General features: G+C 39.2%; 2 protein-coding genes across 8 annotated transcripts; both read right to left on the reverse strand.

The window, feature by feature from the left end:
- Nucleotides 1-14,954: 14,954 nt before the first annotated feature.
- Nucleotides 14,955-86,687, reverse strand: LOC107308970 (cadherin-like and PC-esterase domain-containing protein 1). 5 transcript variants are annotated; one of them, XM_015853307.2, is made up of 17 exons: nucleotides 86,531-86,686; nucleotides 85,589-86,056; nucleotides 75,506-75,692; nucleotides 57,020-57,126; nucleotides 55,137-55,212; nucleotides 43,859-44,015; nucleotides 42,163-42,331; nucleotides 29,527-29,669; nucleotides 27,841-27,913; nucleotides 25,702-25,869; nucleotides 25,500-25,604; nucleotides 24,419-24,588; nucleotides 22,297-22,356; nucleotides 19,412-19,479; nucleotides 19,054-19,098; nucleotides 17,076-17,262; nucleotides 14,955-15,523 (listed from the first exon to the last, which is right to left on the reverse strand). In XM_015853307.2, the coding sequence occupies exons 2-17, from the start codon at nucleotides 85,838-85,840 to the stop codon at nucleotides 15,256-15,258; spliced, it is 2,235 nt and encodes a 744-aa protein (XP_015708793.1). In that variant the 5' UTR covers nucleotides 85,841-86,056; nucleotides 86,531-86,686; the 3' UTR covers nucleotides 14,955-15,255. The 5 variants fall into 5 exon arrangements, with proteins under 5 accessions (XP_015708793.1, XP_015708801.1, XP_015708818.1 ...); XM_015853315.2 differs by having other exon boundaries at nucleotides 86,527-86,686; XM_015853335.2 differs by lacking the exon at nucleotides 14,955-15,523 and adding an exon at nucleotides 16,736-16,869 and having other exon boundaries at nucleotides 86,531-86,687.
- Nucleotides 86,688-100,264: 13,577 nt separating this feature from the next.
- ING3 (inhibitor of growth family member 3) lies at nucleotides 100,265-118,056 on the reverse strand. 3 transcript variants are annotated; one of them, XM_015853349.2, is made up of 11 exons: nucleotides 117,964-118,056; nucleotides 113,513-113,613; nucleotides 112,044-112,109; nucleotides 109,621-109,717; nucleotides 106,650-106,721; nucleotides 106,263-106,382; nucleotides 104,979-105,136; nucleotides 104,462-104,652; nucleotides 103,167-103,359; nucleotides 102,117-102,155; nucleotides 100,265-101,166 (listed from the first exon to the last, which is right to left on the reverse strand). In XM_015853349.2, exons 1-11 carry the CDS (start codon nucleotides 118,016-118,018, stop codon nucleotides 101,050-101,052), a joined length of 1,209 nt encoding a protein of 402 aa, XP_015708835.1. In that variant the 5' UTR covers nucleotides 118,019-118,056; the 3' UTR covers nucleotides 100,265-101,049. The 3 variants fall into 3 exon arrangements, with proteins under 3 accessions (XP_015708835.1, XP_015708863.1, XP_015708844.1); XM_015853377.2 differs by lacking the exon at nucleotides 117,964-118,056 and adding an exon at nucleotides 113,798-115,873 and having other exon boundaries at nucleotides 104,979-105,037; XM_015853358.2 differs by lacking the exon at nucleotides 117,964-118,056 and adding an exon at nucleotides 113,798-115,872.
- Between the last annotated feature and the right edge of the window lie 14 nt (nucleotides 118,057-118,070).

The following is a 118,070-nucleotide window of genomic DNA, read 5'->3' on the forward strand; positions in this document are numbered from 1 at the left end:
AAAAAAAAAAACAAAAAAAAACCACCACCCACATACAAATTCAATTCTTCCTCTGTTACAAAAACATAGAATCACAAGGGCGTTGTGGACACTTATGGAGATCCCTTCCAACCCTGCAGTCCAACCCCCTACTAAAGTAGGTTCCTTACAGTAGCTTACAGGAGAAAGTGCACACATGGGTTTTTAACATCTCCAGAGGAGGCTCTATTGGCAGACTGTTCCAGTGCTCTGTAAACCTCACAGTGAAGAACTTTCTCCTCATGTTTATATGGAACTTGCTGTGTTCTGGTATGACATTTTCCCTTGCCCTGTTGCTGGGCACCACTGAAAAGAGCCTGGACTCTTCCACTTGACTTCCACCCATTAGGTATTTATAAGCATTGATAAGATCCCCTCTCAGTCTTCTCTTCTCCAGGCTTTCTTTATCAGGAGATGCTCCAGGCCCCTCACCATCTTTTTGTCCCTCTGCTGGACTCTCTCTATAAGTTCTCTGTCTTTCTTGAACTGGGGAACCCAGAGCTGCACACACCACTCCAGATCGCCATCAGGGCACACTGTTGGCTCATTGTCAATCTATTGTCCACCAGGACAGACTATTGACTGCGGACCTAATAAGATAGTGGACATAATAGACATTTTTCAGGAATATTTGCTCCAAAAAGGCAAGCAACAAATAACCTCAGTGCACAGGCAGAAAGAAAGAAAGAAAGAAAGAAAGAAAGAAAGAAAGAAAGAAAGAAAGAAAGAAAGAAAGAAAGAAAGAAAGAAAGAAAGAAAGAAAAGAGGAAAAAAAAAAGAGGATATTTTCCCTTTGTTCATTTTGATCATCCTGGTAGATTACTGTGTCCAGAAACTTTTAAAGCCTTTGGGAAATGCCTGTTTAAAACTAGTTCAGAAGAGATGATTAAAGCTCCATGGATGTATAAGCAACTCACTGATATTCATTAATGTCTCTGTGTCATCAATAAATGTCCTTTGCTGAATTACTAATGTAATAATTCACATAAAATTTACATGAATGAGTATTTTTTCCTAACTAAAGAATAAACTAATTTTCCACAAATATCAAAGCATATCATCGTGAAATAGAACAAAATAATAAGAAGACAAAAGCCAGCGCCGCTGATAATCACTACAAATATGTTTCTGTTTTAGGAAGAAATAAGTACTGATTGTCCTATTATAGTGCTGGACAAATGTGAACATGGATGCAATTATACGTTCCCCAGACTTAATAAATTCTACTTTGAGCCTGCAAAGATGAAGACATATGGTATTATTCAGAACAAGTTGTCCCACTGACTTCACTGGAAATGTCCACAGTATGTGAAGTTAAGTGTGCATACCTCCTTGAAGAAAAACACACAAAATAATTCATGTTTTCCATCTGAAACCTCATCAAGTCATGGGGATTAGAGCTCTCCCTAAATATTTTCTGGGTCTTTTTGCTGTCACCATATTGTTGCTCAGTCCCTGCACTCTGTCAGCATTCCATTTTGCCTAGAATTTATTTGGCAGCATCAGAAACCATTTCTATCAATCCACCCTCTTTCACAATAGAATTCTGGAGGTTTGTCTCAAAAATAAAGTAGCAACAAACACTAAATGAAAATCCCCATAATCTTTCTATCAAGCTTTTGACAGCATTATTGCAGCAAACTAAAGAATTATTTTACTTAAGAATGCTTTTAATTAAAAGCAAATTATACCTAGAGCATCTTTTTTTCTCCAATCTCTTTTTTAATTTTTAATCTGGAGCAGTGAAAAACACTGGGCTTATGGACTAGAAAAGCAATAGCACAGTGGAAACAGTAGTCACAGTCCCATTCTCTTTGGGATCAGCAGTTTGGGGTGAGATGCGATACAGACTGAGGTAAGATATCTATTGAGTTCTGCTCCCTGTCTCTCTGGATCCTTTTCACTTGAACATTTTTTTTTCTAAACTGATTTAATTGCTAAAAAAAAGTTTGATCTTTATTACAGGTGAATTCACTCCTGATGCCTGTTATTCTCTATCCACCCATTCCTGAAAATAAGGGACAAAGTGGGCAGTCAGATCACTAGATGGAAATTTTCAACTATTTTGCATGTTTCTCTGGTGAAGCATTATAAAAACTGTTTTGCTTTTACAAAATACAATCAAGAGATATCATTTATTTCCATGTGAGATCTTAGTCTGGTCTTGAAACACAAGAGAATGTTATTCATTGTTTTTTCAGGAGTTTAAAAATATCCATTTCTTAAGGGATGGGGTGTGCTTAGTTTGACAAAGACTGAACTGCCCTCCTGAAGCTCTTTGTTTCCCACAGGGAATCAGATTAAGAGGTCTAAGTGAATGGGAGCAGTCTTAAACCCATGTCCTATTTGAATTCCAATCTATCATACATAAGATTGGAGGGATGTTACAGCTGTCTCCATGTATATTACAAATTAAGGCATTCCGCGGTACATAGTAGTTGTAGGCATAAACAAAATAGATAATTCTAGCAAGAAAGAAATCTGCTTCTAACACATTGGGAAGGAATGCATCGAAGGGTCTGATTTACTTTTAGCAAAGTGAATTTGCTTTAAAATGTCAGCCACAACACTAACTACAAATTAAGTAATTATTAAATTATATAAATTTCTAAAATATATAAATTAATAATTAAATTAATTATTAAAAGTTAAGTAATTATTGTCTTGAGAAATTTTGTTCTTTTCAAGGGTGAGACATAGGGCAGAACATTCATTTTGCAAGCAAAGGAATAAGAGAATGACAGCATGAGACATTGGCACACCTGCACCACATGCTACTCAAATTCTTTTCTGAACCCCAGAGGACTTCTGGTGCTTCACTGTCATGGCTGTTTCACTTTTCATGCCACACTCAGACACTAAGCCACCCACAACTGGTCTTTCTTAAATAAACTCCAGAAGCCTTTGATCTGTTTTCTACAAGGCTTCCTAGAGGATACTGGCATCTACTTTATTTTTCAGACAACACGGATGGAATGAGATTTATGAATAACTTCTGAACTCCAAAGCAGTCTGGTAGTAAGCAGCTGAGCACATGCCACTCAATGGAACAGTAAGGAATAGAAGTTCATTTTCCTAAAACTTTTGGGAAAATGTGTTTGTCAAGGTCAGGACCACTGCCAGAGTGCAGTGTGGTCAACATGTGATTGCAAACTGTTCCTGACTGAAAACAGCAACTATGATCAATACTAAGGCTGGACACTTTTAGCCAGATTAAGATGCAATGCAACTTCAACGTATATTTCTTTCCCTCTTATATAGTTATATGTGTGAGTGAAAGGAGCTTGGGATGTATGGAGATTACAACCGGTAAATATGCTTAATCCAACAAAATAGAATGAAATGAGAAGCAGAACTGTATCCCAGTGTATCATCAAAAATCATATTTTAAAATAGAATAGATCTGCAAAAAAGTTATTGCAGTAATTCTTAATACAGAGATCTGACACCACAGGACTTAAGGAACTGGACACTAGTGAAATGTTTTTGTCCTCTTTGGAATAAAGTGAAACGTGCCCCCTGCCACTAATTTTCTGTAAGTATGTTAACTTTATCTTCAGCAAAAGGACCAGGATTAACTGCAAGGGGAGCAGTATGTGCAGAAGTAGTACGTGAACCTCAGAATTTTGTAAAGGTCATGCTCATTTTCTCTCAGTATCAGCCAGACTCCCTCCACGTACCCTCACAGAGGTACTGGCACTTTGGACTCTGCTGCCTGAAATAAATCCCACCTTTTCATTATAAATTTAGTTTTAGTTGGTCACCAAACTTTTGCAGCATTTGTGACTCATTTATTTACTTATGGGAGGACAGTTGGACTAGATGATCTTGTAGGTCCTTTCCAACCTTGTGATTCTATGATTCTATCAGAATCCTTATACATTTTTATATTTATTTCAATTTGACTAATTCAAAAAAACAGATTAACCGAATCAACTTTTCAACAGTCATCTTTAAGTTCACAAGCAATTGTAATAGATAAAGGTCTCTATCTGACATAGAGCAAGACTGGCGTCAGTGCTGACTTGGCTTCAATTCCTCTATGGTGACTGATTTAACTTAAGTGCTTCCTGATTTATATCTATGCACTGTAACCCTGAGCAAAATTAGAAACACTTATCACACATCAGTTGTTCTATGCTCTTTTACAACATGTTGCATTCTGTACTGGAAACACCTAACTTGATAATATTTATCATTCAGGTAGCACACTTGTTTTGTACAGCTAAACAAAATAGGTTTGAAACATTAAGAAAAAAAGTATTAAATGGCCTGAGTTCCAGATGGCTTTCTTGCTTAATAAAGTAACAGTATCTGCTGAGATGACTGTGGTGGTGTGGATCCCTTTCTTTTACTAAATACACACAGTAGGAAGCTTTTCTCAGCCTTTTTTGTCATCTTTACTGCTCTCTTATTTCATGACCTCTGAGTTAATCCTTCTATTCTTCCTATTAGCAAGTTTAAGCAGGCAAACTTCAGACAGACTACCACTGGGTCACAAGGTTTAATGGGCATGTAGATAATCATCTAAATTACATTTCTGGAGCTGATGGGCCAGACAGTCTTAGAGAGTAACTTTACCAGCTTTCACTGCTAATCAGCAAGGATTGTGTGTCTCAGTAGGTATCTGCCTTCGCCTGCCTCCCAGAGGGGCTGGGTCCTACTGACTGATTAGCAAAGGCAGCTGCATTAGCTTTCTTCTCCCACGAAGTGTGTTATGGGGGCAGAAATGACTTGAAAGGCGAATGTGACCACAGCTCAAACACCAAGCGCTCTCTTCTCATCGCTGTGGAATTGCTGGCCCTCCTCTTGCAGATTATGATACTCGGCACAACAGTTGTTGCCAGTTTTTATGATCTGTTAACACTTAGGAAGCCTCACGCTGAAGGCTCTTCTTTCACATCTATTGTGGCATCATCAAGGGGAAAATTCAACAGGCTATTTCACATTTTCTGATGAATCTCACAGCAGTGTTTGAAGCAAACTGAAAAGAATATAATAATTGAACTGTCAATAGTGAATGCCCTGGAATTTAGCTTTGAAATACAAACTGTGGTCGGATGGGTGAAGAGGATAACAGTTCTCTGTAGGGTGCAGACAATCGTACAGCCTCAGAAATAATGGATATATATTGTAAAGCTGACTTAATCAGTGAAGTCACTCACAAAGGCAGCGAGTCTCCTGTCTGTCTTATACTGGGAGCTGTTTTCCGTCTACCTTGATCCTGAAAGGTTTCCTGACTAGCAGAACTGTCTCCAGATCTTTCACAGTAAATGTTTCTCAGTGATCTATTTTACTGCTTCTTAATTAGATATTAAATAAGCATAAAGCCAGACCAGTTAAACACAGGATGCTTTCACTGTCTTACGTATACGTAGCATAGACCAATACCAGCACCCTGTACAAACGCGATAAACTGTTTTATATATTTATAACTCTAAACAGAAAATAATCTGCTTGATTAACCAGTTAAGGAGCTCAAAACTATGTATTCTGGATCTCAGTTGAGAACATTCTACAAGAAACTATCTAGGAACAAAGAAAAATCATCAAGAATGCTGACTACCCTGTTTACCTCTTCAGCTCTTAGAAAGGAAGTTGGATTTTTACTGTCCATACATTTTCCACTGAATCATAGAATCATAGAATCATAGAATGACTTGGGTTGGAAGAGGCCCCAAGGACCATGGAGTATAACTATGGCTCCTGTGATGTAGGTACTTCCGCTTCAGACTGATGCTAGAGAAACATGCATTAGGATAAATACTTCTTTGATTTTCCAGTCCACAGAACATACCATCTCTCAAACCTCTAAACAAGGCTGACCAAATTTCCCATTTTGTCTGGGACAGTCCCAGATCTCAAAGACCAATTCAAATGTTTTTAAAATCTTCAAGTCTTAGTCTTGTTTCAAGTGTTAACAGAGGCAAAGTATTATCCTGTTTGCCTGCATTCAAGGGGCAGACAGAGGAAAATACCCACTTGTGGTGCTGCACCATCTTTGACTCTTTCAGTGAGGACTGGCCAGAACTGATCAAGCCATTACACTGGACCATGAAACCCATGACAGAATTTTAGTCATGTCACATCCTTTTTACCAACATAATACAAGGAAATAAGATCTGAATTTCAAATCTTTGGGAGTACGCAGCCTGAAGAGCCGATAGCCTTTGCGTAGCCCAGCAATAAATCACTTCAGTCTCCATTGTTCCATTGTACCATATGGCTGATTTGTGCACCCCCTTTTGCTTTCCCATGCCTTGCCCATAGCAGAGCTATTGTTTCTGGTGATGCATACACAGGCATACTACATTCTCTGCAGACTCATTTTTGAACCCAGATCGTATTAATGAACACCATTGAAATAAGACCAGTACGCTCAGATCCAAGGAACATTTAAAGTCAGAGGCAGACTTTTCAGTGTTGAAAGAGCTAGGAATAAGGATATTTTTCTTTTCCTTTACTATTATGCATATTGTAAAAATGGCTTTTGCTCCAGTACAAACTGCAAAGACCATCTATATATTAAAGAGTAATCAATCACATGTGCAACACACAATAACACAACTGTGATTATCTTCTAAATACTTCATACATATGCATATACTAATTTGTCTGCTGCTAACAAACTGGCATTCTGATCACAGCTATAAAACTTTGTGTAAAGTGTTATCATTTAAGAACTTTCTCTCTGTGAATCAGGTACATTGACAGAATACAAACACTGACATGGCCATTTACCCCAAATATAAGCTGGATACCTCAGCAGTGTTTCAGAAACCTTGGATGACCTTTTCTTTCTCCCCAGTTCCTTCTATTACTGTACTTTTAAACAGAGCATTGCACTTTCTGGAGCTAGGAAAGAAGAAATGCTTAACTCATACTTGTGGCTCTCATATATATATGACTCATAAAAAGACTTTAGACAATGTCAGAATATCCTATATTCTAATATTGCATAATCAGAAATGGAAACACAGAAAAAAAATATGTCCTAGATTCTGAATCATTAATTTATCACAGTTGATGTAGGCAATGAAAAGTCTAAAAAATAAGAGCCTGGCCCACCAGAGTGATTGAGATAGCCTTTCCTATGTTTCCAGTGCAACCAAGGGCAAAGAATGGCTTCTAAACAGTCCCTGAGTATATGCAGGGGAATCACTGGCTTCTCTCCAGAGATCTCAAAATATTTCATTAGGTGACTTGGAGATTTAGATGCTGAGGAGCAGAATGCCCAGCTGGTAGTCCCCAGCACCCTGTTTGAAGATGCATCATCTCACACAGAGGCTGTATGCCTCTGTCAGCTCAGGGTCTGACCCCATCAGTGTGCTATTGCAGTCAAGACGTAGTCATAAGGAATTGACCTTTCTGTAGGTGGTCAGGTTAGGTTAGGATCTCCCCAAGAACTCAGCCATTAGGATGGCCTCAGGATGGAGTGACTCAAACACAGCTCTCCTGCCCTTGCTGGGCCACAACACAGAAATGCATGTAAAGAGCAGGAAGAGGAAAGAGAAATAAGCACATGAAAGTCTGTATTGCCGTGAAAATTGCTGCTACCTGTTATTTAGCAAAATGGAATTGGTTACTGAGCCTATGTCACAACAAAATCATCTGAACTTGCAAAAAAAGGACTGTAAGCAAAAATCTGTTCCAAATATGGGGGATGATTGGCTGATAGCTTAAAAAAATAAAAACAAAAAGCCTATAACTAAGAAGAATTATACAAAACCAGCTTTTTGATCAGCTGTTTCAGAGAACTGTACTCTCCCAGGAGCTGAATTGCCTACCCAGCATTTATTGCTGTCTGTCTTTTTTTTCACATTCACCCACAATGGCTTGCTGCTATTATTTAAAAAGACATTTCAATCATGTGGTTAAAGGCCTGGAATCAAAATACCCTTGGTCAAGTCCAATCTTCCCTAGCAGTCCTTGACTGGCTTGGAAAATGCACTCTATCTTCAGCATTTGCCTCTACAGCACTGTGTCTGCCTCAGCATCTTCCCTCCTGAAGCACCCTTGGGAGCAGGCATTACAAGACATCTGTCAGACTACAATGTCCGATCACACACCCCACCAGCGCCAGTGGGATCTTGCTCACCATTTGCAATCATACTGGTCATAATTTGGCTCCCTAACATTTGTAGTCATGCAATTATGAGTATCTGTTCAGCAGGCTCCTGGCAAGATCTTCATCTTCTTTATCTTTAAAGTATTATGCATGCCCATGAGATGACATAAATAATTGTATAAAGGGAGAGAACAGCCTGAACACATGAGAATAGACTTGTTCTTTAAGGTCACTGAAGTTTATCTTTTTAAGTTCAGTTCCTCCTATAATTATACACTAACATTCTTCTATGGCAGTATAATAGCAAAATAACCCTTCAAATCAGGATTCACCTAAATGAGTTCCTAGGATGGTAGGATGTTTTTAGGAAGTCTGTGCTAAGCTGCAAACATGCAGAAGAGGGAATTATTAAATCTGCTGCAGAGGTTGGTGTCAGTAAATTCAGCGGTAATTAAGAGTGAGATCACTTCTCATTTAAGAAGTTTCTATCTACAAGACTGTTGCCCAACAAAAGGAAACATTAAAAAAAAAAAAAGAAGGCTGAAAGCTGCCAAAAAATAATATCTCTGAAGGGGTGAATTATTGTAGTAACCTCGTACTTCACCTGCAGAATTACCAAGGTTGGAAAAGACCTAGAAGATCATCCAGTCCAACCATCACCAATACTTCCCAGCTAAATCATATCCCTTAACACAACATCCAAATGTTTCTTGAACACGTGGTCAGCAACTCCACCACCTCCCTGGGCAGTGCCTTCCAGTGCCTGACCACCCTTTCCGAGAAGTAATATTTCCTAATGTCCAGAAAAGGAAAGGATCCAGGAAAGAATCAAAAATGAAATGAGTTTGTTAATATCACTCTCTGTCTCTAGAAGTGTTCAAGACCAGGATGGATGCAGCCCTGGTCAACCCAGTCTAGTACCAGACTGGGAGGTAGGTGGCCCTGCCACAGGCAGATGGCTGGAACATGATGATCATCAGGGTCCCTTCCAACCCAAGCCATTCTCTGATTCTATGATCTCAGTCATAATTGTCTCAAAACTTCTGAATCACTAAACCAACATTCATATGGCTTGCCTAAAAGCCCTGCTGGCAAGTTGTCCATTAGTGATCTGTGTAACACACCATTTCCCATGTTCAAGACATCATAATAATGACAAATGTAGCTGCTGCATGGAAACAGACACTCTCTTTGCTCTCTGCCTGATAATTCTGGAGAACCTTCCTGGAAGGCATCTGGCATTAATCTGGTGTCATATGTTAAACAGGAAACCTATCTACATAAAGAAGAATAAGCACAGCTAATAACAAATTGAGAAAACTAGCAAAATGCATTAAAAAGGAAGACTATATGCCAGGCAGTCAGACCCTTGCTGGACCTGAGCCTACAAATTTGGACTCTCTAATGTGGCATCCCCAAAATGCTGGATGCTGTGATGATAGTCCTAACTAGGCAAAGCCTGTACTGGAGGTACTGTGTGAAGCTCTGAAGCAAAATTTCATTCCATGTCTAGAGAAAGAGACACTTACATTGAAGCACTGCCATACTGATCCTTTTGCTGGCTCTTCCCACCTTATTCCAATTTGTCCAGAGCACAGCAGTTGTCTGACAGAGAACAGAAACTGCAAGAACCAGCGATTAACAGATGATGGTGCAGATTATATATGAAGTCAACTATGTTGGTGAAGGAAGTGAACACTTGATTTATAAAAAGAAAATCTAAAAGTATTACATTAATTCCTCCAAGGAGACAGATCTCTGCTCGGTTGAGCTTTCCAAATCTTCCTTTAAAGGAGCAGATACTGGCTGCTGACCAAGATACCAGCCTAACAGCCACATCTCTGGTCCTAAGATCCAAAAGAAGCTCAGCACAGTATAGCACAAATGCAAAGAAGATCCATCATAATGGTTAATTGTTCCTCTGAGTCACCCACAGAGCAATATTTTAAATCAACTCAAAAGCCTTTCTTATAATTAAGAAAATGTGGCAAGCCTTCTCTCCCTAGTGGCATAGATGTTGACAGTCAGAAAATGCTGACTTCACAAAACGTTTTTTTCCGATATACACAGAAATTAACTCTCTACTTGGAAATTAGCTTGGTGTACTTAGTATTTAAACCTCCAGCCTTTAAAGGACACTTTTTAGGTGCAGCGGTTGTGTTATTACATCAGGTGCTTGTAAATATGCTTGTAAATGATGATTATACACCTCTTACCTTTACATGCTTTAAATTTTTACAGTGGTTTTTAGGTTTTTGTGAGCTTGTTGACTGACCGTGGATTTAGGAGAATTGTTAACAATTTCAGCAGCTTTCCTGCAAGTGAAATCACTCACTAACATTGCTTACAATACCTAATTTCTGTCAAGACAGGTGCTACATTAGTGTAATTTGGAACTGCTCCCTTTAAATTAATTGAGCCATGTTGATATATAGGAGCTGAAGACGTAAGCTGAAGATATAATTTATGTCAGTCTCTGTGTATTAGTTCTCTAATCACTGTGGGGCTTCCACCTGAAATAAACACCTGCAATTTAACAATGCATTGTTTGCTATGTATTTGCTCCTCAAGTTTATATGAAAGCTACTCTGCCTTTCCTAGTGAACGGTTACAGGCATACAAAAAACAAAATAGCAAGGCAAAACATACTAATTTATGCTTTATTTAATAGATTAATAGCAACACAAATGTAGTTCTAGTGCTCTGTGTGTTTTCACCAGCTAATCACATCTACATTTTCTGGATATGAAGCTCCTGTTTATTTAAAGTCAGATCTCTGGTTTTCTCCATACAGCTGTAACTTTTCACTCATAAAAGCTTTAAACCCCATACGGATGTGAATTTATTTCCTGGACAGTGCAAATGCTGATTAAATACAGCACCCACTGCCACTCTTCTGGATCCAGTTGTTCCTCTCTCTTCCATTATGGTAACACAGTAAGACTGGGAATCTTATGCTAGAAACTAGTCCATTAAAAATATTTTTTAAAAAAGATCTTCCATCTGGATCATACATAGCTGCAGGCAAGGAAGGAATGCTTAAGTTGGCTTTACTCCTGGAAAGATGACTGCCATACTATGCTCCCACCACTGTTACTAAAGAACATTTAAGTATACGGCTCGAGTATTTCAGTTCTAAGAATGAGTGACTTTTTCTTGTCCCAGACACTCTCTCTATGAAAACAGAGTTCTACCTTTGGAATCCGGTGGTATCTAAAATCTGTAGACTAACAGTTATGCTAACATCACAGATTTCCAGTAGGAAATTTCCATTTAATCGAAGGATTTTGAAGAAAGCATATGCCGTAATAATAAGGCTTTTAAAAATGAAGCAGAAAAAGAAAGAACTCAAAGTATTTTCTTCAAAGTTTAGGGTATTTTTCTTGTTGATAAAAAATATCAAGAATACTGGAAAAAATCCTGGCTAGCTCTAGAGAAGACTAAGGAATGCAATGCGTGATTGCACATATAATGGGTTTTCTTTTTATTTCTTTTATCTTCTGAAGGGGAAATTAGCTGACTTTGCAAGTGAGATAAAATCTACTTGCTGATATGATTTGATTGTATATTCAGTTCAAGAGATGCACCTTCTGCATGTCTTATAGTGACATGAATGCAGCGCTGCCAAGAAGGTTGACTGCTACCACAGTGAGTGCTGCAAAAAACTAAAAGTCTGCACAAAGCATCCACAATGCAGTAAGGATAGAAGAGATGTGTGGTTCATCATGGAGGTCACACAGAATCTAATGTAACTGATGGGAAATGCAGAAGATATAACATTCATACCTTTCAAATGAGGTATAGTTAGTTAAATTTATTTGTGTTTTAAAGACAAGGACCCTGAAAGAATGAATAAAATAGTCTGTTCTTTCTGTCAGTGTGTGTATAAGAAGCTCCGGAATCTTTCACCTGAGTGTAATGTTGATACCCTGCTTTTTTCTACTTTCTTACCTCTGTCTTGGTATTGCAGCTTCATAGGGGATAATTAAATGACACCTCCTCTTTCAAGAACACTTATTTTGAATACTGTCTATGGTTCCACAAAATTAAGTTAAAGCACCAACCAACAACCTTTCCACCTGCAGCCTTAGCAATACTGTCAGAACACAGAATACATAATGAAAGGTAATGAAAGGCAGTGAAGGTGCTATGGCGATGCCATAATTTGTCCCCAGCTAATCTGGTTTTAATGAGGACATTACAGCTACTATCAAAAAGGAGACAGGACAATGCTTTTTTTTCCTTTTAGAGGCTGCAAGTCTTGGAACCACACACTTTTTAATTCAATAGCCTTGATATTAATCCAGGATTATTCAACTGCATGAGAATTGTTAGAAGACTGGAAACAACATCCCGCACGCTTTCTTTTTATGGTAACTTTCCTTATAGTATCAGCTTGCAGTGAAACCTGAATATCCTAATGGGATTAAACATAAAAGAAAGTCAGGCAAAAAGTCTATGGATTAGAATTTTAACTGAAGCCTTCTGTGAGAAAGACCACACCACTGTCAGTGACCTTTCTCTCCCAGTGTGCAATCCCAGTTGTGCGTAGTCAAGTGTCCAATAGGGACTCCATCAGTTCACGCTGTATTTATCCTTTTGCTCCTAAAACAGGTGTCTTGTTACTAAGAGAACAAGCACTCATGCCATTGATCAGGCTGTATTAACCCCCACTCATAAGAGCCCATGATGTTCTCTGGTATGAAATGCAGAATGTAATTATGCTGTTTAAAAAGTGAGCTTTCTATTGATAAAACCATCACTCGAAACAAAAGGCAGGGATGTAGTAAATAGGGGAAAGAACAATGAGTAGGCTTTTGAGTGTTTCAGAATGCCATGTCTATCACCAGCTTTAGCCTTTGTTTTTGAAATGTGCTCTCTGATAAGTTTACCTTTAACATATCTAAAAAAAAAATTGATTTAGAATCTCATACTGTATCTTCAGAGCTTTCATTAGATACCGCAAGAATGCTTTTCATCTCATTTTTACTCTAAACTCAAGTCCTCCCTAGCTCTGAACAATTATGTTTAATTAGAGAGCAGTTATTCACAGATGAGCAGTAAACTAAGCTCAATCAAAAGTAACTTCTAAAACGTTTCATTTTTATCATTCCAGATCTCTTTACCTTGACAGTGCTTCAAAGATTCATACTCAGTCTCATAAATGCTATCATAAAACCTTAACAACAGTGTAAATTCTAGTGTGGGAGGATGTGCAAGATGTTGAATTCCTTTTTCTACATCTAGATATTCCATTCTAAATTGGGTGACAAGAGGGGCTTTCCTCACATCATCTCAGACAGGGTGTTTTTCTCTAGTGCTCAGCTTACTGATACTCTCCTGGAAGCTAGCCAGCATTATATCTATCTATAAAAGGCACAAGAGAAGACCCAGGAAACCTCAGTCCCTGGAAAAATTATGGACAAAATTATCCTCGGTGCTGTTGAAAGGCATTTGAAGAACAAAGCTTTTACCAAGTGATTTCAAAGTGGGTCCACAAAGAGAAAGCCCTGACTGAATAATTTGATCTCCATCTACAATAAGGTCACTCAGTGTATGAAGGGAGTGATGGCATTGGATGTAATTGTCTTGGATTCTAGTAAGGTCTTTGATACTGTTCCTCACATCACTCTTCTGGACAAATTGTCCAAATGTGACATGAACAGCCACATGCTGCTTGATGAATTGGCTAAGAGCAGACCTCACAGAGTTGCAGTGAATGGAGTTGTATCTTTCACTAGCGGCTCTGTTCTAGGGCTGGTTGTGTTCAATAATTTTGTCGGTGACATGGATGCATGAGTAGAATGCATCCTCAGTTTGTTCACTGATAATGGCAAACTGGGAGGAGCTGCTGGGTCTCTCAAGGGACAGAAGCCTTTCAGGGGGACCTAGATGCAGTGAAGCATTGGGCAATCATCAATGGCATGAAATTCAACTAAGGGTAGATGCTGGGTTCTGCTCCTAGTAATTCACACAAGATATCTGGCTAATTGCAGCACTTGTGAACAGAAATCACAGGCATTACATGCTATTATTATTATTATTATTATTATTATTATTATTATTATTATTATTATTATTATTATTATTATTATTATCATTATTATTACTGTAGCAACTACTAGAATGAGTCCTTGACCTTTTAAGTTTGTAAGTTAATTTTGAGAGAAGAGTCAACAAATGGGTAGTGTGGTCATCACAATCAGGCACATCAGCAGTCACTAGGCGATGACTGCTACATATATTTTATCTGACAGTTCTGATTTGCAGGTTGAGGTAATTATTGTCCATCAACATTTATAATATCATTGCCTCTTGTTGTAAATTCCAGTGCTTGTTTCTTCACAATCGAAACAAACAAATAAAAAAACAAAAAACCAAACCAAATTTATTCATCTAATTCACCACTTAAAATGCTCAGACTTTGCCCACCCAAAAGTAACTTCTTATGCAGTATATGGAAAGGAACTGGAAAAGGAAAATAAAGCTATGATCCAGGTTTTCTTTTTTTTTTTTTTTTTTTTCTGAAGAATTTTGTTGTCACTGTAGTGTAAGTAACTGGAAGCTTCACTGTTCCTTTCTTTTATTGTATTTTCTTACTTCTAGCTTTGTGTCTATGTTAGTTCAAGCCTCCCCATCTTCTCACATTCCCCTCCTTAGCCATATGACTTTTTTTTCATTCAATGGACCCACTGTTTCTTAAAGATTGTTATTTCTTGGGAGTAATTTGTTTTTATACCCAAACTTATATTTGGATAAATGGAACCTAAGCAGAAATCGTCTCTTCCATTGAGCGGGTGTTTTGTGCTTTTGCTTGTTTGTTTTCCATTGTGTCTGTTAGGCTTTTGGAATAAGCACTTTTAAATCATAAGTTTTCTAGCATCATTTATTCCGAACAGCGTCAAATGTGCCAACATTATAGACATCTATGGTGGTAAAAGAATTTCCACAGCTCCAGTGTCACAGATAGATAGGTACAGAAAGTCCTGTCTGCCCCATCACATGGTATTGAGACAATTTTCCTGCAGACTCTCTGATGGGTAAGCTTTGGCTGACCAAAGAAAGGATTAATTAACCTAGAGTTCTCGAATGCATGCTGACAGTAACAGGTATGTACTTTTTATACCGAAAAACTTGTGTTAATGTTACATTTCATACAATTACAGAAATTAGAGCCCAGATTCTAATCTCACCAAATATGATACTCTACAGAGAAACCAGAAAAATCCACTATTACTTTGTGTAATAAAAGAAAAGAGAAACAATACCTGCACAAAGCCACATATCATAAAGTCATCAAACAAAGGCAGACTAGGGCGGTCCTCTCGATAGATTCTGATTTTATAGCTGCTCACAATCTGAGGACTGGGCTGCGAATCATCTGTTACAAGAACAACAATTTTGTTCAATCCAAGGCCAAGTGGGTAATTAGCAGTGCTGAAAGAGGGGAGGAAAAAGAAAACAAAAAAAAAGTAAGTGGAATTAACACTGAAGAAACAAGGATTTTCACAGCATTGCCTATGGCAGTTAAACTTGCTTGCTGAGACTTCTATTTCTAAAAGTTTATTACTCCAAACACATGTTTTTACATAAAAACAGCACACACAATTTTCTAAAAAGAGTTTAAAATTCCTTCAAGAAGACAAAATAATGATAGTGAAACTTCATAAGAACAACTTCAGTGGCAATGGTAGTTCTTATGGGAAATCTGTGAATGAAGGCTCTAGAGACTATAATTCCTGGTGGGCCCAAGTCCAGAGTGAAGTCAAGACAAACCAGATGAAAAATGTCACCTAGCTGTGGAAACTGTAACTAGCCAAACATGATGGAATCCCAGACTCAAGTTTGACACAAGAACAAAGCTCAACTGTGCTCTTCTTCTGATTGCAGTAAAAAGAGAAGGCTGGAAGACTGAGTCTGCTCATTCAGAGCTTTTACTTTTCAGTGAAAGGGGCATATGGCCATTCTGTTTGCCTTTTACAAGGAATAGCTCTCATACTTTTTGCAGATCTTCATTATCTCACGATGCCTCTATAGGTTGAAATGAGTATTAATATTAAAACACTACAAAGCTGGATGGCAGAATTTTACAGGAGCTTTTATTTCAATCATAAACAAAGACTGATTTCTTACTGAAATTACAGGAAATACACTAGGTATAAGACCAACAACAGTGTACAGACCAGCACCAAATGACTAATTATTAGCAAGCATTCTAAGTTGAAGTATCTACAGTCAGTCAAAAGACAGTGTGTTGTATAGATAATTTTGTGCCATAAAGAAAAGCCAGTTTAGGAATGGTTAAGGGTGCTTCCAATCAGGTGCTTTCCCTTTTAAATCTTCAGTGTTAAGCAAGGAAATTTTTTACTAATGGCTACTGACTATGTAGGCCAGCCCTTGGTTTCTCAAGCACCCGGTGCAGATAAACACACACTTTTTGACGCTCTCGATATCCAAAAGCAGGGTGGTCTGGTCCAAAATGTCTACAGGAAACACATGTTTGTGAGAGATCTNCCGGTGCAGATAAACACACACTTTTTGACGCTCTCGATATCCAAAAGCAGGGTGGTCTGGTCCAAAATGTCTACAGGAAACACATGTTTGTGAGAAAACTGGACAAAGGACCACAGTAATGATAAAACAGCATAGATGATTGTGGGTGAGTGCTCAAACCTGATGTTTACTGATGACTTTTCTCTCTCACGTGGCCTCTCGCATTATATCACTCAAAAAGATTGGACAGCCTCGTACTCTTCCTGATGTCAGTTCCTTACAGTGTGATTCTGGTAAAAAATTATTATTCTGAATGAATTCACCTGAACTTACTTTCTCTATTTCTCACCTTAACTAAGCAAACTGCTGGCAGAGAGACAAAGTCCAGCAGGCTGTGGTTCAAAATCAAGACCTGGATATGAAAGCTCATATTCACTGCTGCCCTGATATATTTCTGAAGTTTACAACACTTAAACATTTATTTTGTTGCTCATACCTTGGTCCTTTCACCTCATCAAGGTGAACTTGGCACTGACAGTTTGAAGGTTCTGCTCCAATCTTCACTGTCACCACATCAAATGGGACTTCTGCATAGTACTCCTTGATCTTTGGGTTAAACTGAGGATTCAAGTCCAGCTGTGGACTGGTGAAGATCTGCCTGATATGAGATAGGGTATCTTTATCTGTTCCAAGAAGGCATCAAAGGAAAAACAGTGAAATGTATGAACATTTATAAGTAACATGCAACTTCTGGCAGATTGATAACATGCACAGTAGAAAGATTTTAACTTCCTGCTCACTGTGAGACTGTTAATCCTGATGCAAAGTCCTGCTGGCACCTGAGAGTCATTTTCAGGCCCTAGAGGGATTTTAGTCACTCCGTACCCAATGACTCTACTCAAAGGCACTAACTTCTAAGTCTCGATAAGCATCTGAAAATGCAAGGATTAGCTCTGCAAGATCCTGCCTCCAGTTGTTTAAATGGAACTTGAGAAAAAGTTAGGCCAAAATCCATAACCTGCTTAGGTACCAGCCTGTGTACAGGGTTTATGTACATGTGTAATTGCCGATAAAAATCAGAATATGTTAGACATAAGAACAAGTCACATGGAGATATCCAGACTCATGGGGTCATTTGTAGTACAGCTTGAAGCATGATTTATTAAAATTCCTAAATCAAAAAATTTCAGCTACTTTCTTGTTTATAAAATCTCCACAATCAGATCCTATTTGCTCAAATATATCTTTTATTCTGTAGTGTTTGCCAAATGACTCCTGAGAATAGCCGTTTGCTGACAACTCATCTGTGACTAATATTTTAATCCAACCTACTGAAATCAGATTTACAGAACAATTACATATTGAAAATTTTCTTTCCACATATATTACCTAGTATGTGTTCACAACTGGGTCCTGGAGAAATACTTGCCAGGAAACTCTCTCTACAATATATGAACAAATCTTGTGGCTTAAATTGTTGGGTTTTTTAATGGTCATAAGGATGCATGCACTTCTGTATGGGCCTTTACTACCTCAGTATCAGCCTAAAGAAACAGAACAGAGCAATTTCAGTAATCTTGCAGAGACTAAAATGTAAGGGGAGATGTTCTGGAGAAAGGGCAGGACTAGGTTTGCAGGGTAATAAAGGCTCACAAATTAACAGAAATACTGACTTCATGGCAGTATAAACTGTTTGCCAGATGCTGTACACATTAGTACCTTGAGGGATTATGTCACTAATTGCTAAAAACAGGGGGGAAATTTTCAAAATAAAATGAATTGAGATAACTTCAAAATAAAATGGCAAGCAATCAGATGGTGATGACAGTCAGCCAGCCCTCAACCATTCCTGGCCTCTGACTGACACAGGAGCTCCTGGAAGTATGGACTCACTAACAGCGAGGAAAAGTGGCTGAATGAGTAGAAAAGCCTCTCTTCTGTAGAGCAATTATTTCACATTGAAAAGCAAATTACTCCTCAGATAATATATTAGTGAGGAAGGCAGAAGAAAGCACTTTTGCCAGTACAGACAGCAATACTACAAGCAGATATTTCAGAAAACTCTTCTACTCCAAAGCAGCTCTTTAAAATCATGGGATTGAGAACTGGACTGATATAAGGCTGGTTCAACTTCACACAAGTTTGAAAGCTAGTCCACAGAAACAGATGTATGCTAAAGTTCTTGAAAATGAGGGACCAAAGACTACTGAAGTACAGCAAGGAATCAATGAGTGTTGGAATAAGCACAATAAGCACACATTGAAGTGTTTAATTTTGTACTTGATGCTTATTTAATATAACAGCCTAATCACTGAGCAATTCATAAACATTCTTTCTACTTAAAAATCCTTTGTTAGGTAACAACTTACAGGCACTCAATTCATTTAATGGTTATATAGAAAATAAAAGGCAAGAAATTTGTTCAGGTAATATCTTGTCTTCCCTCCTAGTAATCTAGAAAACCCTTGACTTACCATAACTGCACTGAGTTTCTTTAGTCTTACTGGAATAAGGCAATGCTGAAAAAAAACAGAGACATTAATTTTATTTCCTAATCCTGATTCACAATCCTATGGCAAAAGGAACTCTCATTTTGGTAATTATACATAAGAAATCTTTGCAGCGTCAGATTTTGCTTTAGGCTCAAGAACATTGCTCATCAACTCAGCAGAACACTTATGAAGATAAGGAAGAAATTGCTCTTTTATAAGTAGTAAGTCGAGATCTTCCAGCTGGAATCAAAATTGTGTTATCTAAATCATATGTATTGTCAGAAGTACTAAAAATAGGAAAGATACATGCTGTATGAAATGTTTTACTCTTATCCCATACCTTGATGATTCTTCCACAAGTGAAAACGGAAATTCTGCTTTGGAATCACATTTTCTTGAGAAGAATTCCTGTCAGTTCAATATCAGAAAGATTTCTACATTAGTGGAAGAAACAGAATTCATACAACATTTTTCAAAAAATTATACGTGGCAATGCATGGCAGATGGCAATTTGATATTTTCTGTGTAAAGATGTAACTTCTGGACTCCTGTCCTCAACATTAGCAATGCTACCTGACTGAATGTGATAGAAAGCACTTACTTCATAATAAATAATTGTATACACCACGAAGAGAAAGAAAATAAAAAATAAATTTCAAAAAAATACTTGAATTGCTGGGAAAAGGCAGAGTGGATATAGCTGAGAATGAAACAACCCATGCCATATCTCTTAATAGTTTTATATTGCTTTCTTGTATATGCTTGAGGTTAAAGTAAACTTTGTTCAAAAATAGCAGAATATGGATGAAGGTCTGTGTCATGCTGAATATCTGTTACTGAGTGCTTTGATGTGTTTACTTATTAAAGCCAAGCACATAGTCAGCTTCCACAGTATACACACATATACCCTCGTTAGAAAAAAAGTCAATTGGAACTATTCATACACACGTTAGCAGCTCCCAGTTTGCTGACTCTGCAGATTTTTTTCTTTTGTGTAACATTTTGGAAGCACAGAAAGTAGGCATCTCTCCAATTCATGAACTGAACTCTGGCTGATAAGACCCTTTCAGAGAGATCTTTTTAAAAGGATCCAGTTTCAGATGTTTTTCTCCCAGTGTTTCCTGTAGAAGCCCTCATAAAGAAACTTCTTCCCAAATACTGCCATTCACTTTGAATTCTGAAAGATACAAGGTCACTCTCTGTGATAGGCAGGGCAGGTTCTGAGCAAACAGCCATCTCTGATGTTTCACCAGGAGCTGCTGAAAGCAATATTAAAGTCCATCATGGTAAAAGGCAAACTGTCAAATACTGAAAAAGAGATTCCTGCGTTATCTCACTGAGATAAGGGGAAAAAACAGCTGTCTCTTGGCAGATCTGTGTGTCTCTGTATGTGCATGAACATATAGTTTTGACATCTTGCACCGTCTAGACACCGCCCTTATTTCACGCACATTCATGACCTCCTTCAAAGGAGCCACTTAACAAACTATTAGAGAGTTTGTTTTCCACGTTATAAGTCACTTAATACCCTGCTTTCTTCTTGCCAGGGAGGTAATGTCTAACACCTGTCAAATACATTTTCTTCTCTTACCACTGTTCCTTTTTGAATTGCAATCTTTGTACTGCTTACTAAGGAACTTTGTGACCTCTGTGCATCAATTCTGTAAGAAGACTGTGTTTATGATCAAGCATTAAGACTCATAACTCCACTTAATTTAAGTATCAAAATTTAATATTTAGGAATAGTATTACGGAAAGAAAGTAGAGATTACTGTACTCATCACTGCTGAAGAATTAACTTTTTAGTCATCACATTTTTCTTTCTCCAAGCTCATTCTGTCAGCAGGACTGAGGAATGGTGAAGTTATGAAGCTTTCCCTCAGTCAGAGAGTGGCTGAGGTCCTGGATACAACAGAATCCTTTCCTCCACGCACTGTTGTGCAAGAAAAAACCTTCATTTGTATGAGCTGCCTCTTGTTTGCTTTACTCACTGTCTTGAATGAGCTATCAAGCATAGATGAGCACACTGTCTCTGTACTTTACTATTAGGTGTAATTGTAAATGACTGTACATCATGTACCTTGGTATATGACTGTACCTTTTGGGAGATCTCTGTGTACCTCACCAAATATTAACAGTAAACATGTCCTTTAGGACTCACTGTGATTCAACAAAAGAGAAAGCTAAATGACTGACAGCAGTAATAGTAATATAGCTTGGATGGTCTAGGCAATCAGAAACATAAGCAATAAAGAATAGGTAGAGATAGTTAAATTGCACCACAAGATTAAAACTGAAAAAGGGAAAAAGCTGGGCACTTTTGGAGCCTCTGACATACGTGTTAGTTGTGAGTGGTGCAGTTTTTAGTGGATCACAAAACCAATATTGATACTATGTTCTCAGTATTCAGTTAAGTTATGAGGTTTCTTTCTCTTTAGATTATGTTTTGTAGGTCTCTTGAAAATGAAGAGCCACCAGAGATCATTTTGTGAGACACAATCACTAGCAGATTTTCTATTTAAACGTGCTGCAGACTACTTCTTTGACTTCTGCCAAAGACTTTCCATGGGAGCATTTGCTTCATGGAATGAAGTTCTCTGTACTAGTTTCCTGAAAAGGAATACAAAATTGCAGACCAAAAAGTGGGGATTTTTTTCTTGGCACTTAATTTCAATTCTCTCTCCCTCCTTCCTTCCCTCCGTCTTTCACTTTTCCCACAGCAGATCTTAACCCTGACTTCCTTGTCCTGTTCTTTTGCCTCATAGTTGGAACTATGATTCCCAAACTCTTCAGTGATGAGCATGACAACATTAAACACCAATAAATTGTTTTCAGTTTGGGGGCTGCTGTTTCTGTTTTTGACTTAAGAATGAGCTTGTGTAAAAGAAGCTAGTAGCACCTTTCCAAAAGTGTAAGTTGATTTTGTAAAAGCATTTGAAACTTTATTGAGCTACTTAAGCTCTCAAGCAAAACAGAAAGGTATTGTATGCTATTTTGCTGTTTGACATAGCCAGGCATACTTGCCACAGTACTTCATATCCCATGTTCTAGAAGACAGTAATCATGTATATCTTAGTCATATCACAAATTGAATCAAAAAATCATGCACAGACAGCAAAAAGTCAATTTAAATGTACATTTCCTGTAAATGTAGGTAGCATCCCTCCATCACTTTCAAGGAATTTTATCTTATTTTACCAACACTTCTGAGATTGCCATTCTCACCTGGGCTGTAACCATTTCATTGCAGTTGGAGATGATTTTCTAGAGCTCTTCTTCCTTCTCCTGTGGAACAAGTACAGACAGTTCCTTACTGTCATTGAAGGTTTCAATATTAGCAATGTAGACAAAGAGGGTTAAGCAAACCAGACCATGATACATCTTTAAATAACAGTGCAATTCTGTGGAATCGTTATCAGTGAATTGCATAACTGCACAAGACCTGAGTCAAAAGTCATTATTTTTCCTGTAAGTATCCATGTTGTCTGGGTGGATAGTCAGCTGTGCAAATCACTGGATTTTATAAATACCAAGTCTGCATAGTCAGAGATATAAGAACAGTCAAATGAACCAACCAACCAACCCGTCTTTAACTGAAGATATTCATAAAAAGTGTTCTGATTGAGTCTCCTTTTATGGAGATATTGAAGACCCAACTGGATGCCTACCTGTGCTATCTATTATAGGGTGCCTACTTAGGCAGGGGATTGGACAAACTCATCAAAGCTAGGAATCTCAAAGATTAATCAAAGTTCAAAGAGAATAAGTTATTTGGGGTGTAAGCTTTGCTCATCTTTTTCTTCCTTGCAATTAGGAATAATTACATGCATATCTGACACATACATCATCTTCACATGCATGTAACTGTAGGAGTGGAAGATTATGATTTAGCAATGTCAAAGCATGCATTTTATTTTATTTTTTTTTTAATGGAGGGAATGAACAGAATGGTATCATTATCTTAACCACTGCAGAAAAACACAGTGCAAAGAAGCAAACTGTCTGCTCTCCTGGAGAAAGGTGATGGTATTACTAAGTATTAATATACATATAGCAAACGTTCAGTTTGAAGAAAAAGGGGCCAAGGGGCTGCTCAGAGTGAGTGAGTGAGTGGCACAGCTTAGATTAGAACAGAAAGCTGCTAAAGGTTGGTATGCTTTGATATGCAAACCAAAATATTTTGGCAAAAGGGCAGGGGCTTATACATGAATGCAAACAGCTGCATCTTTGAGTTACTTATCATGGACTGGCCACTAGTAATAACAATAATGTTTAGCACTATCATGGAACTGAGTATTTTCAAAATACTAATAAACAGTTACGTAACACAGTGGTGAAGTATAATTTTCACTTTGCAGATAAGCAAACGAAGATATAGATAATTTGCTGAAAGCTACACACAATTCACTAAGAAACAAAATTGAAACTCAAGAAGTCTTACAGATGCCTTATATAGTGAAATTAGCATTCTCCAAGAAAAGGGTTCTCAATAATGTTGCTTGCTTGTCAAACTTGGGACTCGGTGGAATGAAACACATCACATGCCTCTGTTTGCATAAACAGCATATATGCAACTATTCAGTAAAGAATATGTGTAAAGCATATGAGTATACAAAATGTCACTAGTTGAGAGCTACAGAGCACATAAACATTTTTTTTTCCCCAATTTTTATAATAAATACATTTTACACCACAACATTTCACTCTCCCTTCATTCCTTATTCTCTTTTATATTTCATGCCTACCTTCCTTCTCTCTCTGGCTCTCTCCTTATTAAAGTTTAGAATCTCTTGCCAAAAGCTTATTGGGTTCTGTCTTGTCATGATGGCATTCTCCCAGCTTTTCAAACAGAGTTAAAATGAGGTTCTTGATGTTTCCTACTCTTTGACCTGCCTCTTGTCAAATACAGGAAATTTAGAGCCACTAAAATTCATCAATCCCTTTTGGAAAAGCCTTCGCCTAAAATTTTACACTTTCTCTATGGTTTTCTTCATAATTGAATAAATTAAATTAGAGTGGTAAACATTCTTAATTTTGAATTCACCATTTTCCAGGAACAACTTACTAATTCACTTCATGTTTCTTAGAAAAAAAGAATTACCTCCAATTAATTTTTAACTCATGGATCTCTATGCTAGAAATACAAGCAAAGGGGAAAAACTGTCATACGTTGAGACCTAGCTGCAGCTCTAATGGCAGGATGTCTGACAGTGCTCCATGGAGGGATGACGGAACTTACTGTCAAGTAATGTAAATCCACCTACATCTACTGAAGAATTATGTTTCATGGTATTCACTGGAGTTACTCCAAATTACACGGTTGTAGATTGTATAATAGCTGTCTTACCATTCTGAAAGATCTGAATGTGTCTCTTTGGTCATGAACTGGAATTGTTCAAGCAAACTGGAAAGCAACCAGTGTATAGTCAGGACTGAGCCAAGTCGTCTCATTGGATCTACCATGTGATAAAGGTCATGCAGTAAAGTTTGGAACTTGGGTGCAGCGGAAGGGTAAAGCTGAGAAGAGATACAATGATTAGGTTCTACATGTTATAATATTTGTAAATTGCATAGATGTGAGAAAATATCAGAAGACAGTGTATATAGCATACAGATATATTAATATAAATTCTCTTTCACACAACTATAGAAAATGTCTGTCTTGCCCATCCCTGCAAGTCAGTCCTGCTTCCTGTACCAACATGGAAATCTACTTCCCTTTCCACTCAGAGTCTCTAACTTGACTTCCAGTTATTGATAACTAATAACTAATTCCATTTTTAAAAGTCTCACCAGTCTCCAGCCCTAATACTAAATCAGAAAGCCTAGAAAAAATCCTGATGCCCTGAACATTTTCTGAACAATACATTCATGTTTTTGGTGATTCATTTCTCTAGTCCTCCACCTCAGTACCAAACATTTTCTCTCATTAACTGTCATGCCTACTCATGGACAGTGGCTGTTATTCCTCCATCTCTGTTCTCCAAAAAACAACTCACTATAATTGTGAAGAAGACATATCACACATTTTGCCTATGTTTTTTAATCACTTTTTCATGTCTGTCTTCTCTTTGGTAACGATCTTAGCGTTGAACAGCCTCCAGTTTTTCCATTCACACATCCTTTGTTTCATTGTCATTCTATTTTCTTATCAATGTAGGAGACTTTTACTTATTATTTTCCTTTTCTTTTCTTCTATTTTCTGGTTCATTTTTCTGCTTTTTCGTCCTTAACTCAAATTCTGTGCTTCAATTCATTCTCTCTTTTACTATAAATTCAAAAAGTCTAAAATAAAATTAGTATAACCTCTATCTCTCATTTTCCTTGTCCATCCAGTCTGAGATGTGCAGTGACAGCAGTAAACCTGTAGTAATATTAGCAAGTTTACATAAAATATGAACGCAGTATAACACAATAGTTTATTTTACCAGCTCAAATTGTCCAAGATTCTTCACCTCTTTTATAAATGTAATCACAGAATTTATCTCTTCTAAAGACAAACATTGTCCACCTTCTTTGTGGAAGATTCCATCCTACGGAGGAAAGGGCAACACATTCTGGTGAAATCACATGGAAAGAAATTTCATTGGGCCCCAATCCTTTTTCCCCGGCAAAGAGGCAATTATTTACCTTGCTCACAATTGATCCATGTATGTTTTGTAAAGCTTCTATGAAACTGGAACTTGAGGATTTATTAGACAATAGAAATTTAAAAGTGTCTTCAAAAATAGCTTCTTTGAAAGTTTGGTCCTGAAGATTTGATTCCTCCTCATCTTGAAAGTCAAAATTTTTATGCACCTGTTAGAAAAAAAAAAAGGAAGAATAAGAGCGTCAGTAAGACAGACAAGTTTATAATACAAATAATGCACCACATTTTCGGCAAAAATCTCACGCCACAATGTTTGCTGACCTCTAGTGGAAAGAGTTCAATAACTCATGCTCATGTGAAACTGCTTTTTTCTATCTTGTTTGAAATCTGATTTTAAAAAATGTCAGCTGATACTTTAACACAACTCTTAAAAAACTCAGGTAGTTGAGTTGATATCGATGATATAATCCTTAAAGTATATAAGCACAAGAAGTACAGTCATATAAAATACAAATAAGTTATTATTTCAGTGCAAACACAAATACAACCAAGCTGTCTGTCATGTGCGCATATTTCAGTTTCTAGGGGATACAATTCAAAATAAAATTTCAGTTGACGCGAAGAAAGTATCAACTGTAGATTTTTAGAGTAACTGTTTATTATCTCACGTGAAACCATTCAACAGTAATGATTTACTGCACATTTATGGATTATGACTGATGGTTGAGGTTACTATACATGCTGGTAAATGTTACACTCCATGTTTATGATTTTAAGCACTCCAGGTAGAATTCATTTACAGCCTGGCTTAAAGGGTCCTATCTTTGCATTATTGTTACTAGAGAACTGCAAAGATTTTAACAGACGCATTTAAAAAATCGTCTCATTTAATTTCAAAGGATATATTTTCAACTGTTTGTATAACATATATATGGAGAAAGATTTTGTGTGTCCAGTCATATACATAATTGAATGTACGTGTAAGTGTAGTGAAAAAAGCTGGAAAGTGGTAAATTTTTTGTTCTGGCTGGGCTGTTATTAGACAGGAATGGTACAAAACTGCTAGAAGGAGTTTATGCTAATAGTTTTCTTTGTTCAGGTTTTGAGGGCCTTGAGGACTGCCCAGGAAGAGGGCAGTGCAGTGGAAGAAGGCAGCATGGTGGAGGTGAAAGCAGAAATGAACTGAAGAATTATGGCACAGTTCATGGAGAATGTTAACCTGCATTAAAAGCCATTAATGGCTTCTAACTTTCTCTAGTGTATTTCTTTCTGGTGCAGTTAACACCTAACTACACTTGCATGCATTGCTTTCTATGCATTTTATTTATCTGATATTCATTTGGGATAATAGTGCTGTAACACTAAAAAGTTTATACACTTAACCGGTGTGGTGAATTTCATCGCAGGAAATCTGCCACTCACCAATTGCTTTCTCCCATTGCTACATCTAGGCAAAAATATTATTAAAGCATTTGGACATTTCTCAGAGATTTTAGAGCAACTAACACAGAGGTTTTTTTGCTGTGTTCTGTTTGTTGTAATTTTTTGGGGTCAAGTAAAGCCTTCTTTCTTCAACAAGCTTGCAATCTCTAGGGCACCCCAGGGGAGAAAAAACACAACTGTCATGGTTTTATGATTTCTGGTTATTGGTATTCCACATCATAGCATCATGTAGTGCACTGGGAGTTAAAAAGTTAATGCTCCCATTCTGGGCACCTGTCTGGAAGAGAACTACGTTCCCCAGAAGACTGTTCACTGTGCTGTTACCATTTCTGCTCACGGGGAACAGATATAAGGTCTTGGTAGGTAACCTGATGTTCTCTTTTCACTTTTTTGGCTCTCCTCCCTGCTGCTCATCCCAACCACACACATCACCTCAGCATTAGTGTAAGGCCTTTCAGTTTTTGGATGCTCCATCTCTCATATTTGGTTTATTAGTTTCAATTTTGATTATATTGTATAATAGTGTGTTACCTTGCATTCTGATACTACATTTACTAAGCTAGTTTGTCTCTTCTCAGATCATTGCCACTGTTTTTAATTATTTGGGATCCCTTGTTTCCACTTTCCAGAGGTGCAGATCTGCAGATCCCTCCACTCTGCTAGTCATGGAACTGGGCTGAACAAGCCCATACACCACTGACAACAACAAAAGAAACATTGCAGTGTCATTTGCTTACCTGAAGAACTACAGGGTGTATGGAGGTGCTGAACCCAATGTCAAAGGTCAGCATTTGAAAACATTGGCTGCACCTGAAATAGAATACAACAGAAATCAGATTCAGAAAGGACAGATAATGTAAAACGCGCTACAATGACAGAACATCATAAACACATTTGTCCAGACAAAGCATATGATACAGACTAAAAATTTCTAAGAAGAGTCCACAACCCTAGCCAAAGATAGAGTCCTGTTCTAAAGAAAAGACTGATATACTAAAGGATATCTGTATGGACAACTTTTAAACTAATGAGGGAAGGGAACCACATTGAAAGACAAAATGCTCTTTGGTAAGAACAAGGTCCCACAAAAGCTTTGGAGACATTTGGAGGGCAAGAGATGTTTATCAGGTGGAACTCTCCAGGCTCACTGAACCTAGATGCACCTGAAGGGATGCTTTAAGGCATGGGCCAAGAACACCAAGAAAATTTTAGGCTACACACATAAGGGATATCTGTCCTGTGAGTAAACAAATATTCAGTTTGGATCATAATTAAAATAGCTTTATCAATTTTATATTCATTCCCTTCTCCCTTTCCACTTCCTTCACAATGTGTTTTTCATGAAAAATAATGAGTTTCACCATATTATTACTGAAACACCAAGGTTCTCAAATATATGAGGGCCGCTCTGAAAGCACTGCCTCCCATTTCATTATGTTGGGCCATGGCATCAGAGGATTTCTGTGGTCGAACCTTCCAACCAATATTCCTTTATGTTTTGCTGCCATGTGATAGATTGCAGTAGAGGGGCAGTCTGACAAATAGTGTCTGACGGAAATGCAGATGAAGCAAAGGTGTGTCACCGAATTCCTCCATGCAGAAAAAAAAAATACACCGACATTCACTGATTCATGCTGAATGTTTGTGAAGACCAAGCAGTGGATGAGAGTACAGGGAGGCAGTGAGTGGTGCGTTTCAGCAGTGGTGAAAGCAACAGTGAATCACCGCTGGTGCAGATTTTCTTTGAGTGCAGCATGCAGGCTCTTGTTCATCACTGGTGAAAATGCACAGCTAATGTATGTGACTATGTTGGAAAATAGTGTTTTGTAGCTGATAACTTGCTCTATTAAATAGTGTTATTGTGCTCTTTGTTGTAGTTTCCACAGAAGTAAATAGGAGGCATTACTTTTGGACCAACCCAAATAATTTTAAAGCATACAAACATAATATTTTACTGTTTAATTTTTATTGTTTATCACAAAAAGTGTACAGATGCTACACAACATGTGGAGAACAAATATCAATTACTAATTACTAAATTACTGTTGTTCACGATCTCTGCCTCGGCCAGTTCAGAACAGTCAGTGTTACTCTAACTTCAAACACCTGACTCATGTCAGAGAGCTCACTTACAGGAAATACAGCATTATACAAATGATGACTACCCCAGTTGTGAGGAATCTCTGCTCATTTGTGCTGCATGAAGCACTCCATCAGGACTCAGCATTTTGTCCTTGGTATTTACCACAACTTCTTTCTTCTAGGGTTTTCTTCCCTAGGTATAACATCTTCATTTTATTCTATCAAGAATAATGAAATATAAGGGATTTTGTTGTTTCGGGAGTCATGTGTCCTCTACAATTTTTCTATTCTAAGAAGCTATTCTAACAACAACATAGCAATGAACACTGCAAGTTACTTACTGATTGAAAGAGCCTGGTCCTGTGGCAGATGATTCACTGAGGACCTCAGTTATAAGTAGAAGTTTGCTTATAGCTTCTTTCATGTTGTTAAAAGCTTGCTGGGGAGAACTGCTTTTGAAGAACATCTCAAAAAACCTTTGCAGCTGTGAAAAAGATTATATGTATTTGTGAACATTTACCAGTGCTTAACTAAACCAGTGCTTAAGGTCATAAATTAAAAGGCTGGTAGAAGTCAAAATTGCATTACAATGTCAATTTGAGTCGTTACTCATTTGCACAGTAAAGAACGGCATGAAAAGCACCATGCAGCACAGTAGCAAAGAAGGAGCTTTTCTTTACAAATATGAGAAAGACTCTAAAGCAATGCATTTAAAAATTATTGCTCATAGAATAAGCTTACTTTGATAAAACCCTTTACTGTCAATTGGTTTCAGGCAAAAGAAATTGTAATGCTTCAGCAGTAGGCACTAGCACAATCATAGAAAAAGCATTTTCTATTGTTAACATACTATGTCAAGGGCTATCTCACTTGACCTTGACTATGAATTTTTACCCCAGGTTAACACATTCTAAACAGAACCAGTCATCACAGCCATCACAGACTATACTTTGGCTGGATGCTTGCAGATGCTGTGGATTTTAGCCATGTGAACCCTCCCAGGGACATATTCACTTTTCTGCATAATGCTGTTATCTCAACTGCTTTCATCATTCATGCAAATTCCCCCTCCTCATCACTTCAGTTAGAAATCTAGGGAAAGATAACTTAAAGCAATACATTATCCCAGTGAAGAATGGGACACAGGCAGGTTTTATTGTATCAGCAGTCTTAGTTCTAAGAAAGGATCCGCCTTTGAATCATGTTTTCAATTAGTTTTTTAATTGTGTCAAACTGTCAGATAATTAGTAATTAGTACAAAACAAATATATTTATATTGTATAAAAGTACTGCTTTCAGGTATAAAGCTCATAGAGTATACATGGGACGTGTTTTCTACAAACACCCAAAAAAGACAAATTTCTGAATGTTTCCAGGAATTTGTCTACTAAATTGACTTAGAAATGCCATTATGTTTTCTACTGTCACCCACTCATACATGTCCCACTGGCTTCTGTAGGCATCTCCTCTGGAGACTCACAAGGCTGGCATGCACTTCAGATGGATTTACAAAGATCACCTTTACTTGAAGTCTGTAACAAGGTTTAATGTGATATTTTGAATCTACGGCATGAGCACAGAATCAGAGGCACCACTGGAACCATCTGATTCAATCTCTTCTCAAGCATGGACACCCAGAGCAGGTGCTCAGAACTATATCCAGGTGGTTTTTGAAGATCTCTATGGAGGGAATTCCACAATCTCAACAATCTGTGCCAATGTTCCATCATCTACACAACACAGAAGTGATAATTGGATTGAACCTCCTCTGTTTCAGTTTGTGCTCCCTGCCTCTTGTCCTGGCACTGGGCACCACTGAGAAGAGCCTGGTTCTGTTTTCTTTGCACCACCTCCTCAGTTTTTCATAGACATTAATGAGATCCTCCTTGAGCCTCCTCTTCTCTAGGCTGAATGGTCCCAGCAATCCCAGCCCCTCCTCTCTGGAGAGATGTTCCAGTCTTTTCATTGTCTCAACAGCTCTACGCTGGACTCTTTCCAATATGTCCATGTCTCACTTGTTCTGGAGGCCCAGAAATCAATAATCAATACAGCACTCCAACTGTGGCCTCACCAGTGCTGAACAGAGGAAAAAAAATGTCCCCCTTCAGAAACTTGATGGCAATCTAATCCAGGATACTCCTGGGCTCTTTCTGTAGTAAGTGCACTTGCAAACTCATCATCATCTTGGCATGAACCAGCAGCCCCAGGCTTTTTTCTGCCAGGCTGCTTTCCAGATGGGGGAACCCCAACCTATACTGGTGCTTGGGGTTGTTCTTCTCAGGTGCAGGACTTTGCACTTCCTTTTGTTGAACTCCATGTGCTTATTTCTTTAAACTGTTAAGGTCCCTCTGGATGGCAGCATGGCCCTCTGGCAAACCAGTCATTCATCCCACTTATGTATCACCTGCAAATGTGTTGAGAGTGCACTCTACCCCATCACCCAGACCATTAACAAAAATGTGGAACAGACTGGACCTAGCATTGTCCCCCAGGTACACCACTAATTACTGGTGATGTATTATGATGAATTCACTGTGCTAACACCAGATCCCCTTACAACATAATTCTATGCTCTCTTGTCCTCAGTATTTTCTAGACAGTTTTGTAGTGTGAGCGCCAAGCACGCTAGTTTGTGTGGGCATGAATGATTAACTTACAGTTTCTTCAGGCAGCATATTGTAATTAAATGTAATAAGCATTTTCCACTTTCCTTCATAAAAAATGATGTATCATTGCCTACAGCCAGGTATGAAAATCACTTAAGCATGGAGTTAATACTGACCCTCCTTTGCTCTTTGTTCTCTTCAGTTCCTGTAGCTCAGTCCTGTTGTGCTGGTAAGTAAGTTGGTTTGACTGACTACCTGCTCTTATCACATCTGGTTTTATTCTAAAAAGCTCACAGGTATTACCAAATTAAAGAAATTTGCCCCATGAGCGAATCTGTGTGGAAGTTTTGCAGTGCTTTGGACTGAGAAACTGAGGAAGTTTTTTGAAATGCCAGTAGGAAATAAATACCAACAATATGCAGATCTTCAAGTTGCACTACATTTCAAGGCAAGCAGGAGTACTTGCTTCCCAAAGTCTAAGATCACTCAGCTTTGTTTCTCCTATAGAGTAGCACAAAGATTCAGAACGTGAAGCCGAATAGTTTTCACATCAGTTCTGATTCAGATTCATCTCTGATTGAAACTGTCTCAGTTTTGGTGAAGCCCAACAGTAATTTATTAATCAGTTCATGTGAAATAAGAAACTAAGAATGAAGATTCACCTCACCAGGATGAGATAACAGGGTGGTTCTTCAGCTAATTTGACAGCTACCTCCAGCGTTTCTGCCATCAGTCACATTCCTGCTAGACTAGCTTTTACCTTTTCCCTAGTTTCCTATGTCAGCAGTGGGTTTCAAGGGGCTAAGTGAGAAGCTGTCTATGTCCCCTTGCTGCACAGGGGACATAAGGAATTAGAGAATTTTTTAAGGAGAGACAGAGGATGATTATTGGAAGGAACAACAAGAAACACAGAATCACAGAATGGCCCAAGTTGGAAGGGACCTCAAGCATCATGAATTTCCAACCCCTCTGCCAGGCAGGGCCACCAGCCTCCCCATTTACTAGACCAGGCTGCCCAGGGCCCCATCCAACCTGGCCTTGAACACTTCCAGGGACAGGGCATCCACAACCTCACTGGGCAGCCTGTTCCAGCACCTCAACACTCTCATAGTAAATAACTTCCCCCTGACATCCAACCTAAATCTTCCCTCCATCTTAAAACCATTTCCCCTTGTCCTGCTGTTATCCACCCTTTCAAAGAGTTGATTCCCCTCCTGTTTATAGGCTCCCTTCAGGTACAGAAAGGCTGCACAGCCTTCTTTTCTCCAGGCTGAACAAGCCCAGCTCCCTCTGCCTATCTTCGTAGGGGAGGTGCTCCAGACCCCTGATCATCTTCGTGGCCCTCCTCTGGACCCTTTCCAAAATCTCTATGTCTTTCTTGTACTGGAGGCTCCATACCTGAACACAGTGCTCCAGATGGGGCCTCACAAGAGCAGAGCAGAGAGGGACAATCACCTCCCTGCCTCTGCTGGCCACCCCTCTCCTGATGGAGCCCAGCACACAGTTTGCTTTCCGAGCTGCAAGACCACGGTGCCGGCCCATATTAAGTTGATCAAGAGGGACAGAAAAAGCCCATTAGGTCATTTGCTCATCTCCACCAATTGGTTCCTAAACGCAGCAACACGAAGGATATGCAGTGCATGTATTTTGATCCAGAACTGCTGAAAGGTGGGCTGATTTGCACTGTTTGCACTCACAGCGTGCTGTTGGCTAAAGCAGCAAACTGCTTCCAGCACAACAGACCTTGAAATAAAACTGGCTTCTCCAAGGAACTACATTTTAGTTACAGCCCTCCTTGGGCAGATTAGAAAAAAAACAACTGTGCTCAATGGGTCCTCATTATAGGATATCAGGTTTTAGGACAATGTTTATTCTAAGCCAATGACTGAAAATAAATATTTAGACAGCTTGGTTCGGGACCAACAAAGACACCAGAAAAATGCTTCAGGTTCAATTCCAGTTCATGAAAAAATCCTGTTCAAACCAGTTCAGTTTACATTTGACTCTTACGGATTCTATAGGGTTCTCAGCACCTAATAGGGAAAATACAGAATATATGGACTGGGGCTAAGAAATATGAATACCTACAACTTAGAGATTTTCTAAGTGTTTCCAACACTTAGTTCCATTCAACTACAGAAAGCTAAAGTCACTAAGCTGAAGATTACTACAGATGATGACTATTGAGGCACGTTCTCCCACCTTCAGAGGAAACAGACCACCTGCCCAGCAGGGTTCAACCTCGTTGATTAAAAGCAGCACAGAATAGTAAAAGAGGACAGAATGGAAAAAAAAAAACTGGTGACAATCACAGGAATTTAGTCTGTGAGAAAGCTGACCTCTTGCTGGCTGATTTTTGAGCATAGTAACGGGGATTAAATTTTAGTACGCTGTAAAACTTAATGTACACATGGACATACACATTGTACAATGACACCATTGTGTACAGAATTGCAAGAGTTCTCAGGAGCTTGGAAATGTTCACCCACGTGCTGGATGTATATATTGAGGGGTATATTCCACATATTTACATAACAACGTTCAGAAAATGTGTGAATCTTTTTAAAGCACGGTGATGAAGAACATATTTTCTCCCAAGGCAGGATGAACTAGAAATGTAATTAAGATTAGTTTTAACTCATTGGCCTTTAGCTCACTGATATCTGTTTTTGCTTTAGGATAAGCCATTGGGGGGGGAAAATGGATGACAGTATTAAATTTAAAATGCTTTTTCTCTACCCACTTTGAATTTTATTTTTTTAACATCTCAAGTCATTAAAATAAGCCTTATGATTTCAGTGACATGGATTTCTTTGGTTCTTCAAGAATAGAATCACCAGTGAATGGTCTAAAAGACTGAGCAAAATAATTGACAAGCTTCATGAACAGACTCATGGACACTAAAGGAGAGCAGAGGAGTGTGCTGTTCACAGGGCTGCATGCTATGGTGGCTTAGTAATTCCCTTCAGAAGATTTTTCTCTGGCATGTTCTCTGCAAATGAATTTCTTAAGAGGGGTTCTAGGGCAGCCTGGGGCAGCCAGCTGAATAGTAGCTGAGGATTTGCTTCAGAAAGGTATAAATTAAATCAGACAGCTATGCCCCAGTTTCTCCCACCTCCACTCCTTTATTTTAAGAGGTCTATTCAATGCATGCTGAGGAGCAGACATGGCACGTACACTGTATGCACTGGGTGTCAGACTCCAGCACTCCACAGAAGATGTAAAGGAATTTTACTGTAATGAAAACAAACTGTAGCAGTCCTTCTGGGATTGCCTGCTAGCTCCATCCCATCACAGCTTTGCCACATGACAAGTCAAAAAAGATTTCCCTTAACTAACCTTAGGAACGGCAATAATTGCAAACTTATAACACCTACCTTCACCGACTTAGCTTTCTGTTAATTACAATAGGAGTTCAGAGACACTGCTCACACACAGACAATTCTCTTAGGTGTCACAGTATGCAAAGAAATGCCACCCTACAAGACTGTGTGGTTTATGTTTAGGTTCTTTTTTTACTTCATTGCACAACACAGACACTTGAAGAGCATGATTTATGTCATCCTGGGGTAGATATTTCAAAATGGTGACATTAATTGCAATCTGAAACTGTTCTGTTCCTCTAGTGAAGAATCTAAACGAGACACTGAAGGCAGGAAGGAGATAAATCCTGGGAGAGCTCACGCAGTCCACCCTTGACAAAAATCTTACGGATAACAAAACCTACGTGACTGGAATATACAAAACAGTCTGGGAGGGTTTTTGCCCTAAATTGATGATGATAAACCAATAGCAAGATTAAACAGCAACGAGGAAATTACAAGGAAGGAGACAGCTTAAAAAAAAAAAAAAAAACACGTTAAAAAAAGCATGAAAATTTGCAGCAGGGTGGGCTGAGGGGAAGAGGATTTGGAGCAGAAACAGCAGCAGGCAAAACTGGCCAGGCACAACCAGAAGTCAGCCCACCAGCACCACAGCTTTTCCTGGACCATAGGGCTTAGTGGGTCATCAGCCTTGGTATGGATCCTATGTGGGTGCACACAGATCTGGAGCTCCCACTTCTCCAGCCAGAGTTGTATGCAAGCAGAGAACTGCCCCCCAGGAGAGTGGGGCTGTATCTGTAACTCTGTTGCCTGTGAGATAGGAGTGGGTGATCAGCTGGGTATGAGGGATTAGAACTTCAGAGGGTTATTTATAAGAGGATATTTAGAATGTAATTAATAACATGAACATTATTGAAGTGTATCATGGTTTATCTCGTCTATTAGTGATATTGAGCATGCTATTAATACCAACTGCCAGTTAATTACCTATAATCAATTAACCACTTCTATCCTGATTTTGTTAGAATAATGTGAGCTTATCACTTTTTCCTGAAACAGTATCCCCACCTTAGGAGATGTAGCTGAGCTCTGAAGCTACCCAGGAGTCAAGCAGATAGAAGATGAAAGGCCATTGGAGCTACTGAGTAATTCAAAGCAATTTTGAGGTTTAGACTTTGAGATCTGCAGCACCATATTCAAAAGGATTTGCATGAATGCATGTTAAAATGACCCTGATGGTCCTTATTTGCAGTCTTCAAAACTAGATGAAAGGTAAAGTTATCAGTATCATCGCTGAGAGTGAGGTTTACTTCTGTGGAAGTAAAACATGACCTTTGGTTTCCAAAAAGATGTGTCTTTTTGAAATATCAAACAGTGTTCTTTCCAAGTTTCTCTGCTGTGCATCAGAGCTGTTGCAGCCTTCTTGATCAGTCGGATTTACAGGTTCTCCAAAGACTTAAAACAATCACCTCTCTTTGAAAATAACCAAGGATGTTTTCACTTGAGTTTATTCAATCAATCAATAAAAGTAGTGTACATTCCATTCACTTCCTACATTCATTATTCTTGATGGATCCATACTTAATGACATTCCTTCACCAAGTCCAAATACTTTGGGATGTAAGTAGTTGTTTGCAGATATAGACACTATTTTAGACACAAACAATATTGCCTTTAACTGTGTGTGTGGATTAATCTAGATATCTAAAGTGGCTGGAAGAATATAGTCTGGTTCCACACAAAAGCAATATTTTGCAGTGCAATTATTTTCTGTATTGCCTGCTAGCACAGGTGAACTTCAACACTGACCAAAATATATTTAAAAAGCTGCAATACAGATAATGGGAGAAAAACATACCTATAATCAAAATCAATTGTTCTAGAATACTTCACATATAAAACAGTGCAGTCATTTATCACAAGCTGATAATGTTAGCATTAGGAAGTTCTGTTTATTTCATCCTTGATTTATGGCTATGTTGTGCCATTTCTCTGTACATCTTACAAAGCACTTGATGAGGGGGGAATCAGGATGTTATTCAGCTGTTTTATGAGTAAATTTTCCATTTATGAATATTTTCTGTTCTTTAAATATGTTTCTTGTCAAGAAAGTTCATGTAATTGCTCTGGACAAAATAACCCTCTTTGTTTATCAAGTTTCAGTGGACAGTATCCATTAATTTCAGTATTTGCTCCAGAATATCTTATTTTAAATCTTTGCCAGTGGAAAAAAAAAGGGAGAAAAGATCATCTGAGAAAACTTTAAAGATCCTTGCTCTTAAGATTAAGTCCAAAGATTACTGGTGTCAGTGAAAAGCTGTTCACTAGCTTCCACAGGAACTAACTTAGGTCCTTTGAACGGGACTGGACTAAGAATGGTTTTCCAGCACAGCATCAATTTTTTACGGGAAGAGTGAAGATGATTTACTAATGACATTTCCCAGTTTGATGTGAGAAGCAAATGAGGTGATTGAGAGTTGCTGAAAGGCAAGTGAAAAAAAGGAAGCAGGATAAAAGAGAGGTTCTGGGAATAACACTGAGACATGTTTATATTGTTGCTTGGACTGAAGAGCCAGAGGGTCTGTGGTTTAGAAGGAAAACAGAGAGCTAAGGGCATGGATAAAAGTGTAAAGACTTATTTATGACATATCTGCTTGTTATAAAGAACAATCAGTCTAGATCTCTTAGTGGAGAAACTGTCAATGTTCATGTTGAAAAGAGCAGAATAGAACTTCAGGAAGATCTTTGACTTTATTTGTACAATGCCTGACTGACTGAAATACCTGATGCAGAAATGAACAGGGTAGAGAACTGCATCACACATAAGTCCACTGGAGGTTATTAAACATGAATATATTCCACTTCCACTTCAGTGAGTCTTAACTTGGAGGTTACCAGAAATGGGTAGAGTCTGCCCAAGTACAAGTACCTTTCATGTCAGAAAAGAAATGTCAGACAAAACATATCTTCTCCAGCCCAAACAGACTAAATGGGTTCTAAATGATTTGAGGAGAGAAATCAGAGCCATTCTGCTAAGCTCAGTATCTCAGGAAGTTTCTCTGCTGAGGCTGTTTGAAAGAATAGTGAAATGCATGTGTTAAGTTCTTACAACATCTCATGCACAAATTTAATTTTATTCCCAAATAAACCTGCAATCTAATTAATACCTGATGATAATTTTCTTTTGCATTTGCTCTCGTTAAGTGACATGGAAAGAATGGCTAATCCCAATGTTAAAAAATAAATAAATAAAAAATAAGGAAATAAATCCTGAAAGTTTCTGCTGTTGCTAACCATTTCGATTTTTACCTGCATGAACATTTGGATTCTATTTCATATATGATTACATGAAGTAGTATCAAAATTGGCCACTTGGGGGCAATACTGTAATCTAATTTTCAGCATTCTGCTCTAAACCAGATTTCCATGTCATATTAAAAGAAATATTTCTTGGACAGTCGAGAGTCCAGTTTTAGTTGCATATATGTTAAGTATGATTATTATTTTTCTTTGCTCAATCTTTCAAATACCTAGTATACAAGGAAGAGAATTTTGGGTATAGTGGCTCACACCACAGTAAGATCTTGTTGGCAGGGGGGTTCAAACTAGATAATCTTTACAGTCACTTCCAACCCAAACTGTTCTGTGATTCTATGATTCTGTGGAACAGCTTCATTTTAGTATGTTTACTTCACTGTGCAAATTGAAAATCACTTTTTACATGATAAGCATAGTTTCAGCTAAGGTTATCTGAGGCTATGCTCATATATTGGTCAACAAACTCAAGTCCAGGAGGAGCATGACATATGCTTTTGATGAGCAAATGGACAGTGAGACAGAGAAGGGGCTGTTCAAAGCAACCCACAAAACAGAATAAAATTCCCAGGTTACACACAGTGTGGTACTACTGAACCCTGCAAAACTGCACCCTTTGTTATGAACTGGAACCAGATTGGGAAAGACTAATGGCTGAGTTAAGGAAGTACTTTATAGTGTGTTAAACCTTGAGATAATTAATCGTAAATAAATGCCTTACACACTAGCTTCTATAGAACAGAAAATTAACCATAGGTCAGCTTTTTGTTTAATACACATGCATATTTGATTAATATGGAGGGAATTATTGCACACACAGATCCCTCCCTTAATTGGTACCATATGCAAAATAGAAAACTTCCATTTTATTATTAATTTTTCAAAGCACAGATGGTCTAAATAAAGAGTTTCCAAATTTCCTCATGGAAACAAGGCTATTATGTGAGTCTCATTACATTTATGTGGCAGAAAGCCATTCTCTTCACTGCATTTCCTGCATCTTCCCAACCAGGGCCCAATTCTAGAGTTGTACTTTTGCCACCCCTTGAGCACACCGAAAATCTTCATGCCAATTCAGGATTTAGCTTTTTTCATTTCTGAACTGAGATCCTAAAATCTGCATAATCCAAAAAAAGCCTCAGCAGCTGGTGAGTCAAATGAACTTGAACTCTTTCTGAACTGCTATTTGGCCAATGCTTATTCAAGAAGTCATTATAAAGACTTACCACTCTGATTAGGATAAGCAAATCTGAGTCATAAAAATTATTTACAACAGTCTACTATCAGTGGAGAACAGAGTATTATTTAACTTATTTAAACTTATTTTTTGTCTTTGTGCATTTTCTCTTAGTCATTTGTTGTCATTTGGTACCACATCTCCAGCCCTGAAAAATATCTACTCCACATATACAACATGGTGGTTAGTTTTAGCAACCATAAAGAGTTGTTTTGCACAGAAGATCAAATTTTAAACTCAAAATACTGACACTATGCAAATCTCTGCATTATTGTGCAATGTTATTGAAAGCAGTGTGTCTATGATACAATACAACAAGTTGAAACTATTCATTTTAAAAGAAGAATTAAGTCAGCTTCTCTTAGGGAAAAAACACATCACACAGTAACAATTTTTTTCCATATCAAAGTCTCTCCTATAGGCACAGTCAGTTCCCAGTGACACCAATGGGTATTCTGTCAGTCAGTGGAAGAACAGCTAATAGACATCCTTTCTGTTTTTATCAACTGCTGACACACTAGATCTTCACAGTGTAACAACTTCGTTTCCTACACACAAGAGCCAGCAAAAACATAATGCTTATAGAAGTTTTCTGAACCAGATTAGTTGGCTGGTAGGAACACAAATAGCTCCACTGTAAAGTCTGGGAGAGGAGATCATGATGGCACTGTATATCTCTCTGGAAACAAGTGATGGCTCCACGGAGTTTCCTAGAAGCTTGATGTAATCTCATCTCAAAGGTTATCTACAATTGAATTCTAAGCTTTTCCCAAATTCTCCTTCCTGACTGATGCCATGTTTTCTAATGACTCCTGCCTGATGCCTGTTCACCAGGCAGAGTAGCCACTCTGTGATTATCCCTGTGGAGCTTCTGGCTGCTGAGTGAATCTCCCTGACTCCTTCCAGGCTATGTAATGTGAACTGTTTATGCCGAAAGACAGTGTTATAGACCTGCATTTTGTTGCTTTGTACTTAAAGTTCATCATTGTAAACGTGCTTTCTCTGGTATCTACTTGTGTATTTCTTGCCACTTTGACAAGTCTGCCTAAAGCTGTGGAAGATATAACATTGCAGCAGCAGTAACCAGACTGGAACTACTGCAGATGTGCTGCTGCTTCTATCTGTCTTTTTTATTGCTTCTTCAGCTGCGAAGTATTCTGTAAATGATGACTGGCACCCCTTTTAGCAGACTTCCCTCAGTTGGAATTATTTTACAGAGCCATATCACAGCCATTAATGACTATTAACCTTCAAAGTACTGTCTGCTTATGATACTGAACACTCTAGTATACATAAAACAAAACTGACTTACAAGGTTTGAAAGTGGGTGACCACTAGTCTTCCTAAACATACATAAAGGAAGTATAAAATAATATATTTAAATGGGGTTCTGAAGAGGGAAAGAGAGGTAGCTTTATCTAGTTTTAGCCATCTAGAATTTGCCACGTTCCCTATGATAATCATAGCCGGTGGAAAGAAACAGAGATTTCTAGAAGGAAATTCCAAAAGTAGTGTCTAAAATGAGGTATTTTGTATCCTAGAGTTGTCTGTTTCTTCAATAACTAGAATTAGATGAAGAGCTTAGAGAAGGCATTTAACTTTCACAGAGCTAAAATTATAGGACATACCAAATGATTAGCATCATCGAGAGTCCTGGCAGTGATGCCACAACGCTCATGCTGATTCAAAGACAAGACCTACTCACGTCCTGAGTGTGTTATATGAGCCACGTGCACCCATCCTCAGACAGCTGTTGAAAGAGTTATGTCACCTGCAGAATTCACTGCTACTTTGTGACCTTTTTCCTTCAAAAAGGAGCAGCTGCAGAACTGTAGTTCCTTCAAAAAGAGCTGCTGTGTGCAAGGACAGTTCCTTGCTGAAAGAACAAATGAAAAATATGTTTGGAATCCATAGAACTGCTGAGGAAATTAGGCATGAAGAGAGAGGGGTCTCTCCAGGCACTTAGAGATGGACAGAGTTAAAGAACGTGGGATAAATCCTTCTCCATGAAACCTAAAGACCACAAAGAGCCACTCTGCAGAATACTTCCTTCTCTTTATTTGGATGTGCCCTGACTCTCATCTGTTCTATTTTACTGCACCTAAAAAAGAAATCTAAGCAAATAATTTAAATATTTACTTTTGTTTTTTTACAACACTGTCAACATCCAGGCAAAAGATGTTACTGCATCAGAGCGAACTGAAGACGAGCTTTAGAGAAAACTCTGACTGTGCAACTGCTGTGAAGTCTCACCAGCAAAAACTGGCTTTGAAGCAAGCAAATCCCAGGGCCTTTCTTAACCCCCATTGCACAGGCCAGCTCTTCCCTTCTTCATGAACAAAGCCCCACTTTTTATGAAAATAAAAGCAGTACTTGTGCAGAGACATCACTGTCAGCTTGTGATTAAAGAAGGGGGAAAAAGAGAAGGTAAATATCTGGCTTTTTGTCTCTACTTTGTCTGTAAATGAGCAAAAACTAGGAAACAAAACATTTTACCTTTACAGAAAAGTGCTTCTTCTTGGGTGGATGCCAGACAGTAGCAGCTGAATGAAGAAAGGCCCTCAAAGGTGTTAAGGATGTGACTAGCACATATGCTTTTATGATGACAGAAAGGTCTTGAGCTTTAAGGATATCCTTGTGGTCCGATGAAGCCAACACCTGATTCCTGGGAAGCAAGAAAAGTGTTGAGAACTAATAAAGCACCTTTGCATTTCATTTAACAGGAAAATGAGCTACAGAATAATGAGAGTAATTGAGAAAATAATTTATGGCTTTCTTTTTTTTTCCCACCCCAAATTAGATAACAGAGTAGATGAAAACAAGCAGGCTGGAACCAAACTTTATATCAAGTCTTTTTTGATGCCTTCAGTATTTGTAATCATAATTTGCATACATAGAAAGTAACTGTGGTAGGAGAGAGTTATTGTTGAGAGAACTTATTGGTAAATGCATTGTGGGCATGTTGTGAGTGTTGGAAAACAAGCTGTTATTAAGCCAGGACATTCGGAGTGAAGGTAAAAACATTAAAGAAACCTAAGCAGCTTAAATTACAGAAGTGCACAGTCAAGGTACCAAATTTAACACTGATTGGTAGCAAATTCGGAAAGAAAAAAAAATAATGGAATGTAAAGACTATACTATCATAAGCACATTCTTCAGTATAATATAAGTCCACGAGCATGTGGTACTGCATGCTTGTACTAAGGAAATACATGAACTATGATTCCATATATTACGAGAGACAATAACAGCCCATAATTAAGCAGCAACTCATAAAATAATTGCATTAGCTATCTTTGTCTAGGAAGTGATGTAGGTCTCTAGAGACCAGCCTACACCTCCCGTAGTCTGCACACACACACACACAAGAATCAGCCATAGAAATGGGGAAAAAAAAACAACAAAAAGGGAAAAATCAGTTCAATAAAATCTCATTACATAGGGAAACTTGAGCTATTCTAGGGAATATCATAAGTATGGTTCTTACTCCTCTAAAATCTTTGAATATCAATCTACTTCACAGCAAATGCCATGAGTATACAAATTATGTGTCTTTAAGATTATAACTAGTGGCAAAAGAGGGATTTCATATTCTCCTCCCATTTGCGTGTAACCTTTGTCAAGACATAGCCTCTTCAGGCCTCAGATTTGCCACTCATTGAACATATTCTGTGATTCTGTGATATTCTAATAATATCTATGTTAAACAGACATTTTTCTTCCCCCCACAGAATAATAAGAACCCTGATCACAAAATGTGTGGTCCTTAAATACATAAAATTACTTTTGGATAGTCAGTTCTAAAGTATATATTATTTCTTCACTTAATGGAAGGATGAAAGGCCACTGTGCAAAAGACTATCTGTGCGTGTCTGGAATAGGGATCAGACAGGGATGGGAAAGGAAACGGCTCAGCCACCATGAGACCTAAATATTTCAGAGGTGATTCTGGATCTATATTTATTTATCTAGGAGTCTAAAGGCTATCAACATAAAGGGTTAGTTGTTCACACACAAAGCATGTACAAGACTGGCTAATGCAGAAACAAACATGCAAGTATAAAAAATAGAACACATCTAAGTGCTCCATCTGCTGTGGTCTCCAGTCTCTCTCTATTCTGCATCCCTGACTCCCAGGAAAATGCATTATGAAACACATATAACTTTTGGGGGTAAGGTATCATTAGCTTACAGCTGTGCTCCATCGGTTTGGCTCCATAAGTACTGCAGATGGGTGATGTGCATCTTGACATTGCTTTTGTCGCCATGGGTGATGTTGCTTGTAGTGCTGTTCCTCGACAGTCCATGCCAACTGGAGCACTCTGGGGTGGCAATTGAGAGCTGCAAGTCTGAAAAGTGCAAAGGGGATGAGAAAGAAAGGCAGTAGGCCATTGAAAATGCTGGTCATCTCCTGCTGTTAGGGGAAAAGTATGAAAAAACCAATAGTGAGAGAAGCTAACAGAATCACAGCCAGGGCTACCTTTTGTGGTTCCTGAGATCTATGGCAGGTTTCATTATCCAGCTGAATGCAATAGAAGCAGGACTGACGTACTGGAGCCCTCAAGATTACAGAGGCACGTGAATATTAATAGTAATCAAAATATTGTGATGTGATATCAGTCAATGTATGTATTTTTTATTCTTACTGTGCTTGTAAAAAGGCACGGAGCTCTTATGTCATTATTTCATGCAGGGTAGTCTCCATTAAAACTGACGTGCCTCACTTTTAGACATTTCATATTCTTAAGTAACAGTCAGGGAAAAGCCAAGCCGCACACGTTATTCCCAAACCTCATCATTTATCTTTTTAATGACACACAGCACTGTGTTAATGCTGCGAAGATACTGGTATAGCTTCTCTCTTAATGTGCACACTCTTCAGCACATATGAAATGAAAAAAACTAAAATAAAAAATGAGTCTGTATTCCTGATGATGAGCTGTGAGCAGCCATTCAAGGAAAATGGTTATTATTATTTTTTTTCATGCAGTTCCTGTTAAAATGACATCTTGATTGTTTATGTTCATCAGCTGTTCATCAGTTCAGCTCCGTTCAGCCTTCCAACCTCAAGTGGATCTAAAATTAATCTTGTCCTTTGCCTTACACGCACCATTTAACAGGGGTAAATGCTTCACTAATAAAAAACAGGCACTTATTAATATAGCACCTCATGTTCAGATTATATTCTCATCAACATCCTTGTGTTGTGCTATGCATTATAACTGATTTGGACTTTGTAAGCGTCTACCTGTCTGCTGATGGTGCATAGATAAAACAGGCTACTGTCTGCCTACTTGCCTGTGAAGAGTGAGCCAGTAAATTCCCATTAAGTGATTTATTTAGCAGATTTGCTTCTGAACATGCACAGGGAGAGGATCAGCTAAACCAAGTGCTTTTGATTTCCATATCCATTCTGTGCAGAAATAACGACATTTCACTATGGCTGTTTCTACCACGTAAAGAGACTATGATGTTCCACCACAGTAATTCCCAGTTATTTATTAGCAAGTGCAAATAATTCCCACATTTTCATAATACAGTTTTGCTGTTCAGCCAAAACTAGAGCTATAAAAACAAGTACATGTCTCCCACAATGCATGGCTGGCTTCGAAGATCTTTTTCTTATGTATCCTCACACTGACAAAAATGACACAGCTCCTCTAGGAGCCATGCCCTGATCCCCTATGTATGGCAGCACATCCATCAGGAACAGCCCAGAACAGACTCCAGAATGCAAATCTCATGGCCTGTGCTTCCAATCAGCAAGATAGGGGTCTATTGACCACAGTCAGTAACAAATAAACACAAAATCCAGTCAAGTCTGTTACAGTAATCCAAATACTCCTTGTCAATACTGCAGAAAAGAGAGAGGCATATTGTTCTTACTGACACAGCTACAGCCTACAGCTGAAAGAAGGCAGAACTGTGGTATGAGACCAAGCTCCCTATAGCATACTCAGATAAAGCCACAGCTGTGTAACAGAACCGCAGAAAGGACGATCTCTCACCAAATTATCTGAAAAGCAAATTTTGCCAAAGATGTACATTTTTCAGCAATTTAGTTAGTTAAAATGACCGTGATGTCAAGAGAGCATGACTTCTGAAATGCGGTTTTCTTTTTTAAAAGAAAGCCAATATTTCACTGAAAATAAGAACAGGGCAGCATAGGAGGGCTGTTCAGCTTGTTACTTGTTCCGTTTGCTCCAGAGAAAAGCGGGAGTATCTATTCCTTTCTAAAATATCATTTTAATTGTGTTGCTAAGGAAACCAGTAACCAGTATAGTATTAACTCACAAAGCAGAGTTCAAAAATAACGAGATGAGGTTCTTACTTTACCCTGTTTAAATTTATCCATTTAAAATCAGAATTTTAGCTGTTAGTGGAAACTGTCAAATTACTTTGACACTAATTTATTTTTTACTACCCAGTGAAGCTTTTATTGTAGCAGTTCATAATGAAAATGGATAAAGACAGATGAAAACAAGTGTCCTAAAATTATCATAACCACTTGGGAGAAGCTCCTTAGTTTTGCCATAAGTCACTGTAAAATGCCTCGACATAAGACAAAACAATGGAAACCTGCCATTTCTCAAAGAAGAGAAGGTTAAGGGAATTCAGGACATAGGTCCTATTACTGAGATCTAAAAACAGGGCACTGGTCCTAAACTGTTCCACATTCTGCAGACCATCCTGTTTATACCTTAAGCATATCTACTGGGTTTCTGTTAGCACCCACCCTAGGAGGGAGGAAGCTCATCACAAAGGGGCTGGAAGAAGAAGAAAGAAAAATGAGAATCTCGTGAGGCACTTGCTCCTTGGGCTGAAGATGATTGATAGTACACCACCAGGCAGAGCTAATGAGGTAGTGACAGCTCCTTAATTTAGAATATCTACTAGTAACCAATGAATATAATTATCCTAATAATAAAGAGTCATTAGTAGCAGTGAATACTCAGATGCATCAGTTCTTACTGCAAGTATTATTACTCTTGTTACTGCTAAGAAGCTTTAATAGTGTTGGAGTTGTGAATTTGTTAATCAACATTATCATCAATGAAAATCAGCTTGCTATGCCTTTACCATTTCTGGTAACTGACACGCTTTTCCATCTTGAAATCACTCTACAAGCTGTTGTTAATTAACAAGTGCTTTCAAAGACTGTAAATAACCAACACTGTAAACAACATTTCATGGTAGAAATGAGAGAGGCAAAGCAGTTGAGGTGTATCAGCCAGCTTGGGAAACCAAGTTACAAATTACTTGAGTCCCAACACTGTAGTCTCCTGTCCAGATTACTTTTCCTTTTTCAGATTAGATTTTCCTTTCCTAAAAGCACGGGCTTTTAAGATCAAGAGAAGAAGAAAAAGGAGATGTAGACTAGAAAAGAACATTTTTTCTTTTCAAGTAGCAGTACCTAAAGGGCTACACAATCTACTGTTTTTTGTAAGAGAATCTGTTGGCTTTGCCAAAAGTACATCTTGCTGCTGCTGATCTACTATAAAGCAAAAGACTTAAAACCAGACACCCACTTTTCACTTTGGAAAAAAAAATAAAATGAAAAAAATCATTGAAATTGTGGCTTGAAGAAGGCTTTTATCCTGATATCTCTGAAATATCCCACTGAAGACACTGCCAAACAGCACCACTTAACAAATCTCAACCTTAAAAGTCTCTTCTCAGTCTGCCCGGGGTGTTCTCTGTCCATTTCAGTGGGGAAGGGAGGCTCTACAAATTCTTAGCTGAATTCACACATTAGCCCTCTAACCACAGCAGTGGGTAAAGCATAGTTCTGAGTTGGAGAACAGCTGGGCAGCATATGTGAACAAGAGGTATAAGAACCACCAAAGCAAGTCAACACCTCTTGATCAAAAAAATTAAGTGCCCTTTTGTTACATGAACTGGTGGTAGATTTTGTTCTGTCACCTGCAATCTTTCAAAGTACCAGAGAAAACAGATCAGATGACAGTGACAGCAACTATGTTGGTATCTAATGAGACCTTTCAAACAATTTACACAGCTAAGATTTCTTGCTCCCTCTCCCCCATTTCCGGCTCCCAAGTTATTCACTTGTCTTTGGCTCAGATTTCTGGAGTGTAACATGAGATACAGCCCATGTGCAATAAAGAATAACTGATTTAAGAGTTACAGCATGTGGCTGAGCATAAGTTTTACCAAATGCTAAAAGTACTTTTGGACAAATTAAGACCTCCTGGCACTCAGCTAGGTCAGTATTTACGTGGCTGTGGCCGCTTGCACAGACAGCAGATGGAATGTGTAGGTCAGTCTGGACATGTGGTGATCTACAAACATAATGGATTCAACAGCAGAAGATCCCATTGGCTGAACTACATGTTCTCTGGTTGAACTAAGTGACCATCCCTTAACTGAAAAAGAAAGCAGGATAAACAAGAATGATCAATGTTCTTTATCCTTTCTGTTATATAATCCTTTGATGATACAAGGGTTGTGATATGGTCTTGTTTATTAACTTTTTTAGTTTGATCAAGATCAAAGAGGCTATATTTTATACACTGAAAAGAAAAAAACCAAGAAAAAAAAACAACAGCAAAAATCATTGTCTCTGTGGGAAAAGGTCATTTTGCTTCTAAAGTGTCCATCAACTGTCAGTTCTTTCAGAAACATTTCAAGAGCAATTGAGTGACCTTGAAAGCCCATGGCTGTGTAATGAAGCACAAGGATATAGAAGGGATGAAGCACGTAGAAAGTGCTATGCTTTGTTCTGAGAACATCATATCATTCATTTATTTCATATGGGCCATTGTAAGCTCAGCACATTAATATTTCCAGAGTCTTCATCCAATTGCTTTTCTTTTAAGCAGGAAAAATCTCACTTCAGAACACAAAAGGACATTGATCCTGGAAGTATATGGGAGATTTCCATCTGAAATGTTCTGAACACCTTCCTCAGTTTTCATAGTGGCAATCTGTTTCTAACAGGATCTTGAAATTTCTAACACAGGAAAAAAAGAAATAATGACAGTCACCTCCTGTCAGTTCTCAGCAGTTTCTGACACAGTATTCATGAAGAAACTACAACAGGTCATTTATGCTTGCTTCTCAACTTTGCTCTCCAACATGACTTCTCAGTAAGTTAGAATGACTTCATATTGCTTTCTGTGCTTGGATCATCCATCTGTCTGACTGGTGTGGGCTGCTGGAGATCAAAGAGTGGACAAACTGCATTGCTACAAACGGTTCCCCTTCTGGTATTTACAGCTGGGCTCTTTTCCAGGCTTTGTAGATTTCTAAGGTGTGTTAAACAGCTGCAAAGACTGCTTCACATCAGGAGATGCTTAAAAAGCGTTCAGTCATAGGCAGACTCCTGAGCACATCCACAGGTAGGGCATTTTAATCAAAGCCCACTGTATAGTTCTTTTTGCTCAGCCGTGTGTAGCAACCTGCTCTAATCTGTGTAACCATTAAAGCAATGACTATTAAAAGTGCATTTGTTTCTTCCATTTTTCATTGCTGGTTTCAGAGAACTGATGACTTTCGAACTACTGCTTTTACATGACTTGAGGTCATTGCAGGCTTGTCACAAAAAGCAGATCTATGCCATTTAATTGCCTTCTGTTGTCCATTTGACCTATCTGATGAAAAGACTCTGAAACTAAGATTAGTACTTTCCTAGGGCTTAGACATTATGCCTTGAGGTTGTTAAAGAAAGAGAGCCTTTAACACTTGGAGATTTACAACCTGTGCACTTTGAAAGGAGTGCCTCAAAGCAGGCACTGAACACTTGAAGGTAGCTAGCAGAAGTACTGGCCCCAGTGAAGTGCTGGCAAAATCTTTATTGTCTTCACAGAAATGTGATTTCTTGCTTGATACTTAACACCCCTGCGATGACTTTGATGTGTTATAAGCTTCATTTGAGATGGACTCATTTCTGCAGCTTCAACATCTCACTCACTACCGACTATCCTGCTGGCCTTGAAACTTCAAATTATTAGTAACTTCTGGAAGTGTAAGCAGTGGCTATCTAAAATGCATTTACTGTAGGGAAAAGAAAATAAAAAGTATAAGAAAGCAGATCTCGATGGAAAGGAGATGTACACTATGGGTTGAAATGTGCTGAAATCTGTGCTAAAAGCACCGGTGAAGTTTCAGTTATAAAGAAAACCAAATGATAACACAACATTGCAAAATACCTGTTGTTTATTTTTGCCTCTAAAAACATCAGCAAACACAGCTTCAGTTCAGATTAATCATTTACTATGTTCATTGCTTCTCTATTTTGGTTGAGTACACATAAAGTATCTTTGCTTCTTCATTTCTGATGCATTCTCACAGTTAAGGATTTCTCCATATTTTCCAAAAGTGTTTCTGCTATGTGTACCCTTCATTCCAGAACATAAGTTTACAGATAAGTTGTAAAACTGTAAAAGGTATCTCAGTGAATGTGCTGGCCAATTAGTATGTGATTAGGGCTCTGATTCTGGTAACACATTAGAAGAAGGCTAAGTGGGGCTTTCTGGACTCAAAGGCAAGCACCCAAGGGGGCGACAGCCAGCTGCAGCAGCTGGAAGCAGAGCACCAAAGGCTCACTGCAGCTGGACGGCATTTTTTACCAGCTTCCATGGGCCCCAGGACAGTGGCAGAGGAGGAGAAAAGCCATTTTTGCCTTCTATTTCATTAATTATATCAAATGGCAACATCATCCAAGACAAAGTGTAGAAAATAAAAGCGTGTAAACACCTGTGTGTGCCTGTGTGTGTTGCTTGATTCTGGCTAATGATGGGGACAGCAATATGATGTGTTTTAAGGCTGTCTTCTCCTGTTGCTTTTTCTACTCAACTTCAGAGCCAGAGTTACCCAGGGACACTAGGGACAAGCAGGGATGATTGGCCAGGCAGGGGGGAGTGAAGCTGAAAGCGGCTGGAACCTCAGTGAGCACCAGGCAGTAAATATGTCACATAGTGAAAGCACAGTCACACAGCTGGACTGTCTTGGCTTTACCTCCCACCCAATTTCATTAGGGTCATGTCTATCCACAAACCTTCTGTGTGATTAAAAATGTTGGCCAGCCCTGAAGGTGATCAAGGAGCATGCAAGGCTCACAGGCACTCATAAAATCTCTGCACTAGTGACACTAATAAAAAGAAACCCAGAAGGGAGGCATGCAGAAAAAGCACTACTTCTAAAAGAATCAGTGGTCTGGATGGGTAGAGAAAAGAGTTATGCATGGCACTGCCTGGGTACTGGATGAGATGAAGCAAGTCATGCTTATGTGGAAAGAGAGACTATTCTGGCTCAGGAGGGAAACAGGAAAATATTCCCAGTGCTTTGTAGACAAAACCTGTCAAAGACAGTATTTGCTGTGCTTACATCAGGACGTCTTAGCTGTACCCTAAACTGAGGACGAGCCATTGGGTTCACGCTACGGATCTCAGTCCTTCCCATCTCTCAGTAGTTCCAGGATGTATCCAATCCCAGTTCAAACCCCACTTGAGGTGAGACATAGAGTCTGAAGAACTGAAATCCCTCAATAGCCTCAAACCTTACAGGTTTGAGGTATTTGCTGGAAGTTTTTACTCATGGATCTCTGAAACAGATGCATCTTTTTCTGAACTAATAAATACATGCCAGGAAAATTTCTTTGTCATTCAATAGCCATGCCAGAACTTCCTCATGACCCCTGTATAATAAGCAGACACTGGGCATGTGACTAAAAACTGAGCCAAATGTACTGTATAAACAGTAGTGAAACCAATCTTCCCAGTTTGAGCAGAAAGCCTTTATCTGTTACTTCTGTGTTGAATTTTAGGATCTATTACTATTCTTATACCGTGCCATATACATGTGCTATGCCATGTGTCCATCATTCAGCAACTACTTTCATCTTCTCTTTCTCAATCTTATTTAACTATAAACATCCCAGTTTCTCCTCTAAAATAATCCTCCTTCAATCTGACTTCCCTGTGTCCGTATTTTTCTTTTTTCTCATATGCTTAGAACAAATTTGAATTTTCAGACTGATGAAAAGATTCTCCATTTAAGAGAAGAAGGAAAGAAAAGTACTGACCTGGTATTTTCTGTAATTCTTTTCCTTTGCAGCAGCCAAGCTTATATATGGAAATATGTGGAGGTTCAGACTATCTTAAACATAAAGCCTATCAGTTTAAGAGTTACACAATATATATATTAAAAAAGTCTAGAAATATCATCAGATAGAATATTTAGAACAATAACCTTTACTCTAGTGCCCACTGCTTATCAATATCAATGCTGTCATACTCACATTACATTCAGTAATCCCTTTCTCTCTTCCTTGCTGTCCCGTATTCTTTTCTATGACTTAGTGTGTCTTTAATGAGATCACTTAATTAGAGCAACAACTTTATATTTTCACTTTTACAGGAAACTGCTTGATTCCTTGGGGAGCTGACTAAAGGACACACAGTAAAACAAACCAATGGTCCTCTTCAACAGGAATTGCAGAGAAGTTCTGTTGACTCAAACACACAAGAATGAAAATAAGTGACTGATTTGAAAGGAAACAAGCCCTTATGTGGAGGAAATATTGAAAAACAAAACTGTTCTTTCCCCAAATAATTTTAGAACTGAGGATTAAACAAATCTTATTAGTTTGCACCTTTGCTGTTGTTGGGAAGAAAAGTGTTGCAGAGGATGCCAGCAAAAAGAATACCACTCCAATGTAAGGGAATAGGTAGTATCTGGTTCTACACAGATATTTACTTTAATTTTTGCCTTTTTGCCCCCTTACTGCCACACTGAAATCAAATGATTGAACTTCCTGGTTCTAATTTCACCATCTGTAGGTGAAATTAGAGTGGTAAGTTAGATTTAGTAAGTTAGATATTGCACCTACATTTATCACAAACAGGATTTGTATCTGAATTAAGACACTTGCACCTTGAGGTCTGTTCCATTCAAAGATGAATCCTTCTCTGCCAGAGCCTCTATTCCTATTTCTGTGCATGGATATCATTGCAGACTATACAGTCAGTGCAAAGCTATTTCGCTAACCCTAAGTTTTGCTGGAACTAAATATTCTCCTGTAAAGTGCTGACTCTAAATTTTACCTCTGTTAATTTGGGGAGCTTAGATACCAAGTGTTAGATTTAGTTGTCCAAACACAGACACCTATTGCAATCTAGGATTCCATAGGATACCCACCTGAGCCTCCAGCTTCTCGTCCATAAAGACATGTTCTGTGCTAAGTCTGCCTATCCTACTGGGTGCCCTGGATCCCCTCCCCATGCTATCTCAAGTGTTGTGATACTTGCAGTGAAACTGTTACCTCAGCCCTTGACCATGTGCTGATGTGGAGACACCTAGATTTAAGAGATGACTTTCTTTCTACTTTAAAACAGTGCAATTAATTTTGGTAGACCTTTTTTTAAAACCAATAGCTAAGAGATGAGGAGCAAGCCTTTTTCAGTCTGACAGTACTTCAGCAGATGACCAGAATAAGCCTGTTACTGAGTGAGAAGGACTGTCAGAAGCTGCTGCTGAGCACACAAATCTACCTTCATTTCAAAGGCATTTCAGCATCGGTTAGATTTCTCTTTGGCAGGAAAGAACTAGCAGCACACATATGGAATAAAATGCTTACAAATTGCCCTTCCCAAAAGAGGAGAGAACACCAAACAGTCTAACATACCACTTACACACAATTACCACAGTGTATGGGCAGCAGTGAAAATGTGCATATTTTAAAGGGAAAGCTCTCTGTGGTGAGTGCCTCTTCTGCTTGTGGTTTTGTGGCAGCTAAACAACAAAACTTCTGCAAATGACATTTCCCCAGATAGTAACCAGTGCTTTTTAAAAGCAGTCTGTTACAACATAAGTCATTATTTCCTTTCAATTTTTTAGAAAACTTCTCAGGTTTGCCTAAACCCAGCACTATATCAGTTTTATACATATATATACACTTTCTCATTCACATTCCAGTGCAAGAGACCCAAGGCAGTATGCACCACTGAAGACATCTTTAAAACCCACTCAGTGTAATACGACTTCACTATAAAGAATTCTTGTGGGGCCTGGATAGATATTCATTATACTCTATGTTCCTTATAATCAGCTTTGACAATTCACCACATCAAGAAATTAGCAAAAGTCTGATTTAAAGGTATACTCAGTGTACAGTTATTCATGGAAAACTCTTCACATAGGTTTTAAATATTGATCAATCTTTAAATGAAACNGAAAGAAAGAAAGAAAGAAAGAAAGAAAGAAAGAAAGAAAGAAAGAAAGAAAGAAAGAAAGAAAGAAAGAAAGAAAGAAAGAAAGAAGGAAAGAAAGAAAGAAAGAAAGAAAGAAAGAAAGAAGGAAAGAAAGAAAGAAAGAAAATGGATATACATTTTGTTAGATTAAGAACTATCTATCTTAGCTTTAGCCAAGCGTACAAAATTCAGGCGTTTAATCCAGGGTGCTTGTCTAGGCTCCATTTGCAGTCAGAGGTGAGAGGTAATTGGTGATACGTGCCCCCAGGGTGTAATTCAACAAATCTACTTCAAGGATAGAGTTTAAGATAAAATGTAGCAGTCTTTGAAGGTGCTCCCCTCTCTCCACTGACTTAAAGGGAGAAGCAGAATAATACAGCAGAAGACACCTAATTTCTAAATGGTTCAAGACGTGCGGTGAATCTTTGCACTAAGTATAGAATATATATAAAAGGAGAAAAATGCAAGGCAAGGTGAGGCTAGGCTCAACCTACAAATCTAATGTACTTCTCAGACAAACAAGAATTAATACTAATGGGATAAATGTGGTTATTTAAAATAAATAAATAAATAATCTTTTAAGTAGTTTATATAGTGAAGATCGATCATAAATCCAAAATAGCACTGATGCTGGATATTTAGTGATCTGAGACCAGAATGCACCCCTCCAAAATTTAAATAGATTTAATACAGTGCACAACAGTTTTGTTAGCTTCTATTTGAAGCTGAATTTCACCCATAGTAAATTAGAATTCTCTGGCAACCGTCCCATAACCTCCACACATTTCTGGTGGATGCTCTTAATATACAAAGGCTTTTTATCAGTAAACTATGTCTGGACTGCAACCAAACACCAACTCCTACTCCTTCTCCATGCCACAACATTTTTATAAAGCTGGAGAAACACACCATGTTGAACCCGGGGCTTTGAAGTCTAAACACCAATATACCATATGAACATAGAATAGCCCAAAAATAAGTTATTTATAGCTAAATTATTCCTGCATCATGTACCGGCCAAACAATGCAATGTTTTACTGCACAACTACAGCCTGTATTTGACTGCTGTCAGAAACTGATTCCCATTCTTGTATCATTTTCATTGAGTTTATTCTTACATTTTTTATACTTTATTTTTCTCTGCATTACTGACTAAAAATAGAAAGGAATTGAAAGCATGACGGTCTCATTTCACACACTTCCTATGATACCTACTAAATGACCTTCACCGTATATACATATTAGAGGAAATTAAGTTACCTGAAAAGGCTTTTGTTATCTGGCACAATCCCTCTTTACTGCAAAGGAAATACTGAATTTCTGGAAGTAGGTTTACCTGTATATGAAAGGAGAAGCTTTAATTATTTCATTCACAAAACAGCTTTTTTTTTTTTTTTTTTTTTTGCTTGATCCCCCAATGGCTTTGTGTTTAATTTATCAGGAAAATCCCATTAGTGTTACAATTTTGCCATCTCTGCGGCATGGGATAACAGATTAAATTAAAGCATGGGCTCTACCTCCATGGCCATAAAACAATAACATTTCAGACATATGCCTCTTCTGCCTGGTTGCTGAGCCGACGCTCCTTCCTTGCCTACCTTTTTAGCTTGTGCAGCTTCTCTTTGTTTTGTTGGTTATCAGTCTATGCCTTTCAGCGCACAGAAACCTTTTATGCCTTTAGAATTTCTATGTTTGGGTGCTGGGGTAACATAACAAAGGCACATTCAGACTCTGCAGCAAGAAACTGTGTTTCACTGTCATATGAACACGTCCGCAGCAAGCAGTGTTAGTCCAAAATTTAATGTTATCCAGAAACACAGGCCATCTGTTTTAAGTCCCTGCTGTGCTGCAGACTTCCTTATGGAACTTAGACAATTCCTTTGATCACCTTATACCTCAGTTATCCATGTGCAAAACTTCTGGACATTGCAGAGTGTTGTGAAGACTGTTACATAAGGATCAGGTACAGAAGTAATGCAGTGAGTGAGTAAAAGGCAATTTGGAGAAGTCTGAGAGGTTTTATGATCTGAGATCTGAAATCATAGCATCTGTATTTCTAGCTAACTGGACCTGCTATAAAAATTATGTTCTGGATACAATGAGACAGGGCATCCTGTCTTCAGCGGACACACAGAAGCGTTCTCAGAATGTACTTAATACCCAAAATAAATGCTTTTCAAAAGTAGCTCTATTTCTCCCAGTCTCTCAGTTCAGAGTCTCGCCGCTACTATCTATCTGTGTTGTTTTACCCGAATCATAAGACAAGATGAATCTACGATTTGTCCACCTTTTTTCAAACAATGTCCTCAGTTTATCACTTATATATTTCACCAGTAGACCAGGCATTTACCTATCTAATCTAAATTGTACCCACAATATTGTCAAGATAAAACAAACAAGCAAGCAAGTGGACAGACAAGCAAATAAATCCTATCACTGCTGACGCTTTGCACTATGAGTAAGCAGACTGCTGTGTCAGAGCAAAGAACTTCCATCAAGGCTTTGGAGGGTGACACCGGTTCAGCTCACACATTGTAGGTGCACTGTCACAGTTTGGAGAGGTGCCTAAATTATGTTGACAAGTAGTAACTGCGTTAGATAAAACTCAGGAGTGACACAAACTGTGAAGCCTAAACTAGTCAAGCTTCATCTCCTGCTTGTTTTATTATTTTAAACTATTGCCTACATTTGTTAGTTGTTTCTCCTCATTCCTAAGTTTTATTTTTCTGATGGAGTACTTGTTTAAGGTTCCTCTGACTTCTGTAGCTGCTTTTGCTGCCAGACCCTCACTTTGAGGCATCCAAAAATGCAGAAGTTCAAAACAAGGAAGAGCAAAATCTGACACTAAATAGCTTTAATTCCATTTATATTGAAATCCCTACATCCAAAATAACATGTTATGTCCAAATGGGAAATTGCTTTTGGTCTCTGGACGAGATATAAAATGAAATGCTGATATGCAACAAGTATTTTTCAGTAGAATTGGAAAAAAAAAAAAAAAAAAAAAAAAAGTTTTGAATCAGTTCAATCATTCTGCTGCAGTGTGAAAGGCAAATCAGATACATTTCTTTTTGTGAGTGGGTGCTGAAAAATTGGGTTACCCACTTGCCCTCACTTCCACAAAGAATAACAGAATCTCATACCTTCTGGAATAACTCCAGTTGATGCAAGTCATCTCTCTGAATGCAGCTGCTAGTATCATCTTTTGTGGAAGATAAGCAGATCAGAAGATCCCAAGGGCTTATGCTACCTATTGGGAATGAAAAGAACCAAACTGAGAAAGAAGCCATCATGCAATTACTACTTGAACTAAAGTACTTAAAGCAGAATCCTGAGGAAGAGTAAATAATTGGATTGCTGAGTACATGAACAGCTACATATGGCAAAGGACAAAATGACATTTAACTACCAAGCTTTGGATCTATAGTTAGGTGTTTCATAGCTAGCACCTCTGGTTATATCTGAGACAATTCCTGATGCCTACAGATGTCCAGTCCCCTGGTGTCTGACCTGAGATGACAGAAATCATCTGTTTAGCATTCAGAAATTAAGAAGTTCAACAACGTGGCGTTGCTTGAAATTAGCATGATCAACTTTCTGAAGTGGGTACATTTTTCTTCTGTACACAGCCTTCCTAATCTGGACTAGTTAGAGAAGGTGGCATTTTTGAAGAGTGACAGAAACACTTTGTCTCTTGAGGATACCATGAATACATGAAGTAAATGGTAAATCCTTTCAGTGACAGGATGACGATTAGAAATAAAAACTTCCAAACAGAAAGGGAAGCCAAAAAAGCTGTAAAGCGTCTACAGCAGGGTAAAATATTTGGTCAGAACTCCCTATAGGGCAGCCATTCCAATGATTAGTTGTTTGGTTCCTATTTCCAGTGCTGGAAGACTGTATACATTTTATTTCATTTCTAAGCTATCCATTAATGATGCCTTCCTAATTTTAAGATTAGTAATTTTAGATTACTCCTTAATTTGGTCCTACTGAAAGCCTGCAGAGATATCTATTTTGGCTGATTTCCCTTTCAAAATGTGTTTTGCTTCCTATCCCAATCACAGTCACAAATGCAAAACTGGATGAAAAATTCACCTAAGGACAGTTAACGTTCAGTTTGCATTAAGTACACTGATGAACTGATTGTACATAGTGGGTGCAGGATTATGGAAGTAGCCACTGCATTGTAAGCAACTCCATAAGTGGTGCTACGAAGTTAAAGACATGAATTTTAGGTACAACACATCCATTACTGTTAAGAATTCTTCAAATTCTCTTTATAGGAGCCCATGCTATGGTATAAAAATTATTTAGATGTGAAATTTAGGCACAGAAGATTCACTACATGCTCTTTCTTGAAAGAAACATACAAAAAACTGAAGTTTGATAAAAATGGCATAAATCACAAAACATTGAAAAGCCATGCAAGTTAATGCTTTAATGCAAAAGACTGGGAACATTAACAACCAGTTTGATTGACTTAATCAGCTGTGTAATTATCAGATAAGCTAGACATTGTGCCTGTGACTAATAAACACCTTTGAATAAATCATTATAATTATGTACAAATACAATGTCTAATTGTATGTGAATTGAAAGGGTGCTGGAAGGCACTCCATTTCTCAGAAGTAGTTCATTTCCTTCCTGTGTTTATTGTTACACATCCTTGCCAGGGATGAATTTGATCCCTGACTCCAAAGGATACACTGCACTGTGTATCATTTGCCCTTTAGGATACAGCAGAGTGATCGATATGAATGCACCAAAGAAAACAAAAGGAAAAAGGGCCCTCTGACCCAGCTTATTTCTGAACTAGTGCCCAAGACATGGAACACATAGCTGCCAGGAATGATTTTTCAGGACAGGTTGAATGCCTGCCACTATTTGTGTTTTATATTTAGAGTAATTAGACATCTAGCCACTTGCACCAGTACAGAACAATCAGAGCCGAAACGCGCCTATTTTTAGAAAGCAGGAGACTTCCTATTAGAAAAACAGAGTACACCTTGTGCTGTCTCCCAGATTCAGGCTGTCAGAGCACTTGGACTTCTATTTAAATATATTGTTACATTTCTAATGATTTGCACCTGAAAAAAAATGTGCTCTTGGAAAACAAAAATGGGAAGGACGTGGGTTACAACAGGTTTATTTCTTAAACAAGTTCTTCCATGAAAATAACTTAGAAATTGCCTGTGTCATTCCTCACACAGTTTAATTTTTACTAGAAAATGATCATCTCTTCTATAAATTTAACAGTTATAGAACTATTCTAAAGAAAAAAGTGCTAGCATTTTTAATATTGCAGTAACACCGGATGGCTCAGGAAGAAATTCCCAGTGTACCAACATGAAACAGCCAACATTGTTTTCCAAGAATATATAACGTACAATGACTTTAATTCCTTAGAGTAACTGATTTAGTGAAAAGAGGAAAAGCAATGAAACAATATGACTTCAATGAGTCTTTTGACACTATTTCTATGTAAGATATCTGCAACTGCATAACTCTTTGAAAAAACAAACTCTAGATTGTCACATTGTCTTTTTTTTCTCAGAACCTCAAAAATATGCCACTGTATACTCAATTCTCTTCAAATTTTTCATTAACAAATTGAATGATGGAACTGCAGATATGTTTATAAACAGCGAATGGCACCAGGTTTAGAGGAATACTAAGCACTTTGGAAGACATGGTCAAAATTCAAAATGGTATTGATAAATGGTCTGATTCAACAAGAGGAAATTCAAAACAAATTCAGTGTGTCATAATTTGAGATGAGAAATCAGATGGACAGATACAAATGGCCAGAGGGCCCTAATGCAGAAAAGAGCCAGAACCATAAACTGCCTATGATTCAACAATATAATAATATTGCAAGGTCACAGAGCACAGGCTGAACTGAATTTGGTGAGGAAGCACTCGTGGAAATAGCTGCTTGTGTACATACCTGGCTTAAAATATGACAAAGCAAACTGCAAACAAAGCAGACTTCAGCCCTTCAATATAATCAGTTTGTAGGGGGCCAAAAGTTTGCTAGTCAAGAGTGTAGAGTGGAATCATAGAATCACAGAATGGCTTGGGTTGGGAGGGGCTTCAAGGATCATCAAGATCCAACCCCCCATCACAGACAGGACCACCAACCTCCACATCTAACAGTAGGCCAGGCTGCCCAGAGCCCCATCCAACCTAGCCTTTAACATCCCTGGGATGAGCTGCACAAATGTGAAGACAGAACGACAGCCTCCTTGCTGCGCTCCAGGCACCAGGCTTGATTTTATGTGTCCCAGTACCTCACAGGGCAGGCTGTGGGGAGGTCTGGAGGAGGTGGGAATTCCACATCTCTGAAGATCTGAGCTTCACTGTGAACTCTCAGAGGGAAAATATCCTTTGAAGCCTATTTCTGGATACAACAGTTTGGCTGTCTCGCTTATGCAAAGATTAGATTGCCACTTGTTGGACTGAATGCTTTCTCTTTGTTAATATGGCCTTTTGAAAGTTTTCAGTATCACTACTCTATGTGTAGGGCTTTACCTAAATAAATGTCTCATTCTTAGGTGAGCAGGGATTTTCCCCATAAATAATAGAATCATAGAATGGCCTGGGTTGGAAAGGATCACAAGGATCATTGAGTTGCAACCCCTCTGCTATGTGCAGGGTTGCCAACCACCAGATCAAGCTGCTCGGAGCCACATCCAGCCTGGCCTTGAATGCCTCCAGGGATGGGGCATCCACAGCCTCCTTTGGCAACCTGTTCCAGTGTGTCACTACCCTCTGTGTGAAAAACTTCCTCCTAACCTCTAACCTAAACCTCCTCTGTCTTAGTTTAAAACCATTCCCCTTGTCCTATCACTATCCACCCCGAGTTATTTACATTCCTCTTTTAATGCATCTCTTGATAGTCATGAGCTAATTTAAACACCCTGCCACTGCAATGAAGAACAGTCACTCTGATAAATGAAAGATGGTGAAGTTTCTGTTGTTTCTTGAGCTGTTCAACAAAGGAGCTGTTTATTTGTCCATGTGTAAACCCTTCATGCTCTTGCTGAGACTGACTGTACTCTTCTATAATGCACAGTCCAGCCCAAAAACCACCTGTTTAGCTTCTTAAATTAGGGTGCAATCTTTTGGAATATTAATGACAGTGAAGTATTAGAAGTGTGGGGAAAAAAAAAAAAAACCAAAAACACAAACCTAACAACATTCTATGTATGAGGCTGAGATTGTGTTGGACATAGTCAATTCATCCACAAAATATTCTGTATTGGTGCTGTATGGCTGCCAGGGAGAGCCTGGAGGATTTCTGAAGGCAGTTGCTATTCTGTTCACTCCCTGGGGAGCTTTGGGGCTTTACCTTGGCTTAGTGACCCCATAGCTAAAACACCAAAGGAAGAGTTCTTTGTGGAGGAGAGACTGGCAAGAAGCAAATGGAATCAGTTGAATACTCAGGACAGCTCACCTGTCCCTGAAGAATTTAGTAAGAAATATTGCTCCATGAAATTAATTAATGTGAAGTCACAAATGAGTTCAACATTTGGGGAGCGAAGTCCACCTGAAGTCCTAACAAGTGGCATCATCTATGAGTGGAGGGTGATGCTTGACTGTGCTGTATTTCCTCTGCAAATATTGCAGAGAAATGATACATCTAAGTTCAAATCAGGAGGCTGAAATCTTCCAGTCTCACCTAAAAAATTAAAAAGTTATTTTTTTACTGTTTCTTTCATCAGAAAGGTCTGGGCAGAAAAACTGTTCTTCCTGACAATCCATAGCAGAAATCATAAAAGTACAAAAATAAAAGAGTGTGACAATCCAAGAGTTACAAGTTCCTTCCGGAAGAACTCTTCTCTAATTTGGGCAGATATCTTCCTTTTTTTACCTGGAATAAAACTTTAAGACTGCTTTGGATTTATGCACAAACATAACCAGTTACCTTCTGGAGTTATGAAGTAATCAGTTACCTCAGTGGGGTAATACTGGTACAAAGCAGAGATTGTCTCTAAAAGAAGCAAAAATTTCTATTGTAGGTATAAACAGAAGAACAGAGTAGAGATGGGACAATCCCTTCTACACTCATTTCACTTTCATTCAAGTAATAGATTTACAATTCTCTCTTCAATCAACACTTTGGGTCACTATAACTACTGTAAGTAGTTGCCATGGCCACAACTGACAACCATGAAGATATTTTCAGATTTGCAATAAATCATTTAGATCTGTTTTTTTGCAATTTGTAGATAATTTTTTGTCTGCAAGACATCAGAAGGCAGTGCACAAAAAAGTTGCAGCATTATTAAACTATATCCACTTTTACTTACAACGAAAGGAATACTGGAAATAAAAGCAACTAAAGTACATTCAATAGTTACATTAGTCTGATTTGGGATGAGAAATACTGTAGTGCCTTAGATGTATTAGATAGTTCTTAGGTTATTGAGAGGAGCAGTGTCAGGCTAAGAATAATTCTCTGCTGAGCTCTGTTCCAGATCGTAACTCTTAGAACTGATATTTTTTATCATAGTATAATCTGAACTCGGGCTGTGAAAATATGCTATCAAAATACTTTATGAGCTACAGTAAAGTTCAATAGCAAACAGAAGGGATATGCGTAATTCTGGCCCACTGGCAAACACACTGAGGTCCTTCAAACACTCAAGCCTGTTTTTCCACTTCTATGCCTACACACTGTACTCTGGATGAATATTCAGATGACTCTGGTACAGCCTCCAAACCTAGGCATTTTTTCTGCACAGCCTTGGTGAAAACAAGGACATTTAGATAGCTGATACAATATGCTCTATTTGTATGCAAGCTAACATTACAGCCATAGTTGCTCCCAAATACTGTTATTCTTACTCTGCATGTATTTTAACAGATCAGGTATGTTACCAAAGCTGCTAGATATGTTTCTCACTCATACAAGAAGCACAGTGGGACTGAGAACTAACTCATAAAAGGCACCAGTGGAAGGCTGCTCTGCTCTGTGCTGGTGGGAAAGAGACAGGCTCTGTTCCACCTCAGAAGGAAGGCTGAGGTCCATACAACTTGGAGCTGCAAGGGAAAGAAGGAAGGAAGGAGGGAGGGAAAGATGCATGCCTTGAGAGAGAGAACTCCATCCTGTGCAGGGAATGGAAGAAACCATGCTACTTCATGCCATGAGGTTGAGGGCACTCTTCAAGCCTCAGGACAGAGAAGAGCTTTCTTCTGCTCTGTGCCAAGGAAAAAAGCTGCCTGACACAATTCCCTTTGGATAACACTCACTCTTACTTGATCCAAGCTACTTTAACAAACAATTATTGGGACTACATCCAGGAAAGAACTTGGTATCGCTGTTCTGCACACCCTGAGGCGAAGTCATATGAAAAAGCAGCACACAGTCATGAAGTGGAAGGATGTATCACGAGTTTGAGTGCTTGGGGCACTGGGTGCAGCAGCTGCAGGGGTACTAGGGCTCAGAGCCCCATGTCTGTGGTGGCAGCAGCTGAGTGTGTGACCAAGTGCATGAGCTCTGCCTGTGTGTAAGCGCTGAACATGGTGGTGTTTGATCACCTCTTGAAGAAATAAAGACATATTTAAAGTCTGAATGGCAGTCCTTGATGGCTGCATTTATACCACATGGATATCCTACAACAATACTCATTAATGAGAAATATACCTTAATACTCAAGAGGCAGGAAACGGCCACAAAAGAGAAACTAGGGAATAGAGAATGGCTAAACTAAGCAGTGATAGGTTGCAGGCTCAACCACTGTCCCACAATCATCTGCTGTGTTTGTTTTCTTCTTGCTTGGTGGCCATGCAGAGCCCCAGGCATAGTTTAGGAGACAGCCCAAGTCAGTGACATTTCCTGAAACCCAGAGGAGATCAGACCACCCTCAGTTAGAGAACAAAGAGTTTAGAGACATGGACATGAGCCATATTGCATCACTTGCCCTCAGGACTAGGGAACTGACCCATTTTATTTATGAGTTAAATAAAGCCAGAGAAAAAACAGCAATAGGATAATTAAGCCATGGCTAATACAAGGATTTCCAACAATGATACTTTGTCTCTGCAGCACCTCATGCTGCTGCCAATTCCACTCACCTTGCATGCCACATGGTAGTGAAAGTAGTGATACACACATCATCATGACTACCTTCTTAGGCATCCGTGGAACATGAACTCTAAAGCAGAAGTTAAAATCTTCACTCCAAACATTTTAAAGAAATGTATGACCAGACCTCTCACTTTTGAAGGTCAAGAGGAACGTTCCCAATGTTAGATTAGCAGAAAACATGTACTGTAACATATGGGACATGAAACACACCACGGATACTGGTAGAGAAGGAAAAAATCTGCATTCTCCTATTTCACACATCATCCTGTCACAAATTGTGCAATATAACTGGCCTACAGTTGTACATTCCATACAAGTGCTTTCTGGAATACTCTTTTCTTTCTATTTTTAGTGCTTTCTCTAAACTTTTTCTGAGGCCATAACACTTCATTCCAAGTGAAAATGGGTTTAACATGTGCTGGATTCTGAATATTGAAAGTCCTTCAGCTCACTCTTTGAAAACATTACTTCCATTATTTTTTGTTTAAGATTGACTTCTAGGAAGCTGCCAGTGTAAAGTAGTGTAAATGCAGTTGCGTAAACTGAAGACTTTTTTTTGAGAGAGAGAGAGTGAGAGAGAAAAAGTGGGAGAGATGCTGAAGCCAGGTGGAGAATACATATTTAAATGCATAAGTCCCATTCAGGTAGATAATACCTAGGTCTTGCTCTTATTTTTTTGTTTACCCATTCAACAAAATACTGAGATATGTCAATAGGTTTTCTACTTTCTCTCCTCTTCAAAACAAAACAAAAGCAAAACAAAACAACAAAGAAGAAAACTACAGCAGTGGTCTTATTCCAAATTAAAAAGTAAAATAAAATATAAGGTTTAGACTTATTTATCATTTTATACTAAAAGTCTTTTTTTCCCTCCCCAAAAAATAAGTCTGTAGCCCTACTGTCAGATGCAAAATAACTGTGGTTGTGCAAGAGTTATCCTGCACTTACACAGTGCAGAAGAAAGCCTGGTATATTTGATGTTCAAATCCATTTTAGTAATTGTTGTAAGCTGAAACTGAAACTCCTTCTCATAGCTGAGTATTTATTTTGGAAAGCATCATCGCAAATGTCAGAAACAAAGTCATTACAACAATGAGCTTGTTAAAGAAACACTTTCTGCCTTGAATCACTTGTTTAAAACTTTCCAAAATGGGTTCCAATGAATCTTCCATCTCCAATCTCTTCCATCCTTCCCTCTGTCAAATTCTGAATATATTTCGCTTAGTGAAGCATCACTGAGGAAACACCCATTTTTTAATCTTCCTGCCAGTTAAGGTTGCTCATCTTCATTTCAAACTCTATTCCTTTGCTGTTCATTAATTCAAGTCCCCTCCACTGTCAAAAATGCACATCGTGTTATAAGGAAATAAGCCTGCCAAAAATGATATAAAGCAATGATAATTATTTTCTTTCTAATCAAATAGGAGGTGTCAGTAGGTAGTTAATTTTGGTTTCTGAGTAGGTCAGAGAAGCTTCCTTCTACTACAACATCTGTGCAAACCAGGCCTGCATCCAAACAGACAGCCTCAGGGGCTGAGTAAAAGAGTATTCAACATCCAAGGGAGAATCAGCTTTGACAGAGTACAGTGAACATCAAAATAGTAGAATTATCATTTCCTTCACAAAGGAAAGGTTCCCATTTTATTAAAGATAAGCCACTGCAGCAACAATCCAGTACATTACCTTTTCAGAACAATGTTCCAGCCTGTGGGTGACACTTGTGATGTCTGGAGCATTTGAGGGATGCAGCATTCAAAAGAACTGTCAGCTGAAAGTGGATGCAGCTGAAGAAGGTTGGAATCTGCATGTAGGAATGTAGTGGGTTGGTGGCAAATTACAATGAAGGCCCACACAGTGTAAAAGCTTTTTGCTATCTGAACCAACACCATGGAAGGTAACATAAAAAATAAAAATTAAAAAAATATTGTTTTTGTTACAGAAGTATATGAGTGCCTCTACCTAAAATGGGAGCACAGTGATGGCAGACACCATACTTCTCACAGCTGACCAGGGCTCAGAGCCAGCAAACGTCTCAGAAAGGGTGCACAGCTTCCAGCAGCCAGAATGCTGGGCAACACTAATGCAACAGTCCCTTAGACTGCTCTGAGGACTGCCACAGGCGTCTGGCAGGACGCCTCCCTGTCATCCTCCCAGCTCTACTTTAGCAGACAATCATATGACATATGAGAATAGACACTCATATTTATAAACCAGTCTCTGCTTGAGCCCTGTCAGAGCCAGGATGCAATCCACAATTTGAATGAGGGAAACATTTTAAAAATACTTGAATAAACAATTATCTGCTGTTACCTTCTTTTCCTGTAGACTACGTTTAAGAATCATTGCCTTGAACTGTCTAAAAAGATTTGCATATTGCTCGCATATTATAAATCTTGTATACCTTCACCTCAAACTCTCATATTTCTTTTATTTCAGTGGACCTGCACACATTGCTGCTTTCCCTCAGCCAACATGTTTATCTGCTCAGACACTGGTGTTTTTCAGATTCTGTTAACGTGACATAATTTATTCCAGGAAAGTTTTAATTTTAGCTCACTGTGTAATCACCGTGCAATATTTTAATTATTGTAAATTCTAAGTCAGCCTAATGAATACCACTCTGCATTGGACTGTATGTTCTGTTTACATGACCAAAAAGAACATTCAAAGAAAGGCATGTTTAGTTACTTTATGACTAAATACCATCTTTTGTTTATAACTTTACAAAGTTCAATGTCCTTAGACTTTTGTTACGGACAATTAAAGAATTTTTCTTCCTCAAGGAAAAGAGGGCATTTGAAATGGGGTTTTTGGTACAAATCTGCATTGTTTGTTTTTTTAGTGGTGTAAAGAAAAAATCTGTTTGCTCTTCTGCTAGAGAACGTAGATATATTCTGCTAATAATTAAGAAGGAGGAAACATATTGTTCAGAAAAATATACAGTGCATTTGCATTGTTTGACAAGAAACCACAGCATCACATTAGAGAGCAGCATTTACTTGCGTATGCCAGAAACTGATCTGTTTTGTATTGCAACCAAGGATGCCTGTGGCATCTGCTTTCAACCCTCTGGCAAACAGCCAGGCTGAACTGAAATACGCAAAATCAAAATGTGACCACAACGGAGTACGTTTCTGGTATACATTTCTTCCTTAAAACTATATGAAACTTTATTTGACGAAAGCAGAAGAAATTTAACAAATATTAAGTATGCTTGTAACAAAGCACGCTCTGAGGATCATCACATTGCTAAGAATTTAGCTTAAGAAATTCCTTGCTTAACAACACACACAAACACACACACACACACACAAAAAAAAAAAAAAAAAAAAAAGCTTCTGAAATTTATGTTTTACTTGTCAAAACCTTTCACAGGACTCACATGACATATTTTCCATTAAGGAACTGACTGGCTTTGCATTCTGTCAGCTATATACTTTTGCCGAGACTTAACCAAAATGATTTTTGGCAAAGAAGTTGTATCTGCTACTCTTATATATCTGCATGTACTTGTACTGTAACCCACCACATAATTCTGTGGCCAGCCTTGCCATTATTATTTTACACAATATTTCAAATTACTTATATGAGATAGAATGATCTTGTGCTTTTCCTGGCACGCTCAGATCTCCAGCCCTGCTTATTTAACCTCAACTCCACAGGGTTGTTTACACTTTCAAAACCTGATTTCAATTTACTTTAATTTTCTCAGAGACTTTCGTATTTACAAAAGCTGAGCATCTAGTGACCTCTCTATTTCTGACATTTCCTTTACTCTCCACTATGAAAAAGAACAAAAACCCCAGTGTCTCATTTCTGTTCCAAAAAAACTAAACTGCTTCCTTCAGTGGGTTGGTCTTTGTAATTGAAAATGGCAACCAGATGTTTACAGAACACACTAGCAATTTTCCTTGAGGCCTTTATTCTTTATAATTGTTTGCTAAAGTTATTTGGATGTCGTGGAAACTTGTCTGAGGCTGTAGCAGAGAACAAAACCGATCTCTTCCTCATTATCCTCCAAATAATTAAAAATATAAAGCTAAAGAGGTGTTAGAAATAATGCTACATGTTCCTTTCAATACATCCCAAACTCCACCTCCTCGTTAAGAAAGAAATTTAGCTCTCTTAGAAATTCATACTGGTTCATGAAAATCATCTTATTTCAGAATATGCCATTTACTTTCTACCTTCTTCAACTTCAGCTGTCTATTCAATGCACCTCTGAGTTTGTGGTCCTCCCCATTTCCCTACTCCTGTAAGGAATATTCTTCATGGATTTTATTTGTTTATTTATTTATTTGGGAAAATTTTGTATTTTAAGATGCAGAAGATGTTGCAAACTACATAATGCTGGGGCTTCAGCTGAAGCCCTGACTCACAGGTGATGGGTACACGGAATCTCTCCATCTGCTTTAGAAATAGCTGTGTTTCACTGCTCAATTCCTTACTTGCCTCATTTCCTTTTGACTATCCAATAAGTTTCAGATCTGTGAGTCCATCTCATTACCCCACAGTGGAACACAGTAGACCCAATAAAATATTCGTTGTTGTTTGTTTTTTTGTGGTTTTTTGTTTTTGTTTTTTTAATGCCTCTAACAAGGAATGCCCCACAAATCCAGGTAATACATACAATTACTTCCCTAGTTTTACACCTCAGCATCTCTTAATATTGAACTATTTTTTGCATCCAGACCTATTTAGTAGGACACAAAGTACCAACTATTTTTTCCCTGTCAGTAACCATTTTTTTATATTGTGTATTAACAAATACATTCCCCAAGTCAACTCAGTCCTCATGTTCATTTAAGAAAGAGCATTTCTGCTCTTTCCTCTTGTCTCCGGTCTGTCCTCTAATTCTCACTACTTTTGCTGATATAGAATGTCCTGAAAAATAAGAAGTGAATACCTGAAAGTCACCAGCTATGGCCTTAGGGGCCTCTAAAACACATGGCTGTAGTTAATTCTCTAGACTAATTAGCAGCCCTGAAGACAGTATTACTGAGTGTGCTCCAGAAGCAGCACTTCTGCAAGTTCCCACCTTTCTGCTGGCCAGATGTCAGCAATTAAGCTGTTTCTTTTGCTGATTTAGCCTCCGTTCAAAAGTGAAGAGGACCAGAGGTGATACAATTCACTAAAGGAATAACATAAATATACACATGAAGGAGCACATATTATCATCCTGTTTTTGCTTATATGGCTTCTATCCTTGTTTCTTCATCTCTAAGATCTATCTGGTCACATTTCTCCACTTCTGAGGCCTAATGTAAATAGAAATGGGCAGACATAGACATTAACTTCCTGTGTAGATTTTCTTCAAACAGCAATTTTTCCAAAAGCCACCCAGTAAACCAAAATGAAAAAAGAAATGACAAGGTATGATTTGGAGGAATGCTTTTTCATAGGATTGAGGAAGAATTTTCTTTCCTTCGTCCCCAGTTGCTTCTACTGTCACGCAGCACCCAGACAGAGCCAGAAACCTGTGGCTAACACCACTCCCCATCTGCTGAGCACCTGTACCTGCTCTTGTAGGCTTGTGCCTCCCGATATCCCCCTAACAGCAGCTTCTCAAGCAGAAGCCTCTAGGTGCAGGGAAGCAGCAGAGCACTCCATGGAAAGCTGAGGATGGAGGCATAAACAATGTCCACCATAACAATTAGTCAGTCTTGACAAATCAGTATTTTACAGCAGAATATGTGATATTTGAATATATTCAGGATGCTTCAGCAATGAGGGATTATACTCTCCTTCCTCCAATATCAAAGTAGTGGTGTGGGATGCCACCTGAAATGCCAGACAGACTTTTTGAGCCTAGTGCATGGAGAGGAGAGACAAGATTCCCTTGGATTTGCTCACTCTGGTCTGTTGCTTCATTCATCCCTTCCTGAGCAGCTCCACCCAAGCACTGCTCCCACAGCTGCAAAAATTCAGATCATCCTCAAAGTCAGTTGCTGGGATTTAGGATTACTCTACACAGCCAAGCTGTGTGAATTACAGAGTGCTGTTAAAATGGTAGAAAACAGAAGGGAGTTCAGTGCAATCATACCGACAACATTAAGAAAGAGGAAATAACTTCAGATCTAATACTCTTTGCAATATATTTAAGTTTAAAGATACTTTCAGTATATGATATCCACTGAACAATTTCAGGCAAATGAACATGACATGAAATATCATGTTGTTGATTTCAGTTGAAATAAATATCAAGATTTATTAAGCCAGGAGGCAAATAATGACCAAAGCTAACATGGGTTATTTTATGGAACAATGAATCACCAAAAATAAATAAATTAAAAAATAAAAATAAATCAATCAAACACAACAACAACAACAAAAAACCTACAGCAAACTTCAAATCAATATATGTACTGTAACAGTCTTTTAGAAGTCAGAATAAAGTTTAAACCATTCACCACAGTATTCTAAACATAGGAAATAATGTAAAATCAATAGAATGGAAATGGTTTATGATTCTTTTTTAAAGTTACCCATTGCTGATGCACAAACTTCCGCCAAAGTATTAGAATTACTATTCAAAGACAGCAGGGAGCATATGACATTACAGTGCATTCAGTCTGCCAGCTGCACAGTTGCTTTTTTCTATGGCCAAACTAACCAGCTATCATTAAGGCTGTGTAGAAACTTTCCAGCTCCAAAGGCTAGCTGTAACAACAGAATTTTCCATGTAACTGCGGAATGAATTTCAAACTGTCTGGTCAGATTTGTAGTGTACAACTGCACATGTTTTTCAGAGCCTTCAACTTTCTGAGCTTTGCATAACTATCAGTAAAGGTGAAGAACTGAGAAGAGAAGCAAATGAGTATTAAGGGAGAGTCACCATTGCCAAATGAATCAGGCATATGGAGCAAAGGGCAGAAATACTGATAGTTTCAAAAAGAAAGATGTAAGTAGTTCATTTAATTCTTTCTCCTAGTTTATTTCTTAGATGTAATGTGAGAACAGTGCGGAATTAGATGAAAACTAACTGACAGCTGACAGCAATTACAGAACATTATTTTTGGAAGGCAGAAATGCATTTTGGTGCCACAAATTTCTGAAATTGACTTTTCATAGGGAAAAAATGCTATGAAAATATTAGCAGGCCACCACAGAGCCATAGGGACTCACAGACCATCTCAGTCTTTGCTGTGGCCCCAGAGATGGCAGTTTCTAAGGCTGGAAGGACAATGGAGAAGGCAGAAGACTCTGGAAGATATTTTGAAGGTTCTCTAGTATTTGCCTTTCTGGGAGTATCTAAGGATATCTGAAGGGTGTCTAATGCAAGACAGCTCATCCCGCTCACCTCTGACAAAACAAAACAGCTCTGTTCTGGGTTGAGGGAAGAAGAGTAAACCCTCATGAGAAAGCTTGGACATATGGGACTTTCTTAATCTTTCTTTTGATCCTAAAATATTCTTTTCTGTGAGGCTGTGTGACACCAGTTTCAACCCCCACCAATGCTATGTTAAAGGCAGAACCTGTCCCAGAGTCTATGCCTATATTGTCACATTTCAGGAAGAAGCAAGACACTAAACATACCTTCTTCTGCCTAAGTGACAAAAAAAGACCCACAAGTGTATCATTTCTATCTGTCATTTATAGATGGCCTAGACAACCTGTTATCTTTATGATCTGTACACAGTCTTCCAGTTGCTCTGCCCTAAGTCTATAGTGTTGCCTGGGGTTGATGTGGCCAAAGTGCAGCACCTGGCACTTGGTCTTGTTTCCATCCCATTTGTCTTGGCCCAGTAATTCAGAGTGTGCTGACCCTTCTGCAGGGCTTTTCTACCACCAGGCAGATCAATACTTCCAGCCAACTTGGTGTCATCTGTAAACTTACTGAGGGTGTGCTCAATGCTCTCATCCAGGTCATCAATTAAGACACTGAACAGGACAGGCCCCAAAATCCCCATCCCCTGGGGAACACCACTTTTGATCAATCGCCAGCTGGATTTAACTCCATTCTCCACCACTCTCTGGACGCAGCCATCCAGCTAGTTCTTTATCCAGCAAAGTGTATCTGCCAAGCCACAGGCTGCCAGATTCTCCAGAAGAATACTGCAGGAGACAGTGTCAAAGCCTTTGCTGAAGTCTAGGTAGACCAAATCAACAGCCTTCCCCTCATCAACCTGGCAGGTCACTCAATCATAGAAGGGGGCTTGATCCCCTGGTTGTCTTGCACATGCCACATGATCTCCCTCAAGATGATCTGCTCCATAATATTCCCTGGTACCAAGGTCAGGCTGACAGGCCTGTAGCTCCCTGAATCCTCCTTACAAACTATCTTGTAGATGACAGTCACACTAGCAAGCCTCCAGTCCTCTGGGACCTCTCTGGTTGACCAGGAACACTGATAGATGGTGGAAAGTGCCTTGGCTACCACTTCCACCAGCTCCCTCAGCACACACATATGGATCCCATCCGGCCCCATGGACTCATGGCAGCCCATATGGTGTAGTAGTCTCTAACTGTTCCCATTTTAATCATGGGGAATTTATTCTGCTCTCCATCCCAGACTTCCAGGTCATGGGGTAGAGTACCCCAAGAATAACTGGTCTGACTTTTAAAGACAGATGTAAAGAAGGCATTGAGAACCTCAGTCTTTTCCTTATCCCTAGTGGTCAAACTCATCATGCCAGAATGGATCTAGCCCAACAATGGTTGCATATCCAAGATGACAGTCTCAGCTCTGCAAAACTTTACTATTCCATTATCGGCTATTAAAACAGCAGTGCCTGCCTATCTGCATCCCAGCAGCACAGAGGCACATTAAACCTTAGAGCAAAATTGGCTCATTTAGGACTGCCACTAAAAGACTCAAAGCAGCTCAGAGCAGGCACAATTATTATCTGCCCATGGACTTTTCCTTCCATATGGGTTTAATTGGAAAGGAATGAAGAAAGCACAGCTTCTTTCTGATTAAACAAAGCTGCATAAGAATTTACTGACAAAAGTGTTTTCAGTGAAAAATTAGGGGGCTGAATAATCAGTATTTTACCACAAAAAGCATCTGTATACATTTTTCATAAGAAAGCCATAAACTAGTCTTTTTGCATGTAAAAGCAAGCAAGCAAACAAACAAACAAACAATATATACATATATATATATGCTTCTTCCTTTCAGCCAACTACCCTCCAGTTACCAAACCTCAAAATATTTTGGTTGTTCTGGGAGAAACAAAAAATTTCCACTAGCATTTATCTCTGGCAGCGAGGAATTCAAAACAGTGCTGCAGCCCAGGTGTGTGACATCTCTAAGGCAGATCAGTGTGCAGAGCTGTCACACTGGGTTTCAAACAGGAGCTGAACTGGTCCCAAAACTCATAATGGGTCAACACAGAAAAGTTAGGAATGTTTTGTGGTGAATTTTTTTCCCATAAATGACTTCTGCTCGACTCTTGGCTCACTGCCATTCTAAGCAAAAATTCCTTTCAAAATTAGACTGAACATTCAAAGATAGATGGGTAAGACAGACGGCACTGAAAGTGCACAAAAATAATAACACCAGGCAAGAGCTGCTTCATAATATCAAGTACAAAGGAATGACATTTAAGAGAGTTCTTCACAACACTCGTGAACTTCGATTCTCAGTCCATTATCTTTTAATAGAGGCTCCAAGGAGTACGCTTTAAATAAATTATAGTGCTCCTATTAGAAAAAATGTTATGACAAAACATGTCTCAAAATACCCTTCTCAAGAACATGCTCTGTAAAGCACTCTCCCATCCAGAACAGTAAAACTCATCATTTGCTGGCAAAGAAAAATAACTTCAACTTGTTTTGTTCTAAAACAAGATCATTGTTTTGGTATGCAGACAAGTTTTTTTTACTTACTTTTGCTTTTAAAATGTAACTTTAAAGCTAGGTACTTACATAACAAATGGAAAACTTAAAGGCAAGATTCTGCTGTCATAAAATGGAATTAGTGATTAATTTACCTTAACCTGAAAAAAAAATGACCTTTTTTCAGTGCATCTAAATTCTGCTGGAATCTGCAAGGTGTTTCTGGAAAAGAACTAAAATTGTGTTTGTCTGTTTTTTAAATACTGGAAAAATTCTGCAGGAACTATCGGTGCTAGATAGATTGTAAAACATAAATATCCACAGTTAAGTTCATTTCTGCAGAGTACGGGTAAAAACCCGTACTGCAGAACCTGAGCCTGATTTGATCACTGTAGCAAAATCTAGTACAGCTATTTTTTCCAAGGCCTAACTGAACTTGGCATGCCCACTTCTTCAGCCATTTGAAATCAAAATATTTCACACAGATGGTGAAATACAGATGGTCCCCAGGGATGCTGCCTTGCCTCCGCAGCCTATCTGACACTAGAAAAGACTGTAGGCACACTGTATCTTGTCACTCTAAGATGGAAAGTACACAAGGCAAGGAGTAGATGAAAGGTGATTGTGAAAAGCAATTGCATTAAAAGAGAGCAAGGCACAGACAATTTATTAGTACCCAATGCAGCCTGCCAAGAAAAGAATATGTATCTCATTTTCAAGAAAGTTTCTTGGAGACAGTTGAAATTTATGGTGGAATCTTGAGCAGCCTCAAACACGCTGAATAATTATGTTTTTCATCTATTAAACTATTCAGATCAGTTAAAGCACAAAGCAAAACTGAGCTCTCTGGTAGCCCCAGGAATTTATTGCAGATCTGAATGATACAAATGGCACTCTCTTTAGCATGAGAAACAACCAACTACATTATTTTAGAGGTTGGACTCCATGATCCTTATGGGTCCCTTCCAACTTGGATTATTCTATGATTCTATTTTACTACTAACAGAATAGTGGCCTGTGTGTGTTTTTCAAAGCCTTCCCATTTCAAATTGGACTTCCAGAATACCAAATTGAGATCACAGTTTGAGTTCGTATCTCTAAAGTGTCCAAGATCACTTAACCGTGGTCAGCATACAAAACCTGTAACCAAAGCTCTTCTATCAGGCGCATTGTAATTCTACATCACAAAGCTGTAGTTCTTTGTGCAAGACATGAAGCTTCTGCAGTAGCCCTTCAACAACAGATCAGATTTCTACAGGAACTGGGAAATAACTAACAGTAATTTCCTTCAGTTTCTACTGCAAGTGTAAAATGAAATTGTGTATCATGTTCTTTAACAAGCTTACTGCATACATTACAAAACTAGCAAAATATTTCCTCAGGAAAAATAATACCTTTATGCATGCAATTTTCCTTTAAAAGAGAAAATGACAAAGAGGGAAATGTTGCAGATACTAGTTGTGTATCATAAAATCCTCTAGTGAAACACATTCAGTTATTGGTAGAGTTGGTATGAGAGCTCACCAGGTACTGAAATGACCTAACCTGGTTCCCAAGACTATGATGAATCACTTGCATTTTTTTGTAGTGTTTCTAATAGAAGAATCATCAAATTGTGAAAAATTATCTGCACAGAAGGGTTAGAACTTGGTCTTACTCACATCAAGAGCATATAAGCTTTACCACTGTGGGAAAACAGAACAATAGCTAACATTTAGCAGTGAACTCATTAACTGAGTCAAGTTATTCTTACTGTGATAAGGGCCCTCATGCCTCAGATCTTCCACCAGTCGCCCGTTTTCAAGGACTGTGACTGCATATCCATGCTTCTCCAGGATGTGCTGATAGAGCTGACGCTCAGTTTTGCTGTGGGCAGGAGGTGCGTACAGAATCGCTCTTCTCGTACGGCTTCCAAAGTACTGGAGAACGGTGTCTTCAATCTACAGCAAACAATGCAAAAACACTGGTTCTAAGACACGATCTTTCAGGGGCATAATACGTAGTTGTTTTTCACAAAAATACAGTAGCAAATTACAGTGACAATCTAGGAAGTATTTCTGGTATAATGAGAGATTTCTGCCTTGCATAAGGCATATAAACAGGATGCTCCATGTGGAAAACAGGTCACTAATATCTGGAATACTCTAGTCATTCTTTTGCAGTAAAAACACCATTAACAAATGAGATTTTCTTTGGGGAAAAGTATTTGTCCTTAGGATTGAAACATACCAACATTTAAGGATTCAGGATGTTGTTAGCTCTTGGCAAGTTCATGAATTTTAACCAAGTAGTCATCAAAAGTATCTGCTGCAAAAATAAAGTTATTCCATGAATTCTGATTTTAGTAAGCTTATCTCTGGACGTAGGAAGTGTTACACAAACAAGGCATCACCATTTTTGCACAAAGACCACGCTGTAAAAAGAAACATGTTTTAATATAAACAAAAGCATTCAAGATGTGTCCAGTTGTTTATGTGCCTGAGACCTAGTGTTAAAGTCACTCAGCAGTATGTTCACCAGCTAGCAGGCATGTCCTACAGGCTGCATGGAGCCCGGCCCAGCTTGCACTGCAGCCACCTTGTGCCTCATGTCATCATGGCGGCACCTCTGCCCCTCAGGCCAGGAATACAACTGTCACTCAACACCAACCAAACATTGTGCAGTTAACTCCACCTGAGCTGAAACCAGGGAACAGCATGCAGTGCAGTGCTGACTCAAGTTACGGCAAATAAGTTTATGGATTTTGATACACTGGCTAAACACAGTCCTGTAAATGGCAAATAATATGCAGCTGTGCTTTTACCAAACTTTCATAATCCTTCTCTTACCAGAGAGAAATTTCACACAGTCTTTACTCACATCAGTGCTTTTTGTCAGTATATACATTTGTGAGCAATTACTTTCAAGGGTGAAGTACAGGAAGGTTTTGCACTCGGGTCGAGGTAATCTCAGACATGTATGCAAACTGAGAGAAGTAAGTCCTTGAGAGCAGCCCTGCTGAGAAGGACTTAGGGGTCCTGGTTGATGAAAAACTTAACATGAGCCAGCACTGTAGCCTTGCAGCCCAGAAAGCCAATGACATCCTGGGTTCCATCAGAAGAGGGGTGGATTCATTTAAAGCTTCTCCTTGGCAGAGAGGGCTACAAACTATTTTAAAGCCCTGAGCCTCTAATGCTACATCTGTCTGTATGCCAGCTCTGACATCCGCTGTGGAAAAGATTGGTGTAATTGATTAGAGGACCCTGAAATATAACTAGATACAATGCTGTCAGAATCTTGTACATAATAATGTCTAAATGTGCAACCCCAAACTACGTCAGTCATTGAGATACTCAAACAAACGATGCTCACATGTTAGTTGGAAGAAGCACAAATAGCACATACTGAAGTCACAGGAATTATGTTACGTAACCCTGTCAAATGTCCTCTCCTGTCCTTGCAGTATATTTAAAATGTGTTAGTCCTGCAGTTAGCACACTGCAGTTTCCCCACCTTGACATGCTTCACTTCTTACGCACTCCTTCACCCATTATCGCTCTCCTTTTATCTCCTTTCTGTCCCTCGGGTAACTCTAGAAGCTGCTGGCAGCAGCTCCCCTCCACTTCCTCTTCTCTCCCTTCCTGTTCCTAAACCCAGCCCTTGTCCCTGCCCCACCCCCCCTCCCCCCACCCCGGGTTGCCTTCTCCACAGCATTACTGCTGCATAACATCACACGATGCGTGACCAGATGTTTCCCACTTTCCATTTCACTTGCAACATGGAAGAAAATCTGTGAAGAGAGACACCTCCAGCTTTATTTTGCAGACAAATTCACTTTTCCATCCCATGTGTGCAGCAAAGGCCAGCACTACAGGGTGAACCAAGGACATGCGAGGAGCACTGAGGAGCTGCAACCCAGGACACATTTGTGTCTGGCTTGTGTTTGCAGCTTGCCCCACTGACACCCCTCCCCATGCAGCTGAGACTGTTTGCTTTCTGGAATGAGTCCCATCTCAGGCTTTAATGTACTCTATGTGCACCTCCCTTCACTCTCTGTTAGCGCATTCTTTTTTCATGCAGCTAATAAAAGCTGCTATGAAAACATATCTGCTTAAAACAAATGGTAATAGCTTTTCTTGTGAGCACCCCATGACAATTTTCTTCTCCCCCATAAGCAACAGTCCCCAGGCTCTGTGCCACTATGGCCGTCGCCTCACATCCCACACCTGTGGTTCTGGGCCTTGGTGCCATGTGATGCTCTCTGTGTGAGCAGCTCCTTCCCGCTGATGTTTTCTCTTGTTTAGCAGGTGCAAAACCTTCCTTAGTATTCCTCTGCTTTCCAGCAATGAAGTCCCTCTCTCCACCTCCCCAACTATGAGTTTGGGGAAGGACAAACGATGATTAAAGGCCCTGTGAGCCCTGCGTTCCCTGGGGATGAAGGCCTCAGTCCATGGCAGCCTCGTTTTGTCACTCTCACTCATCCCATGGGAACAGACAGGCCAGACAGTGCCTCAGGCTGTGGGTATCTGAATCTGCCTCTCACAAGCCTGTGAGGCACAGGAAGGCCTGGCTGGAGACAAGCCCTCCCGTGCCTCAGACATTGGCCAAGAGATTCACCTCTTCTAGCTTCTGGCTTTCTGAAAGAGATGACGGGATCTTTGTGACACTGAGACAACTTGGAGCCCTAAAGTTAAAACCATCACCTGATGTCTAACCCACCACTGCTAAACAATTTGAAGTAGCTCACTGCCTTTTACGGTACTTGCCTGAGATCCATGTATAGCGTTGCCAGATTTATTTCCTCTGCCCTCTCCTTTCCTTTCAGAGCTATTTGCAGTCCAGGTTAAAAGATTCACTGTATTCTTTCTGTTTTCTTCCCAAACTAGCGCAATGTAGGGAAAATGTTCTTTCTTTGTTTTTCAGCTCCTCATTAGAGTCACAGAATTCAAAATATTTTGGCCAACTTCATGTTTGTAGCAAATGATTCCATATTGTGTTCCAAAGCTGTACATAAAATATCGTACACCGCTAGCCATGCTGATCTAGTTACATTTCCAATACTATAGAAGTAGCAGTCATGTTTCTGCACTTGAGGAGTCTGCTGGTTTTTGTATGATCTTTCTCAATCATAAAAATGCAGTTGGCATAAAATAAGCAGAGTGCAAAAGAGGAAAATAAGCTATTCCCATATTTTGACATTTTGCGGTCCTGATTATTACTATTCATATTACTTCATTGCATATCAGGCTTAGAAGAAAAGGACAACATTTTGAATATTTAGGTGTTAAATGGCAAATGCTTTAATGCTCGAACCATTTTATTTTCTCTTCTTCAGTTTGAAATTTCAAACTGAAAGTGTTGTAACTTATGTGTTATCAATTTCAGTTTACAACAGAGTCAATGCACCTATGTGAAAAAGACTGGTGATTAATTTCTAAGCTCCTCACCTTACCAAGAGAATAATGTGGCTGTCTTCACTAGAATTAATGATGCTTTACAGCAAAGCAGAGATTTGCTATATGATATAGGACAAAATGTATGTCAACTTTGACATGATGTAGCTGCTGTTACAACAGCTTACAAACCATTGAACTTAGCTAAGAGACTGATGTCATTTTAGTGCAATTGACTGTTACACAGATGATCCGCAGCCTTCACAACTTGTCTAAGGAAACATGATGGACTCTGGAGTATATAAAAATTCATGAAAATTAATGTTTTAGTTTTGCTTCCAGTTCACAGAATAACTTAAAAAAAAAAAAAAAAAAAGAAAGAAAGCAAACTGAACTCCATAAAGTTTACTCTGATTTTTTCAATATATATCTTTTTAAACCTCTCCATATAAATGCAGATTCCTCTGAGGTCTTAACAAGCTGGATCAACAGTTGAATTTACATAAAGCAAATATTCAAGAGTTACTTAACTGTCCTTCTTGGACTGAAAACAGACATCTACTATCTGAGCTGTACTTCTTAGTTTTGTCTACCTCCGAGTTTCACATCACTATGAAGTTCTCTGTTGAAGAGAAAATGTTTTGACACGTTACTTTAAACAAGTTTATTCACTTCTAGGTTACAAATGTAAAAAGATAGAATAAGTTTTATTAGTCTCTGAGTCATTCCTGTATTTTACAGAATTCCTGATTTGTTCTAAAAATCCAGAATTTGGTCAGTAATTGAGTCCTACAATATGTAATTACTGTTGTTTTGGCCAAGAAGAAAATAGCAAAGATATTTCAAATTGAGGGAAGAAAAGCAGTTTCTTGGCTTTTTTTTTTTTTTTTTTTCCAGATTCCAAGAAGATTGCATAATTCCATAAATGTTGATGCATTGTCTCTGCCTGGCAAGGAAGCAAATATACAGTCTGAAATTTTGCCATATAATTTAATTGGCCATCACTTCAACTGCAGAAACAAAATTTTTTATAATATAAGGGTTCAACTCATGTCTGCCTGAGCTTCTCTCAGGAAAAAAAGTCAAAAACAGTGAACATCTCAGCTACCCAGTTATGATGGTGTTAGTCCCTGTGTCAGTGATGGGCAGGCTTTCTTACAACAAGCTTGCCAAGGCTGCGAGGGCCTTGTCCAACAGCTTCAAACATTTTGGCTGCAACTTACTCTTACTCCACTGCTTTCTACATGCATTGTCCCCTCCCTGGAAGCATTCAAGGCCAGGATGGATGGGGCTTTGAGCAACCCAATCCAGTGGGAGGTGTCCCTACCCCACAGCAGGGGCGCTGGGACTAGATGTAAAAGTCCTTTCCAACCCAAACCATTCTATGGTTCTATGATTCTGCAGAACATATACATGAGCCACTATGCAGACTGAAGGCCCTTGACACAAAAAAGCGAATATAGAAGAAAAACTATGAAAGAGAACCAGTCTTCCATTAAAAACACCAGCATTATTAGTATATATTTACAGGTAGAGCTCAAATTTCTCCTTAGCTAGCAAAGGCACCTTCACTGCTAAATACTGCCTGGCACAACTATATTTCCATAAATTTCCATTAGTTGTACTCCGGAGGCACAATCATGCTAATATTAGCTATCATTAATAAGAATGATAGTAACTTAGCATGTGGTTCTAATGCCCTAAGTGGTTCATTTACAAAACTGTGCAGACCTTTATTAATTCCAAATGTGACTTTTAAATTCTTTTTCATGCTTAAATGAAAGCTTATAGAAACAGTAAGCCTGTTCATACTACTGTTGTATTTGAAGTGTATATAACCCCTTTATCAAGAATTCCCAAAGAAGTTAATTTCCTGTCTGGAGGACATTTAAATGCGTTGCCTTTATTATTCCATTAGATTTCCTAATCAGAAAGGACTGGGTTGTAAAATAAAATGGTTGGAATGTTGTTCTCCAATTGTTTGCTGAGAAAATACAGAACAAGCGACTAAATTATTGGCACTATGATAGCTGGTGTCCGATGACTTCAGAAACCCAGGAGAAAAACTAGAGTTATTTGCATAGTCATCACAACACTCCGGGCTAGAAGTATGGAACTCATTTTTAAGAATGCCTTTGCTTATGATTGCATGTGGATTGCAGCATCAACTGTTTTGTGCTGGGAACAAATGATGAGCCAAATCCTACCAACACAGCAAAACAGATGACTTTAAGGACAGAACTCCATTGAAGCATATGAACGAGATTCCCTCCACTTCCCTCCCTCCACTTGCTGCTGATGCATCCTTCTCAAAGTTCTCTTCCTGTAAAGACTCCACCCTGCCCCTCCTTCCTGACTGCTACCACAATAGCTTTGCCCTTTATCACCAAAATATCTCTAGCTATCTGGACAGTAAAAAAATAGCCATTTCCTCAGTGCGTCTTGCAATGTCACACTGAAAAGGGAGGGAAAAACGCTCTGCTTTCTTAGTGTGCAATGTGGTATCACTCCAAGAAAACCACTTGCTGATTCTGTACCATCCATCAAATACTTTCTGCTAACTGAGGTTCATACCTGCGAAGTTTTCCACTTCATTTTTCCTTTTGTAAAGAGTTCTTTTTGTAAGTTTCTTTTTGAAAGGGTTCTTCTTTGCTTACTGCATTCTAAAAAATTGATGTCCTTTCAAAGATAAAATTTATTTCTAAAATATATAAAAACTTATTATGTGTAATGAAATATTTTCTATCCAGAGCTCTCAAGACATCCAACTTCTGCATAATAGCAAAAATCACCTCCACTCATTCTATCACACAGCTTAATTTCTTCTTCATATTTACATTTCAAAAGTCCCTATCAGCTCTGTCTTCTTTTCTTTCTACTTCTGTATATGCTTCCATTTCTCCTCTCCAATGCAAGTTCAATCTGCCCTCTAAGGATGCTTGCACTTCCTCTGCCTCCCTCACCTACCTCAATCAATGCCTTCTTTCCCTGTGCATCTTACCCCAACATTGCTCACCTAACCCCTTCTCTACTGATGACGCTGACTGAAGCGTATTCCATACAGAATATCAAGAGAAAAAGATAATCTTACACCTTTAAAGGATGAAATTCATCAAATTTATTTTCAAATGTCTGCACTAAAGCCTGGAGATCTAAGCTTTTATTTACCTTAACTAGAAAGTCCTGACTCTGACTAGATAAAGCACCACTCAAGGGAAGAAGAATGTTCCACTCTGGACATCCAAAGCTACAATAAAAATTTACCTGTTCTTCATTCCTGATAGTACCTTTTAGGTACCTAGCCTGATAGCCTGGGTTCAAGATGTTCAACAAAATCTTCCTATAGACTTCATTATTACTAAAGTGTGATGCTTATATTCTCTATCCCCAACGAAGTACCTCAGAAATATGTTCACATCAGTCTGCCATTAGCCTTCATGCCACACTCAATAAATTACACCCCACCATTACATTGGCTGTGGTTAGAGAACTGGTGTGCTGAAAATGTGCCGAGGACTTGAACAATGCTGCTTCACTGCTTCCTTGTAATAGCAGAGGTATTATGTCTAACCAGGCAAAACATGCTGCAGTGCAGAGACACCAAAGTTGTCTTAGGTTGTCTTAATTCAAAGAGTGGAAATGCAGCTGTGACCAGCTAATTAGCTCTTCTCAGAAGTAGCTAAGAAGCAGAGCTAAAACACTTGAGTGTAATGAATTTTACATGTTTGCTACCAAAGGTATTTCTGATATGGTACTGCACTACACAAACCTACACTCTAGGCTTTTCTTGGCTCCTTTTTTTGCTGTTAGAAGTTTAGATACTCCAGCGCCAGTTCTCCTCATCGCTGGTAAATATGTCCTGATGTAGGAAGTAAGAGTCCCTGGCTGAAGCTAAGGATGGCTTGCAGTTGGATGTTCTTACTTCTTGTCACACATTTACTGCTCAAGGGTCACCACAATAATTCTGTTTCTCATGCTGCAGATATTAGCATTTAATTTTGTACTAGCAGATGTTGATCGCTGTTCATGAGAAAACAAGGCTATGAGATCAGCTCTCTGACAGCTTTTAAAAAACACTTCTCCTGTGAGAATTACTATCAACTCAATCGGGTTTTCCAAACTGTGAATGAAATCTACGTTTTTGCTATTTAAAAAAGGCTTGCACTATATACCTAATGGTAATGGCTCCATCCCACAGTACCTTGCATGTAGGTAAAGATGTATTTACAGACCAAACTAGCAAATGAAAATGAAAAATGAAAATCTATTTAATAAAACATGTTTCGCTGTTCCCTTTAAGTTACTGTATGACTGCACAAAAGATTCCTTTCAATGAGTTAGTTTGGGCCAGTCACAGAGCAAGAATACAAGCGTGACTGATTAACTGAATATGTGAATAATTTTTGGACTATATTTTAGAGTATTTCTCCCGATTTACAGATGAGTATTTAAACCAGGGCTGTAATGAAAACTTGTTTCCCACTAGCTACTGCGGGTGGCCACATGACTGTAAAATTAAACACTGAGAAGCTTCAGCCATTACATCTGTCCTAGAAGTGAGCTGGGTATCCAGTAAAATCAAGTAAGATAACATTTTGGCTATTTGAATAAGCAGTTGGCGAAAATACACAGTTCAAGGACACGCTGTCAAAACAAAGTGGAAGAGATTTTTGGAGATGTTTGTCTTTTCTGTTCCCTGAGATTATTATTCAGCCCACACAACTAATAGCGTATTCTCTGAAAACAGAGAGCAACCCAGAGTAACATCCCAACATGTGCAAGGCATTTTGTTCATAATGCTCTAGAGGAAACTTTCAAGACAAACAGGGAGCCAGCAATGGGTGGTCTTCGGAATGTGATGAGGAATGTTTTAGAGTAGCACAGGCTTGGAAAACATACCTATAAGGGCTAACATATGTGTTTAAATCTGTGCTCCAGGTTCAGCATTTGTGAGAGTGACATCCAACCAGGCATGCAGGAGGGCAGTAAGCACAGCGCGCTGCGTGAACATAAGCTTTCTTCTCACTTCAAACAGCCAGCAAACCTAGTTCAAGTCAATCTGCATTTTCCACAGACCAATTGGGAAAGTAGGCGTTGCAGATAGTTTCAGCCAAAAAAACATACAACCAAAGTTTCATCACTTATCTGCCAGTTCTTACAGAGTTTAGAGATTCTCTTTGCCACAACACAAGTGACGAGGAATGAACTGTGTCAAAAGCAGCATTATGATGAAACTCACACTGTCATATGTGCTTACTTCCCTGTAAGTGTTTGTACTACATGTCACACTGAATAAATACACATCTTGGCACCTGGAGTACTAAAGGGTCATTAACATGAAATTATGACAGATGCAATCGAGAGTAGATTTCTGCTACTCAAAAGAAAAAAAAAATCTCTGACATTTACATGAAAACAATCCATTTTTTAAGACTTAAGGTTTAAAGAATAAATGCCGAAGTTATTCCATAGATCTGCTTTTCATTGTTGCAGAAGATGTTCTCCTAAACTGAATCTTGCTGACCTTTCAGACTGTGAACCCTACCAGCCTTCTCAATCTTTCTGTATTCTTAGAAACTTTAACTTCTTTATGTGGCAGCCGTCTGTAATTTGGGATGTCACAGATTTATGTTTATAGTCCTGATACAGTTGTACATAAAATACCAGCAGTAATGATAATGTTACAGGGAGGTCTCTGCTGCACGATTAGCAACACTCTGTAGGACTGAAGAAAACCTGAACCATTTGTGCTAATGCTCATCACAGATTCCAGAGTAAAAATAACTGCCTTGGTCTGGAACATTTAACAAACCACATTTTCCAACTAAAGTAACAGCATCTGCATTTGTTAGGTTTTAACACCCATCCTAGGAACTCTGTGCAAGTTAAACATGAGGCCAGGTAACCTAAGGACAGAGGAGGATTTGTGGGATGATTCCAAAGTAAATAGTGTGATTTGAAAATGTGACAAACACTTTAAAAATAAAAACGAAAATAAAAATCAGTTAAATGCAACTTTCCAGCATAACTGCAATCAAATTCAAAACTGACTGGCAGATAACTTTAGCATGAGGCAACTGCTGCTTTGCTGCTAGTAGCCTCAGTCCCTTTCATGAAACCTCACTGGCTCATGATTTATGTGCACATACTAGAAAGCCTCTGACCCGATTCCTAAAGCCAAAATAAAGTATGGCCTGTGCAGCAAACTGGAATCTCCCTGGAGCCACAGAGTAAATGCTGTGCTTCAGTCAAAGCATCAGGATTCAGGATAGCAACTCTGCACCAAGGAGCTGGTACTGGAGACGTGCTTGCACATATGTTGCTGTCATATCACACATTTGTTTGTACACAGAGCTCAGACTTCCAAGCCCAGGTTAATTTTAGCTGGACTCAGATGATCCTGTCAGACTCCTCATCCTTCACTGTATTAAATATTGCTCAGCACTCTCCGCCAGCTGACTTACCTTTTTCAATGTGTGTGAATCACTGATGGGGAAGAAGCAGTGTGTGTCTCTGGCTGAGATCTCCTTGTACCTTCCTTGCCGTGTTTTACTCTGTTTGTTTGGTGAGATGCCGTTAACAACTGCTGAAAGGAAGCTGTTGGTCATGAGGGGAGTCAGGGTCTGGCAGAAAAGGCAGACAGCCACCAACAGGGCCAGGAGGAAGGGGCGAGGGCGACAAAGCCTGCGGCACCTGGGGCTGTGCCCGCAAACCATGGCCAACGTGCTGTCCTCACTCCACCCTTGGCCACATTGCAGATGCAGTAGCCATGTCCTGACAGGGTAAAAATGCCAAAGTGGGCTTTATCCAAAGCTACAGAGGGTTTTCCCAATTCCCGCTGCTGAGTGCTTTCTTGGTGCCTGGCAAGAAGTCACCACATCCAGAAGAGCAGGGTCCTGTGAACCGCCCTCCCATGGGGCTGCGGGAACAACCTGTGGGAAAGAAGAAAAGTGAGGAGCAGCAGACAGCAGCATGCCATAGAGCATGGGGTGCTCTGCCTGGAGCCGTGCCGACCTCCTTGCATCGGGAGGACAGACCTGGTGGCAGGCAGGTGGGCAGAGGGGATCCGCAGCCCCAGCCTCGCAGCAGGAACTGCTCAGCCAGACAGCATCTGAGAACGCAAGAGGTTAAAGCTTAACACGCTCTGTCCACAGCCAAAAAGAGTAAGAGAGTGTACCAACCTCTTGAACAATCGTTTGCTGTTTTTTTTTCCTCTCTTGCGTTCTCAGTTCCCACTTTGTTTTTATAGTTCCTTTCAGTCCGGTCCCTTTAAATTGCCTCTTTCCTGTCACTATGCACAGACCTCACTCTAAGAGCAATCAATTATCTAAAAACTGACAGACTACAAAGATTTTCTCTTGCATTTGTTTTGTCCAGATCGTGAGTTCAAAGTTACGCTTACTTACTCAGCTCCCATCCCGTTAGAAGTTTTCCAGTCCCCTCTAATGGGCTGCTGATTAAAACCACTTGGTTGGAGCCTGGCTCATGATCCCAGCTCGTCTCACACACTCTGAGGCAGGCACACGCACATACACACACCATCTGAAGCCAGTTGGACCACAGACTTCATATAAATAAAGGCTGGACTGCTTAGAGGGTGGGGCTAAGCGAGCTCAGCTCGGGGCAGGCTCAGGGCTGGAGACGCAGCCCTGGAGCGGGTGGGGAACAAGAGGTGTCCTGCTCACTGCGTGCCTCCAAGACACCAGCACTGCAGCTTTTAGAAAACTGCTGTTACAGCAGTCGGGCTAATTGAAAACAGACAAAAAATATCTCGAAGGCGGTAGAAATCTGAGCGGCACCTGCAGTATTTGACTCCAAATTAACCAAAAATGTTGTAAAAGGAAGCAGGTTTGCTTGGATGTGTCACTGGCGAAGAAGTCGTCAGTACTTTTCCATAGTAGATACACTAGCTTCTAGCAGAGTATAAATAAAGGAGGGGAAGAAAGGAGGGCAGGCAAAAATAATCCAGTGAGAGCGTTTTGTATCTAAGCCACAGAAGGTCTTAGTTACTACTTCCCCCTGCTGACATGGGACAGGGACGAGACAGATGGGAACAGTTGAAGAACTCTGCTGTCTTTACAGACCTAAACTTCTCAAACAATCGAGTTCCTTTAGCTAAAAATATCTGTGTGCACGTCATCATCTGTGTTATCCTCCATCCTTGGTTATTTTTGAAGAGTTCTTCCTACAGTGTTTCATGTATAAGAAATAGCAGATGCTAAATTGTGATATCCCTGGGCCAATCTGCACAAAGTAACAGCAGCAGCATTAGCTGCTGGTCTATATACAGCAATGAAGAGCAGAGCAGAGCATGGATTTGTTTGAAGTGCTGCTATTTATTCATCTTTCATATCCTCTTTCCTTCCAAGCTAAAACCATCAATTTTCACATATAAAAAATGCCATGAAGTGATTCAGTAGCTCACGCAGAACCTCAGCTGGCACAGGCATTGCATTTTAGCGTTCTGTCTGGAGCTGTCCTTGTCTAAATTACAAGGTTTTTAGTTATCCTGGGCAGGAAATAAGTACAAAACCTGCTGGTACCCTCCAGTGGTAGATGCTTTCCATTCATCCAGAAGATGCCATTTGGCTCTGCAGAAACCCACTGCTTGTCCTCCCTCCTCCCAGCACACCAGCTCCCACCTCTGGCCCCGCTGCTGCCAGCCTGTGCTGCAGTGCCTCTGATAAGCCAGCAAACTAGGCCAGTGGCTGCATCCATGCCATACAGTGGACAAGCCCCAGGGGAGCTGGTACATTCAGAGGAGCTCTGTAGAGACACTGAAGGCAGTCTGGGAACCACGGGACCCCATCTGTGGAGGAGAAGCATGGCAGAGTTGTTTTACTGTTTGCTTTACTCTTGTAAGAGTTTGCCCTGTGGCATGCTCAACCCTCAGCTGTGTGGGTGGCATTTGCACAGTTGTCAGCTTCTCCCAGCTTTGTAGTGAGGGGATTTGTCAAGAGTTTACCATGCTACTGCTAGAAGACTTGACAAAAATAGCTTGATAAAGATTAAAGGCTGCTTAATGGCATGGAGCCTACAGTCCCTTGCAACAGTCCTGCATGAGAACAAAGTAATTGTGTCTCATCCCCCTGCTCCCTCAGCAGCCCGGCAGGTAACTGTGTGCTCCCTCCAGCCTGACCTCATTTCCCCCTGTTCAGTTAATAACTGGAGGCTTTAAGCCCACGTTTTCTCCAGCATCTCAGAGGCACTTCATCCATCCTGCAACTCCGAAATCACTGAAAGGCTCCAGGTTTTCAGGACAAGCCAGCAGGTTTTTCTCATTTGTTGCACCAAGACTGATGCTGCAAATACGTAGAGGAAGGGAGGTCAGCAGAGGGCAAGCAGATCTCTCTGTGTACTCCTGGGGATCTGCATTCTGTTCCTCTGATTTTCCCAGATGTTCCAAGAAGGGAGCTGGCTTTTTCCCTATGTTTTGTGGTTTCTTTTCATCACAAGAACATGTTATGAAATTTTCCTGAGCTGTAAATACTTCCCTCAATCACAGCTAGCGTGCAATGAACAGGATTTGTCATCTTCTAATCAGGATTTCATCACATCTCTCGGCCTATTACTACTGACTTATTCGGTCACATTTCAACACTCTGGGAATTAAACTGGGACTTTTGAAAATGGAGACTGACAGGGACTTGCATTAACTAATAAAGAGGTAGGCCTTCAGTACACAGCATCCAAACAGCCACAGAATACAATTCTCTATAGGATCAGATTCATATAATTATTTGTATCCTCAGGTATGTGTATATATTTCAGACTTCTTCACAGAAAGCCACAAATCCCCTTTTTCTGACATGCCAAACGATTTAAGGATTCTTTTTCTATTCAGAACTGCTGAACCTGTAGCTGCTCTCTGTCTGGATCACCTCTTCCTGCTCCTTCCACTCACACCAGACTGCACACATGGATGCTCCCTGCAGAAAGAAGTCAGCTGCAGTCCAGCTCTGCATGAAGCAAAGTCCTGTAGGGATCATTTCTGTAACAACCAACCAGACATAACTATCACAAGTGATCTCCCATGCCTGCAGCCAGCATCCCAGCTCATCCACATCACCTGGAACAGACAGTAAGTGCTGAATGAAACACTGGCACAGAAAAGGCAAGAGGAAAATAAGACTTGATAAAAATTGCAAGAGACTAGGATTTGAAAGGATTTAGCCAATATACCATGCAGGCACCATTTGTCATCTTGCTGTGGTTTTAAGCAATCCAGCTCCTATTCTTGCAGCTTTCATTTTACATTAATCTCTTTTTGTGCAGTGGTGAAAGCTAGTGACCAATGAAGAATGTTTTCAGTGGTCTAGGTAGTGACCTGGACACGCAACTGCCAAGAGCTAAGCAAGGAGAAAATACGAGGTGTGGAAAGATGGAAGGAATTTAAGGCCAGATATCCTTTTTATGTGTGCTTAACTTTAATCAGAGATCTAACGTGACTCATCCTGCAACTCTAAGGAAAATTAAGTCTAGATAAACGTGATTGTAAGATCAGGACTTGATGTAATAAAAAACATTTTGCGCCAATAATTTCACCATATAGAGATTGCCAAGGAGAAGATATGTTTAAAAACCTATTCATTTTTGCTGTTTTTTAAAGCAAGATACAAAGTTCAAAGCATAACATCCTAGAAACCATTTTAATGATGAATGAGTTCATATGAAAAATAAGCTCAAACAGATCATTTCTAACTGGGCTGATCAGCAAGTCCTTGCAATCACATCTGTCATCCTCACAGTGCAGACCTATATGTTATTTTTGTTGTTTATGGTAAACGCTTCAATTTCCATGCTAGAAACTGCACCAAGGGCCAAAAGTTCACATTAACTTCAAATGCTGAATGAGCATTAATAGCACTGTAAATATTCAAGAATAAGAAACTCAATTAAACTGTATTGGAGAGGGCCCACTGAGCTGCAGCCCTTCAGGATTCTTGGCTTCACCCTGAATTCAATCCAGACTGCAATTGGATTTGCATGTGTCTTCAGTCCTGTGTGTGGTCCCATTATGAACAGAGAATGAGGAATACTGGCACAGAGGAACAAAGTCAAGAAAATAGGAGAAATAAATTTCACTACTGCTTTGCACTTTGGAAGATGTGATACAACAATTGAATTTGAAATCAATTCCAGCATGGGAAAAATAAAACAAAAACAGGCTCTTACCCCTTTTCCCATTCATAGACCACTGCAAGCCTCGATGATGTTGTAATTTTGTTCCACAGAACACTCCGGAGACAAGTTTTCACGTCTTCATCCTGCTTTGGCCCAGCGCTCTGATCCTGGCTCACAGAAAACACAGCCCAGTAGAGAAGATTCTGCACATTCTTGGAAGGCAAAAAAGCTGATGTTAACAGGAGACAAGTATTAGGGGAGACTCCCTTTTTGGTTTTACGTTTCATTATTGCTTGATTGATTTAATCTTTTGTCTTTATGTAAAAGGAAGCAAATGAACTGGACTGCACAGGCAGCGTATGCTTCTCTGGCCAGAGGGTTTGCAGCTCCTTTATATGTATATTCTATGTATATATAGCCCATTTTAGCTCTTGTTTGATAGTTTGTTGTATTTTATCATTGTGTAAAAAGCTGTCATAGCTGGATGTTGAACCTCAAGCAAGATACTGTTAGATCTCCAGTTCCACGGACAGATCATCCAGTCCAGGAATTCTCTGCCATGGAAAGGTGAAGAACTTACTAGTTGCCCTTTCCCCTGACTTCACCTTCTGCTCCAGCTCTTCCTACCTTGTGGTGGTGCTCATTAAATCCTTTGATCCTTACATGAGAAAAGTAGTGTGCAGTAGGGGTGGTTTAACAAAAAAAGAGTGTTGAATTGACCCTTGCAGAGGTCCTATGGTCCCTGGTGCTAGTACAAGGCAACCAGCAGGAGAGGACAGATGAGAGGAGATGTCAGCAGAGGAGGGGAACAGGCAGCTCATCAGACCATTGTCTCCACTCCAGTTAACCCAAATCTTTAGGTAGGATCTGTAGCTACTTGGTTATGAGTCCAGAGATTATCCTTTGTATCTCATCCATGTTCTTTACTGCTGTCTTTTGGTACAGTGTGGACACTGAGACACATGGTTCTATTTAGTTATTTATTTCGATAGCACAGAAGGTTACTTGACACGTGGGTAACAGAAAACAGCCAAAGGCCAAAGTCTTTTGTAGAATAAAATAAATAAATAAAGAACATGTTAGGGAAGAGATAGATCAGCTAATTCCTTCTTTCTTCCTTCTCACTGTTACTGGCTGTCTGCACACACTTCTTGAAGCAGTTATTCTGGTTATATACAGATCTATGGATTTTACAGCCAGTTTGATTGCTCAGACTCATTGGCTACTGCTGAAAGCAGAATAATGATCAGTGATAATCAAAAGAATGCTCAGAATAGGCTGTAACAACACAGACTTTCATCTCTGGGTATGAAGAGCAGAAACACGGTGAAGTACTCCTGGTTCTGAAGATATTTGTGTTATTTTCTATTTTGATATAATTTATTTTGTTGCGTGATTTTGTTCACATGATTCTGTGGTGGTAGACATCTTTCTGGCATCCTGCTGAAACCCCTTTTTTGATGTACTTCAAGTATGAGATCTTGTTAAAGGCTGTTTTGGGCTTTTGCAGTTTGCTGTGCTGTATAGTACTTTGTTTGTACACTGTGCCATGGAGAATTATGATAAAAGCACTAGCCCTGAGCCTAATCTATTACTAAGACCTTGCATTGCTTGTCTCGAAGATATAATAAGCATAGAATCATAAAATGCCTTGGGTTGGAAGGGACCTCAAATACCATCTAGTTCCACCTATCCCTGCCATGGGCAAGGCTGCCACCCCATCCCCACTGGGCTGCATCTGTCCTGGCCTTGAGCACCTCCAGGGATGGGGCATCTGCAGCTTCTCTGGGCAGCCAATGCCAGAAAAAAAACTATACTTCTTCTGAACTTATCCAACAGTTCATATTATTTCATGAGTCTGTCTACAGTATCATGATTACAGCAGAGCAAGATTATAGCTACCAATGTGGCACAGAAGTTACGTTGGAAAGGAAGTACCCTTAAGTGCGTAACAACTTTTAAGCACTGACTTTTTAAAACAGAGCTGAAAATTAAGTTTAAGCACTTTTACAGTTAATTAAATGAAACCAGCCAGAATAAGTACAGTGAAGAAGGCCACACAGAATGTCTCCATTGCAGCTGGCATGAAGATGGGTGAGTCCTTTGTGTCCTGCCCCACACAGAGTCACAACTCTGCTCCTCAGCCCTGGTCTGCTGAACTGCACAGCTTGCTCAGAACACACCTGATCGCTGTTCTGTGGGCTGGGAGAAAGTTGCTTGAAAGGTGAAACTAAGAGGGTGACATTGCGCTGCATTGCTGTAATAAGGCTAAGAGGAAGGAAGCTGAACAACTTATTGCCAGTGTGTGCTACCCAAACCATTTTGATTGAATGGGTCATGTGTAAACCTAGCATTCCAAGAAGGGTTAGTTGAAAAAGCAAAACATTTCTCAGGTCTGATAGCTATCAGTAGCTTTGCTGACATTTTTTTTACACTTTGTACAAGATTTGAATAGTAGAGACGGGCTGAAAAGTAAATAGGAAGTATTTTTGTTCACTTTCCGATTAATCAGTTGCTGGTGATTGTCTCTTTTGTGGGCTGTTTTGTTGCTTTTAATGACAGAGGAACCAAGGGATGCCACAAATAGACCAAGCAATTTGTTGAATAAATTCTTCTATGGCTAAAGCCATTGATCTTAGTATTTGATTTTGCAAGAATTACAGAAGAATCAAAGTTTAACCAAATCAGACTCCCAGTACAAAGAAGCTGAGTAAGCACTGGGTTTACATCAGTTACCATTTCCATACAGCTGTGTTCCAGTTTGGAACCAAAGCGTATCAAAGAGACTGTTTGCCAGCACAGGAAAGTATAAGGTAAGTATAAAATAAATACAAAGTGGATGGCTAACAGACTTTAGAAAGATGATTATAGAGTTGATTTAAAAATTACATCATAATTAGCTAAGTATGAAATCAAGTCATGGTTTCATAATGCATTGATGTAATTAGGAAGAATATGCAAGTATTTACATGATTCCTTTGTTAATGTAAATATTGCTGCTTAAGACTGAAACAATAGTTAAAAGGAAACCTTACGATCTTTGCCATTCACATGCTCGTGAGCCTTCATAAAAAGGAATTCCCGATACATTCTTTCCCTCCCTCCTCTTAACAGAAGTCTTTAAGTAAACAGCAGTACCTGAGTGTTTGGAAAGCAATTTCAAGATGAAAAGTACTTTCGAGTTGGCAAATCGTGACCATTAATGTAGCTACTAGTCAAAACACCTTCAAGTTGGATTTTTATATATATATTTTTTTCTTTTTTATTATTGAGAATCATCTTTAGTTTTCCTGTTCTGGGCTAAAACTTAACTAAGATGTTTTCACAGCGCATATTTTATGTTGTATTACAAGAACAACCAACAGTGTTAGAGAAGAAGGGCAAAACTGTTCAAAACTGTTCTGGTGTAAGTGACTCTCTAAGAGGTAATTATTACTTCTGAAACCAGAACCTCCTTGTGCAAAATATGCTCTCAGTCATTGCCTAAGAAAATTTATGCACTCTATTTAAAAAACGTTACCAAGACAGGAAAAAAATATCCCCGTGCTTCTGAGAAGAAAGGATTCCTTAATTCTGTAGCACTTCCCTGACTGAGCCCTGGAAGGGCTTTGCACTCAGGTTTGCAAACATTTTCCAAACATCTGTCCCACACACGTATTTTCCTGCAAAGAAACAGTAAAACTTGCTTTGAAATCACGAGGCCACAGTTTTGCAGGTGGAAACAATATAAAATTATATCCATTTTGTTTCACTTGTTCTTGTAAAAATACCATAGAAACATTATTTATTCTGCGGTAAAGAAAGGCTTAGTGTTATCTTAATTAGGAAAATGAAATTAACAGAAATAAGTTCGTGTTCAGCAATGAAATGTACTTAGGATTCTCTCAATTCTTTTTATCTTTAGGAAAATCAGACACAATTGTAGCTGAACAACTGAGTCTACTTTACGTTGTTTAAGAATCCCATCATTGTATCTTTAAACTTGAGCAAAACTTTTCTTGACTGGAAGTAGCCCTTTTCATCAGTGTGGACATAACTTGTTCTGTTTAACATATATGATATCAAGGAATAACTTTCAGAAAGGCTCAGAGCAGTCACAAAACACAAAGTCTCATAATACAGTACAAAGTACAAATAAGTAGTAGGGGCATTAAGAATGTTAAACCTGCTGTGTATCCTAACATTGCTCTTTATTTTCTAGTGCAGTTGGTAGATTTCTTGCTCAGACATGAGGCAAGTCTTTCTCTAAATATAATGTGCTCACTTTTTTATGTGATATAATGTTGGAGACTATTGGTTAAACTGAAATATAAGATGTGATGTACGCAAGCACAAGTCTTTATCAGTTCTTTGATAGAGAGTGTTGAGCTGCTGGCACAGGCTGCCCAGAGAGGTTGTGGATGCCCCATCCCTGGAGGCGTTCAAGACCAGGTTGGATGGAGCCCTGGGCAGCCTGGTCTAGTATTAAATGTGGAGGTGGGTGGCCCTGCATGTGACAGGGGGGTTTGAGCTTGTTGATCCTTGAGGTCCCTTCCAACCCAAGCCATTCTATGAAGGCTGTAAATAATCATGCACTTGTTGGCAATGTTAGCATGCACAGCAGCTCCTGATATATCTTGTGGAAAGAGATGCTGCATGTCTTTATAGAACATCATATGATTACAAACACAAGAGATGCATTTGAAAGTGCTAAAGGACCCTCTGCTGCCAATGCTCATACCAATAGGATCCTACTTCTGTCCCTTGTCACTGCTATTGAACAAAATAGTGCGTGGTCCAGACATTCCAGCAGGGTGAGGTGGGAGACAAAAAACTTAGCTGTGCAAAACCATATCACAGTGGAAATACCTCTCTGGTGAGAAGAAACAGAAGAGGGAAAACAAACCCCAGAATTTCTCATCTTTGTTGTGTGCAGTTGAACAACATTTGGAAAGCTCAATAAAGAAATAATTTGGTGCTATTCAGAAAGATAACAGAGCAGCGTTTTCAGAACAGAAAACATAAATATATTTCCTCTGTTTCATTTCAGTCTTAGAATAAATTAAACTGAAAGCTGAGGTGAAAGTGTCTTTTCTTAACAGCTTCTTAAAAATACAAATATCTACAAAGCACAAACCACTTTTTGTTCTAACCCAATGCTCAGCACACTGGTTCCCAGTTTGTGGTATTACAAATACCTCCTAATCCTAAACATTCACCCAAAGGTTTGAACACTGGGATGAAACTAAAAACAGCTGCATTGTCTGATGCCAAAGGCTTACCTAACATAGTGACTGTAACCAACAGCACTCACTGGTGATGGTGGTTTAACCCAGCTTGGGACCACCATGGTGTTCACTCACTCTACTCAGGTAGGATGGAAGAAAGAATTGTAAAAGTAGATGTGTGAGAACTTACAGGTTGAAGTAAAAACAGGTTACTAGTAGAGCAAAAGCTGCAGGCAGAAGCAAAGTAAACAAGGAATTCATTTGTTACTTCCCTTGACAGGCAGATGTTCACCCACTTCCAGGAAAGCAGCACCCCTCATGGGTAAAGTTTCTTGGGAAGACAAATGTCATCACTCTCAGTGTTCCCTGCTTCCTCCTTCTCTACCCCAGCTTCCATTGCTGAGCCTTGTACCATACAATATGGGATGTCCCTTTGGCCAGTTTGGGTCAGTTGTCCTGGTTCTGTCCCTTCCCAGCTCCCTGTGCACTTCCAGCTCCTCACTGGCAGGGCAGCATGAGAAGCTGAAATGTCCTTGGCTTTGTGTAAGCACTGCTCTGCAATAACTGAACATGTGTGTTACCAATGATCTTTTCATTAAAAATCCAAAACATAGCATCATACAAGTCTCTATGAAGAAAATTAATTTAATCCCAGCTAGAACCACAATAATATCCACCCCTTACTCCATACTGCTTAAGTCATGCTCAGGTCACACACTTTCCAAGCCATCCTCATTAATCACCACCCTTTGGTTAATACACATTCCCTTACTCGATTGACCACATCCATGAAATGCTCATAAAATGTCCTCTGAGTTATTTCAACCCATGACTTAGTAGTGGCTGGGGACAGGCGAGGCAGTGTGTTCTGAGGAGTTACTGAATACCAAAGACAGCTCGGGTCAGCTCATCACTGCACTTGCACTGGTTCTTGTGAGACTCATCCTCTGCTGGTTCGAGTGGTTTCTGCTGAAGATCTTACTAAAATATGCAACTTAGATCATGATTTACAACAATTTAAGGGCACATGCATTACAATCTCCACCTCTTGTCCCTTTGGACTAGGTCATAGGGTTTAATATTGCGATGAACTCTCTTTGCCCTTACTTCCAGCCTGGGCAAATTCACGGGCTACAGTTCCACTGTATGTCCTTCAGCATAGCCTTATCCATGAGTCCCTTCAGAGTTGTACGTACTGTGTCATCAGCAATAGATACTATGATGTCTACTTGTTCTGATGTGCCACAGCCACAGTCACACTGAGGTGTACCTGCTGTGGCACGGCCTGTTCCATTTGCCACTTCAGTCCCTTCAGAGATCCCCTCAGGCACATGCTGTGTCATGATCTTATCCACAGCCACTGACACTTCAAGGTACTCTGATATGGCTTTATCCACAGGCATGGATGTTGCAATGTGTACCTCCTGTAGCATGCACTTCTCCATGGCCGTAGGTGCTTTGAGGGGTACCTGCTCTGGAGTGAACTCCACGGCCACAAACACTTTGGAGTGTACGTGCTCTCACATGGATTTACCCACAGGTCACATTTCCTCTGGCTTTAGTTCAGCCTGAGCTCCAGCCAGTCTGGTAAGCAGCACAGGGACAGCAGCAATGCCCTGGCCATCTGCCAGCCCAGGCTCATGGCCATAGCTGTTATCAAAATGTTTCCAGGCACAGCAAAACAAGATGATAAGGAGTAGAGCAAACAGCAGAAGCAAAAGCAGCCACTAACAAGCACTGGACTCTAAAATACAGTAAGGCAAGCAAGCTCCATGACAAGCACAGGAGCTTGCCAATTAGCAGCTAAACAGCTACAACATCTATAACTTTGGCCTAATACACCCCATATTCCAATCAAATTTCTTATCTTGAACCCTTCATGCCCCATATTGGGTGCCAAAAGACGGTAAGGCTGTCATAGCCATACCAGAGCAATCCCTGTGATATATACCAATGTTCCCACAGAATTCCTGAGGTGATTCCAAAACCATTTATTTCCTACTCGGCAGTAGCTAATTCAGAGGATGCGGATGTAGGTAAACTGAGAATCAAGGGCTATTTTAAATCTTATTTCACATTAAATTAACAAACACTGAATTGCACCTCCTGTTTAACGAGATACAGGATCAGGAGATCATTTTGATACTTTAACTCTTCATTTTTGTTATTTGTGAGATCTCAAGGCAAGTGCAAACACTTTGTTGCTATTTACCCTTCTCTAACTATGTTTCACATAACCACAGAGTAGCAGAGACCCCTTAGCAGCCTCCCCTTATTGGCAACATCAGTAACTTACTTCTTTACCCTTTACTATTCTATTTTACACATCCTGTAACATTAAGAGACGTCCTCTCCTCACTGCATTACTGCTTTTTAAAGAAACCTTAATGAAACACCCAGCCCTCATGGAAACTGCATCAAGCTGGCCTATTTTTTTTTTTTTCCCTAAGAGAAGCTTTCCTACAACTCTAATGAACACAAGGTAGCGACTCTGCCAATATTTACTCACTCATGCACTAATTCTGATCTTTACCAACACACGCAGAACTGAGAACTGAGTTTGTAAACCCAAATTGAAGCTTTTGAACAACTGGCACAATCTTTATTGCTTTTCAGCCCTTTTGGTGTTTTTCAAACACAGGCACAACAGCTTAAATTCTCCCTGCATGAATCTTTCTAGAACTCCCATAGACGTTTGCTTTATGTTGCAGACTCACTTCTACAGGTACCTTATTTTAGAGCAACCTTCAAGCAGCAAAGGCCCCACTATTCAAATCTTCCTAACCTCCCACATGGTGAAGAAATAATATAGCTACTCTACCACAGTCTTGTAGTTCTTTTTGTACTTCAGCCACCTGATGACCCATTAGCTTCTGACAGGCTTCCTGTATAGGGGAAAAGAAAAAGCACAGATACAGGTGTATGGGAACTGCTGAGTCTCAGCCTGAACCACTGACTGAGCACCTGAGGAAAGGACTGAGACAGCCCTGGGAGCACAGGTGAAGGCAATTCAGCTGTGTGACCGGAAGGGGTGGAGCCTGGATGCACCTCTCTTAGACCTCATTTAAGGGCTGATTGCTACTGGGGAAGGATCTCTTTCTGGAAATCTCTCCTTGGTGGACCTTTCTACCTTTCCTTGTAAATCTGGAATCTTCTGATACAGGTGAGCAATCTTTCTCCCTTTCTTCTTAGCACCTCTGAATCATGCCAGTCCTCCTATCATCATACTTTTGTTGTAACATCTTTCACATCTTTCCATTGTATTGATCTAATTTCTGCACCAGGTTTGACTGTTTTGCATGTTCGCCTTTTGCATTGCTTTCACTACTGTCCTTCCCTATTTTCTTAAATGCTAATGAGGATGAAGACTTTATTAGCAAATTGCTTTGCTAAACGTGGACACTTATTTAATATTTGCACCATTTTAGGTGCATTTACCAACACCAGTGAAAGGATTTGCTATAGAATGCCCCAATTCTTACTGCATTTAGCCCTTAGTTTGAGAGACTGAGTCACTCAATCCAAGGGAAGTCCAGATTACCTATCACCTATTTAACTTCCAATCACAGATTGGCACCAGTTTCTAGGAGAACAAATAGTTCCTCTTATCTTTGTGGTCTCAATAGCCTCCCAAAACTAGATATGCAAGTCTTTAAGTATTTAGGTTTTTTATTTTCTTAGTCTGAGACTTCTACAGAAACATACACACACAGTGGGCTAATTTCCCACTTTTAATGGAATCTTAATTACACTGCCCATTCCTGCTTTTTGTTTCATCAACTTATATCCTATTCTTTCAATACAGTAATGTTTTCTTTCCATCTATTTTTCCTCAGTGTATGGACATAAGTTAATAACTTTCTTCTCACAAAATGAATCATAGAATGGCCTGGGTTAAAAAGGACCACAATGATTGCTGAGTTTCAACCCCCTGCTATGTGCAAACTCACCAACCACCAGACCAGGCTGCCCAGAGTCACATCCAGCCTGGCCTTGAATACCTCCAGGGATGGGGCATCTGCAGATGTTGTAATAGAAGTCTGGGTTCACTTTGGTTTAGATAAAGCCTGAGCTTTCTGCATATGTTCCTAATATGAGCAAGTCTAACTCTTCCTTTTCTTGATACTGGAGTACTTCAGTGCGAGACTGTGTTTGGAAATGTTCCAAGGAAAGCTACTGTGAAGGTCCATGGAAAGTACACAGACAGCCCAAAGAATTCCAACACTACAATAAAATCTTTGCTCCAAATGGAAAATGCATTTTTTTAGTAGTGGAAGGAAGAAGGGAGGAAAAAAGAGTAACTCTTGTTTCTGTTCAGTGCTGCTGCCATACCAAAAAGCCATACAAAAACAACAGAAGGAGACTTTCTGTGAAAGGAAATCTACAGCCTACATCCAAAATAAACAAGCTGGGAAAAAAAAAAAAAAGAAAAAAAAAAGAGAAAATTTCCATTATATTCATGGCCAAGGGAAGTACCTTTTAAGGGGCTCTCATTTAGAAATCAAGATTCCCAATCCTGTGCTACAGCAGCTCTGATTTACCAGGTCTTAAAGGATCCGCACATGTATTGGCCTGCCTTTAAGTTCCCTAACATGACCGGTCCTGGTAGATACCTCCAGAGGCTCCACAGCTGAATGAGCTATTTATACTCTTACATCTTTCCTGATCCATGTGTTGACTTTCATGTGAAAGCTGCTGTTCAAGAAGGAATATGGCAAGAATTTGTCACGGAGACTCAGCTGTGCTCTTCAGAAACCGTGACAAGGACAGACCTTCTCTTTTTTTGACAGATGTACAGAAAACATGAAATGGAGGGAGTCGAGGTTGTTTTATTTTAACACCTAATACAATTCAAATTTAAAGGATTACTTGCACACAAAAATAAACACATTTGGTATAAAAATTTATCATCACTTTAACACCTTTTTTCTCTTCTTATGATCTGCACCTTCCCTGGAGCAGAAACATCTTAAGACTAATGGCACAAGTTTGTTTTATTCTACAGCATTTGTTTTGTTTTTACATACTCCAGTACCCTAGAGGACAACAGCCCGCTGTATACAAGAACCATTTTCTTCAGCCTGCTGAATTTTTTTTTCATAAAGAACCAAAGCTATAAAGGCATTTTAAAAATCATTGTCTTTTTTTTTTTTTTAAGAAGCACTGACTTTTTGCACCATTTATATACATAAGTGTTACATAACAGCTCTTGAGTACAGTACATGCAGCAGAATATATCTGTTGAATATAAAACATACATTTAAAATCTTGACTTATCAGAATCTTCTGAAAACTGAATCATCGTAGAATGCCCACTGCTTCGAGAAAATGGTTTGACAGTACAAATGTCTGCATATGTTGGCCACTGGAACAATCTGAGGCTTGCTGGAATAGTATCTGCAGCACATCAGTGTGCATAAACAGCTTACGTACAATATTAAAACACAACCAGCAAAGCCAATAGTTCAAGATCTTATGACTGCTATGTTAACCCTTCTTTAAGTTGTTGCAAGGAAGCCTGGTGGGGGTTCCTACCCCTACTTAAGTCCCCCATAAAACCTTTAGTATACAATTTCTTTTCCACACGAAGGTATTTATTTATGTCTGCTTCCTCTCCTCTTCATTGCAGCTGTACACTGTGGACAGTACCATTTTCCCTTTGGTGCTTCTGTCAGTCCAACACATCCATAATGGAACCACTCAATAGGACACTATAAAAACAGAGTTTAGAGAGAGTTTGGGATTTTGCTTTTTTTTTCTTAAAATTGTCATCACATACAGTTCTATGAAAAGAAGCGCTAGTAGAAAGTGTGGGTACTGCCTTTCATACCAAGCAAATAATAGGATAAAAGGAAAAAAGAAGGGGAATCTAAATATCCATACACTCAATGGCATAAGGAAAACAACTAGAATCACTGGAGTCATATACTGACACATTTATATAGAAAACAAGCATACTGTGCTAATGATAAAACACTGTCAAGCTAAATTTAAGCAACACAACAGTAATATTCACTTCTGTCTGAATGCAGGAGATTCTCAGTAAGTACATAATTACATTCACTTGCTCTTTAAAAACCTGCACTGTTTTAATCAGGCAGTTGGAATTACTACTGATACAGCTAGCTGTTCACAGAAATAAGGGGGTATTTCAAGTATGTCAAACTTGATCAGGAAAGAGAGAAGACGTCTAAAAGAATCTGAACTGTGGGGACAGATGGGGAGAAATTTCCTGAAGAATTCTTCAACTCATATGCACATCATTAATTCACACCGTAATTCTCACACAAATCTTTAAGTTCTACTTCTGTTTGAAGTTACGCACAGTAATTGAACCTTACTGTGATTAAACAAGGAGAAATACATGGAACTCCTACATGGCTGAAAAGATGAATATTAAAAATGATTTCTTTTATGCTTTCTGCTTGTTCCCACCCAACCTATGTATTTAAGTCTGAAGTGAAGTAAGTAATTTGAATGGAAAAAGGAAAAATAATTATTTCTTGTGTGTATGTGAAACAAACCAAGAGCTGTACTTGTCCCTGTTTGCACTAAAACTGAAAACATAGGAAGCACTACAGAAAAGTAACTCGTAACTCCTGTAAATAACAGCTACATGCACAAGGCTTTTCTTATGAATGTTCTGAACTTTATTACTTACATCTTGGTTATCACAGCCAACCATCTCACCGTAGGACACCTAGTTAAAAAGAAGGAAAAAAAAACAAAACACCTTATTAATAAAAACAACACTTTCGAAGGCATGGAATTCAAGGTTTTTGTTTCTTTTTCAGGTCAGGTAAGAAACCCTTGTACTAAGTACATTTTGGTACTGAGTGCTGCTGTTCTCCATTTTTTCAAATATATCTATGTCTAGCATTTCCTTTGCACACATGACATCTTCAAGAACTATTTGAAATAAACAATCAAATACTTTCAAAAGAACCAAAGAATTCTGTAAACTCTTAAAGAGAAAAAAACTAACACTTAAAACTATAAAATCAGAATAGGCATTTTTAAAAACAAAATTCTCATGCTGTCATTCAGTCTTTCAGTTTTCTGAGTGCCCTTTACAAAAACAGTAACTTCTCCATTATTAAATTTACAAAAGGAGGAACGTATGAGAGAAAAAAGTATTACTCTAACTTCAGATTTGAAGTAAATTCACTGTGATCGTATTCAACTTTGAATTTAATTATTCCTAAATTCTTCAGGAAGAGACTTAGAGCTCTCCACATGTAGCACATTACAGGAAAACTGGCTTTTTTTGCTTGGGCCTTTGAATTCATTTTTCATGAAATCATAGAATGACTTGGGTTGGAAGGGACCTCAGAGATCATGAAGCTCCAACCCCTGCTGCATGCAGGGCCACCAAATTCCCCATTTAATACTAGACCAGGCTGCCCAGGGCCCCATCCAACCTGGCCTTGAACACCACCAGGGACGGGGCATCCACAACCTCTCTGGGCAGCCTGTGCCAGCACCTCACCACACTTGGTAAAGAACATCCCCCTGACATCCAACCTAAATCTTCCCTCCTTCAATTTAAAACCATTTTCCCATGTCCTGTCATATTACTATTAAGGAAACAAAAGCATTCTATTTGCAGTATTGAAATTCTGATGTTTTTAAATGAGCTTATCAGAGCAAGAAGCTCACCTGCAGTGAAACAGCATATCTGGTTATATTTCAGGTTGGACAATGTTTTTACCTGATTACAGATGCAGTAACGTGGCTCATTTGGATCGTAGGTCCAGTCAACCTGGCTATTAGAGTCAGACTCTGGTATTACTGTTGTTTGCTGGGACAGCTCTTGTGCCAGTGCAGATGAAGAAGAACATGATGACAGAGAGGATGAAGAGGAAGATGATGATGACTGCTGACTTGAGGATTTGTTGTTGTTTCTGAAGAAAAAAAAAAAAACATACCATAATTTAAGTTAATTTACTGGCAAGTAGAAGCAATTCCTTGTTGACTGAAATACTATAGTATGTAAATCCTGAAGTGACATTCCTTAACACATTTCATTCAAGCACTGCAATAGCAAAACTGAATCTCTTCAGAAATCAGTCTTAACAGTTTATAGTCAGGCTATTCTAATCTGTGGAACTGAACAGCTTTAAATTGTCAGACGGCTTTACTGGATGTTTCACTTTACAATTTTTTTTCCCTTACTGGTACCCTTAGTGTCAAGCCTCCATTAAGAAAATGTATATGATAAAGCAGGCATTTGCAGTTAATAATGTTACAATGTCATGTGCAATAAATTACTGTTAAGATAACTAATTCTATGCTAATCTCCAATGAAGCATCAGCTATCACTCCCCTGGAACAATGTCAATATACAAATTCTGTATTTTTGGTTATAAGTCAGATCTGACACCCAAGGCATATGTAGATGAGAAACGATTCTAAAACAAACTTCTTAAGTGAGCTGTGAGTGAAAATAAATATGTATGAATGAAAAAAAAAAAAAGAAAAAGAGTAAGTCAGTTTAAAATACAAGCATTCTGGGATAAAATCCTTCAAACAATACTTTAGAGTCCTCAAAAATCACTTTTTATCAGAAGTAAATTTCGCCCTGCTTCCTGTCCTAGATGGTCAGACATCACAATACATTCTGGTTATTTATAAAGTGGCATGAAGGAAATCTCCACATCTATTTCAAACCATCTAGAAAGCACTGCACAGCTGATTTCCAACATTTACATTTAGGTCAGATCTTCTCTCCTGTAGAGAGAAAAATGATGAAAGAAACTAGACGGTACAACAGACAAAAGAATAAATCAAAATATTTCTTGAAAACCTTGGACTGAATTTGCATAAGGAAAAAGAAAACAGCGGAGAAAAGAATAAAGTCCTGTACAAAAAAAGGCCAGCAAGGAATAATGACTTTCCACTTGTGTTTTTAAACCCCATTCATATTAAATACAAAGTATTTCTAATATGGCCTATGACCATTAAGCGAAAGTTTAGTTGTCAACTGCAGTCAACAAGAAAACCTACTTGCTTTTTCTGCCACTTCGTGAATCTGTGCTTGATGAACTTAATGTCTGTGTTAATGTAGATGCCAGAGCTGATGATGAATACCCAGTTGAATCTCTAGATAATGAAAATTTTCTTCTGAGCTGAAGATCATTGTTCTTAAATACTTCATAGCTGACTTTTAAACTGGATGTTCTTCTTCCTTCCTTCATCTAAAAAAGAATACTGATATTGTATCAGATTACACAGTAGAGTTCTAAAGACACACCAGGCTACTATTATTGCCACAGATTCACCAGTTATTTCTTTAATAAAGTGATGCACAGTAATTGGTAAAAATGGGTATGAATATCCCGCAAGAAAAGCTACAAAATGAGTTGTCCTATGGAATTTTTAAAGGATGAAACTGTAGCACATACACAATGACAATGAGAACTACATCACATTAGCTGTACGTGATAAAAAAAATTACTAGTATTCCTTCTTAATGAATAGCGGGTGGCAGGCTGATGAGCATGTGAGAATGTTTTGACGTTACCTGTGCCGTAGCTTGCACTGCTTGAGCTGCTGCCATGGTAATAGCACCGGCCCCCGATCCTGAAGATAATGAGCCGAGGTTATATGATGCCAATGGTTGAGAAGAGTTTGTATTGTATGTATTGTTTGAAGAGGATGATGAATTATTGTTTCGACACCCTTGATGAACAGAACACATTCATGAAATTCAACATGAAACTAAATTCCTTTGCATCTTAAGAAGAGTTATATATGACAACCAGTGAAAGATTAGGAACTCCGTTTATGCAGAGTAGGCCGGCCGATCATTTGGAAAGAAGTTCTAAAAAAATGTTTTGATGCTGCTTGTTTTTTACTTAAACATCTACCCTTGCATGCAAGGAATACTTTCAGAAAGGCAGTCCTCACTACCACACTCAGAGATATGGAGACATAATGCAGCTGTTATGACTATATAAGCCCAACCTCAGTTGAAAGTATATTGACTACTGTAATGACTGAGAAATCCAGAATTTTACTGTACAACTAAACTTCCCCTAAGACAACACTTCAAACAATCTTAACTCTAAAATCTAAAAATCACAACTCGAATGCACCAGATTTCCTGACAGCTGTTCAAATGCAGTTCCATTTTATTTACCTACTCGTGAAATTCCTTAAAGATAAATGACTATGAAGAAAACTATTTAAAAATTCTGAACAGCATTAAATTCCAAAAGCCAGTGTACTTTACTCATTAATGCCTTCTCATAACCTTTCATTTTCAGAAAAGAATCTACAAAGTATCCCTATTTTGAAAACTGACAGAAAGCTGTGCTATGTTTTTATGCACTAATCAAAGGGCCGTCTTACATGGCTGCATTTCACACAACATTCAGAAGGATTTGAACATAGTTGAATGCTAGGTCAGAGCAACCCTTACAAGATGAATGAATATTCTTTTCCTACTTTGGAAATCACTGCATGGGCTTCTTTTCCTCAAAATAATGCATGGATCTCTTACATTTCTACCACTGGATGAATGACAACTATACTGCTATCCTCTTCCAAACAGCGTCAATAAAAAGAAACAGCCAACACACAGCTGTCAAATGACAACAAGGCCAATGAGCTTCATGCACAACATGGATGAGTAACAATGTCTGCAATTTCTCATTTTTAAAATGACTGAAAATCCCAGAGAGAAGTGTTTGGGTCTTTGATATGTGTATTAAAAAAAAAAAAAAAAGTAAAAAAAACCACACACATAGTTGGATTTCTCTTCCCTCCATTAAAAAGTAATAAAATGTAAGACAATTAAGACTACCTGGTGTATTTTCTTTAGAGGCATCTGAAGTAAGGGTAGATAGAAGCGCTTCAGATTTGAACTTCTTCTCAGGAACATGATCTGTTGCACCGTGGTGAGATGATGGATTGTGTTTCCTTTCTAAGAAAAACAAATGAAGTGAACTTAAATGGAAAAGCCTTTTCAGTTTAAAAGTAAAACTGTTAACAACTACAGATAATAAAATAGCACTTTCAGCTAACTGCCACCAGCAAAACTTTTTTATTTCACTCGCAGTTTTTTCGAATAGGCATGATCACCATTTAATTATGCCAATTTTTCCAGCATTTGGAGGAAAATGAAATAAATGTACTTAATGACAAATAAACCTTAAAAGGCCTAATATGCTTTTATCTATCAAATACTCACTCTCTACTGGAGTGTGAGAATGGGCATGATGGTTATTCACAGGCTGAGATGGTGTATCCAGCTCCAGGGATCCTAAGAATGGAGGTAAAAAGGCCAGAAAATTTTATACAGTGGAATGATTTTTCAGAAACTAAGTTCTTACAGTATTAACCAGAACACTATGCAAATACTTATATTAATTGGAAGGATATGAGTTAGAATCTTTCCCAAAGGAAGTTCCCAGGAACAACTAAGTCAAATCACTGTATATCCCACATAGGAAGGGAACTACAAGGTTTTGAGTCAAATCTCTTTCTTCTCCCAAGACCACGCAAAATTCAAATCATGTGTCTGAAAATGTTGTCCAAATGCTCCTCGAAATCCAGCAGCCTGGGGCCATGACCACTGCCCTGGGGAGCCTGTTCCAGTGCCCAACCACCCTATGGTGAACAACCTTTCTCAAACACTCATCCAACCTTCCCCTGACAGCTTCATGCTGTTCCCTCCAGCCCTGTGTCACCAGACAGGGAGGCCACCATTGGTCTCCTCTTAGCCTTCTGTTCTCTGGGCTGGACAAACCAAGGGACCCCTGCTACTCCTCAGATGACTTTCCCATCTTCATAGCCCACTTCTAGATCTCTCTAACAGCATTACATACTTCTTATACCGCAATGCCCAAAACTACAAACAGTATTCGAGGTGAGGCCACACAGTGCAGAATAAGGGGTATAATCACTTGCCTTGCCCAGCTGGAAGTGCTGGGCCTGCTGCACCCCAGCCTTGACACACACAGTTAAACAGGACTTTACTCTTGTAAGCCTTTTTAACAGGAAGGTTTTAAAATATAAACTGCTGACCACTGCTGTGCAACTCATCAAAGAAAAGTTAAAAATCAAGGCCAATATTGAGAACCTAGAACAACACTGCTTTCAATGTACAACTTCATAGAATCATAGAATCACAAGGTTGGAAAAGACCTACAAGATCATCTGGTCCAACCGTCCTCCCATTACCACTGCTACCAGAAGCCACTAAATCATATCTTGTAGCTCCTCATCCAGACACCTCTTGAGCACTGCCAGGGAGAGCAATTCCACCACCTCCCTGGGCATCCATTCCAGAGCCTGACCACTCTCTTGAGAGAAGAAGTTTTTCCTTTTGTCTAATCTAAACCTCCTCTGGCACAACTTGTGGCCATTTCCTTGGGTCCAACTGAGGAAACCTCCCTTCAGGAAGTTCTAGAGTGCAATGAGGTCTCCCCTGAGCCTCCTCTTCTCCAGACTAAACAATCCCAGCTCCCTCAGCCGCTCCTCATAAGACTGGTGCTCCAGATCCCTCACCAGTTTCATTGCCCTTCTCTGGGCACATTCCAGGGCCTCCAAGTCTTTCTTGCAGTGAGGGGCCCAAAACTGAATAGAGTAGTCAAGGTACAGCCTCACCAGTGCTGAGAACAGGGCGATGATTACCTCCCTACTCCTGCTGGCCACGCTATTTCTCATGCAGGCCAGGATGACATTGGCCCTCTTGTTCCAGTAAGTTGCATACAGGCCGGTATAGTTGCACTAGAAGTGCTGACAATATGTGCTTATTTGAACTGAAAACTGTAGACACATTTATGAGGATAAGTATTGAAACACAGCTAAGATGTAAACTGCATCAATGAGGTGATTTCCCTTCTTGTCATAATGACTCAAAGCACACTAAGACCAGAAATACGTTTCAAGTTGACCAAACATTCTGTCATACATCTGTATTCAAAATCACCGATGTTGAAAATATCCCAAGTGGAAATAGAAAAAGGAGGGAGGAAAGGAAAGGCTAAACTAACTTTAATCACGCTGTGAATTAGTCCAAAGGCTGCCCTCTGGAGGAACCTCAGTAATACATTTTTACTCTGAAAGCTAAAAATGTTAACAGGCTTTTCATTCTACCTCATGTTTTATTACGTAATATTAAGTAATATCTTAAATACAGTCTGGTTCATTTGTGTTTTCAGTTTTCAAAATCCTACCTACCTTGCCAAACAAATGGCCCAAATAAAGTCAGCATCAGATCTTAAAACTGCAGCTTGGACTCAAAAATAAACTAGTCGCTCTCTTCTGCAGTTGCTCATTAACAACACCTAATTAGCAGTTTTCTTTTTGTGCCTCTTATTTAAAAACAAACAAACAAGCAAGCAATTACAAACAAAATTTTGAGGAAAATTAGCTTTTATGACAAAGTTCAAAGAAAGAATATTTACCCCTTATTTCTTCAGGTGACATGGGTTACTTTTCACTAGCCTTGGCTATGAAAAACAGTCACTGACTATTAGCTTCATAATAACACATGCTGTAACAACTTTGAAATTTACCATCACCACATTTGAACTTGACACCTAAATACTAAAAGGTATGGAGGGCTGGATTTTTCCACACCTAGTTTGCCTTAAAACCATCACATTACGTCCCATTTACACTCTGAACACTAGCTGCAGTGCTGCATTATTTGTTAAGCTTGCAGGTTTCTTCCTCAAAATGTTCCTTGGTAACCACCTTCTGACAAAATCATCCATTCTCTTCTCCACAAAGATCCACAAAGTAGCTAAGCTTACCTGAGATTCCATGCCTACAACTGGGACATCCACCCTCCTCTATCTGGTGGCAATCAACAGGCCTGGTAGGTTAAGCTTAGACTGCAAAACTTTCCTGAATGCCTGCAGTATTAATAACAAGTTTAAAGAATTCTATACCTTCCTGTACCTATTCATATGGACAACAGCACTATTAAAAAGAGAAATTATTCTAACTTCTCAGTCGCATTTTGATTCCACTGGTAAAAATCAAAGTTTGAACTAAAATTTGAGAATCACTGCCTTAAAAAAGTATGCAGGTCAAAGCAAAACTGCAAAATGAGTGGAAACACTGCTGGCCAATAACAACTTCATTGTGTCTTACTTTTGTAAAGTGACAAAAAATCTGTCAATTATTTTAAGAAAATTATGCATACTTACGTCGCTCTAATATTTCTGTGATTCCAGCATTGTCTGCTTCAAGTTCCATTTTAAATTTAGCAAGTTCCTGGTCCAGTTTTCTCAAGTGACGGTCTACCTGTTTTGGAGACAATGCAACAGTAAATCGTGTCCGGTTCTGGAACATGAATAACCACATCAGGCACGTCCAACCCACAGGATACGTGTGACCCAACTCAGCTCACAGTGCAGTGCTGGCACATAATATGGCATAATATAGCAAGAAATCATGTCAGTTTGTTAAGGTTTCAATTTGAAGAGACATTCTATGCAGAAACATGCTGCCAAATTTGATGCATATGGGGGAATGCTTTGTAAATACAAAACAGTAGAACTGAAAAAAGTCCGTCACTTTAACAAAATATAAAAATAAACCGAAATGAACTCTGTTATAGAAGCTAGTAATGCGATAGCAAATCTGACTGCAATAAATAAATAAATAACAACCATTTCCTAATAGTGAGTTTATGGAAAGCACAATGGATATTGCATGTCCTGATTAAAAAGATAGCTCTACTTGCCATTTTCACTAGAGGTGTTGATAACAAATATAACATCACTGAAGAAACGGCTTCTTTGGTGCCACTGAAAGTCAAAACTAAACCTGATTTATTTGAATCAGTAAAAAAATACATTAAAGCAATTTTCTTTAACCTTTGTCAACATATCTAGTATAGCTACTGATGGTGACCCAGTGATGGCTGGTAAAAAAAGATGGACTTACAAAACTAGTAGATGATGATGCAGTTACCATCTGTATCTCACTGCATCAGACATGAAGAAAATATATGTGCAAAAGCTTCAAAATTGGATGATGTCATAGAAATCACAAAGCTGTGAATTTCAGCAAGTCCAAGGGACCGAATCACCGCCAGTTCATTAAAAGTATGGATGTATTTATGAGGTAATGATTTACCTTCCTGAAGGAAGGTGGCTAAGTCAGAGTAAAACGCTAAAAAGACTCTCCAAAGTGAAATCAAGTTCTTCACGGAATCAAAAGGAAAACTTGTGCCAGGTCACAAAGATTAAAAATGGCTCATAAATCCAGCATTTTTGGAGGATTTGATCGTTCATTTAAAAGAGTTAAACACGCTTCTTCAAGGTGAAAAATCACTTCATCTGTGATAGACTTCAAACATTAACAGCATTTGAAATGAAACTTAAATTATGGCAAGCTCAAGTAATGGAAAATAGTTGGATGCATTTTGATACATCGGCTAAATACAGTCTTGTAAACAGTGAAAACAGCTCAGCTGTGCTTTCCATTTTCATAAAGAAATGTGAGAATAGGTTTCAGTACTTCAAAAAAAAGAAATCCCTTTTTTAATATATTTGCAACTCCAGTTTCAGTCAACAGAAATCCATTACTTGTGCAATTACAATGTGAGTGCAAACTCACTGCAAAATGAGTTGCAATCAGGGTTCAACTCAAAGAAAAATTTTGTCATGTCTCTTTACCAAACTTTCATAAGCCCCGTCTTTCCAGAGAAAAGTACCCCTCACTTCATGGTCACGTTTATTCACGCCTTCAGTTTTTGGCAGTACATACATTTGTGAACGATTATCGTCAAGGATGAAGTACAGGAAGAGAAATATTTCATCACAAATCTCGGATGAATACCCTGTGAACTCCCTAGAATGGCAACCACTGCCATAAAACCAGCCTGATGCACATGTTTCACAAAAACAAGGTCAAACATCAAATTAGTTTTATGTTTTTATTGTTCCCTGTTTTTTATGTTTTAATATAAATGCGTTTAAAAAAAGTTTTGTTATGATAAGCATTAAATCTATTCTATATTTTATACATGGCCCTTGGCAATTCTTGTTTGCTAAGTGCAGCCCAGACAAGCTAAGCAGTTGGACAACCACAAGATACACCTTTTTATCTGGTCTGCTAAGAACTTCCATTCCAGCAGTGTTCCACCACTCAGAACTAAGCACATGTAAGAACAAAAGGAATCATAACTTCTTGGTCACCTGCACTTCCCACTCGGAATTAGCACTAAAATGGGCTTCTGCTCCCCAGCTGCCCATTGAATCACAGGATTCACCAAAGCTGCATATTGGCTCAGCAGCCAGAAGCCCTCCTCTCACTACAGGTGATGATGCTCCAAGAGAAAATACTATGTGTTTGCTACGAGAAAAAAGGCTAAGAGCATTTGGGGTTTTTTTGAGTATGGGTATAGAGACTGGAAGAGAAAGAACAGTACATGAAATGCCCTTTAGAAGAGGTAATGCTGCTCAGGGAAATTACATTAAAAGTCTCTTTCTAAAAGAGAAAACTAATCTGTCTGAAGCTGATGTAAGAGTACAAATAACACAACTATAGCACTTATTAATATGTTCTGAACTCCTGAAGATATAAATTCAGGTAATTCACTACAAACCTCTTGTATACTTACCAAATCATATATTTGATTAGCCAGCTGTACTTTCTCATCTGCATCTTCCAAAGCCTTATAATAATCCTGGTAGAAAGAGAATGCTTTTAAGTCATGAATGTAACTGAATTAATTTCAGCTGTTTTAAGCTATTCTAACCTAGCACAAAGTGTACATTAAAAGCAGAAACTGAAATCAGTTTTCAGAATGACTGAGATACTATTGTAAACAACAATAAGCTAAACGGTAGATGAGAGCTATATCAGCTGTCTATTTACTGCTTATACAAAGCAAAACTACAAGATATGCACACTTCCCCCCACAATGACACTTATATTTCACAACGTGGTTCACTGCAAGAAAAAGAAACACTTTTCAATGTGTTTTTTACTATGCAGCATTATGGCCTCAACATGAAATAATGTCTTGTACTTGATATGGGCCTTTAAGACCATTGAAGAAACTACTGTCTTTCAAATGATGCTACACAGTTTTGTGATTGGAGGTCTTTTCAACACTGTAGTTAGATATATAGAAAACTAAGTACATAATGTAAATTTGTAAATTAATGTATTTTAAAGATGCTGTAACTAATAAATTTTTATAAAATAAACTGACTAAAGTTGCAATTTTAAAATCTGCTCTAAATAATGAAAAACTATAGATAAGTCCCCTTTTATAGTTAGTATAAGCATATTTATCTCTAGGTTCAAACAAGTTTAAGTGCCTTTTTATTTCAGTTTCCACCGAAAAGTACCTACCTCAGGTGAAAACTCACATCTTAATCCCATTAAAGTCATTTTTCTTTTTAATTTACTCTAGTGAAGTCAGAGTTTTGACTTTCATTGTGTTTTGTTGGTTTTGGTGTTCTTTTTTTTTTTTCTTTTCTATTAAGATAATTTATTTATTTTAATTAAGGAAAAAATAAACCTTGGCTGTCTAAGGACTGAAGTTACAAGTGTAGGAGGACTAGAAAGGATTTGTCACCTGCCAAAATGATGGACTACCCTGCTAATAATACCAACAACGCCAAGTGTCAAATGATAAAAGCAAACAGAAAACACATCCATCTTCTTATTCTTCCATGGTACGTATACCACATAAATACTATATACAAAGACACGTGCAGAATCAGAGGGGATGTTGAAGTTAAGACTGAAAAACAACCTTTAAAATAATGCCAATTAACTTACAAAGCAGGAAGAAAATACACAAGTTGCAATTCTAGTACCCGGTTTAATCACTCCAAGATTCACTTTTTAAAGATTCAATAACAGTAGTAAATACTCAGCAAAACTTAGAAGAAACGCTTGATCAAAAAAACTTTCCAGTCATTTTTCTCCTCTAAGTAAGTTCTATGCATCTCTGTGAATGCCCAGAGGAAGTCACAGTTCTGAATGCTTAAGCCTTCATTCAATTATAAACTACTTTTTCCTAAGGTTATCTCTCTTAAAAAAAATAAATGCACCCCACTCCTGCGATATCCTTACTTTTTTGATTGATGTCATCTGTTCTTCTCTCCATTCGGGTTTGTTCTTCTTTGCGTTCATAAAAAACTCACTGACCCTCTGCTCAAGCTGATCCATTGCATCTGCACGGGAAAATATTAAAAATAAATATTATCTTCTCACATACATAAACATTACAAAATAAGGTGGATTTTTTTTTCTGAAACAAAGTTGACAGGACCGAGGTGTAAATTATTATAGCAAAAAGAAATAAGTAAGTAAAAAGAATGAAACAAGTGACAGCGGACAGAGGAGGGGAATATTTACCTTAATTTCCAAGAAGCAGAATTGCATTCTAGTAGGATTCACATCAAGGTTCTTGTGCTCTCCACTTGGGAAAGGCAGGACTCCAAGTTCTAAAGGATTTTTGCCCCTAAGAGCAGTGGTGGTGACTTAAACCATGACCCAAACTCCTCACCCAGGGCTCGAGACTGCTGACATTGAAACATTCTAGCCAGTTACAAACTGAGCAGGTAACAAAATGCTCTCCTAAGAGAAACAGTCAAATACGAAACCAAATAATTGCAAAAATCAGTGCCTTAAAAGAGAAGAGCAACTAGAGTCAACCCTTAACTCAAGGCTCTTTCCACTGTATGCTAGGAAGAACAAGAGCAACTGAAAACGCTCAAAGGCTTATTCCCATCCCCTAACTGCCATATGGTAGAATCAAGAGGTAAACGCACTGATGGGATACCATGGACAGGACTCTCCCTTACATGTAGCTGAGAAATATCTCAAGGAGAAGAAGTAAAACAATTACCCAACATATTATAAGAAAGGAAAACGTCAACCATAAGTTACTCATCTGGTTATTTATTGAAGCAGGAAGAGGGACTCACTTTCCCTCCATCATCCTTTATAAAAAGCATCAAGCTTAATATTTCAACAGCTGGACATTTGTGCATGCAACAACTTGCGTATGTGCAAAACCAAACAGCTGCTTCAGTCAAACTCGCTCTGACAGCCTGGCTAGTCCCAAGATAAGGGACAGTACTGCAATTATTATTTAAATGGAACTTTCAGCAATACAATCCAGACAACAGTTTCAAGGTAAACAAGACAACGCACCACCTACCTACAGATCTCAAGCTCTCGGTGTAAAATCATAAAGACACTTTTCAGAAGCCAGCACTAAAACTGCACTATGTGATAGGGTGGGAGTGCAAGTATCTAGCTCAAGAAATCAATGAATCTGCAAGCATAGTTAGTTCCTCAAATCCAACAGAGCCTCAAGTCTTTATGTTTTGCAAAGCCTCAGCAACAACCAGAATAGTTGTTCAAGCAAATGATGAAAAATCAAGTATAGTAAGTGAGCAAAGAATTACTGATATTACCTATGCAGGTAATCGCCAGAATCAAAAGCAACAGCAAACTAACAATTTTAGACAGGAATGAGAACAATTTATCCCAAGCCAAAATAGTTGTTGTCAAGGTTCACAACAAGATGACTGAGACCCAGACAAACAGAGCAGTCAAATGAACATTTTCCATTTGCACTGTGTTATGCTTAGGGAGGATAATGACTGAGCAACAAGTGAGGCTTCCAGAAGGTTTGTTCTTTCATCAAGTGACTATAATTTGGTCCATAAAGCTAAAGGACAAAAGGTTCTACCTCCTATTCCGAGCTTGAAAACAACCTTGAGATTATTATTACAACAGCTCCATAGACAGAGGAATAAAAATAATACAAGTCATTTATCTTTTTATTGAGAACACATATCAGTCTGTGTGAAACTGTTTAAGTGAAAACTTCCACAGAAACTTGGTCTCCTGAAAGAGAAGAACTGGGAAACAGAAATGCAGGGCAGCTCTATTACATCACATGGAAGGTCCTCCACAATACACTCAAGACCCTTCAGCTTCTCTCCCCTCTCACCTCTCTTTCCTTTGTGCTACTTCATTCACACATGCTGATTTCTTAGAACAGATTCCTGAAGAGATGACAGAAATTCTATTACAAGACAGGCTTTTTTTTTTCTAGAGCTTGGCTGGTAACCCATGATTTGAACCTATGTAGGGGAAAAACATTCTATACTCTGTGTGCAAATGTCTCAGAGCTCGTGACTAACTTTTAACCGTGATGTTCTTCACTTTTCCCACAGAAGCCTTATCAAGGCACCCAGCATATACCTGTCTGCTGATTTATCTTCTGATGATGAGCACCAAAATCTGCCCCATTCAAAGTCTGAATGATCCAAACATCATTCACTCTCAAACACAGCAGCTGTGTTATCTCTAAATAAGGCTTGCACAGGTTTCTGGGCCAGTATCGCCCACCAAAACATGGTTCTGATACAGGTCACAGAATCACAGAATCACACAGAATCACAGAATGACCCGGGTTGGAAGGGACGTCAAGGATCATGTAGTTCCAACCCCCCTGCCTGGCAGGGCCACCAAACATACACATTTACTAGATCAGGTTGCCCAGGGCCCCATCCAACCTGGTCTTGAACACCTCCAAGGACGGGGCATCCACAACCTCCCTGGGCAGCCTGTTCCGGGGCCTAACCACTCTCCTAGTGAAGAACTTCCCCCTAACATCCAACCTAAATCTTCCCTCTTTTAACTTAAAACCATTTCCCCGTGTCCTGCTATTGTCAGCCCTTTCGAAGAGTTTACTCAAGAGACGCTGATCCTTCACAGCACCTCCTGGGTCTCAGCACCACAACAATCCACAGGTTCACAAGACGTGTTTAACATGAGACGTGTTTAACATGAGCTGTCAAACTGACAGCTGAAGAGATCTGAGTCCAGAAGTTTCATAATGCATTCAGATGCCTTGTCAATCATTGCAAGAATCCCCGAAGAACCACAGCCCAAGAAAACCTTCCTCTGGTCATAGGGTTGGTCTTTGTATACAAATATTCAGTGTTTTTCACTACGTCCAGTTAAAGCAAAGGAAATGACACCACTATAATCTTGGCAGCACTGGCTATCAATAATAAATACCCAAGAGAAAGCCTGAGGCCTCACTTCAAACTATTATATGTTAAACTACTGGTTTAAAGAATCACAGAATCATAGTGTTTGGAAGGAAGCTCTAAGGATCATCCTTGCTAAAGCAGATCCTCTAGAAAAGCTTACACCGGAAAGCATCCAAATGAAGTCTTGAATATCTCCAAAGGAGACTCTATGACCTCTGGGCAGCCTGTTTCAATGCTGTCACCCACACAGCAAACAAGTTTTCTTCATGTTGTATGGAACTTCCTGTCTGAACCTGTTTTCCCCTGTCCTGATGCTGGGCACCACTGAAAAGAGTCCACCCCATCCATTTCACTCCTGCATTTCAGATATTTATCAACAGTGATGAGATCATCTCCCTGTCTTCTCTTCTCCAGGCTGATGAGTCCCAGAACTGTGATCCTACTAAGTAAGAAACTAAAAGCATGGTGCAGATTTTATGTTACTGTATAACACTCAGTTGTTATTTCAACATTTGCTCTTTCTCTCATTCTTCTTTGAGATACTCCAACCCCTCTGGCACTGAGGAATCCTCTCATCTCTTGTCTAAGTTACATTAACAAAGACCTTTGCCTCTCACTTGCAGACGAACACATTTATTGCGTGTTAACACAGCAACACCTCACTGGGTGCTGTGGGACATGAGCCCCAGAGGGGACTGCTGGAAAGGATCAAAGGGGAACACATCCTGTTAACAGCTGCAGGTGCTAAGCACATACAAAACGACCTACAAAGGAAACGTGTATGTGGTTTAGCGTCAACTAAAGCCTAAGAGCACGGGCAAAAACTCATTCTTGTACGCTGCGGTGAGAGGAGCTGGCTGGAAGGTTTCAAAACCAAAACGACCCGCTGAAAGAGTGGGGTGCAGCTCCTGATCCGAACCACCATCACTGCTCTTAGGGACCAAAAACCTCGAGAGTTTGGGACGTGCCACATAAAACCCCAGGGAGCAGCACAAGCCCAGCAGCCGACCAGCCCCAGCCGCACGGATGTGGGCCGTGGCGTGTCAGAGCGCTGGGCGAACGCGCCCCGCCCCTCGCTGTGTGCCGGCAGCTCCTCGCCACGGGCCGGGCCTCCGCAGCGCCGCCTCCCGCCGCCAACAAGCCGGAGGAGACACAGGGCGGCCGGCAGCCTGGACGGGGCGACGGGACGGCGTTCCTCGCGGCGGAGCGGAGCTGCTGGAGCGCGGGCTGGCGGCGGGCGGGGGTGCGAGCGGCCCGGGCTGGGCGGCGGGGAACCGCGGGGAGCGGCGGAATGCCGGCGGAAATCGGAGCACCTGCGGCGGCGGCGGCGCTTCGCTCCCAGCTCCCCGCCCCCGCCGGTCGCCTTCCTGCCCCGCAGCGGGGCGCAGGGAGCGGCGGGGATCGGGCGCCCCCTGCCGGCGGGGCGGGCCGGGAGAGGGAGGCGGAGGGCAGCGGCGGGAGGCGGAGGGGAGGGGGCGGGCAGAGGAGGGGGCGGGACTCACGTACTCTGCACCTGCAGGTCCATCTCGCGCATCTCGGTGAACCTGTCGCGCAGATCCATGGGAAGCTGCTCGATCACTGCGGGCACACGGAGGGAGGGGCGGGGGAGAGAG

This window comes from Coturnix japonica, chromosome 1 (assembly GCF_001577835.2).
Source record: "Coturnix japonica isolate 7356 chromosome 1, Coturnix japonica 2.1, whole genome shotgun sequence".
NCBI lineage: Eukaryota > Metazoa > Chordata > Aves > Galliformes > Phasianidae > Coturnix > Coturnix japonica.

Coding starts and splice junctions, on each gene's coding strand:
- LOC107308970 (XM_015853307.2), bottom strand. CDS start 85,840: ATGGTTTGCGGGCACAGCCCCAGGTGCCGCAGGCTTTGTCGCCCTCGC. Junction 27,914..29,526: donor GGACCAGGCTCTTTCAATCA/GTAAGTAACTTG, acceptor ATTCTATTTCAG/GTGCAGCCAATGTTTTCAAA. Junction 15,524..17,075: donor GATGAGGTGAAAGGACCAAG/GTATGAGCAACA, acceptor CCCCTCTTTCAG/CACTGCTAATTACCCACTTG.
- ING3 (XM_015853349.2), bottom strand. CDS start 118,018: ATGGATCTGCGCGACAGGTTCACCGAGATGCGCGAGATGGACCTGCAG. Junction 105,137..106,262: donor CTCTAAAGAAAATACACCAG/GTAGTCTTAATT, acceptor CTGTTCATCAAG/GGTGTCGAAACAATAATTCA. Junction 102,156..103,166: donor GTTACTGCATCTGTAATCAG/GTAAAAACATTG, acceptor CTTTTTAACTAG/GTGTCCTACGGTGAGATGGT.